Source organism: Carcharodon carcharias, chromosome 2, assembly GCF_017639515.1.
Source record: "Carcharodon carcharias isolate sCarCar2 chromosome 2, sCarCar2.pri, whole genome shotgun sequence".
Classification (NCBI taxonomy): Eukaryota; Metazoa; Chordata; class Chondrichthyes; order Lamniformes; family Lamnidae; genus Carcharodon; species Carcharodon carcharias.
Genome location: NC_054468.1, coordinates 193,352,997 through 193,497,175, shown reverse-complemented (window position 1 = coordinate 193,497,175; position 144,179 = coordinate 193,352,997). Strand labels below are relative to the sequence as shown.

General features: G+C 42.2%; 1 protein-coding gene across 6 annotated transcripts; it reads left to right on the top strand.

Moving 5' to 3' along the window:
• Positions 1-59,600: 59,600 nt before the first annotated feature.
• Positions 59,601-143,616, top strand: rcor3 (REST corepressor 3). Of its 6 annotated transcripts, none has more exons than XM_041216946.1 (12): positions 59,601-59,872; positions 60,036-60,092; positions 70,994-71,071; positions 79,849-79,901; positions 81,178-81,339; positions 103,929-104,053; positions 106,793-106,871; positions 112,597-112,815; positions 119,177-119,254; positions 131,319-131,376; positions 133,434-133,678; positions 141,529-143,616. In XM_041216946.1, the coding sequence occupies exons 1-12, from the start codon at positions 59,743-59,745 to the stop codon at positions 141,844-141,846; spliced, it is 1,602 nt and encodes a 533-aa protein (XP_041072880.1). In that variant the 5' UTR covers positions 59,601-59,742; the 3' UTR covers positions 141,847-143,616. The 6 variants fall into 6 exon arrangements, with proteins under 6 accessions (XP_041072880.1, XP_041072897.1, XP_041072907.1 ...); XM_041216963.1 differs by having other exon boundaries at positions 59,602-59,872; positions 133,434-133,675; XM_041216973.1 differs by having other exon boundaries at positions 59,603-59,869; positions 133,434-133,675.
• Positions 143,617-144,179: the final 563 nt, after the last annotated feature.

The window sequence follows — 144,179 nt, the reverse complement described above, 5'->3', positions numbered from 1 at the left end:
ACAGGTGCACGCCACTTACATGCAGTTGTGAATGTTCTAATTTCTCTTAACGGGAACTTCATTTGGAGGAGCACTTAATTCTGGCAAGGTGGCCTTTTAATGAGCATGCATAACATGTAAAAGGGTTTCCCAACATTGTTCATCAGGAAGCTCAACTCACCTTTAACCCACCGTTTGAGTCCCGAGAACATAATTGCTGAAGCTCATCCCGCTGTCAGGAAACTGACTTTTGGCCTCTGCCAAGTTAAGTTCCCCTGCCTGCCAAGCCTCCCCTTGCTGGCTGGAAGATTCCAGCCACTAGCTCTGAACCTCCTCCATATCTACAGTCCTCTGAGATACCTGTGCTCCTCCAATTCTAGCCTCTTGCGCGTCTCCAATATTCAATGCTCCACCATCGGCAGCCAGGCTTTCACCTGCCAAGGAACTAAATTTTGGAATTCCCTCTCTAAAGATCTCTACCTCCCTACAACTCTTTCCTCCTTTCTCCTTAAAGCCAGCCTCTGCCACCAAGTTTTAGGTCATTTTACCAGTATCTCCTGTGAAATTTTGTTTGATAACACTTCTGTGAAGCACTTTGAGACTTTTTTACTATGTTAAAGGTGCTATATAAATGGCAGCTGTTGTTGTATGCATACCTAGCTGGTTCTTTAGAGGCAGGTAGTACACTTCTCCAACTAAACCACTTTATGCAGCATATTATGGACTCTTTCAACAACTTGTGCATATTTCTGATGGTCTGAAGTGAGTTGTTTACAAGGGTGAGATGCAATGGCAAAGTTGGTGAAGAGCAGCCAGGTGTTCCTTTTGCTGCTTTTGCTCTACTTGTTGCTCTTTGACCATATTTTTCACCTCTCCTAGGAGACTACATATTAAGGATTCTCTTGATCTGGTGTTTAAGGCATGAAAACCGCATGGGACAAGCTAGATGGGCCAGCTGGAATTTTCCTGTCTGACATTTTTATGTGTTCGTATTGTAATGACATATTGAATTTGAGCAGCAGGAACTGAGACAGTAAATTTTTTGACCAGCAATAGCTCTGATTACAAGAAGACAGATACATCATGCCTAGGTAGGCATGAGAAGACCTGAACACCACCACCACCACCCACCCACCCACCCACCACCCCCCCCCCCCCCCCCCCCCCCCAAGACCCCAGCTATGAGATGAATGACCAAATAACTGTTTTAGTAATGTCACTTGGGAGATAAATATTTGCCAGGACATATAACACTCATTAAATTTATCATTAAATTATAATTTATCTTACTTTTTATTTCTGTTCTTATTTGTTATTGTTAGTTCATTCAAACCTTATGCAAAATCATAATTGATGCCCATTCATGGAAGCTACAATTCTAACCTTAGGGCGGAATCATCCCAGATTTGCACTAAGTGTAGCAATGGGCGGGAAAAAGAATGTTTTACCTGCTAGCCGTAATGGCGAGTTTTCGTGCCACATTGTCCCAATCCCGCCATATTAATCATGCATTCCCAGGAAACACACCATTTCGATGGCGGGCCATCGCCATATCATCGCCTCACCGCTTCATCTCACTGGACACTATATTTAATGTGCAGCCATGTGCACACCTCTCTGTGTTTCCAGCCCAGGACTGCTGTACAGAAGACATGGTCCTGAAAGGCAAGAAGACTGGAATCTCCCGGTTTAATGATGTGTCCCTCGAGCGCCTTTTGGATGCTGTGGAGGCCCGCCATAATGTCCTCTACCCCTGGAGGACCAGCAACACCACCCATCTGACTTGGGAGGTGGATGAATCTGTGGTCAGTGCCAACACCCTGGAAAAGAGTTCAGCCACGCAGTGCCACAAGAGGATGAAGATCTCTTCCATTCCACCAGGATAAGTCACTCTTCTCATCACTTCCAGCTCACACAATCACAAACCCATCACACATCCACAGGGATCTCACTTAATGCCAGTTCAAGGGACATCACCATTCACTCTCACACAACTTCATTGTCCTCATCACGCTCATGGGACCACTCACCACCCACACATTCCAGGCATACTTATCATCTGGCCTGGCAGGCATCCTGCTCACACTCACTCCATCTCCATTGATGCAGGGCACAACAAGGAGAGGGTGCTTACTGGTGGAGGAATGCCTGAAATTAAGGTCCTCACGGACTTTGAAAATAGTCATCAAGCTGGCTGGGAAAGATATGGACTGATCCTGTGCTGATGGTGAGGTCACCAGTGCTCTACCACGTGAGGATCCAGCAGTGCAACATCCATCAGACAACCATGCTATGAGTCACTTCCTCTGTTCCGCAGTCCCCTGCCATGCGCTAATTATCTCTCCTTGCTTTCACAGGCACATCTGGGAGACAACCAACAGAGTCCATGACCCACGTCCTCCAATCAAGCCCCAAAGATACGTCTGAAGAGGAATCTGAAGGCACCTTCACAGCACTCACCCACACCCTCCAGAAGCACAGAGACACACACCTCGGTGGGGCCTAGCTTTAGAGTAGCCTCAGGATCACAATCTGGTGAGCACCATCGCACTGTCTGATCCACAGTAGGCGGCGACAGGAACTTCCCAGTCCTCCAGCACTTGGAGGAATGCTAGAGACCAGAGATATCCTGAGTCCAAGTCAGATGACGAGCCTCTGGACTCAGTCATACATCAGTTGCTGGAGCTGTAAAGGCAAGCTCAGAAACATCAGGAAGGGATGTCCACTGCAATCCTCAGATTGCAAGGCATGATGGAGGAGTCCATCTACCTTCAGTCTGAGGTGATAAAGCCTGCATGCCAATGCACCAGAGTCAACACTGGTAGGATGGTGGTCGCCATGGAGACGTTGGTCAAGGACATTGCTCCTGCACTGCTGCCTAGGCTGAACTCTGTTGCTGACACCATAGTTGGCCTCCAACAATGTGTACGCGAGAGGGGTGCGGGGCTCAGTCGATCTCACTCCAGCTTCTCCTCCTTTTGAAGGAGTCAGCCTGGAGCCGTCGGACACCCATAGGGAGGAGGTCCAGCAGCTTGACATCCCGGGGCCTTCCACACAGGTGACTCTGGGAGCATCTGGCCCATCTGAACCCCCTTTTTCTGTGACCACAGCAGCTCCAGATCCATAGGCCGAGAAGGGTGCCACTGCCACACAGCAGGATGCCAAAAGCAGGCCAGGGCCCTCAGGTCTTGGCCTTCCAGAGGACGCCCCCAAGGTAATCAAAAACAGGGCATAGCAGTTAGCAGGCTGCCCCCACCTCCACTGTGGAGGTCGGGGGAATTCCAAGACATAGCAGCAGGGTTAGGAATGTTTAGAAGATGTAGTTGCACAACTTGGGTGTGGGTGTAATCACTTGTATATAATGTTCATTATTGTCAATAAACTCCCAAGAATGTCTCCTTGCCTATGGCTCCATGTTCTGATGAGCAGTGTTCTTGTCACTCAGGTGTCAAATCTTGGTTCCTGCACAAGATAAGGGCAGGTGTCTCAGTCCAGGGCCTCTTCCCTGTGCTTTGTGCAGCTTGCAGATCAAGGTGATGGTCCGGCCTCACACTCCCTGGACACATTACTGATGGCTGCACCTCGAAGGTGTTTGTTATTGCTGCCAGAATGTCATGAGCAGGTGTCACAGAGTTCCATCCTTCTATCTGTGTGCTCTCAGCATCTTTAAGGCAGTGCTGGCCCCATCTTTTCAGCATCTGTGACCAATGATGCTGTGCTCCTGAAGGGTTCAGGTGCTGAAGGCTGACAAAGGATCAGGTACATTAAAAGTTTCACGGCTGCTTCTCCATGATATGACCCTGATCACAAAACACAAGCGAACTGCCCTCGGCCAGACAGGAGTCAGACATTTTCAGAGACAATGTGAAGATCTATGGAGTGTCCGCACTGCATGTTGTCATCATCCTCCTGGAAACAAGCAACTATTAGGGCCTCCACTGCGTCTCCATGACAGGAGCATTACACCAGAGGTTATGTGTGCTGCTATCAGCCAGACTGGAGTCAAACATTCACAGATGTAATGTGAGGATCTATGGTGTCTCCTCGCTGCATGTCGTCATCATCCTTCACAAATCTAGCAACTATGAGGGCCTCCCGAGTGCATCTACCTCGTCTAGCCAGTGCGATGGCCTCATCACCTTCAATGTTGCCTTTGAAGACCTCCTCACCCTAACCCCTGTCGACGTCCTCCTCATCAAAGGAGATGTGCAGCTCCTCCATCTCCTCCTCAGCCAGCTCCTCGCCCCGTTGCGGTGCCAGGTTGTAAAGGGTACAGCAGGTGACAATGATGCATGACACCCTCTGTGGGCTATGTTGTAGGGCTCCACCGGACCAACCAAGGCCCTGGAAACTCACTTTCAGCATCCTGATGGTTTGCTCCACCAAGGTGCAAGTTGCAGCATAAGCCTCATTATACCTTCGCTCGGCTGCAGTCTGAGGCCACCATGGGTATCATCAGCCACAGCATCTGTGGGTAGTCCTTGTCCCCGAGGAGCCAACTCTGCAGCCTCTGTGGACCCTGGAAGACATCAGGGATCCAAGATCTGCTAAGGATGTAGGAGTCGTGACAACAGTGCGCACACCTGCAGAATGCTTTTGTGGTGGTCGCGCACCAGCTGAACATTCAGCAAGTGGAAGCCCTTGCAGTTAATGTAGTTGGCCGTTTGTTGCCATGGAGATCTGAGCGCCACATGAGTGCAGTCAATGGCACCCTGCACACAAATCCCAGTGCTCTTGCATCCTGGTTTTCCTGGTCCTGGTCAAAATGCACAAAGTTGTGTGCCCTTGCGAAGGTGGCATCTGTGACCTCATGCATGCATTTGTGGGTAAAGACTTGCAATAGCCCACAGAAGTCCCCAGGAGCCCTGAAAGGAGCTACTGGCGTAAATTTGAGCGCTGCGTTCACTTTGACAGCCATGGGCAGTGGATGCCCTCTATGCCCCCAGGGCACCGAATCCTGCAGTAGCTGGCAGATATGAGCGACCAGTTCACTAGACATGCGCAGTCTTCGGCAACACTGGTTCTCGGTCGTCTGCAGGAATGAAAGGGGGCACCTATAAACCCAGGGTCTAGCTATGCGCCGACCAGCAACGGCTCACTATGGTTCTTCACTGGCATGTGTCGAAGCCCCAGCCTCCCCTTCCTCCTGAGGGTGCTACTCCTGCCTCTGTCCAGCCAGGCACCTCAGTCGCTTTCTTCTCAGTCATCTTCACTCTCTGTACGTCATAAGGCATACAGCTAGGTCACCAGGCTCCATGATCCTGATGTACCCTTCCTGCAGGATGAAAGAGAGAGACACATGGGTTAGCTTGGGTATACTAAGAACCTCTCTTGGTTAAGTCTGAAAGCCCTTTAATGCATGTCAGAGAGTGCTGGCCACCACTTGGATGGCCAGAGTATAGTGCACTGTGTGGCTACCCAAAATCCCATCCACCTCCACCCCACTCCACCTGACCGATTGGCAGCAGCTTTGCCCATTGGACTGCATGCTGTGCTGTCAGCTCAGGTGTGGGCATTCTCCCAACCCGTGCTCCAAGGCTGCACTGTTAGCGTGAACCATAGGTCAAACTGGTCCAAACCGGATGATGACATTGCAAGGGGCTGTGGCCACCTCCACCAGTGACTGCTCCATGGCCAGATTTAGCAAGGAGATTGTACAAAATCCCAGTCATCCAACTGTTCTGCAGTCCACTAATTGCTCCTTAGCTTACAGTCTGTTCCCGAGGGGTGATAAGTTCAGGAGCATTTGATGGCACTTTCATGCCTCTGCGTTGTTTGAGTGGACAGATATACAAGAGGCCCAACTCCAAGCATATTAATGTGGCTGCTTCTGAACTGTCTCAGCTGCAGAGAAATGGTCACTTTATACAAGGTTTCCCTAATATGTGACCGCTTCCCTCTCCCTGACCCTGCACAAGCTTGTGCTCTACCTTCAATCTCAATGCAGCCCTTGCCCCCTCCCCCAAGTCTCCTCGACTGCAGTGCAGTTCTTGCCCCACCAAGTCGCTTCAGCCGCAGTGAAACCCTCGCCCCACCCAAGTTGCTTCAGCCACAGTGAAACCCTTGCCCCTCCCAAGTCACCTTGAACGCAGTGCAGCCCTTGCCCCCACCCCCGCAAGTTGCCTTGACCATAGTGCAGCCCTTGTCCCCACCAAGTCACCTTCATCTTGAAGTCCAACAAATGACCCTGGCAAGCGCTGCACAACCTTACTGTGCACTCACCTCTGAGTTCCCCTCAAAGTACAGCCCGCCAAGTGCACGCATTATATGTGCTGTTGTGAAACATGTCGGCGTGATTGTGGGTGGACGATCCAGCATGGGGGTTGATTCCAGCGGGCTGGGCTTATAATGATATGCAGATGTATTACAATGAGGTTCCTGATGTCCGACGGCAGGAACCATTGACGGGCGGAGTGGAGCGGATGGCTGCAAACTAGTTTCACAACATTGTGAAACTGATTTTTGGCCTCCTCGCCATATTGTCCACTCACGCAGCCGAACATGCCCGATGCCAGTGGGCACAGAAAATTCCGCCCTTAGTCTGTTGTGCCATGTTTTATCATGATTCTTTGTGCTGATGTGCCATCTGCTGGCTGTTTGAAATGCAAGCAAAAGGTCGAAATGCCTAACACTGATGTCAAAGAATATTAAATATTGCTACCTAGTTCATGTCAGCTAGATTGTACTTAATGCACATACTTACCTCTAAAACACAAAACACAGTCACATGTATGCACTAGCATTTTTCATATAGTTGCCTGTAGAGTGGCGCTCAGAGTTTTTGAGAAAGCCAAAGAGCCCCATATTTCTGGCCTATATAATTTGTCATTATTCACATTTCTGCCTTTGTACTGGTTTGAGCCATTGGTTTGGATGGTTGAACTTGCACCTCTAAGATTCTTTCGAGAAGGAGATAGTTCAATTATAGATTAAGCAGATTCCTGTGAGAAGGAGAGGAAGATTTTTTAAAACTAGAGCTCCTGGATGACTATGGAATTAAAATGAAACAGAAAATGGATAAATGTCACGTTCATAACATAGTGGAGAATCAAGCCGAATACAGAAACTGCAGGGGAGAAAATGGAAATCAGAGAGACAAAAAGCGGTTTTGTTTTATTTGTTCATGGGGTGTGGGCATCGCTGGCTAAGCCAGCTGTTATTCCCCATCCCTAACTGCCTTTGTTCAGACCACATTGCTGTGGGTGTGGAGTCACATGTAGGCCAGACCAGGTAAGGACAGCAGATTTCCTCCCCTAAAGGACATTAGTGAACCAGATGAGTTTTTAAAGAGATAGAAAGGTTCTTGATTGGTAAGGGGATCAAAGGTTACGGGGAGAAGGCGGGAGAATGGGGATGAGAAACTTATCAGCCATGATTGAATGGCGGAGCAGACTCGATGGGCCAAATGGCCTAATTTCTGCTCCTATGTCTTATAACAATTGGCAATGGTTTCATGGTCATCTAATTGGACTTTTAATTCCAGATTTTTAGTGAATTCAAATTCCACCATCTGCTGTGGTGGGATTCAAACCTAGGTCCCCAGAGCATTACCCTAGGTCTCTGGATTACCAGTCCAGTGACAATACCACTATGCCACCATAGGTAGTGGGTAACATAAAAGGGAGCACTAAAGTAGTTTATAAACTTATAAAGAGTAAACAGGGAGTCAAAGGGTGAGGCCAAGTAAAGACCAAAAAAGAAATCTTGTTGCAGCAGAAAGCATGCCCATAACATGTGAATACATTACACTGCTATTTCTTGTCTCACTAACTATACATCTTCACTAGTGATAAGTAAATAAACAAATATTTGTAAATATGCACACTTGGCATGATTACAACTGACTTTTAAAAACTATATCTTGTTATGAATCGCTTGTTCATGGTCATGTTAATACTTTAAAGGTAATGTTTAGTTCTGGGAAAATTATTGTTGTGAAGGTAACTAAAATGCTGGGCTTTAGAGATTGCCAGAACACCTAAAAGAAAATGGCAGTTCAGAAGGTTACCCATGTTTGTTTAACAGAGTCAGAATAGAAGAGATGGAGCCATTAAACAGCAGGTGAGCTTACTTAGCTGGACAACTGGAGACAATGTCTACACTGCTTGCAAAGAAGTGCAGTCCAGAGAGATGTTTTGTTCTGGGAGCTAAATTAGTTTAAAAGTATTCAGTGAACCCTGAAAGGCTACATCATCATGTAGCTAGGTGGAGCATAAGAAGATTCTCCGGTTTCAATTTATCTGAGTGTTCTGCAGCAAGGAAAGAGTACTGTTAGGAAGGGAGTTCCAGGATACCAAAAAGGGGGTTGCAGTGGGATCTGTCCTTTAATGTGCAGTGCGGTGTGTTCAGTCTCAGTTTGCCAGTTAATTCATATTTACCTCTTGTTAATTCTAAATGTTACAGTATAAGATAGATATTGTAGATCATTTTACTATTCTGATTTTGTAGAGTAAAATTTATTTTGTTTGTTTAAAACCGTGGAATCTTGTAGCATTATTCTCCTAGTGGGTAACTGGGATTTCAAACTTTGTCTACTTTAAACAAAAAGTTGTTGGTCCCTAACCAGATTGTAACAATCTACAGAACAAGTTTAGTAACTGGTTTATGAAGCCTTCCTGATCTTCTTATAAGTTTTGCCTATGGTTCAGTACCAACAAAAGATCCTGTTCCTTTCTCAGAAATTGGTACTTAACTGGTTCATACTCTGGCATGAACTCGTAAGCCAGTGGATCATGCTCATGTTAGGTTCATCACTCGCTGGGATCCTATGATCTACGTGGATATTTCTCCCCTTTCTGTCAATTTGATCTCCACAAACTTCTACTATATTTCCCATATCCCACTCGTGTGACTTGTGAGGGAGGTTCAGAACACATACATGTTTATTTTGCCTGAAACATTGCTCTCTTTTGTTTATGTCACACTGACATTTTTGACTGAGCTGTTTATGTGCAACTCTAACAATCAAGTTTGGTTGAACCAGACTCCAATGTATCTTGACCTTCTCCTCATCAAAAGCTGGTATCTACCCTAATGTGGGGTTGTTCCATACTTGAGCAGGAAATTAGCCAACTGCTACTCATTTCGTACTGAAATTTGAACACCCATGCAGCATTTGTTTCTTGGGTGTTTCATTGCCTATCCTAACAGATCTTTAAAGTGCTTCATTTGATGCTGGAAAGTAATGAAGGGTGAGAGTATGTCTGATAACGTTTTTGCTTCATGAAATCTTTGGAACAAAACAGAACTAAATTGAGGGTCGTTATCTGAGGTAAGCTGCTCAGGTAATCCATGGCAGGAAAAATAGACCATAACCCACCTATTGTTCAGTCAGCACTGGTGTTTTGACCTATGTACTTCAATCCATTTCGAGTGACTATCAATGAGTACCAAAGAAATTGTCATTTTCCTTTTCACAAAAGACTGCATGAGTCAACCATGGTTAAAATAGAGTCTTTGGAGCTTATCTCTACAGTTTTGGCAGAGAGTACATTTGCTTACCATTGATTCTAGATCACTTTCTAGACCAGGCCAATAAACAAATTATTTTGTAGTGAATTTTATACAGGCTGTCCCTGTGCGTTCCTATGGATTTCTGTCAGAACCCTACCTTTCAAAGAACTTGGTCCCATCAATCTGTGACTCATGTAGCTCATGATAACTCATTTCGACTTTGTGCAACAGTTTCAGTTCCTTGTCTGTACACTGGTCAAACTTTGTCCAACCATTTAGTGTCTGTTTGTGGACTCTTCTCAATGCCACATCTTTCTGAGTTCCAGCTGAAATTTCAGATGCTGTGATTGAGAAGACATCACCCAGTACCCATATTGGGAAGATTGCACCTTCACAGCCTACATTTGAGACTGCAGCAGTGCTTCAGCGATAGCATTCTCTTTCAAACTCATCTGAACTGCAATATTCAATATATTAGTCATATGTTGAGGGAGGTACAGCCATCATTGCATCCTTGACACCGCCAGCATCAGTATTGCAGACTTCGGTCCCAAAATAGCTACTGAAGGTTTATGATTGTTACTAGCATGAAGTTTCTACCCAACAAAAGCTGGTGAAATTTTACTATTTCAAAAATGATTCGAAGTGATTCCTTTTCTATCTGCACGTAGATTAATTCACTTGTAGTAACAGTGCACAGCGCGAATGCTATGGGTTTCCCTTGACCACCATCCATGACATGACTGATCACTGTCCCAGCTCCATGGCCAGAATTTTACACTACCCCGCACCCTGCCCCCACAACCCTTGGGTGGGTTCTGAGGCAGTGAGGGGGAAACTGCATGGACAAGATTCCTTCCAGGATCCCACCCATCCGAACCTCATAATGATTATACACTGGTGCAGAAAGAACCTCAGACAGGAAGCCCACCCTTGCCCTTAAGTGACCAAGCCCTGCCATCCTAAAAATTCAGGCCCGTAGTTTGAAGTATCACACGTTAGCTCCAAGTCATGATTTGTGTCGTAATAAACGGGTAGTGCATCACTGGACAAGCTTCTCTTACATGTATTATAAGCATCTTGTTGTACTTAGATCATTCCCATTTCACATTTTTCTTCATCAACAACTCATGAAGTAGAGAAACACAGACAGAAATTGTGAGTAATATTGGACCTAAGATCTAAGTTCAGACACATCTTTTGACTTTGGGATATTGATTATAGCCTCTATCTTCTCTTTCACTGGCTGTAGCCCATTTTCCATGATTTTCAGGTCAAGGTACCCTGGATTGCATATTGCTTCTTTTCAACTTCACATTGAGCTTGTCTAGCCTTTTTAACACTTCATCCATCACTTGAAGATTCTCTTCCTCAGTTGCGGTCACGATCAACACATCATCTTGACTGCACAAGCAACCTGGCAGTCTTCACGAAATCTTACCTATTGCTGCATTGAAGATTTTTGGGACGACTTCACATCATAAGGCAGCTTCATGTAGTTGTATAATCCCATGCGTCTGCTTATTGTGAGTTTCAGTGTTGACTCTCTCAATCCACAGTGAACTGTGCATAAGTGTGAGACAAATCCAACTTCATAAATATCATAGGACCTGCTAACTCCACATAAAAATCTTGGGAGGTTGGTAATGGATACAGCACATCATCCACTGCCTGGGTGGTTGTGACTTTGTAGTCTCACAGTCTTACAGTTATGTCTCACCTGGGTGCTACTATGATTGGGCTTGCCCAATCATTGTAGTCAGTTTTCACAAGCACACAAATTCTCACTTGCTTCTTTAATTCCTCTTCGACCTGGATTTCAGAGCACAATGAACTTGTCCAGCCTTGCAATATACTGGTCTTGCATCGGGACTGATTCAGATGTGCGCTTCTACACCAATTATGCCTTTTCATAACTATCCTTGAAAATGTTGCTGTAGCTATTCAATAGCTGATCAAGTTGCTTGGTCATCTCAACCTGAAAAATGTGCTTCCAGTCTAACTTCAGCTTGTGAAGCCCATCCTTATCCATTAATGTTAGTTTGTTGACATATCTCGCTACACCAATGGGCAACTTGAAGGATTTCCCCTTCTAATGGACATTGCTCTCCATTTATCCACATGTTTCTAACACCTCACCAGAGTAGGTTTTCAATTAAATTATGCTCTCAGTTAGAGGTACACTACTGAATTTGCTCTCTTAGGTGTCTCTACTCATAATGGAGCAATCTGCGGCCGTATCGATACATATGTTGATATACTGTTGATTTACCAACACCTTTGTACAAAATTCTCTGTCATTTGTTATTGATAGTGGCATAAGTGCTGTACAACCCTAGTTTGTCTTTGCTTAAGCACTCTGGATTCACTTCAATATTATGAACTTTACCCTTGTGACGTTGTCATTTTCTATTACCACTGGAAAGTGTTCTTTTTCCCACTTTGGATATCACTCAGCAAGCAATTGCAATATGACCTTTATTTTGGCAATTAAAGCATCTGGCATTTCTGGACTGACATGCCCATCACCTGTGGTTGCCACTGCAGCAATAACAAATCAATAAACTGCTATCACCAGCAATCTTCTGACCAGGTCTTCCCACCTTAGTCTTGGCAGAAGTCTTTAGACTGTGGGCAGAAGTTGTACTAGTTACTTGCATAGGACACAGTTCCTGAGTTCTTTTTGTGTCATCTGCAAGGTAAAAGCAATCCTAAACGCTAGCTGAAGTGTAAGATTTTATGTGTTTAGAACTTCAGTTCCTCCAATAATCAACATATAAATCTGTCCATAATGCACAGTCTAAAAATATGCTAAAGTTGCAAAGTAGTGATAAGTTATTCAATGCTACTCTGTACTCACCAACTGTTTTGCTACTTTTCTGGGTTCTGTTTCCAAATTTGTAGCTTTCTGCTATCTCTGCTGGCTTAGGATTGTTCCTCACCCTTGCTGATGATGACACATCTTTTGCCAGTTTGTGTGCAAGACGGTTTGTTATCACACTGCACACTTCTGGACCAATTTCCATTAGCTAATTTGCTTTATTGCACTCAAGAATTGCATTTTTCTGAGTCTGGACCTCTTCACTTTCACCTTTGGTTCTAAAATATTATTAGTGCTGAAGAAAATGTCCATTTATTTCAATGTGGAAACTGAATGGTTCTCGAGCTCTCTCATATTTCCTAGGTTTCCAATGTATCCCATGGTTGCAGCCACATTGTCCTGTTTTAGATGTAACAGTGACACAGTACCTTCACTGTTTTTTTTATTCATTTATGGGATGTGTGTGTTGCTGGCTAGGCCAGCATTTATTGCCCATCCCTAATTGCCCTTTAGAAGGTGGTGGTGAGCTGCCTTCTTGAACCGCTGCAATCCATGTGGTGTAAGTACACTCACAGTACTGTTAGGGAGGGAGTTACAAGATTTTGACCCAGCGACAGTGAAGGAATAACGATATATTTCCAAGTCAGGATGATGAGTGACTTGGAGGGGAACTTCCAGGTGGTGGTGTTCCCATGTATCTACTGCCCTTGTCCTTCTAGATGGTAGTGGTCATGGGTTTGGAAGATGCTGCCTAAGAAGCCTTGGTGCATTTTGTAGATGGTATACACTGCTTCCACTGTTCAACCGTGGTGGAGGGAATGAATGTTTGTGGAAGGGCTGCTTTATCCTGGATGGTGTCAAGCTTCTCTAGGTAATCAGAGGGTATTCCATCACATTACTGACTTGTGCCTTGTAGAGGCGGACAGGCTTTGGGGATTTAGGAGGTGATACAGAGTCTAAGTGAGCTGATGTAGAACAAACTACCCTGAAGCCAGACTAGTTGGTAGTTAAATCAAACAGACACTAGGGCCCTGCAGCAGCCCATTTGACAGAGTGTATCTACGTGGTATCAGGAACAGTGAGGCCCAGCACAATTCAGTTGAGATGTCTGCCATCCAAGCAGGTAAGTCACTGGGACCCAGCTGATCTTGTTCATCGCAGTCCCTACTGCCATTTGCTGCCAATATTTTTGAACTGCGATCCCATCTCCTCACAAAAATCTTATACATATTGGGAGGTACATGCCAAGAAAGACACCGAGGTGGCCAGTTCACGTATTTAAAGACACCATTGCGCACTGTGCATGCACAACATGAATATATTACTTCCGCTAATCTCACAGCAAAGGAGAACAGTAAATAAAACTAAAGAGGAGGTACTAAAAAGGCTGTCAGAACTCAAAGTTAAAAGTTACCCAGTCCAAATAGGATTCATACTATGTTGTTGAGGGAAGTGTGGAAATTTAGCGGTAATCTTTCAATTCTCCTTGGATATGGGAGTGGTGCCAGCAAACTGCAAGGTTGCAAATTTTACATCCCTGTTTAAAAAAGGGAAGAGCGATAAACCCTAGACCAGTAAATCTTACTTCCGTGGTGGGGGAGTTTCTAGAAACCATAATCAAGAACAAAATTAACTGTCACTCAGAAGAGCATGGGTTAAATGACAGCCAACATGGGTTTATTATAGGCAAATCATGATCTGACTAACCTGGGGATTGATGAAGTAATGCAGTTGATATATGGACTTTCAAAAGGTGTTTGATAAAGCACCATGTAATAGATTTGTTAGAAAAATTGAAGCCCGTGTCATTAAAGGGGCAGTGGCAACATGCGTATGAAATTGGCAGAGACACAGAAGGGAGAGGGTAGTAGTGAGCGGTCAGATCTTACGATGTAGGGAAGATCATTGATGAAGTAGCCAAAGATAATTGAGCTTAGGATACTACCCTGAGGAGCTGCTGCAATGTCCTGGGGCTGAGATTTTTGTCCTCCAACAACCACAAGAATGAGGAAAAGCAAAATAAACTAAATCATACAATTTTAAAATAGATGCGGAGACAGGCAGACATAGGGGTTTGCGTATAACTGTTATGATCCCAGTAGGGACCATTAAAGTTTAAAGAGAAATCCAAGCACCCAGAGCAGAATTTTTAGGTCAGTGTGCAGGCACGCACCCGACCCAATTGGACGCAAGATCGCACATGATGATATCGGACAAGCGCCCCAATGTCATCCCACGCTCACGCAATATTTTGGTAGGCGCGCGCATGCGAGTGCCGGAAGTGCGCCCACCGACAATTAAGAAGACAATTAAAGTTATTAAGGTTCCAAGTGTCCCCAGTTTTTTGTGGGGCGTCCCAACCTTACAGTCGGCAGATGGGTGAACCTGCCCAGTGGACTCTGCATTTTTGATGAAAACTCATCCAACGGCGGGATGAGGTTTCCGTTATTAAATGAAAGAAAAATAAAAACGTATGGGCAGAGTTTTCATCACGTATATGCTCAGGTCACTGATTCTGATGCGTGGGCATTTCTTTCCAGGCCCGTATCTTCGGGGTTGGCGTGCGGGGGCGGGCCCTGCTCACCGATGCGTAAAATGACACGCGGTGACGTCAGGCCTGCGTCCTGATGTCATTGCGCGATATTCAAGTCTTCCGCTCGAATGCGTGAAAGAACATAGGCCCTGACTCAGCCTCCTCCCTCCGCCCGCGCAGGGAGTACTCAGTGCTTCCGGATGCACATCACGCTGGACGGGCCTTAATCGGCCCGCCAACGTAAAATGGCGGTGCAGAGCTGAGCATGGGTGGCGATCGACTGCACGCTTGCCCATGCCCGCTTCCACTCAGGCCCCCGGACGGGGGGGGGAAGTTTCTCCTCCCAGGTTTTAAAATCTTTGTTTAATTGTTTTGAAGTCTTCAGCTCCCTGAGGCAGCTCTCTACCTTCAGGAAGGTTTCATTCAGCACTCACATGCGCCCACTTTTACATCAGCGCCCATTCTCTTCCCGCCCCCACCCCAGCACGCTGAGCATTTCAGCGCCCCTTCACGCTGGTTGGCCGTTAATTGGTCAGCCAGCATGAAAACGCACTCGGGGGCCGATCGCAGGTTCCCCGGCCGCTCCTGGGCCTGCTGATCACGCCCGCAGGTCAATCTAAAAATCCTGCTCCCAGTAATTATCCAACAGAACTAGGCCACAAGATTTCACATTTTTAAACAAAAACAAACTTTATTGTGAATATTTTTAAAGAATTAAACAAAGCAAACGTTACTAACTTAACAATATAGTTTATGAAGAGTTATGCTGTAAACTCAGTTTTACTTTTAACTCCCCGCTCCGTCCACCTTATTTTACAAAACCTTGAAGGTTCATTCATTTTTCTGGGACTGACCCAAATATACGTCACAGCTCTCCGGAATTCAGTTTAATTCTGGTCAGGGTAGATAGAGAGAAACGGTTCCTGCTCATGAAATGATTCAGAACAAGAGGGCTCAAATTTAAAGTAATTGCAAAAGAAGCAAAAATCGACATGAGGGAAAACTTTTTCATACAGCGAGTGGTTAAAAATCTGGAATGCACAGCCTGAGAGTGTGGTGAGGACAGGTTCAATCGAGGCATTCAAAGGGGTATTAGACTCTTATCTGAAAAGGAAGCATATGCAGAGGTATGGGGAGAAGGCACGGGAATGGCAGAAGGTGAATTGCTTAATTGGAGAGCCGGTGCAGACATGATGGGCTTTTGCGCCGTAACAATTCTGTAATTCAGTGTTTCAGCAATTCTCCAAGGTCGAAGATTTTATGGGGATTCCTCCTTTTGGCTAAGTGACCCTCCAACTTTTCTTTAAGAACTCAAAACTGTGGAGTCCTCAGTTCAAGCTATTCTTACTAACATCAGGGAGCTTGTGCCAAAATTGGGAGAGCTGTCACACAGACTAGTCAAGCAAGTGCCTGACATAGTCATACACACCGAATCATACCTTATGGACAATGTCCCAGGTACCACCATCACCATCCCTCAGTATGTCCACCGGCAACAGCAGGGCTGCAGTGAGGTAAAGCTTTATTGATTAGGGTACAACAGGTAGTAAGGATCATATGAATCATCTATGTAATAGCGCATCCCCAGCCTTCCTAGCACATATCTCATTGCGCCTTGCCTGTGGTCCCTGGGGCCCTTCATCTTGCATCACCTGGTCAGCAGCCTCTTCGCATCCTCATCATTGGAGGAGATACTGTGATTCATTATTTCCTCCCGCTCTGCAGTGCCAGGGTGTTCAGTGCACAGTAGGCCACAATGATATGCAATACTCTCGCTGGGGCAAACTGAAGGGCTCCATTGGATCGATCAAGGCACCTGAATTGCATCTTCAGGAGACCAATGATCTGCTTGACCTATTCAGGTTGCACCATGGCAGGTGATGTATCTCTCCACATCCGTTTTGGGGTTCCTCACAGATGTGGGTAGCCTTTTCCTCAGTGGATAGCCTTTGTCTCCAAGTATCCATTCCTGAAGATGTGCAGTGCGGGGCTGGAAAAGCTTCAACACCTGGGGTTGCTTCCTGGAAACCATGCATATACCTGGAGGATCTGTCCGCACTGGTTGCCAACCAGTAGAATATTGTTGAAATGGAAGCCCTTTCTGTTGATGAAGGCCACTGGCTGGTCTGTCTTTAACGGCCACATGCATTCAGTTGATCAGACCCTGCACTTGGACCAGAGATGGCCCTGAAACCAATGCTTCTCTCAGCTTGACCATCTGGATTGGAGCGGGAATGGACACATTCACTGGCCCTCTTGACTAAGTTATTGGTCACCGCCCTGGTGCACTGATGAGCCGCAGACTGTGAGATTGCACACATATCTCCAATGGATCCCTGGGAAGATCCAGAGGCATCGAAGCTCAACATCACAGTGACCTTCAGCCACACTGGCATTGGATGGCCATTATATCCAATGGGACTTAGCTCATCCTCCATCATGGCGCACAGCTCTGTGATGGTCTCCCTGGAGAGTTGCAGTCTTCTATGAGACTGCTGTTTAAGCATTTGAAGGTAGCTGAACCTCTGATGATATACTCTCTCTGCTGGGCAGTCTATTCTATGCACAGGAGGCTGCTCGTATGCCCTTCCACACAATTTGCCTGTTTACCCACCCTGAGACAGGCCCTCCATGTTGCTGATCTCCCAATGCCTTTGGCTGTATTTTCCTCCTTCTCTGCTTCTTCTCTTCCTTACTGGCGACAGCCAATGTGGAAAGGGGGCCTTTGAAGGAGTTCCCCACCCCCTTTCCCACCAGTGGCCCAAGCAAGGTGGCGTGCAGGGCTCACCCCATCCATAACTCCTTCCACCAGCCTCAAAATTGAGACCAGGTGTGAAGTAGCCTTTAAGTGGCCAATAAGAGCTTCAATTGGAACAGGGACGCTGGGTGCAGGTGGGAAGGTGGCGGGAAGGCCACCTGCGGAATTTTATGGTGCATCACTGTTTACAAACCTGCCAGCAGGGAACCATAAAATTTTGCCCCATGGTATTTTTTATCTTCGCTTTTTTTAAGTTTCCCCATGCTACATACAGTAACTGACACAGCGAACAGATGACCTTCCTTCTGATATCTGCCTATGATGTCTACAGGAAACCACTAGGTGGTGCTTGAGAGCAATAGATGATAATTGAACCGCTGATTTTCCCTCCCATCTTCTTCAAAGGATTGTACATTCTATTGATGGCAGGGGAGATTTAGAATTCAAAATCAGGAATCGCTAAGTAAAATCAGGAATCACTAAGTGAAATTCTGTTGCTAAACGCATCTAACACCTAAGGTATCCCAGTCATTGCTGTTAAAGATGCAAATGGCTATTACATCTATAATATCTGAAACTATCCCAATACGTCAATTTGTGACTTTCCTGTAGCCTCACCATGTAGAACATTATCTAGCTATATACTGATTTTGCAACACTAAAAATCGATTTCTTAATGAATTCCGAATTGTAATTTGAAGCTATTGATTTTGTGGCTTTGAACACAAACAATTCTGTTTCCCTTACCCATAGTAAAGAATCTTGTCTGCTTCTCCTTTGCATATTTATATCTTAATTTCATTAATACAACATTGTGCCACAATTCCCAAACCCCTTTGTGATCATATGGAACAAAAGATCCAAATCGGAAATCAACAATTATTCTAGTACAAATAATAAGTTAAAAAAGACCCCAAAATATTTGTAAATTCCAACTTCTACCTGACTAGATTGTTGGTGCAGACACTGTGACAACAAAGAATCATGAAGCTAGAATATCCATAAAGAAAAATGTTATGTTGCATCATCATCCAGCAAATGAAAAAAACTGGCAGCTATGCACGCTGCAAATTTTAATATAGTGGTTAAGCTAGATTATGGCACAGAGGTAGGAAATCTTAAAGTGTTGTATAAGACTTGCCAAGTTCCATCAGCGCTGCACTAAGACAATGATCATTCAAAATTGAAAAGCTATCTTTAATATTATAATTTTAAAAATATTGCTATTCAGTTGCTAGACTTTGATTTCTTGTCAAAAACCTAATTTAAAAATATTTGCATTTCATTTCTGTATGTATTTCTAAATACAGTAGTATTTGCCTCTACTGTGCTATTTTGACCCAACTGTCCCCACCCCATACTACATTTTGGAACAGGAACAAAACGCAAAATTTTGAATCTAACAACAGATACTTATGAAGCCAATTCATGTAAATTTTTATTTATCAGAGTATTGTATGTAATCTGCAATACCTTAACTGCTTTTCAATAGCGCATTGACTGCAAAAGATGCCACGATTCACACCTAATTAAAGGATGGTGGGTGCACTAGTACATTCTCATAATGACCACACTAGGTGGTTCGGCTGGCCCCATAACTCATTTTAAAAAGCTATTAAAACAGTAATCAAGATAAAATGTTACCACTACTTTTAAAAGGAAAACACAGCTGGAATAATGGACTCAATCCCTTCCCTTCAGTATGAATAACCTAATCTGCTGGAAAGTGGAAACAAATTTGCCATTTGTTCTTCAATACAAAACCAGCTGGCTTTCAGTTCCCTTTTTTTAAAAAAGCCGGAAGTTTTTTGCCACTCCCCAAACAGTGCCACCCTAGGCAACTGTCTGGTTCACCTAGTGGACGCACCGGTTTGGCAGGTCTCACAGGCATTCCATATCTCTTGGGTACTGTCTCAAGATGGCCATTGGTCTAACTCAGAACAGAACTTTGGGTAGCTATAAGGCCTGTAAATCCTTGCCTCATAGTTGTCTTTATGCCTTTATGTGATGTCTCAACACGAAGCAGCTGGCCAAGACAGCATCTTTAAGATGCATTTGTGGAATCTTGCCTCATGTTAATGCCACAATACTTTAAAGTAGTTCAATATAAAACATTTGTAAAGGGCCTGAATTTATACAATCATTTTTCAATATTTTTAAACTTATAAAAATGGAACTTCACAGCATCATTCCATACAGCAGCCGATGTCCGTTTGTAGTCACAATTTTTTATTCTGCATCAAGCTAATACCCTGCAATGCCAAAAGCTTGGGAATGGTTTGTTACCATTCCCTGTTATCTAGAGATGGCCATACCAGGTTTTCAAACATTGAAGAGAAAAACTGAAAACTAACAGCAGCCTGTGGGAATATTGATGGACATCAATAAATAATTCTGAAACTGGAAACATAACAAGCAGAAGTTACTAAAAATAAGGAGTACTGTAAATGATGATCACCAAAGGGTTAAAATCAAAAACTAATGGTGTTCATTAGTAACAGGTTTTGAAGAAGAGGCTTGTTTGCAAAATTGTTTCTCTGGTTGGCCTTTCTCTCTTCTCCCCATTTTATCCTCATATCTATGTATCGCAGTACAAGCCAACTAAGTATTTCTTCAGCATGGATAAAGTTATATTTGGGAGCAAATCAATAGGCAGCATGAAATTGGTGAAACCCTATTTGTAGCTTTCTCAATCAATTCTCAAATATGCTAAATCCAAACAAGATAGACCCCAGCCTCTTGCACTTGAAAGTATCATGCCCAATTTTCTGGGGTGCAATTTGAGGGGAGAGTATGAAGCTGTGCTACTGCCAAGCATAAATTTAAACAAGTTTTTTTTGCATTTAAATTGGGTATCATTCCAAATTTCCCAACTTCGAATGAGGCTCAATCCACAATACATACTATGTCTCGATGCAATAGGTATAACAGGGATCTGAGGGCTTGGCCTTCTCAAGCAGGCTTTTTAAAGATAGGTTAATGTTGCACAGGTAAATTCTGCTGCAGCTTGCCAGACAGTTCAACATTTTTGTATTTTTCCTGTTAACACTTTGTTTCAACATTACTCAATTCTGATGTCATTGAAATAACACAATACAAAATGCTGATGATGGAAATTCTTTTGGCAGTTATGATAGCGCTGCATGATTTAGATAATGTGTGTGTATGGGACCAACAAATGTAGATACAATAACATCTGAAATGTTTGGTCGACTATCTTTTATTAAAATGCATGATGCCTACCTGGATGTGTCAGAAGAGACCTAATTTAGCCACCTCCACTTCAGAAGAGATGTACCAGCTACTTCAGGGTCACTACAGACAACTCTCAAAGGTTGATGGCTCATCTCATAGGAGGGAAAATAACCATAGCATTAGGGTTTGATGTCACTACATCATTCCAGTTCACTCCAAGGGACTTCTGCTGCATCAGAAAATCTGCCCTGTATGTCTTTATCAAGAAAATGACAAAAACTCTGAAAAGTGCTAGACCATTATCGTGCTTCTTGTGGAAAGGAGGCATCACAAAATATAGCTTTTGCTGGGAGGTGAGAATCACAGGAAGAGTAGTCTAGATGGTACCCATTGGTGCCTCAAGGTGCCAGCACTCTAATTTCTGAGACAGAAGATTGTGGGTTTAAGCCTCAGTCCAGAGACTGAAGAAGATAACCCAATCTGGTACTTTTTTGCAGTACTAAAGGCGTTCTACAGCATTAGAGTTGCTATCTTTCTGATGAAATGTTAAAGCGAAGCTTCATCTATCCTCTCGGGTGGACATAAAGAAAGTCCCATAACACTATTTAAAAAGAGCTGGGAAGTCCTTCCAGTATCCTGACCAACATTTCAACATTTCTCTACAGTGCAAAGAAAACTACCATTTTAGAATACCTCCTCAGCTATGAAGCACTTTGAGAAGTCCTGAAGTCAGAAAAGGAACGAAATAAATGCAACTTATTTCTTTCCTTGTTTAATATGCTTGGAGGTGCTAAAATGGACACCTGCATGTTTAGTACTCTAGCGCTGATTAGGAGCGATTTTCATGGAGCTGTATATGTAGCCTCTATGCACACACTTTCAGGTGTGTCTGCACTGGTTGACAGCCAATGGAATGTATGAGGATGCTCAGGGATGGAGGAAGTGGCCTCACAGGTTCTTGGACGTGGGACTGGAAGTCCTGGTGGAGGAGGTACAAAGGAGGATAGATGTCCTGTTCGTGTAGGGGGAAGGAGGACAGAGGGGCAAATAATACAGCAGATGTGGGAGGTGATCACTAAGGAGATCACAGTAGGCACCCCTGCCATCAGAACAAGGCTCCAGTGCTGCAAAGAAGCTAAACAATTTAGCACAGGTGACCAAGGAAGATCCAATCTCTTAAACACACTACTCAATAACTGCACCAATACCAGCATCACAATCTCAGCACGATTCATCCACCCACTGAACTATACACACCCACACAATTGCATACTTCACAGGGGCTTCTCACATCTCAGCCAGAACTCATAATTCTTCAATCATGTAATAACAGAAACAAACACAGTTGCCAATGCTGTCATTCACAATAACGACTCTCTTTTTTCTGGAACAAGTTGGCACATAACAAGCAAGAGCAGGACCTCACCAGGGGAGGGGAAGCATGACTGCATAAGATCACTCCTCTTGAGGTGGCAGTATTGGCAGTAATCAGGAGGAGAGTGACATATGCTGTAGCCATAGGCAGTACTGGGGACATCTCACCTAGAGATATGTGGTAATTTCCAGTTTCCTTACATATCCACAACTATTCCTGATACCTCATCTCCAAACCTACACTAACTCACAAGCTCCGTAAGGTCTCATCACATGCAATCTCCTATAATGGCCACACGCATTACACCTTACCCTTCTAACTTTATCAGTAGAGGAACATTTAGGGGACAATGATCAATGTATCATAAGATTTATGTTGGCTATGGAAAAGGAGAAGAAACAATCCAGAGTAAGAATAATTAACTGGGTGAAAGCCAACCTCAATGGGGTAAAAATGGATCTGACCTTGATAAATTGGAACCAAAGATTGGGAGGCAAAACTGTAAACTGAAAAATGGGCTGCCTTTAAAGAAGAGATAGTTTGGGCACAGTCAAGGTATATTCCCTTGAAGGAGAAAGGTAGGGCAAACAAATCCTGGATTATGAAAGAGATAAAGATTAAATTAAAGAAGAAAAAGTGTGCTTATAACTGATGGCAGGTGGATAATACAACTGAGAACCAGGCTGTATAGACAAGGTTCAGAGGGGGATTGCAAAAGCAAATAAGAAAAGCTAAGAGAGAGTATGAAAAAAGACTGGCAGCTAACATAAAAGGGAATCCAAAAGTCTTCTATTGGCATATAAATAATATAAGGTGGTAAAAGGTGGAGTGGGTTCAATTAGGGACCAAAAAGTGAGTGTACGCATGAAGGCAGGGGGCATGTTGAAGTATTAAATGAATGTTTGCATCTGTCTTTACCAAGGAGGAAGATGCTATCCAGGCCATGGCGAAATGGAGGTAGCTCAGACAGTAGAAGGGTTTAAAATTGATAAGGAGGAAGTATTGGATAGGCTGTCTGTACTTAAAGTTGATAAGGCATCAGGACCAGCAGAGGTACAGCCTAGGATACTGAGGGAAGTGAGACTGGAAATTGCAGAGGCACTGTCCATAATTTTCCAATCTTCCTTAAACTCAGAGGTATTTCCAGATGACTGGAGAATTGCAAATGTTACAACTTGGTTCAAAAAAGATCGTAAAGGTAAGCTCAGCACCTACAAGGCAGTCAGTTTAATCTTGGTGGTAGGGAAGCTTTAGAAACAATCATGGGACAAACTTAATACAGTAAGTCCCTGTTTTAAGTTGCCCATTTTTAATTGTTCTGCTTTAACATCAGTTACCTAATGGGGCCCGTACTTGCATTTAGAATTGGGAATTTTGTCTTAAAGTGTTTCGCATCAAGTCACATTAATTGCTCGGCGCATTTTGGAGTGGCCACTCCCGCTCCCGAATTTATTCAAGGCCAAGTTAAATAGTTTTTTGATAAACAAGGGAGTCAAAGTTTATGGGGGACAGACAGGAAAGTGGAGGTGAGACCGCAACCAGAGTCCTATGTTCCTATGTCTCCCACCCCGCTGCCTCACTGACCCTTAGGCTCACAGCCTCTCCACTGCCTGACCCTCCCTCCCGATGACCCTCCAGCTCTTGGCCTTGCCAGCTTGCGGCTTACCTCCTACAAGTCAAAGTTGCTCTTTCTGTTTCTCACCGCTCTTCATCCCCAGAGCCCTCACTCATAGCAAGGGTTCAGGGGAGGGAAGCAATGTGTAGGAGAGGCAGGAAATGGGATTTTCAATGAGTGACAGTGTTGGCGAGAGGGAGGGGCAGGGAGCAGGGCCCGTGGTGAGCTGGAAAGTCTGAGAGAGGGGAGGTTGGGGGCAGGATATGTAGTGAGCCAGAAGGTCAGTGAGAGGGAGGCTCAGGGAGCATAATGTGTAGTGAGCTGGAAGATTGACGAGAGGGAGGAACAGGGAGCTGGACATATGGCGAGCTGGAAGGTCAGAAAAAGGGGAGGTAGGGGACAGGATGTGTTGCAAGCCAGAGGGTCAGCGAGAGGGAGGGTGAGGGAACAGGTTGTGTAGCAGGATCAGCAGCAACTGGGGAGGTATGGGAGTGTGAGAGGCAGCAAACTGGAGGGTCAGCTAGAGGCTGTGTACAGCAAAGGCTATGGGCCCTGACAAAATTCTGGCAATAGTACTGTAGGCATGTGCTCCAGAACTAGCCACGCCCCTAACCAAGCAGTTCCAGTACAACTACAACACTGGCATCTACCCAGCAATGTGGAACATTGCCTAGGTATGTCCTGTCCACAAAAAGCAGGACACATCCAACCCGGCCAATTACCGCCCATCAGTCTATTCTCAATCATCAGTGAGGTGATGGAAGGGGTCATCGACAGTGCTTTCAAGCGACACTTACTCAGCAATAACCTGCTCACTGACACTCAGTTTGGGTTCCGCCAGGGCCACTCAGATTCTGACCTCATCACAGCCTTGGTCCAAACTTGGACAGAAGAGCTGAACTCAAGAAGTGAGTGAGAGTGACTGCCTTTGACATCAAGGCTGTATTCAACAGAGTGTGGCATCAAGGAGCCCCAGCAAAACGGAGTCAATGGGAATAGGGGGGAAACTCTCCACTGTTTGGAGTCATACCTAGCTCAAGGAAGATGGTTGTGATCATTGGAGGTGAATCATCTCAGTCCTGGGATATCACTGCAGGAGTTCCTCAGGGTAGTGTCCTCAGTCCAACCATCTTCAGCTCCTTCATAAGGTCAGAAGTGAGGATATTTGCTGATGCTTGCACAAAGTTCAGCATCATTCACAACTCCTCAGATGCTGAAGCAGATCATGCCCATATGAATCAAGACCTGGGCAGTTTTCAGGCTTGGCTGATAAGTGGTAAGTAATGTTCATGCCACACAAGTGCCAGGCAATGACCATCTCCAACAAGAGAGAATGCAACCATCTCCTCTTGGCATTCAATGGCATTACCATCGCTGAATTCCCCACTATCAACATCCTGGAGCTACCATTGACAAGAAACTTAACTAGACCAGTCATATAAATACTTTGGCTATACGAGCAAGTCAGAAGCTGTGAATTCTGCAGCGAGTAACTCACCTCCTGACTCCCCAAAGCATGTCCACCATCTACAAGGCACAAGTCAGGAGTGTGATGGAATACTCTCCACTTGCCTGGATGAGTGCAGCTTCAACAACACTCAAAAAGCTCGACACCATTCAGAACAAAGGAGACCGCTTGATTAGCACCCCATCCATCACCTTAAACATTCACTGCCTCTACCACCGATGCACTGTGGCAGCAGTGTGTACCATCTACAACAACTCACCAAGGCTCCTTCAACAGCACCTTCCAAACCTAGAAAGACAAGGGCAGCAGATACATGGGAACACCACCACCTGCATGTTCCCCTCCAAGTCACACACCATCCTGACTTGGAATTATATTACCATTCCTTCACAGTCACTGGGTCAAGATTCTAGAACTCCCTTCCTAACAGCACTGTGGGTGTGCCTACACCGCATGGAGAGCAGCAGATCAAGAAGGCAACTCACCACCACCTTCTCAAGGGCAATTAGGGATGGGCAATAAATGCTGGCCTAGCCAGTGACGCCGACATCCCATGAAAGAATTTAGAAAATGGATCGGTGGCAAGCAGGTGGTGAGTTGAAAGTGCCAGCATATTTCTTTTATAGTTTTAAAATTATTTTATTTTAGAAGTTATTTCATTTACAAATATAGGAATTTAGCAATGTAAATTATTTCAACTTACAGGGTACAATGTTTTTTTTTCTGATGAGAAAGATCCTGCAGAACCTAACTACAGCTTTTGCATTAGTTGTAATAGGAAAACCTGATTCGCTTAAAGTGTTTCACTTGAAGCTCAGAGATTGTAGCTAAGGGGATGGCACAGAGCCTGGAATCCATCAACTTAAGCATGGAGAGGTTAGCCAATTTCATCCAGTGACCAGTGGAGTCAAATACCATTGAGAGTCTGATGACTATGGTCACATCTTCCACTGCAGTCATAGCAGCTTCCATAACATGACAAACATCTTCAATGGAACAACAAAGTGCTGCAGTGGAAGCCAAGACTGCTTCCATTGCACTACTCGCATCTTCCATGGAATAGCAAAGTGCTGCAATGGAAGCTCATGTAGCTGTCATGGTGGCTTTGGGCCCATCAGTTGAAAGGGGCTTGCAGAGAGAGTCTTCTGGCAGATCACTGGGCTGGCTGAAAATACGCCCCGCGGTAATGATGCAGGGACCTAGGGACGTCTTTCCAGATTGCAGCATTCCTGCTCCCTTCACCTTTGTAATTGCAGCTGCCTGTCAGCCAAGCAACGCAGACTGCTCAAGTCCATGCTGAGATGGTGAATGTGAGGCTAAGTCATCATGGCCAACAGCCTCTCAAGGAGGACATTTTAGGGGCCATCACATGCCACTGCCGATCGGGTTTCATTTTGTAGAATCACCAGACAAGAACACTGATAGAATAACCACTAAGGATAAGCACTAGGGTGAATAATGTAATATTTCTAAATATTGTTGTGCCATGTTTGCATTGCTCTGGATACAGTGATTTTGTTATTTGGGTGTTGTTGGAATTGGTGGGTTGTTTTATTGTGTTCTTCATGGGAAATGGTTTCAAAGGATTGAGTGCATATGGTGAACTTTTTGATGAATATGCCATCATAGCAAATCAGACATGTGGTATTAGTGCTCTGAAGTTTGATGGTGGAGGACATCTCTCAAAAGTGGTCTTCAATTAGGTGGTGGTGAGCGTCCTTCCTGAGTGTGACCTCAACAGAGTGTGAGAGTTTAGTGAGCTGAGGGAAAATTAAATATATTTCTAAAAATCTAATATTGTTTGTATTTAACATTTAACTCCAAATACTGTTTAACTACAAGTACTGTTTAAATTCTAAATCTCATCCAGGGCCTAAGCATGGAGATAGAATCCACTGGCAGTAGCTGAAATAGTTAACCAAGAAAACTAGCTTGAACTGGTCTTGCTATACCAGGGTTCAGCTAGTCCCTTTGTTTAGAACATATAAATTCAATCATTCTTCGTGCGACCTGCACTGGGTGTGTGACCTCAGCAGAATGTGAGAGTTTGGTGAGCTGAGGGAGTTTGTTGAGGAGGGGATGGAGGTGCACCTTTGCTTTTTCTAACTTTCTCACCCTGTAGGAACTGGTCCTTGGTGAGTATCTGGTAAGTGGTCAGGGTCTGTTCTATTCCTAAGGTTTAAAATAGTACAGGAATTTGTGATGAGATTAATGAATATATAAAAGAAAATAAATAATTGAATAAAATAATTAAGTAATTAATTAAAGCACATGAGTATGGCAGGACAGGTAACTTGTCATGGCTGCAGCATCTGGGAGCTCCTGGATACCAGTGTTGTCCAGGGCAACACGTCTGCAGTAAGTTTCTGTGGCTTGAAGAGCTTTGGCGCATAATCATTGAGCTGGAGGCTGAGCTGCAGACACTGCATCACATCAGGGAGGATGAGAGTTATCTGAACGCTTTGTACCAGGAGGGTGTCACACCATTTAAGATAAGGTCTTCTGATTTGGAAAGTGATCAAGGACAGGAGCGTGCAACTGCAGCTGAGGCAGGTAAGGGGACCCAGAGGGCAGGAATCCAGGATTGTGAGCCTCTGCACTGTTCAACATGTTTGAGATCTTTCAGCTTGTTTGAATGAAAGTGGAGACTGCAGGTTGGATGAGCTGACTGACCATTGCACTGTGGTACAGGAAGTCATTCAAGTGAGGGGAGCACAAAGGAATGTAATGCTAGGAGGGGACAGTATACTAAGGTGCATTGTTCTCTGTAGCAAGGAGCGAGAGTCCAGGTGACTATCTTGCCTGGCTAGTGCCAGGATTCAGGACATTTGCTCAGGGCTGGAGAGGAACTTTCAATGGGAGGGGGAGGATCCAGTGGTTGTGGTCCAAGTGGGTGCCAATGACATAGGCAGGACAAGGAAGGAAGCTCTACATAGTCAGTATGAGGAGCTAGGCACCAAATTAAGAAGCAGAACTTCTAAGGTAATAATTTCTGGATTATTACCTGAGCCATGTGCAAATTGGCACAGGGCAAATAAGATTAGAGAAATGAATGCGTGGTTCAAAGATTGATATGGGAGAAGTGGGCTCCGTCTCGCGGGGCACTGGCACATATTTTAGGGAAAATGGGATATGTACCATTGGGACGGTCTACACCTGAAGTATGCTGGGGCTGGTGTCCTTGCGAGCCACACAACTAGGGAAGTAGAGAATGTTTTAAACTGAATAGTGGGGGCAAGGGATCAAATTTGGGAAGGTGTGGTAAATCAAAGAGTAGAGACAAGGCAAGAGAGAAAGGTACTAAAATGGGAAATGATAAACAGACCATGACAGGAAGGGACAGAAAGTAAAATATAAGAGTAAACCAGCTAAGGTTAGGCGCTACATAAATAATAAAAGGACAAATTAACGGATCTGAATCTAAATGCACATAGCATTCAAAATAAAACAGATGAACTGATAGTGCAAATAGAAATAAAAATATACGATCTGATAGCCATTACAGAGACATGACTACTGGATGACATATATTAGGACCTGAATATTGAGGGTATATGACACTTTGGAAGGACAGGAAGTTAGGAAAAGGTGGAGGGGTGGCTCTGTTAATTAATGATGATATTAGCACATTAGAGAGGGATGACCTAAGTTCAGGAAACCAGGATGTAGAAGCAGTTTGGGTTGAGAAGAGAAATAATAAAGGAAAGAAGTCACTTGTGGGACTGGTGTACAGGCCCCCTAATTGTAACTACACAGTAGGACAGACCATAAAAGAAGAGATAATGGGAGCTTGTTAGAAAGCTATGGTGATAACCATCGGAGATTTCAATCGACATATAGAATGAAAAATCAAATGGACAAAGGTAACATAGATGAGGAGTTCATAGAATGTTTTCAGGATAGTTTCTGAGGACAACACGTTCTGGGGCCAAACAGAGAGCAGGCTATTCGAGGCCTGGTATTGTGCAATGAGATAGGATCAATTGATAACCTCATAGTGAAAGCACCCCTAGGTAGCAGCGATAATATGATTGAATTTTACATTAAAATTAAGGGAGAGACAAGTGCGTCCAAGACTAGTAATTTAAACTTAAATAAGGACATTTATGAGGGGATGAAAGCAGAGCTAGCTAAAGTGAACTGGCAAATGAGGTTAAGGGATAGATGTATAAAGGTTCAGTGGCAGACATTTAAAGGGATATTTCAGAATACACACAATAGATACGTGCCAATAAGAAAGAAAAATTCCAAGAGGAGGGCCCACCATCTGTGGTTAACTCAAAAAAGTTAAAGATAGTATCAAACATAAAGAAAAAGCATATAATTGTGCAAAGACGGGTGGCAGGTCAGAAGATTGGAAAGAACATAAAGAACAGCAAAGAATGCCAAAAAAGTTAATAAGGAGGAAAAAATTAGAGTACGAGAGAAAGCTAGCTAGTAATATAAAGACAGATAGTAAGAGTTTTTATGGATATTTAAATAAGAAAAGAGTTAACAAAGTGGGCGTTGGTCCTATAGGAAGTGCGCCTGGGGAATTGATAATGGAAAGTAGGGAGATGGCAGATGAATTAAACAGATATTTTGCACCATTCTTCACTATAGAGAACACAAGTAACATCCCAGAAATGGCTGTAAATCAGGAAAAAGGAGAGAGGAACTCAGGGTAATTACAATCATCAGGGAAGTGGTGTGAGCAAATTGTTGGGGCTGCGGGCTGACAAATCCCTCATTCCAGATGGACTTCACCCTGAGGTCTTGAAAGAAGTGGCTAGTGAGATAGTTGATGCATTGGTTGTAATTTTCCAAAACTCCCTAGATTCGGGGAAGGTTCCATTCGATTGGAAAATAGCAAATGTTGCTCCTTTACTTAAAAAGGGAGGGGGACAGAAAACAGGAAACTACAGGCTGGTTAGCCTAACATCTGTCATAGGGAAAATGTTATATGCTATTATAAAGATGTTATAGCAGGGCACTTAGAAAAATGCAAGGTAATCAGGCAGAGTCAACATACTTTTGTAAAAGGAAAATCATATTTAATCAATTTATTGGAGTTCTTTGAAGGAGTCACATGTGCTGGTGGATGTACTGTTCTTAGATTTCCAGAAGGCATTTGATAAAGTGCCACATCAAAAATTATTGTGGAAAATAAAAGCTCATGGTATAGTGGGTAACATATTGGCATGGATAGAAGATTGGTTAGCTAACAGGAAGCAAAGAGTTGGCATAAATAGGTCTTATTCTGGTTGACAGGTTGTGATAAGTGGTGTGCCATAGGGATCAGCTGGGCTTCAACATTTTACAATTTATATAAATGGCTTGAATGAAGGGAGCAAAGGTATGGTTGCTAAATTTGCTGAAGACACAAAGATAGGTAGGAAAATAAATTGTGAAGAGGAAATAAGGAGGCTACAAAGGGACTTAGATAGGTTAAGTGACTTGGCAAAGATCTGGCAAATGGAGTATAATATGGGCAAATGTGTAATTGTCCATTTTGGCAGGAAGAATAAAAACAAAACTTATTATGTAAATAGCGAGAGATTGCAGAGCTCTGAGATTCAGAGGGATCTGGATGTCCTAGTGCATGAATCACAAAAGGCTAGTATGCAGGTACAGCAAGTAATTAGGAAAGCTAATAGAATGTTTTCACTTATTGTGAGGGGAATTGATTACAATAGTAGGGAGGTTCTGCTTCAGTTGTACAGGGCACTGGTGAGACCACATCTGAAATGCTATGTACAGTACCGGTCTCCTTATTTAAGGAAAGGTGTAAATGTGTTAGAAGCAGTTCAGGGAAGGTTTACTAGACTAATACTAGGAATGAGCAGGTTATCTTATGAGGAAAGGTTGGACAGGTTAGGCTTGTATCCACTGGAATTTAGAAGAGTAAGAGGCGACTTGATCGAAACCTTTAAGATCAATCCTAAGGGGTCATGGCAGGGTGGATGTGGAGAAGATGTTTCCTCTTGTGGGAGAATCTAGAACTAGAGGTCATTGTTTAAAAATAAGGGGTTGCTTATTTAAGACAGAGATGAGGAGAAATGTTTTCTTTCAGAGGATCTTGAGTCTTTGGACCTCCCTTCCTCAAAAGATGGTGGAAGCAGAGTCTTCGAATATTTTTAAGGTAGATAGATTCTTGATTAAGAAAGGGGTGAAAGGTTTTCGGGGGCAGGCAGGAATGAAGGGTTGAAGTTGCAATCAGCTCAGCCATGATCTTATTTTAATGGCAGAGCAGGCTCGAGGGGCTGAGTGGCCTACTCCAGCGGCTAACATATATGTTCGTATGTGTGAGCTGTCCACATGGAGCTTTCTGCTGTTCCCTCATTTCCCCTGGTCTTCCTCTTCCTCCTCAACCTTCCCCTCTTGTGGCTATTGACTCTCTGACACAATTGCTAATGGTAGCAGATGGGCTGTATGATCATCAAATTGTGAAGCTTGCAGCAAATCACCACGAATCTAGAGCCCTCCTGTGTCCCTATACTTCTGCAGGCAGTGGAACTCTCCATGACCTCATAGACTCATAGAGTCATAGAGTTATAGAGTTATACAGCACAGAAACAGGCCCTTTGGCCCATCATGTCCGTGCTGGCCATCAAGCACCTATCTATTCTCTTCCCATTTTCCAGCACTTGGCCCGTAGCTCTGTATGCTCTGGTGTTTCAAGTGCTCATCTAAATACTTCTTAAATGTTGTGACAGTTCCTACCTCTACCATCCCCTCAGGCTATGTGTTCCAGATTCTAACCACCCACTGGGTGAAAAAAGGTTTCCTCAAATCCCTTCTAAACCTCCTGCCCCTTACCTTAAATCGATGCCCCCTGGTTATTGACACCTCCGATGAGGGGAAAAATTTCTTCCTATCTACCCTACCTATGCCCCTCATAATTTTGTATACCTCTAGCAGGTCCCCCCTCAGCCTTCTCTGCTCTAAGGAGAACAACCCTAGCCTATCCAGTTTCTCTTCATTGCTGAAACGCTCCAGCCCAGGCAACATCTTGGCGAATCTCCCCTGCATCCTTTCCAGTGCAAACCCATCCTATAATGTAGCAACCAGAACTGCACGCAGTACTCCAGCTGTGGCCATCTAGCATTTTATACAGCTCCAACCTAACCTCCCTGCTCTTATATTCTATGCCTCGGCTAATTAAGGTAAGTATCCCATATGCCTTCTTAACCACCTTATCTACCTGTGCTGCTGCCTTCAGGGATCAATGGACATGTACACCAAGCTCCCTCTGATCCTCTGTACTTCCTAGGGTCCTAGCATTCATTGTGTATTCCCTTGCTATGGTAGTCCTCCCAAAATGTATCACCTCACACTTCTCAGGATTAAATTCCATTTGTCACTGCTCTGCCCATCTTACCAGCCCATCTACATTGTCCTGTAATCTAAGGCTTTTCTTCTCACTATTTACAACACCACGAATTTTCATGTCATCTGCAATCTTACTGGTCATACCTCCTATATTCACGTCTAAATCATTAATGTACAGTACAAACAGCAAGGGTCCCAGCAATGATCCTTGTGGTACACCACTCATCACAGGTTCCAATCTTAAAAACAACCTTCAACCATCATCCTCTGCCTCCTGCCACTAAGCCAATTTTGGATCTCCTCTTCCAGACCAAGGGGACCTCTAGCAACCTTGACCAACCACTCCCTTCCTCCTGATGGCTCCTATAAAATCTCCAATGAGGTACAGTAGCGTAGCACTAATTCTCTTTAGATAAGGTTCTCAGAGAATTTCTGAAATAAACGTTGATAGAATGTTGGTGAAGCCTGACAAGGTGTCCTAGAAAGTCTTCTAATGAGTAACAAAAGTCTTCTTCAAACACAGGAAGTGTCCAGCGAAAGCTGGGCATGGCTTTAAATGGCATTCACAATCATCATCAACAACTTCACCTGGTCAGTGTTAGGAGAAGTCACTAATTGCAGCGCTAGCCAGAAAAATGGCATGCAGCTTCTTTAATGAGCATAAAGAGCCAAATTAATTGGTCATGAGAGCCTTAATAATCATTGGGGTCCATGTTCCTTCAATTCCTTTACCAGGATGCCACATTGTGCTGAAAGTGTTGCGGTTGTTCAAGAAATTCAACTTGACTAGCTCAAAGACTATTTAATGTCCAAAATATCCAGGAAAAGTAGACCCAAAACATTTACTGCAGCTCCCATATTTTTGCCTTGACTTGTCAGAGTGATAGCTGTGAAGGTTGGCCGGCACAATGAGATGTACCAGCCCCTGTTCTCCATTTACTGTGTGGTGGATGGTGCCTGTACCTTGCCATAATGTGCAGTGTTGGAGCTTCTTTTTGTTGTTTGGTTTTCATTTTTTCTGCTGGCCTGGAGCAATTGATCCAGGGCTCACTGAATGCTTTCAAACTAATTGTAGCTTGAACTCCCAAAACAAAACAACTTTCTGGGCTGCACTTTTTGCAAGCAGTGTAATGGGCAGAATTTTCTGAGCCTGCTGGCGGCCGGATTGATATGTCTCGTGCATGGAAAATATGGTATGACCTGCTTCACAGCGGCGTTTCCCGCCATTGGTAAGCAGAGAGCTAATTGTAATACATCAGCATATAATTAAAAGCCATCCCACCAGGCTCTTGGAAACCCATCGTGTCATCCGTCCACGTCGGCAGGAAAGCAGGCCAACATGTTTCACAACAGCACACAGGCCACGTGCATTTGGCGGCCTTCACTTTGGGGGAACTGAGGTGAGTGAGCAGCAGCATTCTCCACAGCTTGCCTGTTGTTTACAGACCTCAGGGGCGCCAGAGGCAGGAGTAGCTGATGCATAACCCCGGAGATGACTGCTGAGGTGGGGCAATGTCCAGGGGCAAGTGCTGGCCAGCCTAGGAGACAACTGTTGCTTGTGGGGTTGGGGGTGGGGGGGGGGTGCAGTTCAAGTGCTGTCCTGGTGCTGCATCCCACGCACAGGCAATCAAGGTGAGGGGTAGGGTAAGTGAAGGAAGTGGTCACACATTAGGGACAGCAACCAAGATAGATCAGGCACAGCCACAGTGATATGATTGGGGTCGGGCACCTAACCTGCCCGTCCATGCAAGCAATGCGGAGGCACCGAAGGGCCACCAAGTGCTCCATTCCTTACCCCGCCACCCCTCCCCAACCCCAGGCACAGACTTCGAGTCTGCCATCACTTTATTGGACCACAGAGCAGTTAGGCTGCAAAATTTGTACAATCTCCTCACCAACGCTGGCCATTTAGCAGTCACTGCTGGTGGTGCTCACAGCCCCTTGCAATCTCAGCATCCCAGTGCGGACCAGCGTCCCCCATGTTGTAGGTTGACAGAATAGGCATGCAACGCATTCATCTCTGGCCATCCGAGCAGCCACTCTCCGGGAAGTGTAAAGGGGCGGTCACACAGGGCCAGGGAAAGTACTAATTACACCCATGGTAACCATGTCCCTCTCTCTCTTTCATGCTACAGGAGGACCATGTCAGGATCATGGATCCTGGTGACCCAAGATCCTGGGTCCCAGTATGCCTGATGGCCTACAGAGACCGTAGAAGACGGAGGAGAGAGCGACCGAGGCATGGCCATGCAAAGGCAGGAGCGGCAACCTCATGAAGATGGGGCAGCAGGGGCTCCCGCACCCGCTGCCCAGGAGCGACAGCGAGCCGTGGCTGGTCAGCGCCTAGAGACACTCAGTGTCTATAGACATTGTCTGCCATTCCTGTAGATGACTGAGAACCAGCGTTGGTGACGGCTGCACATGTCCAAGGACCTGGTGATCACATCTGCCACTTACTGCAGGACTTGGCGCTAAGCGGACATGGAAGGCACCCACTGATAGTGGCTGTGAAAGTGACTGCGGTGCTCAATTTCTATGCCAGTGGCTCCTTTCAGGGCTCCACAGATGACCTCTGTGGGATTTCACAATCCCCCATCCACAAATGCTTCCATGAGGTCATGGATGGCACACAACTTTGTTCATTTCACCCAGGAGCGAGACAGCAAGGGCCACTGGATTCGCGATTTCCATAGGTGCAGAGTGCAATTGACTGCACTCATGTGGCACTCAGATCTCCATCGCTACACTTGGTGGACTTCATCAACTGCAAGGGTATGCAACCACCAGAAATGCAGGAGTGCGCAGTTTCCAGGGAATGTGCACAACACCTACATCTTGAGTTGTTTGCAGATCCCTAAGTCTTCCAGGGTCCACAGAGGCTGCAGGGTTGGCTACTTGGGGACAAGGGCTACCCGCAGAGTCTGTGCCTGATGACACCCGTGCGGCGGCCTCAGACTGCAGCACAGCGACGCTATAATGAGGATCAAGCAGCAGCTCGCAACTTGGTGGAGCAGGCTATCTGGATGCTGAAGATGCAGTTCCGGTGCCTGGACCGGTGTGGTGGAGCCCTGCAACAGAGTCCGCAGAGGGTCTCAGGCATCATTGTCATTTACTATGCCCTGTACAACCTGGCACTGCAACAGGGAGAGGAGCTGGCTAAGGAGGAGATAGAGGAGCTGCACATCTCCTCTGATGAGGAGGATGCCAACAGGGATGTGGGTGAGGGGGTCGTTGGTGGTAACGATGACGGGGATGAGGATCTCACACTGGCTAGATGAGGCAGGCATGCTCAGGAGGCCCTCATAGCTGCCAGATTAGTGGAGGATTATGATGATATGCAGTGAGGTGACCCCATAGATCCTCACATCGCAGTTGTGAATGTTTGACTCCAGTCTGGCTTATGGCAGCACCAATAACCTCTGAGAGAATGCTCCTGTCATGGAGATGCAGTGGAGGCCCTAATAGTTGCTTGATCGCAGGAGGATGATGACAACATGTAGTGAGGCCACTCCATAGATCTTCACATAGCCTCTGAGAATGTCTGACTACTGTCTGGCTGAAGGCAGCTCGCTTGCGCTCCAGGATCAGGGCCATCTCAAAGACACAGCCATGAAATTTTAGATGCATTTGATGCTGTGTCCTCCTTCAGCACCTCAGCCCTTCAGGAGCTGGTGCACAGCATTACTGGTTGCAGATGCTGCTGCGTTGGTGGCCAGCCCCACCTTAAAGGTGCTGAGAGCACACAGAGAGTATAAGGTAACTCTGTAACGCCTGCCCACTACATTCTGGCAGCAATGACCAGCACCACCGGAGGTGCAGGCATCAGTAATGTGTCCAGGGAGCGTGAGGCTGGACCATCACCATGGTCTGAAGGCTGCACAGAGCACAGGGAAGAGGCCCTGGACTGAGACAACTGCCTTTTATCTTGTGCAGAGAACAAGGAGCCACAGGCAAGGTGACATTCTTAGGAGTTTATTGACAATAGTGAACAGTATGTACAAGTGATCAATACCTGTGACTAGGCTGTGCAAGTAGTTTTACCTAACTTTCCTAACCCTGCCACTACGTCTTGGTGCTGCCTGGACATCCACAGCAGAGGTGGAGGCAACCTGCTGACTGTGACGACTTTGACAGGTATCCCCTGGACAGCCAACATTTGGAGGGCCACGGCAGTGCTTCCGGCAGTGGCACCCTCCTCAGCCTGCGAAGCTGGAGCTGCGGAGGTCACAGGAAGAGGGGAGTCAGGTCACTCCCAGAATCACCTGGGTGGATGGCCCCGGAGCATGCACCTGCTGATCCTCTTCCCTGTGGGTGCCCTAGGGCCCCTGGCTGACTCTGAGTGGAAGGAGTAGCTGGAATGAGATCGAGCTTCCCTGCACACTTCTCACGTACACACTTTGGCGGAACGGAGGAAATCATTCATCCTTTTGCAGCTGGGTGGCTGTCCTTCTCTGTAGGGTGTTTGTGCTGAGCACCGCTGCCACCCCCTCCCAAACCGGGTTGGTGACTTTGCTGCCCATCCTGTGGCCAGAGGCGGGTTAGAGCACATCCCGGCGGTACTCCATCACATCCAGCAGTTGCTTGGGAAACCCGTCATTTAAGCTGGAGGTGGTGGGGGGCTGCAGTCTTTTTTCCTTTGCTGGCCACTTCTCCCAGGCAGCGGTGGTGAGCTGCTGGTGATAAGCGCTTTGCTGGCAGATGACTTTTAAAGATGGTGGCTGGCGTGATGCAACAGGGCAGGCGAATGAGAGCCTGCTTGCCATGGAAACAGCGTGTTTTGCGTGAGTGAATAAATAATGAGGCATGCTCAGAAGGATATGGCATGAAAACCTGCCGTTTTTGTCAGCAGGTAGGGCTCCATTTTACGCATCCGCTACTGCACTTAGTGCAATTCTGGGAAAATTCCGCCCATTATCTCTAATTCTCCAGCTAAGTAAGCCTACCTCCTGTTTTATGGTCTTACCTTTCTAGTTATTTACCCCTTAAGTCAACATGGCCCCAACATTTTATCTGTGATAGTCTTCCAGCTGCTTTAGTTGTATTTATCCCATTTTCACCAGTTAACCTTCAATCTTCTCAGAACTAAAAATTACCTCTAAAACAGTGCTACGAATTATATAGTTATAATACAATACAACGTCAATAAGTGTGAGGCAGCACATTTTGGTTAAAAAAAAGCAACAAACATAGGCTGGGATTTTCCTCGGCCAAAGTTCCGTTGACTTCGAGCAGGAATTTCTGGTCCTATGGTGGGTGGGACCAGAAAATCCCCGCCATACTCTGAATTGAAATAGGCTCAGTGCTGAGAAAGAACAGAAAGATTTGAGGCATAGGTTAACAGGACAATAAGGGCAGCACTTCAGGATATTTGGCCATAACAAAAAAAGCTAATGGGTTCCATCAGAAGACATATAAAATATAAAAGCTAAGAGGAATCAATGTGACTATATAAAATGTTAATATGACCTCAGTTAGAGTTCTGTGTGCAATATTGGGCTCCACACTATTAAAAGAATATTGAGACTATAGTGAGGGATAACACAGGTTCACTGGAATTATACACTAAGATAAAAGCAAAATTCTGCGGATGCTGGAAATCTGAAACAAAAAGAGAAAATGCTGGAAAAATGCAGTAGGTCTAACAGCACCTGTAAAGAGGAAAAAAAGCGCTGAAGAAGAGTCATACAGACTCGAAATGTTAACTCTGGGTTTTTTTTCTCTGATAGACCTGCTGAGTTTCCAGCATTTTCTATTTTTGTTTCACTAGAATTATGCCTCATACGGGGAAATACAAGTATGCAAAAAATTGAAAAAATGGGTCTTTTATCATTAGAACAATGCAGTTTCCAGGATGATATGATGGAAGTACTTAAATTTATGAAATGATGGAACAGGTAGGATGGAAGCAAACGTATTCCAGCGGCTGAAGGGCCTAAACGAGGAGCCATGGTGACAGCTTTCTGTATCATAAGATGATGATTTGTACTGTGGTGGTCAACTCTCTGTTAAGCATTGCTTGGAGTAGATCAGGAGCCCTACTCTGGCATGGCAGTCTCTGCTGCATTTGCTGGAGAGGAAGACAATGGCTGAGAACGTGCATGATTCACTGGCCTCTCTATTCTCTGGGCCCACTTCTTAAACAGCTGGACTTTCATTTCTACTCACTTCTTCCAATGCCCTTCCAAACAGTCAAACTCCAAAGGTCATAGTCATCAGCGATTCTCTCTCTCATTTGTCAGTGTTAATGTGCGCCATCTCCACTTATTGTTTGTGCTTGTGGCCGAGGAATGGATGCCCAGAAGGTTGTGAGCCAGTGGTCAGTTCACCGTACATATGGCTTTTAGGTATACAGCCGTCATCCATCTGATAAGTGAGTTTGAGCTAGACTAGATGTCGTTCACTTAACAATGAGTGTGTGCTGATGGAATTAGCATGCTCCAGGACCTCTGGGTTGGTGACCTTGTCCTGAGATGTTGAGGATTCATCTGAGGCATCGAAGGTGGAAGCTGTTTAGCCTTTTCTCCTGCCTTGCATATGTGTCCAGGTCACACCATTGTAGAAGAGTGCCCTGAGGGCACAGGCTTGGTAGACTCACAGTTTATTGTTCTCACTCAGTTTGCTGTTGTTCCACACTCTTACTCAGCTTGGACATGACAGCTGCAGCTTTTACAATGCGTATGTTGATTTCAGCATCAAGTGACAGATTGCTGGTAATTGTGGAACCTAGATATGTGAAGCTATCAACAACCTCCAGCATCACATTGTCATGATGGCAACATCCTGGACCATGACATTTGTCTTCCTGATGCTGATGGTCAAACCAAACTTGTTACTTGTGTGACAGAGTCTGTCCATTTGTTGTTCAAAGTGTTTCTCAGCATAAAATGCTAGTGCGGCATCGTCTCCTTAGAACAAGTCTCTGATGAGGACTTGGCATAATTTTGTCTTGGGTCTCAGGTGAGCAAGGCTGAACAGCTTTCCATCAGTTCTGGAATTTTTTTTTATTTGTTAATGGGATGTGGGCGTCGCTGGCTAGGCCAGCATTTATTTCCCATCCCTAATTGCCCTTGAGAAGGTGGTGGTGAACCACTTTGTTGAACCGCTGAAGTCCATATGTTGTAGGAACACGCACAGAGCTATTAAGATCCATGGACATGCGCACCAAGGTCCCTTCCATCCTCTGTACTTCCTAGGGACCTGCCATTCATCGTGTACTCCCTTGCCTTGTTAGTCCTCCCAAAATGCATCACCTCACAGTTTTCAGAATTAAATTCCATTTGCCACTGTTCTGCCCATTTGAGGCCGAACCAGTGTCCTAAATAAGTTAAACATAACGTCCTTGCTCTTGTACTCCCCTATTAATAAAACCTAGTACACTGTATGTTTTATTAACTACGCAGTCAACCTGTCCACCTTCAATAACTTATGTACATATACACCCAGATCCCTCTGCTCCTGCATCGCCTTTAGAATTGTACCCTTTATTTTATATTGTTTCTCCAAGTTCTTCAAACCAAAATTAATCATTTCACATTTCTCCACATTGAACTCCATCTGTCCGCCCATTCCACCAAGTTGTCTATGTCCTTTTGAAGTTATACTCTATCCTCCCAACAGTTCAAAATATTTCCAAATTTAGTACCATGCTCAAATTTTGAATTTGTGCTCTGTATTCCAAGGTTGAGGTCATTGATGTATTTCAGTAAAAGCAAGAGTCTCAACACTGACCCCTGGGTAACTCCACCACAAACCTTCCTCCAGCCTGAAAAACAGCTATTATCCAGCACTTGCTATTTCCTGTCATTCAGCCAATTTTGTATCCATGTTGCAACTGTCTCTTTTGTTCCATAACTATAACTTCGCTCACAAGTCTGTTGTACGGCACTGTGTCAAATGCCTTCTGGAAGTTCACATATACTACATCAACAGCATTGTCCTCATCAGCCCTCTCTGTTATCTCTTCCAAACACCTCCAGCCATTCCTCCAACTGTTTATTGCTGTCGGTGGTGGTCTTCTCTTCCTATGTTTTCTACCTCAGATCTCTCTTGTAATGAAGATTAATTATTGTAATTAATGAGACATTGCTGCAAGATTAGACAGAAGGCAGAAGAAATTTCTACAGAGAGAGAATTATGAGACTACGGAATTCACTTCCCAGGTTAGTGGTTGAGGCAGAAACTATGTTGATTTTCAAGATTGAATTGGATTGACTAAAGGAAAATAAATATGGGACAGGGTGGGTAAATGTGATTAGGACTTAGGGCTCAAATGGAGGGTAAATGCTAACAAGGGCTGGTTGGACTGAGTAGCTTGTTCTCATGTTGTAACATACACGCACGTATAAATATATATTACATATACATATTGTTACAATTTTATAAGATTCTTATGTTTTCAGACTGTATCTTTACAGTTAGGGATTCATGTGTCCTGTTCTGCAGTCTGCATGGCAGTAAACCTGGGCGGTTTGATTATTAGAGGTCAAAGGAAGGTTTAGATTGTTTTACAGAGAAGAAAGTGCAAAGTATTTGCAATTGGAGACAATGGCAGCTGTTTCTGAGTTTACAATAAGTAGACTCCCAAAGTTCAGGAAAGGTGTAAACAGTTGTGCTGTAAACTGTCCATTTACTTTTAGGATGAAAAAGAGTTGGAATCAAGAATAACTAATTAACATTTCTACCTGGATGTAAGATTAAAGTGTTTCACTTTGCCATGGGAAAGAGGGCAGAAGTCATTTTTGAGATCAGGTTACAGTCTTCCCTATAAATGAATGAATATCACAGACAGATTGCTGTTTGTTCTGTGTGATCAACAGAGAGAAGAGACTGCTTGGTTTTGTAAGCTACCACAGATAGATGCAGGAGGGAGACAGTCTCTCGTCGAAAAGACATATCCTGCAGCCTTCTATGAATTCTGGGAGATTTGTTCTGGCACGGTCAGGGGGAAGAAAAACCATTGGAACAGGTTTTACCGCTGTTGGTGGATTTAAGAAACTCTCCAAAAACTGAAGAAAGCTCCTGGAGATGGTCACTTCAAGTTACTACTCGACAAAACTGGAGTACAGAAACACATTGGAGCTGGGAGCAGCTGTGGACTGTTTGCTAAATGGACTGTAATTCTGTGAAGAGTGCATTGGGTGATAAGTATAAAAAAGGGGCATCAATTTCTTTAGTTTAAAGTATACGTTGTCAACAAAAGGAAAATAGTACCTCATTAACATTGCTTTTAGTTATTTGTTATAGTAAAAGCTCTATACATGAAGTTTTGAAATATCAGTGTTTAAGCTTTTAGCTGGATGTTCAAATTTATTTTTAAATGTTATTGGTCTCAACAGCGATCATAACAACATATATAAAAGTTATAGAAGTACATGGAAGTCACAACACAAGTGTAATTTTAAGTTATTGCTGATTGTGCTTAATTCTCTAATTCTGTGAGTAAGGCTCCACAACAGGATTGGAACTGTAAACCCTTTAAGGTTAGAATTTGATATATTTGGGCCTAAAATGGGTGCAAAGCATACCAAGTTAAGTAGTGGAACAACCTATAAGAGGATTTTTCAGCAGCCCCTCCAACAGTGCTCCCTATAATGCCACAGTCCAAATGAAGACCCACCCCACCATGCCCATCAAACCCTGGCCTGGTCAAGTTCTCTCCTGGAACTTATCTGAGGGCTGCTGCTGGAAGCCCTAAATTCACCTTTCACATCGGGCAAGGGTGGAGGCATGGCTGACATCAGCAGCTCACCTGGAGGAATTAGATGGGGCCAAAGTCCAATTTAAGGATGGTCTCGGGCCTCTCTGTCCACATGCACGTTGCTCATGCAGCATCACATCTAGGCCCCAAAATAATTAAGCCCAGACTAATTTCTACCTACTGTTTACTATTCAGCTTCACTGATGAAGAATGGCTTGTTAAGCAATTTATTAGAGGAGTGCTGTACCTGTGGGATTGATATTGCAACATGAATCATTATTTTAAAGAGAAGAAGGATGAGTGGAAGGATATTGGAGGAAAACCTAAATGCTAAAAGTATTTTATGTACCAGCTGGCAGTCTAAAGGAGGTGTCAGATCTCTAGAGTCTGATTTATGTCAGTTTGCAGCTTATTGATAAACATTTGTCAGTTTTCTACAGTAATCTTTTGGGAAAAGTATATCTGGTATTTACCTGTCTGGTGTGTCAATTTTTTCCAGTGAGCCCATGGGATTGAATAGGAGAAATAGCCCAGTCTTTGATATTTTAATAGGAAAGTATACAACTCACAACCTGAGTGGGTGCCTTCAGGTAAATAAGACTACACTGTCTACATCAGGTCTCTGGTGATATAAAGTTTAGTCGCTATCTGTTTTCTCTAGATATATAGTGGTGGCAAGTTGTCTATTCCTAAATGATCTACAGAGACTCAATTAGATTAAATGTTTGGATTTTTGAGTTTGGCTTTCCTAATATTCAAATTATCAATCATCAAATACAAATTTTAAGCAGAATAACAAGTTTTCATCAACAACAGAAGCACAAAGCATTATTGGAACAAGCCACATATAACATCAGTTGTCATCATCCAATAAATAGTGTGATTCACTATAAATCAGTGGAAAGTCAGAATGGGCTCTGGATCTCGAAGAGACAAAACAGGAAGGCAAAATAAGAATAATCTGACAGGATGACAAGATAATTATAATGGCAAACTGATATTTAGCATTTAAGTTTTGAATGTCATACTTATATCAGCAAACTATGGTACAACAGAGAACAGGAGCACATAATGGGTGCTAATAAATTGGCAGCTGGTTTTAATTTTATCTAATTTTTTTTTCCATCTGTGAGGGCCCAGTCAGCAGGATTTGAACCTGTACAAAGAAACCCTGATGGATTTCTAGTCCATTCCCTTAACCACTTGGCCAGAACTACTACCAGCTAAGAGGATAGTGAAAAAAGGAAATTGGGTGAAGTTCAAAATGGGCCACCAGTTTTCTGTTACCCTTTCTGTGCTACCCCCAAGACAAATTTATGCCCCATGATATTCTAGAATGAGTGAATAATATTAGATAACAATTATAAACTTTAAAAAAGGTGTTCAGTTAAGGATGCATTACTTCATTAGCCATGTGAAGTGTTAATTCTGTAATCCTATGAACAAAAAAATGAATTCCAAGGTCATGCTATGCAGCAGTTTTTTTGTGATGGTGAAGTGGAGAACTTGCCTAGCTCGATTCAGCAAGGTCAGCTAATGTAAATGATTTATATGTGCTCCCTGCATATTGATCACATGTATAGGGAGTTGCTCCTTGTTAATTTTTTTCACGGTTCTGCTTGAGTGCTGCAAATAAAATGGAGTGTAGTCAAAGCACAGAGTTGCCCCTGTTTATGAGCAGAGGTTGAGTGTGTTAGTGGAGGAGGAGCAGTAGGAAAAGGATTCCATTTTGGGACCGAGGGGACCTCTGCTTTCTAAATCAATAAACAGCAAACATGGCAGGAAGTTTTCCAGTGATTTCAGCCTCCATGCCTATATATTGTTGGAGTAAACTACGAATAAATGTTCGACTAAGAAAGTGTGCCAAGGTAATATTGTTTATGGTTTTCCATCTCGGCTGACATTAATAGCTGCACCAAACCTGCACCAAGCACTGGCTAACAGCATGGTGCATCATCAGCATTACAGCACTGAAAGCATTGGTTCTATCCCCGTCCCTCAAGCTTTACCCAAAGTTGTAAAGCCACAGCAGAAAATAGATCTCAAATAACTAAATACATCTTTTACAGCCAATTCCCGGTAGCACTTTGTCATGAAAAGCCGATTTCAACCACAAATTACTTATGGGCATATTGAACTTTTTAAGGAAGACTTGTCAAGAAATACATGCAAGGATACTGAACAAAAAACGGTTGATAATGTAAAGTGACCTAGAAAAATTCCTGAGTGGATTATACTGACAGACCTGCCCTGAAAGAACATGGAATGTTGCAGCTGAAAAAGTGTCAAGGCCTTCTTCAAGCAGAGACACTTAAAAGGGAGATAGAAAAAATGTAAAAGACTGAACTTTAATCTCCTGTGGTTGCAATGACAAAAGACTGATTACCATGTCTCAGCAGTCATCTAAAATCCAGTTTCTGTTGATTCATATCTCATAATATGTAAAATGATCAGAGATCAATGAAAACCAACTGTGGGTGCAAGACTTTTTTTCCCTTACAGGAATACACAGGGAAAAATGGGTTGAAAAGCTGGCTGCAGAGCGGTGCAGCGTGTACTAGTGTGCCGTGTGTGTGACAGCAAGAAGAACACCAACTAGTCACCCCTACAGTTGCAGGTGAATTTTCTCTCTCTCACTGTTACTGGATGCAAGGCTCAGTGGAAGCTACAATCAAAAAAGAAACAGGAAAGCTTCTTCAGCTATCCTGCAGAACCAAGTGTGCCCAAACCCACTGCAAAACTGCCAAAGTCAGCACTACCAGGATCATCCAATTTAATGGCCGCAATGTTTCGCCATCTACGGCTCACTAGCAAGCCAATGACTGATTCGTATGTCTTTTCAAACTTTTATTTGGACTCTTAACTTCTCATTTCTGATCTGTGTGTATGTATGTTGCGTTTTTATTATTTTTCTCAGGTTTTTAGTAACTAATAAACCTACTCTTTCTTTGACTCAAGAAAGCCTGGTTAAATTGGCTCCATATAAAAAAAAAGTGCATTTGGACTGTGAAAAGATATCCACAGGGGAAGGGATCCCTTTTAAATTAACGTTGTTGCAACCAACCAAGGGATTGAATAAAGAAGGGGAGTCAGCTCATTCCTCCTTACACGGGAGCATAACAAAACTGGGATCCCATATGGGAAGTTAACAAATTGAGGGACCTTACCCAGGGACCAGTCATAACAACTCGTTGGATGTTAATAAATTGGGGGACCTCACCCAGGGACCAGTGGTACCAAATTGGTGGCTTGGTGCTGGGTAGTTCCCACAGACAAAACAAAAGAATTAGAATGGGGAAAATAAATTGGATTTTTTAGATCAATTTTTAAAAAACAAAAAGGTTTTCTTGAGTTTTCCCGACCAAAGCGTAAAACTGTCCGTGTTTGATGCCAGTGTTTTCACAGACAGAAGGGATGTTAGTTATGAAAATTTAACAGTTCTGTTCTTCAAAGAGTTAAAAGAGCTAGCAGGGCACTAAGGGTTTGAATATCACCCGGGTGCCAGAAAACCCAAAATTTTAAAAGGGATGGCCAAAAGTCTACAGGTGGAAATTGAGGATGATGAAATGGATAGGATAGCATTGGAGAGATTAAATTTGGAGCAGCAGAAATTAGAATTTCAGGAAAGTATAATGGAAAGGGAAAGCGAGAAAGAGGAAAGACAGGAAAGGGCATGGAGAGAAGAGAGAGAACTTCAGGCCAGGGAAGGGGAAAGGGAGTTCAAACTAAAACAGCTTGAGTTGAGGGGCAGGAATCCTACTGTGTCCCTTGAAGACACCGCTTTCTCAGACTTAAGGGCTGAGGCAATCCAGTTTGCTCATTTAATCCCTAAGTTTAATGAAGCAGAGGTGGAAACCTTCTTTATCTCTTTTGAGCGGTTAGCACAGCAGTTAAAATGGCCAGTCGAACACCGGTCCCTACTACTGCAGAGTAAGCTTTCAGAAAAAGCTCACGAGGTTTACTCCTCCTTGCCTGAGGAAAGTGCCATTCACTATGAGGCAGCAAAAAGGGTCATTTTAAGTGCGTACTATTTAATGCCGGCGACGTACCATCAGAAGTTCCATACCCTTAGGAAATGGCCTGACCAGACGTACCCGGTATTTGAAAGGCTTAAGCAACTTGCTTTTGACCAGTGGGTTCAGGCACTTAAAACAAAAGCCACTTACAAAAACTTCTGTGAAATAATTCTCCTTGAGGAGTTTAAAAACTCCATACCCTTCCCAATAAGAACACACCTAGAGAAACAGAGGGTAACAGGGGCCAGGCAGGCAGCCACACTGGATGATTATGAGCTGATCCACAAAACCTTGTCCCAGAAGAGATCTTCCCCTAGTCACCCCCCAACCAAGGAGATGGAGAGAGTGATAGAAAACCGAGCACCCATGGGAGAGAGGGAAATGCTAGGGGCCCTCCTCAGGACAGAAAGTGTGGTACAGAGATGAAAAGTGAGGCCAAGAAGCCTGTGTGTTTTAACTGCCATAAGGTAGGGCACCTTCGGGCCAGCTGCTGGGGGTTAGGGGGAAAACCATCGGGAATTTTTGGGGTACATACACCCTATTCAGAGAATGGCACAGCAGACTAGGCTCTATGGCTCTGACTGTGGCTGTCAGTCCTTGTGGATGCACTCCTGAGAATGTGGGTGAGGTTAAACAAATCCTTGAGAGATACAAGGATTTTATATCCGAAGGAAGGGTGGTCACATTTCCCCAGGATGAGGCGAGTAAGCCCGTAGTGATACTGAGGGATGGTCAGCCAAACTCTACTGCTGGGAAAAGGCATGACCTTTCCACCAGACGGTGCAGTAAGTGCCAAGGTGTTGGTAAAGAGGATTGAAGGAGGGTACATACCCATCCCCTTACACCGGGTACATGTGGAGGGTGACCTTATGTCAGGACCAGTGACCATGGGAGTCGTCCCCAGTTTGCTTATGGGTGGGTCGACCTGCTCCTTGGCAATGTCCTGGTGTGATCAAAGGCAATAGCATCCCCAGTGGTCTCAGAGAGGACCAGTGAGATCAGGGAGACAGAAGAGCTGCAGGAAAAGTGCCTGCCATTTTCCCTAACTGTGTGGTAATGCTGTCTAAGGACAGACAAGCTCCATCAGTGGAGGCTGAAGTGGCACTGCAGACAGAAGACCCGACGGTCTGCTTACCTGAAAGCTTTTTTCAGAAGTCTAGAAGACCCTAAGAAGAGGTAATAAATAGATCTTCCTTGGTAGTGGCCCAGGAAGCTAACCCACTGTTAAAAACATTAACTCAGACTGCCCACACTAAAGCTGAAGCAGAAGCACTCCCTGAATGCTACTACGTTAAAAATGAGGTGCGAATGAGGAAATGGAGAGCCCCCTCACAGATCTGCAAACGAGGAGTGGACAGTGATCCACCAGGTAGTGGTGCCACTGAGGTACCGTAGGAAAATATTACGGCTAGCTCACAAAATTCCAGTGGCTGGACATGTCAGTTTATGCAAAACCCAAGCCTGCATCAGCCAGCATTTTTATTGGCCACACCTTGACAGGGATGTAATAAGGTTTTGCAGTATCTGCCAGGAAAACCCCAGCCTGCAATAAAACCTGCACCTATGACTCACGTGCCTCAAACTATCTCCATGCCATGAGGTCATCCCAATTCACAAAGTAGAATGTAGTTGGTGACAGGGATGCATCTCTTGCTACAACCAAATATCAAAAGCATATATTTTGTGAATTTTAAAGGCAAAAGCTGGCCACAACCACTAAGAAAGAACCTGGATTGTTGTGGCACTGCCAATGTATTCATCCTCTCTGAGAATGAAAAGGTAGTGAAACAGACTGTTGGGGTAGAGGTCACTAAGGTATAGGTAAGGGAAAGTTTGGTTCTTTTGTGATATCCCAGTGAGGTAATTGTTCTCTTCAACTTCTTCTTGCTTGTCCTTCAAATTAATTTGAAGGAAAGACTTGCATCTATTTGTGCCCTTCATTGTCACAGGACATTCCAAAGCTTTTTATTTTTTGAAATGTAGTCACTATTGTAAGTTAAGAAATGTGGCAGTCAATTTGTGCACAGCAAGCTCCAGAAAATCTATTTTTGTGATATTGATTGAGGGATGAATATTGGCAATGACACTGGGGATAACCCCACTGCTCCTCATCAAAATACAACCTTGGGAGAGCTCTCGGACTGATGTCTCATCTGATATATGGCACATTTGACAGTACAGCACTCCTTCAGTACTAAAACTAAATTAAAATACAGGGAACAGTGACCAACCCCAATTAAGTTTGTTCTTGGGAGGGCACTTAGGGGTGGTAGAAGAATAAGCAAGAAAAATAACTCCCAGCAAAAAAGATCAACTATTTTATGCACCCCAAATAAGGTCAGCTTTGACTTTTGTGCTCAAGTCCTAGAGTGGGACTTGAACTCATAGCTATCTGATTCAGAGGCAAGAGTGCTACTAACTGAACCATAGTTGGCATGGTATTAGTCTCACTACTATGCATAGAACCATTTGCTGCATACGTCATGCTAACACATATTCTTTTTTCCTTATGTGTCCTAACGGAGTCCCTGCCAACAGAATATGCAGGAGCTGCCACATCACACAAAAACACGTCAAGCTTTCCTGATCTTGCAAACACAAACTCCTATATATTTACCTCAAGAGACGCTGAAGGAGAGGGTCAGAACCTATTGGCTGATGAACAACACAGTGCAAGTGAGGAGGAGGTGGCAGTAGAGAAACAACAACAAAGGAAAGGGAAAACTAGTGACAGATGTGTGTCAATTGCATGACCTATACTCCCTCTTGGCATGCAAAGTAAAACTTCTTAAATATTAATACTTTATTCAATCCTTTAGGAATCTTTAGAGTTTTTCAACATGGTATAACAGACATTCTTCAAGAATACAGCTCTGACACCTGTGCAAGCCTGCAAAAAGTTTTCATAATTGCACTAGTGGAAATTTTACAGCCATTTGTAGGAGTCCTCAAGAAAAGAGCTTCAAAGCTGGTGAGTTGTTTTGCTTGTCAATGTTGTGACTGGGGCTATATAAACCTGGCTCTCCAGTTTACTGGCAGCTCTCACATCTGGCCTTGATAGTGGTTTTCTAATTCTGTGGTGGTGTAGAAAATATGCCCTAAACATATCCAGTGGCTTTCTAAATATGGTTTTGCGATAATCCTGATAAAGTCTCAAAAGTATCTGTGGTAACTGAGGGTATAGCCCCATCTGCTGTCTATCAGGAGTCACGTGATGTTCTTTTACAGCTCCAACCAGTGAGCCCTAAGTGCGAGCAATCCAGGGGGTGGGGCTTCCTGACGATAGTCCTGATCGAGTGTGTAGCACCTGAAAAGCTCTCTGTAATAAAGTTTAGCTGTTTCTTGTTGAAACCTATCTATTCCATTGAGTTGTTACATTTGGTGAAGAGGGTAAAATTAGCTCTGACTATGCGCCTCGCCCTGTTACTGTGAGTACATCACATTTTAAGAGAAAGAAAAGCTACTTATCAGTCATGCCACTGTTTGGCAGAATCGATCCATATGATGCGACTATGGAATACTGGAGCTGGTATGTAGAGCACCTCAGATTTTATTTTGTAGGCCGCAGAGGAAATGCAGAAAGCCATCCTCTTGAGTGTATGTGGCAGTAAAACATACAACCTCATTTGTAACCTGACAGTCTCGAGCGTGCCCAATTCTAAGTCCTGTAATGAATTAGTGGACCTCATGAAAACACACTTCCAGCCGAAGCTATCTGTAATAATAGTGTTTTAAATTCATTTCGGGAGAGTACATTGCAACAAATGTAGCAAACCTCAAGCAGTTAACAGAGCACTGCGACTTCAGGGACAAATTAAATAATATGCTGTGGGATTGATTAGTTTGTGGAGTTATGAACAATGCGATACAACGCCGTTTATTTGCCGAGGTTGACATTGACTTGAAGCGCGCCCTAGAAATCTCCCTCGCCATGGAAAGTGCTGCAATGACTCGCAAGCTTTGCAGCACATAGGACATGGCGTCATACTTCATGTGGGGCAGAAACCTACCGCCAACTGTGGCACAAAAACCAGACCCACAGCATCGAAGCGAGATGCAATGTTTGCTGTGAGAAAAATGAAAAAGCCTAGTAGAAACACTTCAGCAGCAACTTCAAGATTAAGGGCGGGATTTTCTGCACTCGCCCACCGCCAGGATCTTCCACTCCCACTGCAAGTCAAAGGACTTCTGGCTGGGACACCACCTCACCCACGGCAGGTCCTGCCCGTGACGGAGCCAGAAAATCCCGGCTTAAGTTGTAATAGATATGGAAGTGATCATGGAGTGGACATCTGTAAATTTAAGGTGGTGGAATGTCATTACTGCCATAAGAAAGGTCATGTGGTAAAGCAATGCAGGAAAATCTGAAGCAGCCTGCAAAACAGCAAACCAACATGATTGAATTAAAGAATACAGCAGAGAGTGAAGCTGCCACCACAGAGGTTTATTCCCTGTATAGCATAAAAGCTGTGATAACCGAACCTATCACTGGGACAATCCAAGTTAATGAGAAGCCACTAATAATGGAGGTGGATATGGGCACCTCAACTACAGTGGTGGGAGAGCACAGTTTCAGGTACCTTAATGAAGGTAGACAGCCAATAAACCTGGAGCAGACAACCGCTAAATTAGACACGCATGGGTGAATCCATTCAGGTATAGGGCATCGCCAAAGTACTGGTTTCTTACAAGCTACAGACAGCCCAGCTACTTGTAATAATTGTGAATGGAGAAGGACCCAGTCTTTTAGGCCAATACTGGCTATAGAAAATCAAGCTCGATTGTTCTGAGGTATTTCACCCCAAATCTGCTGGAGTTCCAGAACTTCTAAGAAAATACAACATAGTTTCTTGGGATGAGTTAGGAGAATTGAGGGACCTTCATATGCTGCAAGGATCCCTCAGGTCAGAGTTGGTTCCTCTGGAAAATCATGAAAAGAAACAAAATAAATTTTGTGCCACTCTGAACAAACTGAAGAAACAGTTGGCAGAGAAGACTCAACAATGTTCTATATTCCAGGAGGAAGCCAAGAAAGGACTGAAGAATCAGCTGAATGAAACAAAAGAGGCATTAGGGGGAAAAGTCATAGAACTTTCCAAGATGTGTGTGGATAATGAAGCCATGAGTAGCTCAGCTGATCTGAGCCAAGTTAAAGTTTCACCAGAGAGAGACTTGGCCGACTGTGAAATCAAAATGAAGGACATGGCAAAACTCTGCAGCAAACAGGAAAAGAAAAGATAGAAATCAGATTAGACAGGCTAACCCAACACTGGTTCCAAATTAGTGCTATTATTGAATTTCTTAGATTCTTCGCCTGTGTGCACGAAACAAATTAGTAATTAGACAAACAGAGATCCAACATTATTGAAAGTCAGAGACTTTGTCTTAAAAGGATGGCCAAACTTGCCCATATCTGAAGAATTGAGAGCCTTTCATGTCAGATAGATGGAATTGTACTGCCAAGGCAGGATTTTGTTGTGGGGGTCAAGAGTCGTGGCCCCACCGCAAGCCTGAGAGCCGCTCTTGACAGAGCTCCATTGGTGAAGTGGCATTCATGCGAAATTTGGGCTCTGTAGGGCTCCTGGAACATTGTCTCAGAGACTGGTCCATTATCTAAGTACAAATGGGAAATAGAATCATCCGTAAACATGTAGACGATATTGTGCCAGAGAGACATTCCAACAACCAACTATTCAGTCTGTGATTAATATCGAATCGTCAATTCCTGAGGTGACTGATTAACCTAGGATAGACATGCCCAATTTCTCTGTAGAGTTGCCAAAGCCTGAACTACCACGTTCCAATGATGTGTCTCATGCTGCAGTTCCAGATCTTGTTAATGAACCTCAAGTGGTAGAGCTACGCCACTCTAGCCATTTAAGGAGAGCATCTCAGGGATTTGATCTTTAATCACCTGAAATTGTATATATGTATGTGTTGTTGGATGTTCAAATGTTTCTGTTATTAGAAATTGTAAAAAATTAAAGGTGAAGGAAATGTGATAACTGAGGGTACAGACCCTCCTGATGTCTATTAAGGGTCATGTGATGTTCTGTTGAGGCTCCACGGGCAATCTGGTGGTTGGGGCTTTCTGACGAGAGTCCTGAAAAGCTCTCTGTATAAAGTTAGGCTGTTTCTTGTTGAAACCTATCTGCTCTGTCAAATCATTACAATAGCAAGTGTTAATGCTAAGAAACATTGGTCTTCCAATGCAACACTGTGAGGACAAAAGTTCTTTCATAGCTAACAGCTGGTTCCCATCTGTGACCAGAGCTAGGCTGATAGGTAAGTGACCCTTGTCCTGCCTTGAACTATGGTTCAAGGCCAGGGAACATGAAAGAAGTTTTCACACAATAAGCTGGGGGCAACCTAATCCCTTTCTGGATTGTCTGAATGCAAATATTTGTATCTGCACGTTCCATTTATAATTAATAAGTAAATATGGCTTCTCTCAAGAAATTAAAAATTTGCTCATTATAATTGCTCAACAAGTCCCTGTCAAAGTTACTGTCACTAAATAAAGGAATGCTTGCCACAAGACATATTATTCAGATTGGTCAATAGGTTGAAATAGCATATGTGAGAATCAAGGGTAGGAAAGGTAGGCCCTGAATTTCAACATTGTCTTCAGCACTTATGTCATAGTCATGCAGTTATTGGGCTGAAAATATGGAGAATATTTGCATTTTAACACATCTACACAGTTATTGTCTTAAACGCAAGTTTTCTCCATCATTTTAATAGTGCAAATCAAAGACCCTCTGGAATCTTTTGCATAGCTACAAGGATATGAAAAATTATTGGAATTATACTGCTATGGCAATCAGTGTAACTTTACATCCAAAATAATAGTCATACAACTCCCCCTATCACTTCAGACAAGTGTAAGTGAGGAGTTGATGAGCTGAACATGAGAAATAGGAGCAGGCCATTTGGTCCTTTCAACCTACTCTTACCATTCATAGGATAATGGCTGATCTTCTACCTCAACCCCACTTTCTCAGACCATCCCCATATTCCTTAATTCCCACACTTTCCAAAAATCCATTGATCTCTGTTTTAAACATAGTCTACCACTAAGCATTCACAAAATCTCTGGGATGCAGAATTACAGAGATTCCCAAACTTTTGAGTAAGAAAAATTCTCCTCATCTCAATCCTAAATGACCAACTCCTTATTTTGAGATTGTGACCTCTAGTTCAAGACTTCCCAGCCAGGAGAAACATCCTTCCAGCATCTGCCCTATTAACCCCTTTAAGAATTTTAAATGTTTCAATGAGATCACTCTCATTCTTTTAACTGCCAAAGAATACAGGCCCAGTTTACTCAATCTTTCCTCTTGGGACAATCCCCTCATCCCAGGAATCAGTCTAGTGAAAATACCAGCAGAGGCAGGAAGATAATGGGCACAATACCCCCTGTTATCCCACCCTATTTTATGTGCCCCTCCTCCAGACCTCCCAGCCCATTCCCAGGGAAGCAGCAATTTCTAGCCCATGTCTGTTGATGGAATGAAAGCGTTTTCTATTCAGATATGGTTATTGTTAGGGGCATTGATGGCTATACTTGTAACATCAATGAGACTTTGGGTTTTAGGAAAGCCCGTTATTAAACTGCTGCATCCTTTTATGACATTGATTCTTTTCCATGGGAAATGGACAAATGTGTTTCCACTGCTTGACGTATCAATGGAACAAAGTCTGACAATTATGATAAATTTCACCAGTGGGAGCTTAAAAGGACTAGGTCTTGACTGTAGATCAGACTACAATGGACAGCATGTGACATGGCGGAGATTATCCCAGTTAGGGATAGCCAAGTAGACGTGCTTAGATTTGAATTGGGTTCCAGGCTAAACATGGTGATCAACAGATGTCTGAGGTGCCTCCAATATACTTTACCCTTTGCAGGCACTTATTTTCTTCTTCTAGATCCATAACACCCATTTGAAAATTCAATGGAATGCCCAACTAAGCAGTGTGGTTATAGCTAAGTGTTGAATCTGTTGGCAATAACAATGCTGAGGTCACAAGTCTGTAGAAAAAAGAATCGTATCATGCAAAAATGTAGGAGCAAAAGTAGTGGAAAGTTAATGCAACAAAACTAAGACAAGGATTCCAAGTCAAACAGTGAACCAGGTGAATCTGAGATACCCTGGAAGCTGCCATATCCTTTCATTTTCTGACGGTTATTGATTGGCAGAATATCTAAGTTCCAGAGCAAACAATGTGGAAGTCTGAAACAATGCTACAGGAGTGAAAAGGCAGATTGCATCAGGGCCCTACATTAGTGTGATTTCATAAAATTACCGGATGTAATAAGGCCCATACACCTCCAAAATGCAGAAATGTTTTGTGATCACTGAATTCAGAGGTCCAGTGATTCTGATGCTCAGATGAATTTGTCTAGTTCTGTAACGCTGGTGTACACTGTTGTGCTTCCTGCCATTGAAGAAACGTGCTGATATGCCATCAGTAAAACTCTTTAGTTAATGATTTTAAAAAGTATTTTACCCCAGACAAAGGACCTCTTGTTGTTCTGTAACAGCACACTACACATGTAAATAGCATCCAATGAGGCAGGTTATTTTGCTTTGTCACAAGATGGTAAGCTTCCCCTTTCCATCACAGCTCATTTTTCAATTTATTACATGCAACTCTTAACGATTAATGCCATAGTCTCACCTGTTCAGGCATAAACAGCTATAAGAATGTGGTCAATGCCCCCTGTTCTATGGTGTATTGGAGTCAGTCTGACCCCTGCATTGATGCCATAAATTATTGAACTGAAAAGCTTTTAGCAGCATCAGTAATAAATAGCTACATTTCACTATAATGCCAGTGGGTGCATTGATTTTCAAAAAGTCTGTTTTTCTACAAATTTTGACAGTGCAGTGCTCTCTCAGTACTACAGTCAAGTATATCCCTATGTGCTCAAGCTTCACTTCTGAGTCTCAAAGTCTTAAGCTTCAGGGTTAATGGCAAGAGAACTATCACTCAGCCAAGATTGAGTACATAGCTTTACTTGTTGCATAGGCTGATTTCAGAATGGGAAATAGAATTAATTAGAATGAATTTTGATATGAGAACTGTAAAAAGGGGTGCATTTCCCTCCATTTGACAATTTTAGCAAATAGTAAAAAATAATGATAAAGTTCAGCAAACTGCATTATTTTCATTAACATTGTCAAATGCAAGAATACTCCTTTATTTTTATTTTCACAGTAGATAGACCCTGAATATTGGGCAGTCAATTGTGGTCATTATTTTAATGAGGGCTGATGCAGCAGTCAACTTAAACAGAATCAGAACACACAAACAACAATGAGGCATCTCACCAGGTAATCTCATAAATTGAGAATTGAAGGTAATCCTTCTGAATTTGACCATTTCCATGAAACAAAATTCCTCTCAAAGGTGTTTCTTTAGATTATTAATCCAGAAGAAATGGCACACCTCGAGCTAAGCCAGCATTTATTGCCCATCCCTAACTACCTTTGAAAAGAAGCTGGTGAGCCACCTTCTTGAACTGCTGCAATCCATGTGGTGAAAACATACAGATGGTAGAGAACTTCCAGGATTTTGACACAGCGACGATTAAGGAACGGTGATATTTTTCCAAGTCAGGGTGTTGTGTAACTTGGACAGGAAGCTGGACGTGGTGACGTTCCCATGTATCTGCTGCCCTTGTCCATCTAGGTGGTAGAGGTCACAGGTTTGTGAAGTGCTGTTGAAGAAACCTCAATGACTTTCTGCAGTGCACCTAGTATTTTGCAATTAAGTGTCACAGTGAGTGAAGAAACTACTGAGATTAACATACTTCTGAGCCCTAGGTCTGAATCCACTCTTGGTTGACAGTATAGGAGTCTCCTGTTTCTGCTAGGTGTAAGTATTGTACTAAAATGAGTTTGGTTAGTTTCAGCTCATTTCCTTATGCCTAACACTCACTCTGAGACACAAAACTGCAGCGTTCTGTTTTCCAGAATTGACATACTTTATCTCAGAAAGCACAAAAACTTACTAAAATATTATAAAGTCAAGGACAAAAAAAGAGTAAGGCACTTTAATTACAATCACAATATTTCTACAGTTGCAGTGAATTTGATGATAATGTATGGTACATACATACAAACATACATACGAATTAGGAACAGGAGTAGGCCACTCGGCCCCTTGAAACCACTCCGCCATTTATTAATATCATGACTGATCTGACTGTAACCTCAACTCCACATTCCTGCTTACCCCCAAAAACCTTTCGCCCCCTTGTTAATCAAGAATCTATCTCGCTCTGCCTTAAAAATATTCAAAGAGTCTGCTTCCACCACCTTTTGAGGAAGAGTTCCAAAGATTCACGACCCTCTGAAAGAAAAATATTCTCCTAATCTCTGTATTAAATGAGCAACCCCTTATTTTTAAACAATAACCCCTAGTTCTAGATTCTCCCACAAGAGGAAACATTATCTCCACATTCACCCTGTCAAGACTCCTCAGAATCTTAAAGGTTTCGATCAAGTCACCTCCTACTCTTCTAAATTCCAGTGGATGCAAGACTAACCTGTCCAACCTTTCCTCATAAGATAACCTGCCCATTCCTGGTATTAGTCTGGTAAACCTTCTCTGAACTGCTTCTAATGCACTTACATCTTTCCTTAAATATGGAGACTAGCACTGTACATAATACTCCAGATGTACTCTCACCAGTGCCCTGTACAACTGAAGCATAACCTCCCTACTTTTGTAATCAATTCCCCTCACAATAAATGATAACATTCTATTGGCTTTCCTAATTACTTGCTGTACTTGCACACTAGCCTTTTGTGATTCATGCACTAGGACACCCAAATGCCTCTGAATCTCAGAGTTCTGCAATCTCTCGCCATTTAGATGATAAGTTTATTTTTTATTCTTCCTGCCAAAATGAACAATTTCACATTTGGCTGCATTATACTCCATTTGCCACATTTTTTCCCACTCACTTAACCCTTTGTTACCTCCTTATGTCTTCCTCACAATTTACTTTCCTATCAGCAAATTTAGCAACCATTCCTTCAGTCCCTTCATCCAAGTCATTTCTACAAATTCTAAAAAGTTGAGGCCCCAGCACTGATCCCAGTAGCATTCTATTCGTCACATCCTGCCAACCAGAAAAAGACCCATTTTCTGCCCACTCTCTGTCCCCTGTTAGCTAGCCAATCTTCTATCCATACCATTATGGTATCCCTACACCATGACTTTTTATTTTCTGCAATAACCTTTGACGTGGCACTTTATCAAATGCCTTCTGGAAATCTAAGTACAGTATATCCACCGATTCCCCTTTATCCACAGCACATGGGACTCTTTCAAAGAACTCCAATAAATTGGTTAAACATGATTTCCCTTTCACAAAACCATGTTGACTCTGACTGACTACCTTGAATTTTTCTAAATGCCCTGCTATAGCATCTTTAATAATAGCATATAACATTTTCCTTATGACAGATGTTAGGCAAACTAGCCTGTAGTTTCCTAATTTCTATCTCCCTCCCTTTTTGAATAAAGGAGTTATAGTTGCTATTTTCCAATCAAATGGAACCTTCCCCGAATCTAGGGAATTTTGGAAAATTACAACCAATGCTTCAACTACCTCATTAGCCACTTCTTTCAAGACCTTAGGGTGAAGTCCATCCAGACCTGGGGATATGTCAGCACACAGCCCCAACGATTTTCCCAATGCCACTTCCCTGATGATTGTAATTTTCCCAAGTTCCTCCCTGCCTTCCATTTCCTGGTTTGCAGCTATTTCCGGGATGTTACTTGTGTGCTCTATAGTGAAGACTGAAGCAAAATACCTGTTTAATTCATCCATTATCAATTCCCCAGATGCACTTTCTATAGCACCAACACTCACTTTGTTAACTCTTTTCATACTTAAATATCTATAGGAACTCTTACTATCCGTTTTTATATTACTAGCTAGCTTTCTCTCATACTCTAATTTTTCCCTCCTTATTAATCTTTTTCTCATTGTTTGCTGTTCTTTATATCTTTCCAATCTTCTGACTTGTCACCCGGCTTTGCGTAATTATATGCTTTTTCTTTAAGTTTGATATTGTCTTTAACTTTTTGAGTTAACCACAGATGCTGGGCCCTCCCCTTCTCTCTCATTAGAATATATATATATTCTTTAAATGGCTGTCACTGAACCTCTATTGATCTATTCCTTAACCTCATTTGCCAATTCACTTTAGCTAAATCCACTTTCATGCCCTCATAATTGCCTTTAAGTTTAAAATGCTAGTCTTTGACCCTTTATTTCTCCCTCAAAATGAATGTAAAATTCAACCATATTATGATTGCTGCTACCTAGGGATGCCTTCATTATGAGGTTATCAATTAATCCTATCTCGTTGATCAATACCAGGTCTAGCATAGCCTGCTCTCTGGTTGGCTCCAGAACGTGCTGTTCTAAGAAACTATACCAAAAACATTCAACAAACTCCTCATCTATGCTACCTTTGCCCATTTAATTTTCCCAGTCTTTATGTAGATTAAAATCCCCCATAATTATTGCTGTACCATTCTGACAATCATTTAACTGGTGTGGTAATGTGAAACCGTTAGCTATCTAATATTTATTACATTTTAGATCTGCCAAATTGAGAAAACCAATTTAGGGACACATTTACTGCTACCCAAACATTACATGTTAAAGGCATGCTTCTACACAGGGCGTTAGTATTTTCTATTGAGATTGTCCTTTTTGTTACCACTTGGGTTGGTACAATTTAGAAATATTGAACAGATATGCACTAGATGCAAAACTTTTATTAATTGATACATTAATATAGTGATATGTGAGTTTGACAACAAATTTCTGTGAAAGGTTATCTTATTTATTCTGATGTCCCAATTGATTTACAGCAACTGAGTGCACGTAAAATAGTCAAATTCTCTAAATTTCAATGCAGTATTACTTTTCTCTAATTCTGTATTTTCCAATAAACTGAATTAGTAACCATGTACATAATAATATTGGTTATTGAGTAAAGGCAAATCCCTTTGAAGTGGAGGAGAAAGGAAAACTCATCAACTCACTCTTTTGTTTTTTTTTTAAAGGGCCGTTTCACCGCTGACGGACGGGATGACAGCTCGTCCTCCGCAGCAAGGCGGGGGAGGGGGAGAGTGCGAGAGAGAAAAGAGTGCAAGAGACAGGTGTTGGGGGTGGTGGGGGGAAGATATCGTCGCCGCGCGGGGCTGAGTGCAGGCTGTGAGCAGCGGGACGCGGGGGCCAAGGAGGAATCATGAGGGGTGGGGGAGGAATGGGGGGAGGGGCGCGGAGTGACCTCCCTCCCTGTGCTCAGGCTGCCTGTTGTGAACCGCCGCTCCGCTTGTCAATCCTCATCCGCGCCAAAGAAGTTCCGCTGCGTCCATCCCCCTTTCTCTCCCCTCCCCTTCGCCCTGTGGGCCTTCCATTGTTTCGAACTCCCATCCAGTTGTAATTTTCTTTTTTTCTGCATTTATAAAAACATTTTTGCAATGCCCGGGATGATGGAGAAAGGGTCGGAATACCTGGGGAAAGGCCGATCAAACGGCACCAAGAGCCCGGCTGGAGCCTCTTCCAATGGACATTATTCCGAGGAGAGTGGCAGCGACGACGAGCACGGTGGTAGCCTCGAACGCTATGCGAAAAAATTCAAATCAAACTTCATTCGTAGCCGTTGAATTCTTTAAATACCAAGTTATTCGGTGTCGGTAGTTGGACGCCGTTTGTTTTATTTTTATTTTGTATCGTCGTAATGTGTTTTATTTTTATTTTCTTATTGTTACAGATGTCGGAATGCGAGTGGGCTCTGATTATCAGGCATCCATTCCAGAATTTAACCCCGGTAAAGAATCATTCTCAATCGATGATAATATTGTCTGTTTATTAATGTGAGCCTAGATTGTTCTGGAACTGAAGGTGAGGGTTGGTAGCCTCGGCTCCGGGTGTACGTGACCCCCCTCTTCCCCTGACTCTTGGATTGGGGGTGGGGTGGAGGACGGTATTCGCAGTTTAAACTTTCGGCTGGTGTGTTCTGTACGAGGGGAAGTGAATCGAGCGGCTTGCTTGCTATCTGTGCCAAAGGTTTTTTTTGTTTGGGGAGTGGCCGGGAAGGTGGGGGTTGGTGGTTGTCGGTGGGGTGAGGGGCTCCGAGTGAACCGAGCCCGCCCAGACAGGAAACCAGCTCTTTCAATGGGCAGGAGGCCCTGCGCGTGCGCAGTCGTTGCGGCCGGGAGCGCGCGCGTGCGCAGTTGTCGGTCGGCAGGGGCGTCCGCAGTTGTCGGACCGGCCGGGAGCCCCCGCGCGCACAGCTGTCGGACCTGGAGACCCCCGGCGCGTGCGCAGACTTAGAACGAGGCTACTCAAATACATTGCTGTAAATTCTGGAGCGGCTGTTGATGTAGACGTACTGGTCACTCACTGTCTATGTTTCCATTGAGCCCTTCTTTGCTGGTTGATTATCAGCTTTCTTTTCTCCTAATTGCCAGCTGTTTTTGTTGTGCTTTTTGCAATTTTGGCCAAAATGGATTTTTTGCATTATCATGTTTTTCCCCCTTGGGTGATATTGCTAAAAACAAAATCTAAATGGATGTGTCTACATGCATGTATTTCTTAGAAGCATTAAAAACTAAACAATGATTAGTTTAAAATTTGGAAATGTGACAATACATTTCAAAATTAGGGTGTATGCAAAATTAAAATATATGTGCAAAATAGATAAGCTGAGACTCAAATTTGAGGACTGATATCCTGTGAGCCATGAATGACAGAAAAGTGCAGATTCAAAATTGGTTGGGCTGGTTTTCAGATGTCCCCAGAGGCTGCCTAAAACAGTCGGTTTAGGCTCATTAGTTATGTAAAAGTATTGAATGCTTGTTTTAGGCCCCCTTGCTGAAATTGGTCTGCAATGAGCAGGGCCAGCCTTACTAATGATTCAGCAGCAATTTGCTGCAGTATATAAAATGGCTGCTAACAAAAGGTGAGTTTCCTTTTATTTAACCATTCTCTGGAGAGAGGGGGAGCAGAAAAGCCCTTTTCTGTTTTCTTAACCCCTCACCAAGTACTGCTGTGTATGTGGCCTATATTTGAAACAGCAGTAAGGGGAGCTGCCTGTGGAGGTATGATGGGCAGCAGCTCTCACTTTTATGTAGATGAACCCAGTTTCAGGCTTCCTGGTTTGACTACACTCCAACCACCTTGCCACCTTTGCACTTGAAATTGAGCCAGTCAAATTTCCACTGCAACATCTCTAGACTGATGTAGGATCCCAGCATGGAAACTCTGTCAGTAATTTGGGTGAGAACAGGACTAAGATTGACTATGGTAGCTGTCCCCATCTCCCTCACATCCCCCGAGTCATCTAACCTGTTAACATTTTCTGTCCAGGCTCATAGTTTAAAACATGACTGTGTGGTAGGGTGGGAGGAGGGTCACTACAGAATGTGAAATGCTTTGTGTCATCACCTTCAGAAGAAGACAGGGTGACTCACAAGTTTAGGACAAAATATGCCATTCTGAAAAGATTTATTTGGTGTATATTCAGTCATCTTTTATCTTTCCTTACAAAGTGAAAACTTTATGGTAATTTTCTTAAGTATTTAATTTCTTACAATTACATTATATTTTTGTGGGCTGTATGCATATTGATAGACCGTATTGACCATTTATTATTCCTTGTGTAGGTCTGCTCCAATGTTGAGGCTAATTTTTATCATTTTCTCGAAGAGGCGGTTATTTACATAGTCTAATACTGACCACTTGTTAATTGTCATATATGGATATATGGTTGGTAGTTGATTCGCACGGTTACATTGCATCATTTGAGCTCACCAAAGTTTTATTTCTGGCTAGCGGAATATTCTGAAAATTCTAGACCAAAATGGTAACTGTATTCTGCTTATACTATTCTTTTAAAAATCCTTGTAAAACAACATTTTTAGTTGATTTTGATTTGTAGAAAGCAGCTTAGTATCTGGTGATGTAACGTATTCTTATGGTTGTCTTCATTGCAGTGGAGGGTAAATGAAGTGGGGCAGATACTTGAAGAAGGGAAGCCTCTGCTACTGAAGGGGTTGATATGTAGTTGGCAGTCCCAAATTAAAGGAAAAGACCAACTTCATTGAAAGGGAAGAGAAATTACCTCAAGTTTAATGGAGCAGGTCAGAAGGGAAGCCATCACCACTGATGCACAAGGCTCTTGGGAGAATACTGCGAGTGATTTAACAATAGGGAGGATTGAGTGATTATGGCAAAGGCCTAGTTACTGGAGTACCTTCTCGGGACTTGCATTAGATCACCTGCCTTTTTTATCATCTTAACCTTTTTGGGGGTAAGGATGATTTTCTTTTTAATGAAAATGTTCAGTAGGGTTTTATTTAAATTAATGATGATTTGATTTAATTGTAAGTATTTTGAGTGTGAGACCATGCAATAGTCACCTGGTATATGTACATTCTTTAACTTTCATTCACGTGATGTAGGTTTCACTGGCAAGGCCAGCATTCGTTGCCCATCGTACTTGACCTTGAGAAGTTGGTAGTGAGTTGCCTTCTTGAACCGCTGCAGTCCATGTAGTGTTATTCTGACAGTGGTGATAGGGAGTTTGATTCAGCGATTCTGAGGGAGCCGGGATATATTTCCAACTCAGGATAGAGTGGGGCTTGAAGGTGGTAGTGATTTTGTGCCCCTAAGCTTTGGGAGTTTGAATCTAATTTGGGTGTTCAGATGGCTTGCTAACTGCGTGAATTATATAATCCAATCCTTTGCAATGGATTACTGCTTTGAAAATAGAGTATCCATTGTTTGAAGTATTTCAGCACTTCATTTAGTTCTAACAATTGAAGGCTTAAGCCTTACATTTCACATAAAGTTTATGGACACCATTTCACAGTACATTTTGCTTAAAAACTTTCATAAGCACAAGAATAGATCTTTACCTTTTTTGTCAGTGCAATGAAATATTGCATCTTCTAAAATAAGGTAATATTTGCTTGAAATAAAAACAAATTTCTGGAAAAACTCAGCAAGTCTGGCAGTATCTGTGGAGACAGAAACAGAGTTAATGTTTCAAGTCCAATATGACTCCTTTGGAACTGAAGAGATGGGTTTTATGCTATTGAAAAAGACAGGAGGAGCAGGTGGAACAAATAAGCTCATAGGTTAGATTGCAGGGGAGATTAAATGACAAAAGATGTCATGAAACACAAGGCAAAGGGAGTGGTGGTGATGGTATTAAAGACACAAAGCATTGATCCTGCGTAGGTGTTATAAAACCTATTATGTTCCTACCTCTTCAGTTCTAAAGATGTCATATTGCACTTGGGCTGCTGTAGAGTGCTTCAGTTGGAGTTTGGTGATTGAGGGGGTTTGGTGAGAAGGGAGGAGGTGCTCCTTTCTTCTTTACCTTTGCTCAGAAAGAAGAGCGGCAGCCTTGGTAAGTAGGAACTGCTGAGTAAATTAGAAGAGTAATATTTTTAAGTTCCTATGCTTGGATTTAACTGCAAAGTGCCAGGAATAAGGGAAATTTAGGGCTAATATAATAAAGTAATATAAATAATCCAAAGTAGAATAAAGTTAACATAAGGGAAGTAGAGTTAAGACATGGCAGGGCAACTCAGTCAAGTGGAATGCGTGTCCAGTAATATGTGCAAAGTGATGGACACTACCAGTGTCCTAGCTGACCACATGTGCAGGAAATGCTGTCAGCTGCAGAAACTTGAGCTTCAGGTTTCAGAGCTTGAGCGGTAGTTGAAGTCACTGTGGAGCATCAGCGAGGCTGAGAGATACGTGAATAGCTCATTCAGAGAGGTGGTCATACCACAGCTTAAGGGCCTGGAGACAATGAGGGAAGGGGTGACCACCGGGCAGTCCAAGTGAAGTAGACAGGCAGTGCAGGAGTACCCCGGGTCCTGTTCACAAATTGGTTTTCTGTTTTGGAAGCTGTTGAGGGTGACGATTCCACAAAGGAGTGTAGCCAGAGCCAAGTTTGTGACACCACGAGTGGCTCAGCTGTGCAGGAGGGGAGGAAGAAGAAAGGAAAAGCTATAGTGATAGGGGCTTCATTGGTTAGGGGAAACAGGCAGGCATTTCTGTGGTTGTAAAATAACCCCCCAGGATGGTATGTTGCTCCCCTGGTGCCAGGGTCAAAGCTGTCACTGAGCGGCCACAGTACATTTTTCTGGGAGAGGGTGATCAGCCACCGGTTGTGGTCCACATTGGTACCAGTGACTTAGGTAGGAAGGGGGGATGTGGTCCTGCAATCTGAATTTAGGGTGCTAGGTAGAAAATTAGCAAGCAGAAACTCTAATGTAGTAATCTATGGATTGTTCCCAGTGCCACATGCCAGTGAGTACAGAAATAGGAGGATAAGGCAGATGAATGCATGGCTGGAAAGATGGTGCAGGAAGGAGGACTTTAGATTCTTGGGACTACCTCTGGGGAAGATGGCACCTTTAAAGCCGGGTGGGTTGCACCTGAACAGAGTTGGGACTGAGTTCCTTGTAGGGTGTTTTGATAGTGCTGTTGGGAGGGCTTTAAACTAACTCGGCAGGGGTGTGGGAACCAAGAAAAAATATTAGCGAGGAATACCAGGATGCACAAAATACTGGGAGGGACAGATAGCACTAGTACAGAGAAAAGTAAGTTAATAGGCAACATCGGGGTAAGAGAAAAAGTAACAATTTAAATCAGGGTTGCTATGCATGTATGTGAATGCACGGAGTATGGTAAGTAAGATCGGGGAGTTACAGGTGTAGATTGCCATGTGGAAATATGATGAAATGGCGATAACAGAGACTTGGCATTAGGAAGGGCAGAACTGGGTGTTAAATATTCCTGGGTATCAGGTGTTCAGAAGAGATAGGAAAGGAGGAGGGGTGGCGGTATTGGTTAAGGAATGCATTGTAGTGCTGGAGAAAGACGATATCCCAGAGGGTTCAAGGACAGAATCAATGTGGCTAGAACTAAGGAACAAAAGGGGCACAATTACATTGCTTGGTGTAGCCTATAGACCACCAAATAGTGAGAAGGACGTAGAAAAACAAACCTGCAGGGAAATTACAGAGAGGTGCAGGCATTATAGAATAGTTATAATGGGTACTTTAATTACCCGCATGTAGACTGGGACAGTGGTCGTGTAAAGGGAGGAGAGGGGCAAAAGTTCCTAGATTGTGTTCAGGAGAATTTTCTACAGCGGTATGTGTCCAGTCTAATAAGAAAGGATGCATTATTGGACCTAGTTGGAAATGAGGCTCGCAAAGTAGACCAAGTGTCAGTGGGGGGACATTAGGAGACCTTCAAAAAAGAATTGGTTTGGGCACAGGTATATTCCATCAAAAGAGAAAGGTAGGACAAACAAATCCAGAGCTCCCTGGATGAAAAAGAAGATTGAAATTAAGATAAAGAAGAAAAAGGTGCACTTATGACAGGTATCAGGTAGAAAATACAATTGAGGACCTAGAGGGATACAGAAGGTTCAGAGGGGAGGTGAAAAAGCATATTAGAGAAGCGAAGACAGAATATGAGAAAAGACTCACAACCAACATGAAGGGGAATCCCAAAGCCTAGAGGCATATAAATTGTAAAAGGTAGTAAAAGGAGGAGTAGGGCCGATTAGGGACCTAAAAGGGAATTTACACGTGGACAAAGGGGGCCAGTGCTGAGGTACTAAATTAATACTTTGCATCCATCTTTACTGAGGATATAGATGCTACCCAGGCCATGGTGGCAGACTGGTTAACTCTGTCACTAGAAGGGTTCAAAATTGATAAGGAGGAACTGTTGAATAGACTGTTGGTACTTAAAGTTGACAAGGCACCGGGACCGGATAAGATACATGCAAGAATATCGAAGGACGTGAGAGTAGAAATTGCAGGGACACGGGCCATAATCTTTCAGTCTTCCCTAAACTCGGGGGTGGTGCCAGAGGACTGGAGAATTGCAAACGTTACGTCCTTGTTCAAAAAAGGTTGTAAGGATAAGCCCCGCAATTACAGACCAGTCAGTTTAACTTCAGTGATGGGCAAGATTCTAGAAACAATTATTTGGGATAGAATTAGTAGTCACGTGGAAAAATATGGGTTGGTAAGGAGGAGCCAGCATGGATTTCTAAAGTGGAAATGGTGTTTAACTAACTTGCTGGAGTTTTTTGAAGAGGTAACAGAAAAGGTCGATGAGGGTAATGCTGTTGATGTGGTGTAAATGGACTTTAAAAGGCATTTGATACAGTGCCACACAACCAACTTGCAACGTCGATACAAAATTGGCTGAAAAATAGAAGCAGAGAGTAATGGTCAATGGATATTTTTCGGGCTGGAGGAAAGCTTGTAGTGGAGTTCTCCGGGGTCAGTATTAGAACATAAGAAGTAGGAGCAGGAGTAAGGCAATTCAGCCTCTCGAGCCTGCCAACATTCAATACGATCATGACTGATCTCATTTCGGCCTCAACTCCAATTTCCTGCCCCCTCCCATAACCTTTCAACCCATTACTAAATAAAAATCTGTCTATCTCCTCCTAAAATTTATTCAGCATCCCAGCATCCACTGCACTCTGAGGTAGTGAATTCCACAGATTCACAACCCTTTGGGAAAAGTAATTTCTCCTCATCTATGATTTAAACCTACCACCCCTTAGCCTAAAACTATGGCCGCTTGTTCTAGAATGCCCCACAAGGGGGAACATCTGCTCCACGTCCACTTTGTCTATCCCCTTTAGCATCTTACGTACCTCAATTAGATCTCCTCTCATCCTTCTAAACTCTAGCGAGTATAGGCCTAAACTGCTCAATCTCTCCTCATTAGACAAGCCCCACATCTCTGGAATCAATTGAGTGAACCTCCTCTGAACCACCTCCAATGCAACTACATCCTTCCTCAAGGGGACCACAACTGTGCACAGTACTCTAGGTGCGGTCTCACCAATGCCTTGTACAGTTGCAACAACACTTCCCTATTTTTATACTCTATTCCTTTAGCAATAAATGCCAAAATTCAATTTGCCTTCCTTATTACCTGCTATATCTGCATACTAGCTTTCAGCGATTCATGCACGAAGACACCCAGATCCCTCTGCACTGAATTATTCTGAAGTTTCTCTCCATTTAAATAATGCCGCCTTTTTATTCTTCCTACCAAAATGGATAACCTCTCACTTATCCATGTTAAACTCCATCTGCCAAATTTTGGTCCATTCACCTAACCTGTCCATATCCATTTGTAAATGTCTTATTTCTTCATTGCAACTTATTTTCCCACCTATTTTGGTGTTATATGCAAATTTAGCTATAGTACCTTCTATCCCTGAATCCAAGTCATTAATATAGATTGTAACTAGCTGGGGCCCAAGGACCGAATTCTGTGGCACCCCACTAGTTAGAGCTTGCCATCCAGGAAAAGACTTTTTTTTACAGTATTGGGACTATTGCTTTTCCTGACCTATATTAATGATCTAGATCTTGGTATGTAGGGGACAATTTCAAAGTTTGCGGATGACATGAAGCTTAGGAGTGTTGTGAACTACAAGGATGGTGTGGAACTTCAAGAGGACATAGACAAGTTAGTGGAGTGGGCAGATAGGTGACAGATGAAGTTTAATGCGGAGAAGTGTGAGGTGATGCATTTTGGTAGGAAGAACATGGACAGACAATGTAAAATAAGGGGTGAAATTTTGAAGGGGGTGCAGGAGCAGAAAGACTTGGGTATATATGTGCATAAATCATTGAAGGTGGCAGGACGGGTGGAGAGAGCAAGTTAATAAAGCATATACTATTCTGGGCTTTTAATAGGAGCACAGAGTACAAGAACAATAGGATTATGCTGAATTTGAATGAGACATTCATTAGACTTCAGCTGGAATATTGTGTACAGTTCTGAGCACCATATTATAGGAAGGTTATGAACACATTGGGGAGAGTGCAGAAGAAGTTTACAAGAATGGTTCCAGGGATGAGAAACTTCAGCTTTGAGGACAGATTAGAGAGTTGGGACTATTCTCCTTGGAGAGAAGAAGGGTAAGAGGAGATTTGATAGAGATGTTCAAAATCATGAAGGGGCTGGACGGAGTAGTTGGGGAGAAGCTGTTCCCGTTCATAAAAGGACTAGGAACGAGAGGGCACAGATTTGAAGTGATTTGGAAAAGAAGCAAGTGTGACATGAAAAAATCTTTTTCACACGAGTGGTTCGGGTCTGGAATGCACTGCCTGGAAGTGTGGTGGAGGCAGGTTCAATCGAGGCATTCAAGAGGATATTAGATGATCATTTGAATAGAAACAATGTGCAAGGGTATGGGGAAGAGGCAGGGCAATGGCACTAGGTTATAAAGCTCATTTGGAGAGCCGGTGCAAGACATGATGGGCCAAATGGCCTTCTGTGCTGTTAAGATTCTGTGATTCAATATTAACTGTTTCTCTGCCAGATCTGCTGAATTTTTCCAGCACTCTGTTATTTCAGATCTCCAGCATCCACTGTATTTTGCTAATATTTGCTTGATCTTTGTCATTTAAATCAAATTTGAAGACTTAGACATTACTTTAAGGAGCTGTTGGCTCTTGAATGACCAGCATTTGACTGGCACCAGATAATGTATTAGTTAGAATAACTGAGTTGGATTTGCTGCTCCCTTTTTAGCTCTTGGTCCTGGACAGATACCAGGTGGCACTTTCATTCCAGTACAAGCTCGAATAGAGCATAAACACCAAATGTCCAGTTTCTGTCCTGTATACTTATGTAATTCTAGGTAAGGCATGTAATATTGTGATAGCGATGCTCAAGTGAATGAGTTTAAATTTTTAAAATATATCTTTCCTCCCATTTTCTTTTTCCTGCTTTTAAATGTGCTGACTGTTGCTGCAGTATGGTTCCATCAGCACTGTGCACACTTTTTGCTTTGTCCAATTGGTCATTCTTCATACATAAGCCTAGATGATGAGTATCAGCTGGTTATTCCTTATCAAATAGTCCTTGATACCCTCTTTCCAGCAGACCAGAAACATGCACCCTGACTGGATTGCGGTTGTCTTTACTGGCCCAGGGTACTGAATGTCCTTGCTGTCTTAAGATCATATGTAACTTGACATAGATGGGGCGTGCATTGTGTGACCTTTGTGGGTCAATGTTCCTTTGTTAGTAAATGCACTACCTAGAATAAAACTGAGTGTTAAGGATCCTTAAGTTAAAATTTATATCATTTTAAACTAAACTGAGATACTGGTCCAGATTTTTGTGTGGGCTTAGGAAAACCTGACCTGTGCACTTCCTTGCCTTCTAAAATGTGCACCTGACCTACGTATGACTTTACATAGAATTTTTGTCTTTTCAAACAGGAATTGGGTTTGCATTGCATTTATCGACCCACGATGGAGTGCATTAGGTGTGGAGGCAGCCCAGTTGGAAGGCCCCCCCTCAGTACTCCCAACAGAGCAGACCACCTCCCAAAACCATTTAAATGCCCACTAAACCTCACCCTCCTCATCACCCTATGCCACCTCCATGTTCCCTCATATATCCTCCAAAGCCATTCACCCAGTCTGCAAAGCATACAATCCTCAGGAGCCATGCAATACCAATGGGAATTATTTTAAAAACATTTCAAAGAAGTAAATTTCTAACAATCTAATAAAACCCTGAAATCAAACACATGTATCGTTGATACTAGAAAAAAAAGCTACTCCAATGAAAAAAAATGTAATCTTTTAAGTGCCTGTTAGGTTTGTAAACAAACAAGAAAACACATCAAAGGCATAGTCTGTTATTACAGCCACTAAAATGTTCCAATTGTTCTTGGAACAATAGATGATCTGCTGAGCTGAAGCCATTATAAGCCTTTGAAACCCAGCCAAGTATTCATAATTGCTACAGCTGTCATAACAAAAGCTTCCAGCTATATTGCCTGAAACTTAACAGAACGGTGCCCCGTTTCCATTTCAGAGAAGAGTGCCTGTCACTCAGTGGAGGGGAGCAGGTGCAGAGATTTTTTTTCACCTTTCAAAAGCAAGAGTATTTTGAATAGCTGTCAGTTGATTTAAATCACAGCACAAAACAGGACTAACAGAACATTTTAATATATTTTAATGCAATATGACACTTATGACAATTGGAAAAGTACTGTAACGCATGACAACAATTACACAATGCTGATCAATGTAAGGGTCAACTTACCTTTACAGGACAGATCCCAATGATCACTATTAAAAACATATCCACATTACAGTGCAGCATTTAATAGTGACATTTGAAGGTGTTAAAGCCTTTAACACCTGTCAGATTGTCCCCAACTCCTCAGTAGGCTCTCCCTAGTTGTCATGAACTCTCCAGGAAGGTGTTTTTTTTTAAGGCTTCACAAAAATAATGTGCAGGAGGAAATACAATTTTCTGTGGCCATCTCAATGGGGACATCAACCTCTTAAGAGGTGCATGTGTGTTTTGCACCCAAGGCCTTGTCAACTTGCCTAAAAGGAGGCACAGGGAAATTGTTTTCCCCAGCAAAAATACGAAGTTCAGCATTTCACAGCCTGATTTGCACCTCCATTAGGAGATGAAAATCCAGCCCATTGTATTTACAATTAGATTTTGTAACAACTGCAGATATAGAATTGCATTTGTACCTCGGCAAGCAGAATGTCTGACTTGGTAGGGGGAGAAATTACTTCATGATTGTGATAGTTATGCATGGATTTTGGAAGTCATGGTCTTAATGTGTGAAAGCTGTTTCTCAAACTTTTTCTCAAAGTAGCTTACTCAATTTTCTTTCAGGTGCTACAAAGTATAGTGATAAGGAAATTGGTGGCATGCTGGTTTGGTCCCCTTATCATGTTATTCCTGATGTAAAGCGTAAGTAATCTAATAATCATTTATTCTAATTACTGATAAAATATAGTAGCTGTCTTAATTTCTATTCCCACAAATCTTTTTTCGATATGTGAAATTATTCTTCAAATTTGTAATTATTTTCAAGGAGTGAAAATGTTATTAATCTAAAGTTCAGGACCTATGGAAAGTGTAAGCCAGATTCTGAAGTCTGATGCCGGATCACAGAGTTTGGTGAACATCACAATGTTCAGTTTCTACCATAGTCCTAGAACTTTTAAACAGCAGCCTATAGAGTAGTAGGTAGCGAACACTACAGAAACACACGAGTACATTAGACATTATTCAGGCTGTGGAAATGTTCCATGCCGTGGGCATTTTGAATACCAGACTGGTAGATTCAAGTGCGCAAATACTTGCAGAAATTAAATTTATATTTGCAAATACATCAAGTTTCTGATGCAAAACACCTAAAAAAAAAATCTAGTCCCTATAATGAGTTGAATATTTTGAATTTTAATTATGTATAATTTAGTATATTTGCCACTGTATTGTTCAAAGTAAGCTAAATGTTGGAGCAAGATGGGTGTGTTACTTAATCTAATCCACAATGTAAAATGTTGTAGAGGAGAATTATGTATTTTTTAAGGTAACAAAGTTTAATTGTTAAGCATACATAGGCTCATGTCAGTGAGATTAATTGCTTAGTTAGGAATCTTGGCAGATTTAATTTCAGTTTTAGGCTGTAACTCAGAATCCAGCAGTTCAAGTTTTTGCATTAGTAACCAAGCATGAATCTGTGTGTGTTGGATATATAGCTTTTAATACATTACAACACAGTCCCTATTAGCATTGACCATGCTAATCCTGCACAACTGTCTATATCAGACAAATGACAGTAACCATTTGCCATTGCCATTGAATTCGATTACCTAGGTGCCATTATAACACATGAAGTGGATTGGCTGTTTCGGTCCATTCAATAAACGTTTTGTACCTTGTTAAATTGTGATGAACTATTTATTCAAGGAGCTGAGTGCCAAGGGGCACAGTCTATCCATTTATCTTTTTATGCCCCAGGTACAGCTAATTGAAGCTTCCTGACATCTCCACTTGTCAACTGCCATATTTGTTGACAGTTTAAAAAACCAAGGGAGACTTCAGACAGCTTTAATCATATGGTCGCAATTTACAGACTTGACTAAACTCTCATTTGATTTAGTAGCATGTAGTACATCCACCACTTTTAACTAGATTAGGGATCCTAGGTCCTTACCACTTCAAAAATCATAATCAACCAAGTGCATTAGATTTAGTGCCCATCACATAGAGTGGGCAAATCGAGTTTTCATGAACATGTTGCTGGATGTGTTAGGAATTACAATATATTTCATTGGCAGTTTCATGCCCATTTTCTGTTCCTCAGTTCGCAGTTGCACTAAAGTGTCTGTTGCCCATGTTTTTAAAACAAGTAAATGAAAAATGATTGTAGTGAAATGCTAAAGCAGTGTTGTCCAGTGCTTTTGTCACTAGCCACATGTAGCTAATTGGAAACCCAGATAAGACTAATTGCATTTTTGATTATTAAAAAGAAAATGTCATAGATACCGTCACTGAATATTTGACCTCATTACTCATTCTCATGACATATGCATGTGTAGTTTAGTTTTGTTTGTTGGTAGAAAAGCACGTGCAAATGTGTTTGTGATCATTGTTCAGTAACCAAAGCACAAACAATGCTAGATGCTAGAGTGCAATTACCTCTGTGAGTATATGAGATGTATTCTACTAAAGTCAGTGCATGTGTCTAAAACAGTATTGTTTTAGCCATACCTATGGTTCAGCATTTTCTATTGGAAAACACCACTCAAAAATATCAATTTGGAATGCCTATATCCTCTCAATTTCCCTCATCAGTTGTGCTTATTTTTAAGATCTGCAGTTTGAATAGCAGTTGTATTCTGAGCTCCTGTTTTGTTTACTTAATCTGTGGTGAAAGAGACACATCATCACCTTAGCAGCAAAAAAAAAATTGTGTATTGTATGACATAACATTTCTGTCATTATAAACTTGTCTTGTGCAATGCAATATTGGTCAGATAATCACACTCTTACAGATATAAAAAATCTTAAAAAACTGGATACTGCTCAGCACACTCTGATCTTGAGGATTTCTTACCAAACAAAACTTAAAATTAAGGGATTTCGGATTCAATTTATTTCTTTTGCAATTAAACTGTCGGACCTTAAAAGTACAATGTGTTAACTTAAGTGTAGCTTTGTCAAAGCAAAATGCTACATTGTGCATTACATGGTGCATTATTTTGGTAAAAGCATTATATCATCTGATAATTCTGGAGTAGTGTAATACAATGTCCTCTTAAATGTATTACAAGATGGTGCATGTTTGCTGTCATGTGAACTTCATACATGCTGTGTCACGCTCATGTGATGCACTTTATAGATAGTTCAGATGAAAACAGCAGCCAAATTGAACTTGTGCTATAGGAAATATCGAAATCAAACATGCAGGAGGTAGCTAGGAAACCAAGAACTTGTAAAGAACATTGGCTTGGATAGTAATAGGGATGGTTCCTGTAAGCGACATGTGTGGAGGGGTTGAGGGTTGGAGCTTCAGATGGGAAACCCAGAATTGACCCTGAAGGCTCCGCAGTCAACCAGTTGGGCAGGGAACATTCACGGGAACATGTAGATCTGAACCATGACCCCGGGAGGGATCTTCCAAGCCATCTGGGGATGGGATGGGCTTTGATCCAGGACCCAGGGGTCTTTATATGGAAGAGGGATGCTGTTCCAATGTACCTTGGGGAGGGGTTTGGTGGGGAGCACTCTTAGCCTACAAGAGGTTCTGCAAAGGCACACCTCCCTGAAGCTGTCCTACTGAGACCTGAAAAACTTGGCTGCCCACTGTGAAACTTGAAAAGCAGGTTAGATCAGAGGCTCCTGACCTCATTGTTGTACTAAATTTGCCATCCTGCATCTTGGGAATAGCTTGGCTGCCCAACATCTGTCCTGGAAAGCATGGCCTGCAGCAATTAACATTTTCTGTAAAAGTGGGCAGGTTAGAGTCGGGCTTCAGAATTAGAAATAGAAAATTTTCTCCCCACATCTACTGCATTCCACTTGTTTTGCGTATTAATATTCCCCACATCCAGTCTTGAATGGCCAGTCAGGTAAACTTACAAATAATAGTGAACCAATCACTCAGAACATGAGAATTTCCCGAATCCATTTTCTTTATCCTAGCCTGCTGCATATGGGCATGACTAACAATAGTATTTTAACTGTAGGAGGCATTTTGATTCCCCTGTCTGGCAGAAACCAAGTGCTGAAGGAATTAAAAATGAACGGGTCGATTTGCTATTCTTTGACTTTATTGCAGTTGTTTTTTGGGCAGTCAAAATGTCCGCCCAAATGAGGCAAAGCCTCATCTGTTCATGCAAATTAGGATTCTGTGACCTATGTGGGACACCCAGTCTCACCCCACTTGGTGAAACCTGGTCTGCAGCACGAAAGGCTACGTAAGATGTGAAGCGAGGAGAAGCTGGAGTGCTGACTGGGCAGTGTAAGTTTGAGTGATTTGGTTGGTTCGTCATCAAACTGACATCAATGGTGTACAATTGAATGGAGAGAGCAAAGAAATAAAAACTTACAATGGGAAAAGCTGTCTCAGCAGTGAGACAAAATTTGTGACAACAGGAGTTAGAACATTTGTAGACAGAAAATCACAGAGAATTAATACTGTTTTTGTAAGGATGAGAGCATTATACTATGTAATGCACAATGGGCCATAACTTCTGAGCTCCCAAGAGTCGGGGATTGGGGTGTAACCCAAAGATGCGCTGGGGACTCTCTCTTGGTACCTCACAGGTAAGGGCTTGCACAGCAATTGCCCAGAAATGCAAACTTCCTCCTCAGGGCAATTGCCCTCTGCTGGGAAACATCTGAAAATGTGATTCAAATTGCAGAGTGCGGGTGGTTCCAGCTGTGTTACACAATTAGATACCCAGAAAAAGTTAGAATTAGTTAGAACTTCTGAGTAAGTACTTAAAAAACCCAGACCACCCCCCACACTCCCAGGGGACTCACCCCACCCCACAGCTAACCACCTCCCCAACCCCCCTCTGATCTGACCCACCCTGCACCACCCCCACCCCCGGAAGGCCTCAACCTGAGCCCCCCACAGGCCGAACCAACCCCCCGAAATGACCCAACCCAACCCAATCTTCCCAATCTCCGACCCCCAACCCTCACCCCCCAGCCAAGATGCTCACAAGCAGCCTGAGTAAATGAAAGCGAGGTCTGTAAGTTGGATGAGCAGGCTGGCCATGACACCATGATACAGGAAGCTGTTCGAGCATGGGTTGCAAAAGGAAAGTAGTGGTAGTAGGGGGACAGCAAAGTGAGAGGGATTGACACTGTTCTCTGCAGCAAAGAGAGTCCAGAAGGCTGTGTTGCCTGCCCAGCGCCAGAGTTCTGCGCATCTGCTCAGGGAGGGAGAAGAACTTGCAGTGGGAGAGGGAGAATCCAGTTGTTGTGGTCCACGTAGGTACCAGTGACATAAGGAGGAGGTTCTGCATAGTCAGTATGAGAAGCTAGGTATCAAATTAAGAAGCAGAACCTCAGAGGTGATAATCTCTGCATTATTACCTGAGCCACATGTAAAGTGGTATGGGAAAATAAGATTAGAAAGATGAATGCGTGGCTCAAAGACTGCTGTGGGAGAAGTGAGTTCACGTTTGTGGGGCACTGGCACCAGCACTGGGGAAAGTGGGGGATCTACCGTTGGGGTGGTCTACACCTGAACCGGGCTGGGATGAGTGTTCTTGCGAATTGTATAACTAGAGAAGTAGAAAGGCCTTTAAACTAAATGAGGGGGTGAGGGATCAAGTTTGGGTAAATGTGGCAAATCAAGGGCTAGATCCAAGGCAGAGGACCATCATAGTAATATGGGAAATGAGAGTCCTAGAATAGCTGGAAGGGGCAGGGAGATAAAACCTAAGAATATACCAAAAGTTAAGATTAGATGTTACAAAGATAACACAAAGACAAAACTCAAGGCTCTACTTCTGCACATAGCATTCATAATGAAGTAAATGAATTGATAGCACACATTGAAGGAAATAAATATGACCTGACAACCATTAGAGAGCCATGGCTGCAGGATGACAAGGATTCGGTCCTGAATGTTGAGGGCTATATGACATTCAGGAAGAATAGGAAGCTAGGTAAAGATGGAGGGGTAGCACTGTTGATCAAGGATGCATTGGTGCAGTAGTTAGAGACGATCTTGGTTCAGGAGATCAGGACATAGAATAGGTTTGGGGAAGATGAGGAATAGGGGAAAGAAGTCACTAGTGGGAATGGTCTACAGGTACCCTAACTAACCACAATTTAGGACAAAGTATGCAAGAAGAAATATTGGGTGCTTGTGATAAAGGGATGGCAGTAATCATGGGTTTTAATCTACATATAAACATGAAAAATCAGATTGGCAGTAAAAGCCTGGATGAGGAGTTCGTAGAATGCTTTTGAGAGAGTTTTGTAGAGCAGCACATTGTGGAACCAACCAGAGAGCAGGTTATATTAGATTTTGTATTCTGTATTGTGACAAGATTGATTAATGCCCTCAGAGTGAAGGCACCTCTAGATAGTAGCAACCACAATATGATTGAATTTTACACCCAGTTTGAAAGGGAGAAGAATGGGTCCAAGGCTAGTATTTTAAACCTAAATAAGGGCAACTACGTGGGCATGAAAGCTGAACTAGCTGAAGTGAACTGGGATACTAGGCTAGGGGATCAATAGAGAACTAGTGGCAGACATTTAAGGGGATATTTCAGAATGCGCATAGTAAGTATATTCCTACTATGAAAAATTCTAAAGGGAGGACCCGCCATCTGTTATTAACTAAAGAAGTTAAGGAAAGCATCAAACTTAAGGAAAAAGCAAATAACTGCATGAAGATGACTGGCAGGTCAGATGATTGGTCAGAATATAAAGAATGGCAGAGAATGACTAAAAGCTTAATCAGGAATAAGAACAGAGTACGAGACTAAGCTAGCGAGAAATTTAAAAACTGATAGCAAGGGTTTCTACAGGTATTTAACAAGGAAAAGACTAAGTAAAGTGAGTATTGGTTCTCTAGAGAGTGAGAATGGGGAGTTAATAGTGGGTAATAAGGAAATGACAGATGAAATGAACAAATATTTTGCTCTGTATTCACCAAAGAGGATACAAAAATCATTCCAGTAATAGCTGTAAATCAAGAGGTGGGTGGGAGAGGGGTACTTGGTGAAATTGCAGTCATCAGGGAAGCGGTAATGAGCAAACTGTGAGAGCTGCGGGCTGACAAGTCTCTGGGTCCTGATAGACTTCATCCCAGGGTCTTAAAAGAGGTGGTGAATGAGGTGGTAGATGTGTTAGTGTTAATTTTCCAAAATTCCCCAGATTCTGGAAAGGTTCTATCAGACTGGAAAGTAGCAAACATAACTCCTCTATTCAGGAAGGGAGGGAGGCAGAAAACAGGAAACTATAGACCAATTAGTTTGATGTCTGTCATGGGGAAGTGTTGGACTCTATCATTAAGGAGGTTATAGCCAGGCACTTGGAGAAACTCGTAATCAGGAAGAGTCAGCAAGGTTTTGTAAAAGGGAAATCATGTGTAACTAATTTATTGGAGTTCTTTGAAGGAGTAACATGAGCTGTGGATAAGAGGGAGCCTGCAGATGTGATGTACTTGGATTTCCAGAAGGCATTTGATAAGGTGCCTCATCAAAGGTCTTCGCGGGAAATAGAAGTTCGTGGATAGAAGATTGGCTGGCTGGCCGCAAACTGAGAGTATGCATAAATGGGTCTTTTTTTGATTGGCAGGATGTGACGAGCAGAGTTCCGCAAGGGTCTGTGCTGGGGCCTCAAGTTTTCACAATTTATACCAATGATTTAAATGAGGGGAGTGAAGGCATGATAGCTAAATTTGCAGATGACACGAAGGTGGAAAGTATGTCGCACAGAGGACAGAAGGAGGTTGCAGTCGGACATAGTGAGTGGGCAAAAATCTAGCAAATGGAGTATAATGCAGGAAAATGTGAAGTTGTTCACTTTGGCAGGAAGAATATGGATCTTGGGTATAGCTCATGGGTAATCTGGGCTTGGCACAAGGTTGTTGAACTGTAAACTTTTTGTACTTTTAAGACCACAGTTTAGGTGTTCCTTGGGACATTTTAGGATATTTAACAAATGCTATACAAATGCAAATTGTGGCTGCAAATTTGTAATCTGTCCAAAGTCAGCAAATTGCTTGTAGACGTCAGGCTGCAGATCAGAATAATCCAGGTTGAAATTCCTGGCTTTTTTTTTCCTTTTGAAGATTGTTTTGTAGAAGTAACAGTATAATGTTTGAATATTATGGATGTATGGTAGACTTGGAAAAAACGTATTTCACATGGTAGTGCTTATGATGAGTGAATGTTATACTGTTTTCACAATCTGGCAAAATCCAGTTTGACACACTGATATTAGGATTAACAAAATCATAAATACTTTTTAAATAATCTTAAAAAGATAAAGTGACAATCAGGTTGAATCAAATGGGCATCTGAACTGATGTTTGATCTCTTTTTGCATGATTCTGCTAATGAAGGGGAAAGGGGGTGATATTTTCATGGCTGTAAGTATTGAGATCCATCATTTGTAGGACACTTCTTTACACGCAGATTTGATCAATTTTCATTTTCCATTTTCTTTAGTGTGTATTGGATGGATTAAGCATCAGGGCTTTATATGCTGAGGTCCTGAATAAAACCAGAAAATTCTGCCAATTAACTTCAAGTCTGTTAGCATCTGAAGAAACATAGGTCAGGCATAACATCAGACAGATGTTAGAGTAAAACTCCTCTACTCTTTCCAACAATGCACATTAACCTTAGCAGCTGCTCTTTGCTAATCTTTAACGGGAGTATTCTTCTTGCCCATTTCCTCTTGGATATTTGGTGCACTGAACTGAGAAGCATTTTCCTTTTTGAAAGCATTCAATGCCTGGCATTGCTTATACTGCCAGTTAAATGATAAACTTCAATTGAGGCTGTATTTAAAAGCAAACTCTAATCATTCGTCAGACTCTGAAAACATTTTGGATTTGTTGCAACCAGTGGCATTGCATGGATGTCATCAGGGCACCTGCTGCTTTAGCGAAATGTTGGTCTAGTATATTCCATTGAAAACTGTTTAGAAAATAATTGTGCATATCAGTACAAATTTGACAAAAACAAATTTAAAAAGCATTTACAATAAACATATTGATTGAAAGTTACTTCCCCTATGGTATCACTCTCCATTTAGAAAGTAAATTGCACCAGTTTGGAAAGCAAAGATTATTTTACATTTTGAAAAATTACTGTTGTATGTGCAAATTAATAATTGCTAAGGCACATAAATATGTTTTCTATTCAAATTTATAATTGCAAATTCACTGGGTTATCTTCACATGCGATTTTATCAATATATTAATTAGTGCTGTTATCCTCAAACACATTAAGAATATTGGTGGCAGATTCGTGTTCCCTTGGTAGTTTATAACAACAGGCATATTTCCTACTCCATTCTTTATGTCATCAAAACATCTTGATTGTGGCTGGAATTAGTGTCATGCTGCAACTGTGGATGAAGGTTAATTCTCCCTTTAAGAATACCTGATGCTGATGTTGGGCCATGATGATGAATGCCAACAAATGTCTGTATTGTGTAATAATTATTAAAAATTTTGCACTTTTTTTTAATAGTGGATGAATATATTGCAGTAGCAAAGGAAAAGCATGGCTACAATGTGGAACAGGTTTGTAAAAGAAAACTATTCTGGAAGTTGCTTTGGAGGATGGATGCAGTCTTCCTTTGCATTTAGAGCCTATAACTTTGTTTTTTGTTGTCTTAAACTTTTATTATAATGCATGACCATATCAAGCAGAAAGCATTAATTTCATTTTGATGTTTAGATCACTTTAGTAAACTCCCTATTTTAGCTGTCAGATCTAAAAGTTTCCATTCCTGATTGCTACCTAGTGACCTCTCTGTACTTCTAAACATTGGGTGAACTATGCTGCGCTCTGTTGAATTGCGTACTGACACTCTGACCCCAATACTTATGGAAGTTACTTATAGCCACTAGGAAATGTGAAGGTCCTGACAAATTTAACAACTTATTTAAAATTTTTCCTTCTATTTCCTGGTCAGCAGCCAACCAAATCAACAGGCTGACTGGCTTTTGGGCTGCAAGGTCTTTGCTAGAAGGCTGCAGCTGAGAATTGGGGAGCAGGCAGGGAGAAATTGCAGGGAGGCTGAAGTACTAAACATGGGATGGGTCATGAGGTGCCAGTCACAGGGAGGGAGGGTGGTTGCTGCAGGTTAGCCTTGGGGGGTTGGGGGTGGGGGGGTGCTTCTGCTTCTCCTGCCCTACAAGTGGTACTAGAAAAACAATCACTTGCTGGATATGGCAGGTCTTACTTCCCTTTAGCTACTGGATTTCCGGAACCTTGGAAATCTGGCTTGCAGCCGCATTGCATTAAATCCATGCGGCTACTAAAATTTGAGGTGCACTTTCATTAGCATATTTAAATTACTGTACATCCGCTCAAGAACAAGTTATTCACCTGCCTTCCCGCCCCAACCTTCTCAAGTTCCACAGGATATAGGTACGTTCACAGCGGATTGGACTTACATTTCAGACTTTTAAGTTGTTACTGTCTCTTGTCTGGTAGAGGGGTGGTGGGGAGGTGGTTGAAGTCCCACCCTCTGCTGTTATTGTAGCAAAAGGGGCATGGAGGAGAGAATAATTGATTGTGCAAAGACAAATTCTGATATTCAAAACTATAATGGATCAGGGACTGAAATGCCATTTGGAAAAACGTCAACCTTCCCAAGAATCCCCTTGAGTACCTTCATAGTGCTGTGTTAACAGTGCCCCCTTTTTGTTATGGAGAATTGGGAAAATGCTGTGCCTCTTCGAGACAAAAAGTCTGCCCTATATGGAATTTGATACTTGCTTGGATGACAAATATTGCATAAATGTGCAGACAGTTTTCTAACATTTGTTACTTTGTGTATACCTCAAATAGGCTTTGGGAATGTTATTCTGGCACAAACACAACATTGAGAAGTCATTGGCGGACTTGCCTAACTTCACCCCTTTTCCAGACGAATGGACTGTGGAAGATAAGGTCCTGTTTGAACAGGCCTTCAGTTTTCATGGAAAAAGTTTTCACAGGATTCAGCAAATGGTAACTATACCTTTGCAAATTATTTCATAAATTTTAAGGCAACATATTTGATACTGAATTCAGGTTGAATTCTGGCAAAAGGTAATAGACCTTTCAAAATTATGAATTTTGATTATATTAATACTAAAGCAAAATACTGTGGATGCAGCATTTCAGGTCGATGACCTTTCATCATTATGGATCAAGCTATTCCAGTGATGAGAAATTTCAACCATTTGGCAGAATTACAACTTCAGGGAAATGGAATTCAAGCCCTCTGCTTGCCTGGGGGCGCAGTCATTCAGCTCCCCTCTCCTGAATCTGTGGCCATTCTACCTGACTTTGTGATTGGGAGATGTAGAAGCCAGATCCCCCAACCCCACCCTTGCCCATGAGCTGCTACTGCCATGAGCAACTTGCAGAGTACTTGCCTGCACTGGAACATATATCTGGTGCTGCCTCTGCTGCTGGACTTGGGTGAGATCAGGTTTAGGGCTGGGACGTGGGCTAAGAAGTGGACTGTGAAGAACTTTGGGTGTTGTTGGTGAGGGCATGGCTGGTCCAGGGAATGGAGCAGGGCTTGGGGTTTGTACCCTTAGCCCTGACAGCCACTTTCTTTCCCTCCAGCTCTCCCACATCTGGGCTAGGTGGATAAATCCAGGGTAGGGGGAGGGTGGAGAAAGAGGAGGGCATGAGTGAATGTGGCTGGGTGAGTGAGTGGGCCCAGTAGTTGAGGGAGGGCGTGAGTGTGAGGGGAGGCAAGTTGGGAAAACGGGTGTCTGTATGTGTGGCGGAGGTAGAAGAGCTGATTACAGTTTGTATGGTGGGAGGGGCTTCATTGAGTCTTGTCACCATGGAATATGGAGAGTTTGGCTGAAACCTACATGAGTACATAGAATAACAGTTTTGCAAAGTACTTTAAAATCACAGATTTTCATATTTATATATTATTAGATGTTGATCTATAATAGGTGCATTTTACAAAGCATTGCCTTGGTCCTTTTCTTCACTTTGCATGTACATATCCAATAAGATCATGTTCTGGTGTTAACATGGACTTCATCCTGTAATACATGCACTAGCTGCATTGATTGCTGAATTGTTGGGATCAATTGGTGATTTTATACCGATTCTTTGGTCCACAGCCTTGAGGGTAATAAAAGGGAAGACTGATGTTCCCACCCATTTGAAATAGTCTAGAAGGATTTGCATTTCACTATAGATCATACAGTGCTATAATTACATGATTCCTTGTCACAAAATTTTCAGGCCTTTTTGTCTTTGGCCACTGTCACTTATTAACTACTCACTGCATAAAGTTGTTCTCAGGGAAGTTGCTATATTCTTGCTTTTAACAAGATTGACCTCTTTTATTTCAAGAGAAATAGGTCTTAACCTGTCCCCCCCGTCCCACCTGGCAGAAACTATGGGTAAGGGGCTAGGGGACAGTTGCCTAGTGATAATGTTACTGGGCTAGTAATTCAGAGGCCCAGGCTAATGGTCTGGGGACGTGAGTTCAAATCCTACCATGGCAGCTGGTGGAATTTAAATTCAATTAATTAATAAATCTAGAATTAAAAGCTAGCCTCAATAATGGTGAGCATGTAACTTGAATTGGCATAAAAACCATCTGTTTCACTAATATCCATTAGGAAAGTAAATCTTCTGACCTTACCTTATCTGGCCTATATGTGACTCCAGAACACTCAATGTGCCTCAGCTGTACCAAACAGCTGCAGAAAGGGCAAATAGGAGTAAAACTGGACACACTACCTGGCATTGACCTAGGCATTGGAAACAACAATGGCACATGCTGCCAGTCAACCCGGCAAAGCTCTCCTTAATAATATCTGAGGGCTCCTGCCAAAATTGGGAGAGCTGTCCTACAGACTAGTCAAGCAATAGCCTGACATAGCTATACTCAATGAATCATACCTTTTATAGCCAATGCCCCAGACACCACTATCACCATCCCTGCATATGTCCTGTCCCAATGGCAGGACAGACCCACCAGAGGTGGCAGCACAGTGGTCTAAAGTTAGAAGGAAGTTGCTGTGGGAGTCCTCAACATTGACTTTTGGATACCAGAACAATAAGTCAAACATAGGCAAGGAAACATCCTGCTGATTACCACCTACAACCCTGTCATAGCTGATGAATCAGTACTCCTTCATGTTGAACACCATTTGGAAGAAGCACTGAGGGTGGCAAGGGCACAGAATGTACTCTGGATGGGGGACTTGGATGTTCATCACCAAGAGTGGCTTGGTAGCACCGCTACTGACCGAGCTGCCCACGTCTTGATGGACATATCTACTAGACTTGACCTGCGGCAGATGGTGAAAGAACCAACAAGAGGGAAAAACCTATTTGACCTCTCCCTCACCAGTCTGCTGTCACATACGTATCTGTCCATGACAGGATTGGTAGGAGTTAACATCGCACAGTCCTTGTGAAGATGAAGTTCCGTCTTCACACTGAGGATACCATCCATTGTGATGTGTGGCACTACCACCATGTTAAATGGAATAGATTCAGCACACATCTAGCAACTGAAAAGTGGGCATTTATTAGGTGCTGTGGTCAATCAGCAGCAGCAGAATTATAACCAACCACAATGTGAAACCTCATGGCCTGGCATATCCCTCACTCTGCTATACCACCAAGCCAGGCAATCAACTCTGGTTCAATGAGGAGTGCAAGAGAGCATGCCAGGAGCAGCACCAGACAGAGCCAAAAACGAGGCACCAACCTGTTGAAGCTACATGTATGCCAGATAGCCAATACTTGCGATACACAAAGCTAAACGATCCTATAAACGAACTGATCGGTTCAAAGCTCTGCAGTCCTTTCACATCTGGTTATGAATGATGATGGACAGTTAAATAACTGGAGGAGGAGGTTGCACAAATATCTCCATCCTCAATGTTACGGCAGTCTCACTTGTCAGTGCAAGAGACAAGGCTGAAGCATTTGGAACCATCTGCAGCCAAAAGTGCCAAGTAGATGATCCATTTCTGCTTCCTCCTAAGGCTCTCAGCATCACAGATGCCAGTCGTCAACCAATTTGATTCACTCCACATGATATCAAGAAAAGGCTGAAGGCATTAGAGAAGGCACTGAGCCCTGACAACATCCCAGCAGTAGTACTGAAGACTTGTATTCCAAAATTGCCACGCCCTTAGCTGAGCTGTTCCAGTATAGCTACAACGCTGACAGCTACCTGACAATTTGGAAAAGTGCCCAGCTATGTCCTACCTATAAGGACATGAGGACAAATTCAATCCGGCCAGTTACAGGCCCATCAATCTACTCCCTATCATCAGTACAGTGATGGAATATGTTGTTGACTGTGCTGTCGAGCGGCACTTACACAGCAGTAACCTGCTCACTGATGCTTAGTTTGGGTCCCGCCAAACATGAACAAAAGAGCTGAACTCAATGCAGGATTTGACTAAGTGTGGCATCAAGGAACCCCAGCAAAATTTGATGTTACTGTGAATATGGAGTAACCTCTCCACTGGTTGGAATCAGGCCAATCATCTCAGTCCAGGATATTGCTGCAGGAGTTTCTCAGGGTAGTGTCCTAGGACCAACCATCTTCATCAATGACCTTCCATCCATCATAAGGTCAGAAGTGGGGATGTTTGCTGATGATTGCACAACGTTCAGTGCCATTTCCAACTCCTTAGATACTAAGACAGTCTATGGCCATATGCAGTTATCCCTGGACGACATTCAGGCTTGGGATGATATTACAATCCCTTTGAGGATACATAAACCAAATGAAGAAATTACAAACAAGATTTCTCCTTTGGTGCCTTTGTTTTAACACAAATCAAAATGAACTTAACTTAAACATAAATTAACAGGCAAATCATGGTCTGTACAAACTATAAATTACACATGGAATAGCAGATACAACAAAGATGGCTTTTCTAGGCAGTGGACTCCACTGTTCAGCACCAATCTCAGCTATGAAGTTCTTTCCAGCTCAGGCCTTCCTTGGGCAGAATTCTAGTCCTTTTCCTTCAAGGAGGTAGTTGATTTCCCGTAGGCAACATCTTCCGCCTAAACAGGATTCTGCCCGTGTTGTCTTCTGCACAATGGCGCACTTGTTTCTGGACTTCTAAATTCTCAGCTTCCCTTGGTCATGGTAGTGTGGATCTACCAGAACTGCCTTTACATTTGCATGGAATGACTGATTCTGGATGTTCATTCAGCTCGGCAGGAAAGAAACACCAGCTGTCGTCTTAAATGTGCTTTCAAACTACTCAGAAGACCAGATCCCCCCACAATACTTGCTGACCACTTGTAGAGTAAAGGGTTAACTCTTAATGATAGCTCCTCACACTCATGCTCAGTACCTATGTCACAATGATGTCACTTACAGAAGGAAAATAATGAGAAGCCTCTTGTAGAGTAGCTCTAGCTATGTCTCCCTCTTGTAAATAGTTAGTATGTAAATAAAGGTGTTTCCAACAAAAGATCCAGCAAGATCTCTTCAGGTGTAAGAAGCTAATCAATCCCAAGGTAAAACCATGGTAACCAATGGTGTCTGCAGTGACTGCACCCACAGAGAAACAGTGGAAAATTGCGGGAAAAGCCTCAAGTGGAAGTGCAGCAATAGTGCAGCACAACAAGTGAAGGACTTCGAGGCCAACCCAGCAACCACACTGGAGACAAGAAAATAATGAGGGCAGCCCAGTGACTGGCAAGACATGCAGTTTGAGAAAAAACAACTTCGAATCAGGGTGAGAAATGGTTACTACTTTGCTCTTACCAGAATCATTTCAAAATTTAGACGGCCCCCAGACAGGCTGAGGAGTGGCAAAATTGGCAAAGATATTTTACCCGGTACCACAACGCTTCGCCTTGCAAGTAAAGGGAACAAAGATCAAGTTAGCACTTTGTTGTATTCTGTTGTGAGCATAACAGTCGTGCTGGCCAGATGGGATGAACGAAGAGACAGCCTCCTACAAGGACGTCATCGGAGCCTTTCACTCATATCTCAGTGTTTGTGAATTATTGTCATTGAGGGGGTGAAATTTAATCAGCACAGTCAAAAATGGGGTGAAGGGGTACTGCCTAGACAAAAGTTGAGAATATGGAACATTAACTGACAACCTGATCAGAGATAAAGTTGGTGTTTTAGATGAATCTCTGACTTTTTACAATCTTGGGTACATTTAAATTTAAGCAAAGCTGTACAACTGGGCAGACAGGCCTAAGAGCAGAGGTAGAATAAAGCTTTTGTCAGAGATACGAGGAAAATTTCCAAAACAGCCTGATGAAGTTGTTCAGTTTGTCGTTCGTAAAACCAAAAGCATAGCAAGGCAACAACCGGGGACATACCCTGAAAAAGCGCCAACTGCCATTTTCCAATGGCCCGGCTGTGGTGGGAAGAGGGTCCAGAGGCGGGAAGAGTGCCCCGCCTGAATTGCATGTTGCCATGAGTGTGGCAAGTTAAAACATTTTAAAGTGGTCTGCCGTTCCGGGAAATCTGTGTTTACAAGACAGGAGGAGAAATCTGCTAAAGGAGCTTCACTAAAGAAATTCAAGATTTTGACAACCAGGAAATCATCATCTTAGAAGAAATAAAAGAAAATAAAAACAATATTGAGTGCTGACGTTGATGTGAATGGACATCTGATTGAATTCGAGCTAGATACAGGAGCTGGCGCCTTAGTGTTATCTGATAGAGTTTCATGGCTGAATAACATGACACTGTAACTGTCCTCTATTCAACTCCAAGGACCATAGGAGAATATTACAGACCTTTCACCTTTCTTTGGGGACAAGCTAGAAGAAGCAGGAACAAAATGCACCAAGAATGGTGGAGACCACTGCGAGATCGTATTCTATACCTTAATTTGCTCTTTTAGGAAAGAGTGCAAGAGAATGAAGTTGCCACTGAGGCAGATGATCTGTTGGAAGAAGAGGTCCTGGCCCGTACTACACTCTGGCTCCACTGCCAATAATTGTGAAGTCTTTGTCCTCTCTTTTGAGGAGAATTACCCTTTTGTTAAAGAAGGTAACAGGTGAATTTGTCTGCTTATTCCACTGAGCCCATCGATGACATGCAACAACAACAATAACATGCAAGCAGCCAACAAAAAGCTATCCAGGGAGAATGAGACGCTTAACCCCAAATTGGAATAGTGAAAGTTCAGAGGTTATTAGGCAAGCCATGGAAGCACTCAAGCTTTCTTTCGGTAAGGAAGCCGAGGCCCAAACTACAGAGTTTCTACAGCTGAGTATCTGAGAAAAATTTAGTCGAGCATCAAATGGAGCTTGAAAATATTAAAATTAAACATGAGCTGGCAAAGTCTACCTACCTAAAAAGGAAGGCTGAACTACAAACCCAGCATTTAGCAGTCACACAGCACTAGCTAGCCATAGAGAGGCATTACACATTGGAAATGGTGCATCAAAAAAAAGTGAACATATTGCAGCATAGGAGTGTATAAATGCAGTATCTCATCTAAGGAAATGGCCACGCATCAGACAAAAAAGTTGGCTACAGAGCAACTGCACGAGCTGTCTTTCCTATGACTATTGAGATTCATGTAATAAAAATGTCGGACACTTTCAAGCAAGTCTGCAAACCAGAGCACTATGCAGGAACCTCCTTTAGATCCCAGCCCTGAAGTTTATTCAATGTTTGATGGTGCAATCCTACTTTCTGCAGTTGACCCTGAGATATTGACTGCAATGGAGCAACCTCATGCTGAAGCAAGGATGGAAGCGATATGCCTACCTATAGGAGAAATTCCTACCCTATGAGTGGTAGGGAAGTCCTTTCCTTGCCTCCACCAGTAACTTCAGGATGTTCTTTGTTCTTCTTTTCATCCATCAGATTCATTCCTCACTCAGGCATTGAATCCTTCTCTTGTCGCAGCAGAGGTGAATGATACAACTGCAAAGTTCTTCATAGGAGCTAAAAGTGTTTCATTTTGTTAAGCTGTTGCTTTCGCCTTTTGCCAGTGTACACTGCAGGAGACAATGAGAGGGAGAATTTCATTTCGTTCCTTTTCAAGGGGTGGTGATCATTCAAGTCCTGGAAGGTTCTCTCTCAAATCAGTTTTTCCTTTATTGGTCTTCACTGCCTTTACATTCAGGTCATTGTATGTAATCACAGCCAAGGAGTGAGATGTCGAGTGAGGCTGCTTTCCCAGCCTACCAATGTGTTTGCCTTCGATGGTGACAATAAAAGAAAATATATGTCCTCCAGGAGAGCCAAGAACACTGTTGGGGATTGACGCCTTTGGCAAAATTGACTTCGGGGTGGAGGTGTAGGGGGTGGAATTCGGAGTTGGATGGGAACTTTGAATAGTACATAAGGTTTACAGTTTGTGGAAAATGTGAATTTGGGTTGTAAAGGGTTAACTTTAATAGCTCCAGAGCATGTGCGTGAGACACTATGTCACAGTGATGTCACTCAGTGAAGGAAGGTGACTGAGAAGCATCTTAAAGCGTAGTTCCAGCTATGTTTTAGCCTTGTTTAACCCATGTAACTGGATAGTATGTAAAGGTGTTTTCAACAAAAGATTGTTGCCTCCAGCAACATCTCTAGTAAGAAGCTAAAGAATCCTAAGATAAAACAATGCCAACAAAACCACCTCCTCTGCCCAGCTCTTCTTTCTCTCTTTGTCTGCCATATTACTTCTGCATTTTAATTTGCTTCTTTTTTTAAATTCTTCCATGGGATGTGGGTGTCGACGGCTAGGGCAGCATTTATTGCCCATCCCTTATTGCCCTCAAGAAGGTGGTGGGGAGCCACCTTTGTGAACCGCTGCAGTCCATGTTGTGTAGATACACCCACGGTGCTGTTAGGAAGGGAGCTTCAGGATTTTGACCCAGCAGAAGTGAAAGAGCAGAGATATAGTTTCGAGTCAGGATGGTGTGTGGCTTGGAGGGGATTTTGCAGGTGGTGGTGTTCTCATGCATCTGCTGCCCTTGCCCACCTAGGCAGTAGAGGTAGTGGGTTTGGAAGGTGCTGTTGAAGGAGCCTTGGTGAGTTGCTGCAATGCATCTTGTAGATGTACATACTGCCACTGCGTCAGTAATGGAGGAACTGAATGCTGAAGGTGGTGGATGGGGTGCTAGTCAAGTAGGGTGGTTTGTGCTGGATGGTGTCAAGCTGCTTGAGTGTTGTTGGACCTGCACTCATCCAGGTAAGTGGAGAGTATTCCATCACACTCCTGACCTGTGCCTTGTAGATGGTGAATAGGCTCAGTAAGTGAGCTACTCACTGCAAAATTCCTATCCTCTGACCTACTCTTGTAACCTCAGTATTTACATGGTTGCTGGTACTGCTTCCATGACAAGGGTCATCAGCTCATGAAGACCAGTCTTTCTTATTATCCAAAAAATTATAATTGATCTCTTTACTAGTGATACAAATGCTTAAAATTCCTTTTCAAATGTTTTTAAAAACAATTGCACATTCCCAAACGTTTAAGGTAATTACAAATTTTTCTTACTGATACTGCTTCTGGGTGAAAGGCCACCACACTGTTATGTGGCATGCAAGTTACTTGCCACTTAAGTGCCATGCAATGACCATTGCCAACAAGAGAGGAACTAACCATCTCCCCTTGATGTTCACTGGTTATTACCATCGCTGAATTCCCCATCATCATCCTGGAGGATTGCCATTGATAAGAAACTTAACTGGACCAGTCATATGAATACTATGGCTACAAGAGCAGGTCAGAGGCTGGGAATTTTGTGGCAAGTTACTTTCCTCCTGACTCCCCAAAGCCTGCCCACCATCTGCAAGACACAGGTCAGGGATGTGATAAAATATTCTCCACCCTTGACTGGATGAGTGTGAGTGCAGCACCAACAACATTCTAGAAAGCTCAACACCATCCAGGACAAAGCAAACCTGCTTGATCGGTACACCATCCGTCAGATTAAACGATCATTCCCTCCATCACCAATGTATAATGGCAGCAGTTATCCGAATTGCACTGCAGAACTCGCCAAGCCTCCTTCAACAGCATCTCCCCAACATGTAACTTCAACTATCCAGAAGGACAAGGGCAGTAGATGCATGGGAACACCACCACTTGCAAGTTTCCCTCCAAGCAACATACCAACCTGACCTGGAACTATATCGCCTAACTCTATGCCAGGGCTCCTCGGGCCATGTTTTCCTTGCTACCATGCCTGCCAACCCTGATGTCAGTCCCGCTGGATTTTGCTAGGAAATTAAAATAAACCCCAATATCTGTCATTGATTCAATTGGAGAACATTGAGATGATACAAAAGCAAATGATATAGGGCAGGAGCAAACCATTTGATCTTTTGAGCCTGATCCATCATTCATTAAGGTTGTGGTTAATCTGACTGAACTCCACCTTTCCACACCTGCATATCCCTTGATTCCCTTAGTTATTGATAGATTTTTGGATACTGCCTCGAATATACACAATGACTGACCATCCATAATTCAGGATTCCCCTGTCAGGAGAAACATCCTCCTGGTATCTCGCCTGTCAAACCCTTGAGAATTTTATACATTTCAGTAAGATTGCTTCTAAACTCTAGTGAATATAGGCGCTGTCTACTCAACCCTTCTTCAAGGCAATTCTTTCATCCCATGAAGCAGTCTAGTGAACCTGTGCTGCATTCCCTCTGAGCCTAATATCGGTCCTTGAGTAAGAAGGTCAAATTGTATACAGTGCTCTAGGAATGATCTCACAAGGCCCAATATAATTGCTGCAAGACTTATTAACTCTTATAATCCAAGCCCTTTGTTATAAAGACTCATGTACCGTTTGAATTTTTAATTGCTTACTGTAACTGGATATTTTTTGCCGTTTTATGTACAAGGATACCCAAAGACCTCTGAATACTAACATTTCCCAGTCTCTCACCGTTTAAACATTATTCTGTTTTTTTCATTTTTGCTAATAAAGTGGATAACTTCATACTTCTCCATATTATGTACCATCTGCAACATTACTGTCCATACACTTAATCTAACCCTTTGCAGCTTCTTTGCATCCTTCCAGAGCCCACTTTCATTCCTAACTTTGCATCAGCAGCAACTTGGATGCATTATGCTCAGTCCCCACATCTGAGCTGGGGATATGGATTGTAAATAGCTGAGGCCCAAGCACTGATCCTTGTGGTGCCCCACTAATTATAACCTACCAACCTGAAAGTGACCCATTTGTTCACATTCTTTGTTTTCTGTTCATTAACCAATCCTACTACATTATCCTCCATACTGTGAGCCCTAATTTTGTGTAATAATTTCTTGTGTGGCAGCTTATTGAATGTTTTTTGAAAATTCAAATGCACTACATCTACTAGTTTCCCCCTTATCTATCTTGATAGTTAGATCCTCAAAAAACTTATTTGCAAATATGATTTCTCTTTCATAAATCCATATTGACTCTGCACAGTCATATTATAATTTTCTAAGTGCCCTGGCATTGCGTACGTAGTAATAGATTCTAGTATTTTCCCTACTACTATTGTCAGGCCTTCTCGCCTATAGTTCCCTGTTTTCTCCCTTTTTTGAATACTGTGGTTACATTTGCTAAATCTCTGAATTCTTATAAGTAAAGGTTGAAGGAATTCTACGAGAGGCTTAAGTTCACTGGATAAGAGTGCTGAACATGAAACAAAATCATTAGCAACGATATAAAATTATCATTCTACGTAGATCTTTAATTTACTTGCAGACTAGAGAACCATTCTAATAACCCATGTCCAAATGCAGAAAGACCTGGACAATATCCAGGCTTGGGCTGACAAGTGGCAAGTAACATTCGCACCACACAAGTATGAGGCAATGACCATCTCCAGTAAGAGAGAATCCAACCACCGCCCCTTGATGTTCAGTGGCATTGCCAACACTGAATCCCCTGTTATCAACATCCTGAGGATTACCATTGACCAGAAACCGAACTGGACTAGCCATATAAATACTGTGGCTGCAAGAGCAGATCAGAAGCTAGGAATTGTGCAATGAGTAACTCACCACCGGACTCCCCAAAGCCTGTCCACCATCTACAAGGCACAAGTTAGGAGTGTGTTGGAATACTCCTCACTTGTCTGGATGAGTGCAGCTCCCACAACACCCAAGAAGCTTGACACCGTCCAGGACAAAGCAGCCTGCTTGATTGGCACCACATCCACAAACACTCACTCCCTCCACCACCGACGCACAGTAGCAGCAGTGTGTACCGTTTACAAGATGCATTGCAGGAATTCAACAAGGCTCCTTCGAAAGCACCTTCTAGATAGATGGGAACACCATCACCTGGAAGTTCCCCTCCAAGTCACTGACCATCCTGACTTGGAAACATATCGCCGTTCTTCACTGTCGCAGGGTCAAAATCCTGGAACTCACTTTCTAACAGCACTGTGGGTGTACCCACACCACATGGACCACAGTGGTTCAAGAAGGCAGCTCACCACCTCAGCAGCAACTAGGGATGGCCCAGCCAGTGAACCCCACATCCCATGAATGAATAAAAAATAATCATGTTTCTGTATAGGTGAAGCTGCTCTAAGTTTCCTTGACTTCTCTTGCCACAGGATAGTGGTGGCTTATTAGTGGTTCAGCATTAAAATTCCTACCTCTAAGCAATATTTATCTTTCTTTCATTTTTATCCTGTTCCTCCCTTGCTGTTGACTTACCTGGTTTTATAAATTCATAGGCCAGAGTTTTACGTGTTAGTTTTGGGCATGTGACTGACCTGAAAGAACATTAAATCGCTCCTGATGATGTCATACACACGTCCTGATGTCATCGTGCACTCGCGCAATATTGCGGGCAGTGGGCACATGCAGGAGTCGGCCAACAACTAATCAGCCGCGAAAGGCAATTAAAAGGGCAATTGACTAGAATTTTACATTGTGCAATTTTTTGGTTGGTGCATGGGAGACAGGGGTAGATGGCCATCCCATTTTTTCACTTTCCTCATCCAAGGGCAGGATAAAAGGGGGCAGGAGCATTGACTCAGAGTTGTTAGGAGTTCGGGTGAGAGTTTGCTGTTGCCTTATTGTTGAGATTTCAGACCTTTTTCCTCTGGTTTCTTCTGAAGTATTGGTTTCTCCTGAAGTATTTGTTTTGTTATCCTTGTTCTGAGGACTCTTTTGTCAACTCTGTTGGATCATTTCTGCCCACTGCAGCCTTCAGTGCAAAGGACAGTGCCATCTGTATCTCAGTAGATCAGGATTTTGTACTCCACTGAGGGCACCATCTCTGAGGAGGAGAGATGGGCAGAAGGGAAAGGAGGCCATGAGTCCGCAGGCAACATCGCAAGGAGAGACCTTTGGGAGGAGAGGCGCAGGGACGGGGGGTATAGGGGCAGCAAGGCAGACAGGACCCCAGAAGACACTGCTATCCTGCTGCCAGAGTGAACAGGCAGCAATCCAGCTATCTCAACATATCTGAGCTCCAATGCCGTTGGAGGCTTCGCTTCTCTAGGGCCACCATGACATCATTATGCCAGATTATTGGGCCGGAGATTGCCTCCAACAGTGTGGGTGGGCACCCAATGCCAGTGGCTCTGAGGGCCACATTAGCCCTCAATTTTTATGCATCCTGATCTTTACAGGGAACAATGAGACACTCCACACAGATCCCCCAATCGGCTTTCTGTAGCTGCGTCAAGCTTGTACCTGATGCTCCGTTTTGACGGGTCCTCACAGTCATTCATTACCAGATGGATGAAGCCAGCCAGGCTGTGTGAGCCAGAGACTTCACAGTTGTTGCTGGGTTCCCCAACATCCAGGGTGCCCTAGACTGCACTCATGGCCATCAAGGTGCCAAGGGGTCAGCTGGTGCCTTTGTGAATTGGAAGGGTTACCACTCGATGCATATGCAAAAACAGTATGTGACCACAATCCAGATTCTGCAAGTCTGTGCAAGGTACCCTGGAAGCTCCCACGATGCAAACGTACTGCAACACCCAGGTGCCAGGGTTGTTTGTGGCTGCAGCTTGGCTGCATGGATGGTTGCTGGGTGACAAAGGGTATCCACTGAAAAGGTAGCTCATGACCCATTCCGGCACCCTAGGCTGAAGAGAGGTATAACTGGAGTCATCCCTCCACAAGGTTGTGGTTAAGATGACAATAGAACTACTGAAGTTGAGGTTCTGCTGCCTGGACCATTCTGGGGGTTCCCTGCATTATCCTCCAGATTGGATGTTGCTTATTGTCGTGACCTACTGCGCTCTGCACAATCTGGCACTGGCAAGGGGAAAGCTGCTTGAGGATGATACCGAGGCAGCTCCGCGTGCTTCAGCGGAAGACTCTACAGATGGATCAGATGAGGAGCCCGGGCAGACACAGTTTGAGGACGAGGGGACATATTTGATTAACCTTCAGAGAGGTAGGGACAGCAGGGAGGTCTTGATTCAATGAACATAGGAACAAGGAGCAGGAGTAGACTGTTCAGCCCCTCGAGCCTGCTCTACCGTTTAACAAGATCATGGCTGATCTGATAACAACCTCAAATCTGCATCCCACCTACCCCCAGTAACCTATCACCCCCTTGCTTACCAAGAATCTATCCACCTCTACCTTAAAAATATTCAAAGACTCTGCTTCCATTGTCTTTTCAGGAAGAATGTTCCAAAGACAACCCTCAGCGAAAAAAATTCACCTCATCTCTGTTCTAAATGGGCGATCACTTATTTTTAAATAGTGACCCCTAGTTCTAGATTCTCCCACAAGAGGAAACACCCTCTCCACGTCCATCCTGTCAAGACCCCTCAGGATCTTATGTTTCAATCAAATCATCTCTTATTCTAAAATTCAGCGGATATAAGCCTAGCCTGTCCAATCTTTCCTCATAAGACAGCCTGCCCATTCCAAGTATTAGTCTGGTAAACCTTCTCTGAACTGCTTCCAATGCATTTACATCCTTCCTTAAATAAGGTGACCAAAGCTGTACACTACTCCAATGTGGTCTCACTACTGCTCTGTGAAACTAAAGCATAACCTCCCTACTTTTGTATTCAATTCCCCTTACAATAAATGATAACATTCTATTAGCCTTTCTAATTACTTGCTGTACCTACGTACTAGCCTTTTGTGATTCATGCACTAGCACACCCAGATCCCTCGGCATCTCAGAGCTCTGCAAACTCTCACCATATAGATAATATGCTTCTCTTTTTTTCTTCCTGCCAAAATGAACAATTTCACATTTTCCTACATTATAATCCATTTGTCAGATCTTTGCCCATTCACTTAACCTGTCTCTATACCTTTTTGTAGCCTCCTTATGTCCTCTTCACAACTTACTTTCCTCCTTATCTTTGTGTCATCGGCAAATTTGGCAATTATCCCATTCATCCCTTCATCCAAGTCATTCATATAAATTGTAAACAGTTGAGGTTCCAGCACTGATCCCTGTGGCACACCACTCATCACATCCTGCCAACTTGAAAAAGGCCCATTTATCCCTATTGTCTGCTTCCTGTTAGCCAGCCAATCTTTTATCCATGCCAATATGTTACCCCCTATACCATGAGCTTTTATTTTCTGTAATAACCTTTGAAGTGGCACTTTATACAATGCCTTCTGGAAATCTAAGTACACTGCATACACTGGTTCCCCTTTATCCACAGCACACATTACTTCCTCCAAGAGCTCCAATAAGCTAGTTAAACATGATTTCACGTTCACAAAACCATGTTGACTGTGTGTGATTACCTTGAACTTATCCAAGTGCCCTGCTATAGCTTCTTGGGACAGGCGGTAACATAGTGATATTATCACTGGACAATTATTCCAGAGACCCAAGGTAATGCTCAGGGGACCAGGGTTCAAATCCCACCACTGCAGATGGAGAAATTTGAATCCAATAAAAACCTGGAATTAAAAGTCTAATGATGACCATGAAATCAATTGTCACGAAAACCCATCTGGTTCTTTAGGGAAAGAAATCTGCCACCCTTACCTGGTCTGGCCTACATCAGATTCCAGACCCACAGCAATGTGGTTGACTCTTAAAAGGGATGGGCAATAAATGCTGGCCGAGCTAATTTTAAAAAAAAAACATTTCCCTATGAGATATGTTAAGCTAACTCGCTTTCTGTCTCCTTCCCCTTTTGGAGTTTGCTTTCTTCCAATCTAATGGGTTTTGGAAAATTATAACCATCTCATTTCTTTTAAGACCCTAGGTTAAAGTCCATCAGGGCACTTGTCAGCCCGCAGTTCCAACAATTTACTCTCTACCACTTCTTTGGTGATTGTAATTTTCCTGAATTCCTCCCTCCCTTCCATTTCCTGATTTATAGCTGCTTCTAGGAAGTTACTTGTACCTTCTATAGTGAAGACTGATGCAAAATACCTATTCCATTTCCTTGTTTTGCATGATCAATTCTCCAGACTCACTTTCTATCGGACCAACACTCACTTTGTTAACATGTTTCATTTTTTAAATATTTATAGAAACTCTTCTGTTTTTATATTTCTGGCTAACATTCTCTCATACTCTAATTTTCCCCTCCTTATTAATCTTTTAGTCATCCTTTGCTGTTCCTTACGTTCTGTCCAATCTTCTGACCTTCCACTGATCTTTACACAATTATATGCTTTTTCTCTAAGTTTGATGCTATCTTTAACCTTTCTAGTTAACCATGGATGGTGTGTCTGTCCCTTGGACTTTTTCTTACTCGTTGGAATGTATCTATTCTGTTTATTCTGAAATATCTTCTTAAGTGTTTCACACTGCATTTCTATTGACCTACCCCTTAACCTAATTTACCCAATTCACTTTAGCCAGCTCTGCTTTCATGCGCTCATAATTACCCTCAGACCCACTCCTCTCTCCCTCAAACAATGTAAAATTCAATCATATTATGGTCACTGCCAGCTAGGGGCACCTTCACTATGAGATCATTAATTAATCCCACCCCGTTGTACAATACCAGCTCTAGTGTAGCTCTCTGGTTGTCTCCAGAACACGCTGTTCTAAGAAACTATCCCAAAAACGTTCTATGAACTTCTCATCTAGGCTACCTGTTCCCTTTCTGACTTTCCAGTCGATATGTACATTATCTATGTGCCTTTCTGACAAACTTCCATTATTTCTTCCTTGATGTTCCACCCTACCATATGGTTACCATTAGGGGGCCTGTACACAACTCCCACAGTGACTTCTTGCCTTTACCATTTCTCATCTGTACTCAAACTGTTTCCACATTCTGGCTTCCTAAACTTGGGTCATGCCTCTTTATTGTGCTAATACCATCATTAACTAACTGAACCACCCCTCCGCCTTTTCCTCGCTTCCTGTCACAGAATCTCACAATGCAGGAGAGGCCTTTCGGCCCATCGAGTCTGCTCCGACACGTGAGAAACACCTGACCTACCTACCTAATCCCATTTAGCAGCACTTCGCCCATAGCCTTGAATGTTATGACGTGCTCATCCAGGTAATTTTTAAAGGACCACCCTCCCACGCAGCACATTCCAGACTGTCACCACCCTCTGGGTAAAAAGGTTTTTCCTCACATACCCCCCTAAACCTCCTGCCCCTTACCTTGAACTTGTGTCCCATCATGACTGACCCTTCAACTAAGGGGAATAGCTGCTCCGTTTTCAACCTGTCCATGCCCCTCATAATCTTGTACACCTCGATCAGGTCGCCCCTCAGTTTTCTCTGCTCCAACAAAAACAACCCAAGTCTATCCAACCTCTCTTCATAACTTAAATGTTTCATCCCAGACAACATCCTGGTGAATCTCCTCTGCACATCCTTCCTGTAATGTGGCGACCAGAACCACACACACTACTCCAGCTGTGGCCTCACTGAAGTTCTATACAACTCCAACATGACCTCCCTACTTTTGTAATCTATGCCTCAATTGATAAAAGCAAGTATCCTATATGCCTTTTTCACCACCCCACTAACATGCCCTTCTGCCTTCAGAGATCTATGGACACACACGCCAAGGTCCCTTTGTTCCTCAGAACTTCCTAGTGTCATGCTGTTCCTTGAATACTTCCTTGTCAAATTACTCCTTCCAAAGTGTATCACCTCACTTTTCAGAGTTAAATTCCATCTGCCACTTATCTGCCCATTTGACCATCCCTTCTATATCTTCCTGTAGCCCAAGACGGTCAACCTCACTATTAACCACCTGGCCAATCTTTGTGTCATCCGCAAACTTACTAATCCTACCCCCAAATAGTCATCCATGTCGTTTATATAAATGACGAATAATAGGGGACCCAGCACAGACCCCTGTGGACACTGGCTTCCAGTCACTAAAGCATCCTTCTGTCATCACCCTCTGTCCCCTACAATTAAGCCAATTTTGAATCCACTTTATCAAATTACCCTGTATCCCATGTGCATTTGCTGCCTTTATAAGTCTCCCATGTGGTTCCTTGTCAAAGGCTTTTCTGAAATCCATATAAACTACTTCAATTGCACTACCCTCATCTACACACCTAGTCACCACCTCAAAAAATTCAATCAAATTTGTTAGGCATGACCTCTGACAAAACCATGTCGACTATCCCTGATCAAACCTTGCCTCTCCAAGTGGAGATAGATTCTCGCCTTCAGAATTTTCTCCAATAGTTTCCCTACCACTGACGTGAGACTCACTGGTCTGTAGTTCCCTGACTTTTCTCTACAACCCTCCTTAAATAGTGGAACCACATTAGCTGTTCTCCAGTCCTCTGCCATCTCCCCCGTGACCAGAGAGGAATTAAAAATTTGGGTCAGAGCCCCTGCGATCTCCCCCGTTGCCTCCCTCAGCAGTCTGGGACACAAATCATCCGAACCTGGAGATCTGTCCACTTTTAAGCCTGTCCACACCTCCATTACCTTGTCACTCCCTATATCAATTTGCTCAAGAGCCTCGCAGTCTCTCCCCCCGAGTTCGATACCTTCACCCTCATTCTCTTGGGTGAAGACGGAAGTGGTATTCGTTCAACACTCTAGTGATGTTCTCTGGCTCCACCAATAAATTGCCCCCTTGATCCCTAATGGGCCCTACTCTTTCCCTGACTATCCTCTTCCCATTGATACACTTATAGAATATCTTGGGATTTTCCCTACTTTTACCAGCCAGAGCTTTCTCTTATTCCCTCTTTGCTCTCCTAATTGCTTTCTTAAGCTCCACCCTCCTACACTCTTTAATATTCAGGTCCCAATCCACGTCCTTCTGAAACCATGCCTCTGTAATGGTTATCAGATCGTACTTATTTATTTCTGTGTGTGTTCTTCGTTCAGCCATTTTGTTTCGAATGCTTTGTGCATTCAGATGCAGAGCCTTTAGTTTTATTCTTTTTATAACCTCTAGCCTCATCTGTTGATTCACTGTTAGATTTGTACTCTCTATCCCTTCCTGTCAAGGTCTGTTTTTTGTTAATAATACCTTTCTCTTTTGCTTTGTTTCTACTCTATAATTTACCGCATCTTCCCAAATTTGATCCCTTTCTCCCCCCCCACTACTTAGTTTAAAACCCTTTCTACTTCCCTAGTTATGCGGCTCACAAGAACGTCAGTCCCAGCATGGTTCAGGTGTAGACCATCTCAACAGTACAGATCCCACTTTCCCCATTATTGACACCAGTGCCCCATGAACTGGAACCCACTTCTCTCACACCAGTCTTTGAGCCACGTGTTCATCTCCCTAATCTGATTTGTCGTATGCCAGTTTGCAAGTGGCTTGGGTAGAGATTATGATCTTTGAAGTTCTGTTTCTTAATTTGGTGCCAAGCTCCTCATACTGACTATGCAGAACCACCTCCTTTATCCTGCCTATGTCGTTGGTACTAATATGGACCACAACAACTGGGTCCTCCCCACTCCCACTGCAAGTTCCTCACCAGCCCGGAGCAGATGTCCCGAACCCTGGCACTGGGCAGGCAACACAGCTGTCTGAATTCACACTCAGTGCTGCAGAGAACGGTGTCAGTTGCTCTGGCTGTACTGTCCCCTACTACCATTACTTTTCCTATAACTCCCCCCGTTCGAATGGCTTCCTGTACCATGGTGCCATGGCCAATTAGCTCATCCACCTGGAAGACCCCACTCTCATTCAGACAAGCTAAAAAAACTCAAACCTGTTGGACAATTACCAAGGCCAAGGCTCTTGTACTTCTACCCTCTGAGTCCCCTTATCTGCCTCACTTGCAGTCACACCGTCCTGCCCCTGACCACTGACCAAATCAGAAGACCCTATCCTAAGGGGTGTGACCACCTCCTGGAATAGTGTGTCCGGGTAACTTTGCCCCTCCCTGATGAGCTGCAGTGCCTGCAACTCAGACTCCAGCTCAGTAACATAGAGCCAAAGTTCCTGCAGCTGCAAGCACTTATTGCAGATGTGTTTGCCCTTGGATCCAGAAGCTTCCACATCCTACAATTGCAGTACATCACCTGCACAGCCATCTCCAATTATGTATTAATTAATAATTGCTAATTAATTATAATTAATAGAGCCTACACCTCCCCAATAGGTTTTGGCACTGCCAGTAAACTTTACAATATTGATAAAACTAATAATACCAGTTACTGGTTTACCTGCTCCTTCTGCACCAAAGTGGAAATCAAATACTGGAGGCTGAAAAGGAGTAGAAGAAAAAAATACCTCCTCCCTGCCCTTCACTGAACTCCCCACTCAGCACACTTCTTGCAGTAAACCTTACCTAAAGCATCTCTTTCCCCCTATGTACCAAATTCCCACTTTGAACCAAATTCCCAAATGTACTCACTCAGTTGTCTGTCTCATTCAAGCCGAAGTCTCCCCTCACTGACCAAGAGCCTCTTACTCTTTCAGCTAGGCTGCGAAGGCTTGGCTTCTGCCTCAGTGCAAGGGCGCTGCCTCTGTCACACACATTTCTGAGAAGGCAATGCTGTGACCCCAATGTCGCCTCACAACCTCTGCCCCTGCTGTCCATCTTAAGACACTGATGAGGCCTGTGCCTATGGAAAACATGAGGGAAACTCGGCATTGAAACAAGATCTTGCTTTATATCTTTACCAAAGTTGCAAACAAGGAACAAAACATAAAACAATTATCAAAGTCACACAAAAACATTCAGGTAGCACTGATAAAATGAACACGTCACCCGTGAAAACCTCATCCTGTCCTGATGGTGCTTTAAACTTACACTTGTGAGTGCTACGCCATGGTGCTGCCCATCACCACCCCCTCAATGGCAGCGGCTTTGGAGGCAGATTGCTGACACTGCTGTTGTGTTGTCCCTGATGACCTTAGTGGTCGTCCTCTGGCAAGCAGGGCCTCAGCAGGCTCCGCCTGGGACTGTGAGACCAGCGACCTGGCTGGGCACTTCTCAGTTGTCACGGCCTCAGAAGATGCCACAGTCACTGGCAGAGGGGTGGAGGAGCTGCCACCCTCGTCCAGAGTGCTGTGAGAGGAGTCCACAGAGACGACAGGCAGCTTATCCATCAATGTGAAGTATGTCTGGACCTCCCTGCTCACCATTGATGGACAGACACTTAACAGAGAGACTAGGTGCCTCATCCATCTCTCACACTGGCAGTGACCTCCTGAGGTCACAGCGGTGTATGGGCATGCAAGTTTGAATGTGACCCGAAGAACCTCTGATTCTGTCCCTGGAGCTTCCTCTCCATGAGAGTCACCCAGGTTGTGTATTCGGTGCTCAGAGTCAACGCATCATCACTAAATGTCTGTGTAAGCATGACAGTTGCTTGCCAAAACAGTTGCTGAGGCACTGAGTGGCCAAGCGATGGATACTCTGGATTTGAACTTCTCAACGGAGGGGCCAGGACCCTGCCTTCTTGCACACTCCCCCGTTCTCTCAACTGCCCAGTGTACTCTTACCACCCTTCCAGACCCCTGCCTCTCTTAGACCTGTTGACCTTGCTCCTCGCTCGCATTCCATGTCCTGGGCGTCCATCTCAAACCTGATCAGGATGGAACCCCACCATCATTCGTGTGTACTCCAAACCTGAACTGGATGGCACCCCACCATCTGTTCGTGCGCTCTCCAGCACATTATGGCTTCTCTTCTGAACATAAACAAGTGCATTCACTGGTTCACCCTCTACCTGCATCACCATTCCAGCCTGGCAATCCCCCGCCCCGAGAGCCAGTTTGAGCTGCCTATCACATTGGCACTTCTCACCCTTCTTTACACATAAGGTGAGCAGCAACATCTCACACCCTTGACAGGCACAGGGATATGTGCCATTTGGCACTCAGCATCTCACACCCCTGAGCACCACGATTTACAGCCACCCTCCAAGACACAAATGCTCAGTTCCATGCCAAGTTGGTACTCATCCTAGCAGAGCATAGAAGATCATTGAACCATTTCGGGCACTAGAAACTAGATCCATATGCGGCATGCCACATCATGCCAGCTCAGCTGGGCAGCCACCTCTGTACAGGCCTCCTTTGGCTGGTGGTGTGGCCTCCTCTTGTCATTCCACTGCATGAATATTTCATGCTGGGCACTCTGCCTCCACTAGGGCGCACAGGCAATTGCCTACGAATCATGGGGCAGAGTGCCCACCAGCATTGGCATCCCCTGCCTGCCATGCTCACCAGGTGCTGAGGCCATCACTTAGGCCAAATCTTTCAGTCTGTTGTCGACAGCTCCATTAGCTTCTTCCCCAACTCCTAACAGGCTTCTGGGAACTGACTGGGCTCGTTTTATATCCCCCTCCAGGTCACCATTCAATCCGGTGCCTGTCATGCTCCCGCCAGCAGTCCTACACCAGTGTCCAGCCCTTAATTGGCCAGCCAGTATTAAATCATGTTCTGACGTTCACAGGCGGAAGCGGACATCACAGCCACTTCCCAGCCCACTGATCACGCACGAAATTTGGGGAATAGTTTGCAAAGGTTTGAGCCTCAATTGAAAATATTGCTGAGAATATTGAAAATATTATTTGACACTGAAAATCTCGTCAACTGATCATTGATATGCTGTGCTTGTTGTCCAACCCCTGGTTTTTCATTTTTGAGATATTTTAACGTTTCAAAACCATAACCAGAGATGAAAATGATAATGATTTCTCTCAAGCATGTGAATATTCACTGACCATATGCTGGGTGCATCAGTCTTTTGCCCACCTTGAAATGCTGCTGCCATCAAGGACTAAGAGAATGCAGCATATTGTTATGTGAAGTATCCTTTTTAATGGAAATTTTTGAGTAATTATCAATTCAGGATATGGACCATATTTATTTCCCTCATCCTGTTCGCTTCCCCTTCCCAAATCCATTATAGTGATGGTGTATACAATAGGGGAGGTGGTGGCATAGTGGTATTGTCACTGGACTAGTATTCCAGAGACCCAGGGTAATGTTCCAGGTACCCAGGTTCGAATCCCACCATGGCAGATGGTGAAATTTGAATTCAATTGCCGATTGTCATAAAAACCCATCTGGTTCATTATTGTCCTCTAGGGAAGGAAATCTGCCATCCTTACCTGGTCTGGCCCACATGCGACTGCAGACCCACAGCAATATGGTTGACTCTTTAAAATGCCCTCTGAATAAGGGATGGGCAATAAATGCTGGCCTAGCCCAGCAGTGCCTGCATCCCATGAACAAATAATAAAAAAAATTACAATATCATTTTTTTTAATTGATTTCCTCTTGTATCATATCTCAGCTACCAGATAAGTCAATTGCAAGTCTAGTGAAGTACTACTACTCCTGGAAAAAAACTCGATCACGAACAAGTTTAATGGATCGGCAAGCACGAAAATTAGCAAGTAGAAACAATCAAGATGAAAGGTGGGTCAAGTTAGATAGTTATTATGCTTACTACTTTATAAAGCTTAATATGTGTACACTAAATTGTAGTGTTTTAGATCAAAATCAGGAAATAACATTGAAGTTCATCTGGTCTAGGATATATCAAATTCTGCAATACATTTCATACTCTTCGCAAATTTTTCATCAGGTACTTATCTCGCTCTCCCCTGAAGTTACTTGTTCAATCAGCCACAACTGCCTGCTTTGGATGTATTCACTACTCAGTATAAAGTGGTTATATCCAAATGTACTTTTCATCCTCCCTCTTCTATATAAATTTGAGGCTACTCCCTCATGTAGGATTTATGTTAAACATATTGATTATCTTGACTATATATTTTAGGATCCTGAATGTACTTCAATAAAATCATTCCTAAACTGTATCTTCTCTCACAAACATTTTCAGCTTCTGCAGTTTCTACTAATTACAGATCTTAACATATACTAACGCAAATTTGCACTTATATAATGTATTTAACACAGTAAAACAGCTCACTGTGCTGTACAGGAGTATTTATCAAACAAAATTTGACCGTGAACCATATAAGAAGATATTAGGACAGGTGGCCCAATAGCTTGGTCAACTAAGTCATTTTGAGAGCTTTAAAGGAGGAGAGAAAAGGGAAGACACAGAGATTTGATGAGAGAATTCCAGAGTGTAAGAGTTCTGATAAAAGGCCATTAACTGCCTCACCACAGATTTTGCCAGACCTGCTGAGTATTTCTGGCATTTTCTATTTTTATTCTAGAGCTTAATGCCCAGGCAGCTGAAAGCATGACTGCTTTTGATGGAGCAAAGAAAATCGGGGATGAGCAAGAGGCCAGAATTAGGAATGCAGAGATCTTGGAAGTTTGTAGAGCTGGCTACAGAGATAGGGGTGAGACCATGGAGAGATTTGAGAACCAGGTGAAAATTTTAAGATGGAGCTGGAGGCCTTGCCAGAATCAGAACCAGTGTAATTCAGCAAGCAGAGGGATGAAGGGTAAATGGGATTTGGTGCAAGTTAGGACATGGGATGATGGGCAAATGGGACTTGGAGTGAGTTAGGACATGGGCTTTTAAATGTGTTCAAGTTTGCAGAGGTGCATTACACCCTTTTAAATACTGGGTTGTTTATTTTGTAACATATGATCAAAATTGTGTACAGTACTCCACATGCAACCGGATCAATTGCAATATGTATAAACAGCTCAAATCCTCTCTAGTCAACACTGATCACACCAAATTTTGATATTAATGCTAAAGGCCTGATGCTATAAAATATATTTGTCTTAAAAAAGAATTGCACTAACCATTTGAAATTACCTAGATGTCTTATTCTCATCTAGTTGAATTAGTTGAGCTCTAATTTGTAATATTAAGAGGTGGTAAGAACTTCAAAATCAGACCAGACCCATTCAGATTGCGCAAAACGATATTGCCGAAACCACTATACAATAATTTCATTTTTCCACAAATGCAAATATCTTCAGTTCAAAGTAAAAATTACAATTTGTGCGATTAATCGTATTTAGAAAATTGAACTTTAAATACCTTCCTTATCATGTTTAGTTTGACTTCTCATCCTCTGTTGAACCCCTTCACAAGCAGTTGATAACTTCAGGGAAAGTATCTCAGGTAAAGGAAAGGAGTTACTAATTGCATCCATGACTACAATTCCCAAGATCACAGTCTCAGCTAGTGCACTGTAAAGAATTATTTAACATTCATTAGAATAATTATTTGTTCAAATTTAAATGTTTTCTCATGCTGTTTCAGGATTTATGAAATTATTTTAATTGCAAACAGACTAGGAAATTAATTTAGTAGCATTTTTAACTAAAATGTTATATTTAGACTTCAGTGAACCTAGCTCAGAGAAAGAGACAAAAGGGGTAATCATTCTTAAAATTTGAAAACAATGAATTTTTATTAAAAATCAGTAATTATTTTGGTGTAATTTTCAGTGTGTGCCTCTACTTAGATTATAACACTGATTGAGTTAGTTATTCAAAATAGTTTGTAAAGAATCTGGAAGGTACAGTTTTAGAACATTTTTTAAAAATAAGTCAAACTCCGAGAGGGATAATAGCATGTTTCTTTTATTTATACTGAGAATTCAAAAACAAATGTTATTCATGGATTAATTAAACAGCTGTGTTAGCTGTTTATTCAGTGGTAGTGTATTTGGAAAGCATGTACAAGGAACCAAATAATAAAGAAATGCTTCATTGTCTTTGAGCAGAAGTTTTGGAAGATACACAATTTATTTTGCAATGAAAATGTACATTCCTCCTCCTCCTCTTCCACTCCAACCCAACTTTCAACAGCATGAGGATAATCACAGGAGGTAGTGTCAATTATGCTTCACATGTCTGCGTTTCATATAAAATATGAACCAGTCACAACTGAGCAGTATATTTTTTAAACAGAGAGAAGTTAGTCATTTGTTTTTGACCTTCACATAACACCAGCCTCTCCAAATAGAGCTTCCAAGAGCAGTTGCCCTGTATTTGGCCTCTGAATGTACCTCTTTAGACAACTTTTCTACATGGAATATCTGAACAGTGGCTTTTAAAAGAGCAGACCAGGTAAAAAAACTAAACATCAAAACCTCTCCACACCTCTGTTACCAATGTGCAATGCCATCAGTGATCAGTAACTTTTATGCTATTTGGTACAGAAGCCTAAGTGTATCAATATCAGTTAAGATATTTAAACTATATTCTTGATTTTAGTGATGATGGAATGGAGGAAGGAGCTGCAAATGACGTTACTGACAGTGATTATGATCCCACTAAGGAAACTAAGAAAGAGGTGAGAAATTTTGAACGTAACAAAGCCAGATTTTCAGCTGAAGATTCATTGAATGAGACTCTGAAAGTTCCTTGTCCTGGATGTGGTGATGTTAAAAGTTAAAGTTACAGAAGCTTGCTGCAGTCCACCTTCACAGTCAGATTTTCAACACTGAGACCTCAATGCTTTTAAGCCTTTGTTGCAGTTGCCTTTTAGATTACTTATTTCTTTACAAGTTAAATATATATGTTTAACCTTCAAAGAGTTAAAAACCTTCAGAGTTAGTTCAGTTCAAAGAGCAGTAAAGCTGTTATTAATTTTAATTAGTGACATAGTTTTCCATGAATGCCTAAAGGGATCAAACTGATAAATATGGTAGAAACTGGGACAAGAGTCCATCTTGCATAGTGATCATCACTGCTTAATACTGCTACTTCGAAGGAAATTCAGAGTGGAATTTAATGTAATGGGAGTCTTGCCCATTGGCTGGCGAACCAGCGAGAGTCCCACGTCGCCTCTTTTTGGCAATTTGGTACTTAGCTGGGCAGCAGCAGACCTTCCCTGGGGTCAAGTACCCAGGGCAGAGACACACCTGCCAAGACCTGCCGGCCAGTCAGAGACTGGCAACTGTTCATTGCTCAGCAGATTCAGAATACATGGATTATGTGGAGGTGGTGGCTGCTGCCAGTATTGCACCCACTCGAGGCCCAGGATCTCTAAGGGACCCAGGCCAGAGGTGAGTGATGGCAAGAGGAAGATCGTGGGTTGGGGTTGCAGGGAGAGGGGATTGGCAACAAGGGCAGGGATGGCCCTTTGCGCCCACCCCTCCCACCCACCCACAACCAAGCTGAGTCTGTCGATTAGGCATTGAGTGCCTTTGCATGAGGGTCCTTCATGGAAGCCTGCAAGCAACTCCTTAGGGTTAGCTTTTTCAGGCTTCCAACATGGTGAATCTCCTGCCAGCCACCGATGGTTGAATGCCAGTGGTGGCGGGATGAGAAAGGGCCTCAATTGGTGGTGGGGCAGGAAGGCCGTCCATGAGTATTTCTGCCACAAACTTAAACGGAGCAGATGTAGGTAGGTGGTGGGGCCCCACCCATCATCCGCTCGATTAAATGCCCCCACCGCCTCCAAACTTGCCCATGGGGGAAGGGTATTAAATTCTATCCTCAATGTCTCCAGTCATACTTGCAAAAAACTAACATTTGCAGGAATGCAGTGTATAGAAAGCACAGAACAAGAAAAGGCATTTAACCCAGTATGCTCTTTCTTTCATTAGCTGTGCAGGGTAAACAAATGGAAACTCTGCTTATGTGAATTCCTTGCTGATTTGGTTTGGAGACTTTTAAATATGGTGATGAATTTTTACTTATGCTAGGTATCCAGCTGACCAAGGAAAAGGAAGGGAATACTTTTTTGTTAAGCACCTGAAAAAAGACCAGTAATTATACAAAAATAGAAACCTGGAATAGGAGAGAAATATGCATATTTCCTGATTCCCTTATTCCTGATTGCTGTCTACTGATCTCGGCTGGAAATATACATGCAGAAATTGCCTGAGAATAGGTCACTTGGCTGTGATGTCCTCCACCTTTCATTAGCTTGCAGACATTCATTACTCAAGTTCATGTCAAGAGTAACTATTTGTACAAGGTACTGCAGGGTAGTCAACCTAGCAAAAGTTACCTTAAGAGACAGGTAATTGGAGAAAATCGGTAAGGAAAAATAATCTGATGGCCTTTAAATGTTCCTGCTTCATTAAATTAGCATTATTTTTTTCTCCAGGTTTTATGATTTGTGCATTAAGAGTTGTGTATTTGAGGGAAAAAAATTACGTTGCTGCAGTGGTTTTCTGTAGATGGTGAGAGAGTATAGTAATTACACAATTTCACTTTGGCACACGCTCCCCTGTTTCTTCTAACCTCCTTTGCTGGCACGCAATGCTTTTGTGTTTATGGAGCGGAGCTATGAAGCAAAGTAGAACTGTTCCATAGCTACTGGACAGTCTGTGTAATCCATGTATTCTGAATCTTGGTCATAAAAGAAAACTGACTAATTGAGAGCAAAGCCAACTTGCTCCATTGTCTAAAGTAAAAGCAAAATACTGCAGATGCTGGAAATCTGAAATAAAAACAAAGTACTGTAAGGTCTCAGCAGGTCTGGCAAACAGTTCCGAAGAAGAGGCATATCGGACTCAAAATGCAACTCTGGCCTGGATTTTCCAGCCCCATCATGATGGGACCTGCTGCATGAGATCTGGCAGCCCAGCCTAAAGTCCATTTACTTTGGGCGGGACTGGATGATCCTGGTAGCAGGCAGGGCTGATATCTGGCCCTCTGATTCCCTCACCTCAGATGTTGCCAGACCTGCTGGATTTTGCCAACATTTTGTTTTTATTTGCTTTGTGGGCTGCCTTCCAAATTAAGTAAATCACTTATTATAAAAATCATTATAGCATTCATCCACCTTAATGGATGCCTGTTCTCTTTCTCCCACTTCAGAATAGAAACAAGCTGGTTCCTATTTTTTAGGATGCAGTAAAACAACTATGGAGAAATGCTTAAGCATAAGATGTTGCAAAACAAAAGAGGGTAATGGGTGGGTACCACCACACACACCCAATTATGTGCTGGAGATAAATTGAAGAGAAGAGAATGCCTTGAAATGGGAAATGAGAGCAAAATATTAGCTGGAATGTTATAGAAACAATGCAAAATAGTTAAAGATAAACCTTGAGAAGCATAAAAATGAATGAGTTGCACTGCCGAGGGATTGGAAGGCACAGCAGTTTGCGTCTCAATGTCTTGTGGCTCATTTGTTATAGCACTGTTTTGTATGATAAAGAATGCAAGTCTGCCACATGTGACAACCTATCACCTTTAAGAGTCTGTAAATGATTCCACTAAGAAAGCCATTCACCTAAAGTTTTTGTTTGCCTAATATGAATTGCACACTGTCGCACTAGAGTATACGCCAATTACCTAATCATGAGAACTCAGCTTTGTTTAGCAAGACTCAAGACTTCAGGATCTTTATCCCAACTATGCACAGAGGTACCGCTGGAGTTAAACCAACTGAACCCATGCAAGTTGCCAACAAGCGGCATGATTTTTTTTTGCCTCTTGCCCTCCCCAGGACCGCCTTAGCATTGACTTTCAGAAGTATCTAGCGCTAATGGGAAGAATCACAATCCCAGTGACAGTACCTGAGGTCAAATCTTTTAAGGAACCAGGCTGGCTAATCCATCAACACACTGACCTTGCCTGTCTTCAGAATTGGATGTTTGAATTTACTACAGAGTACACATTTGTTTTCTGTCTCCCATTGCCAGATGTCATCTTTTAAGCCAAAATGACCCCAAAAAGAAACTGCCTGGGTGGGATTTTCATCTTTGAAACAGAGTTGGGCCATTTCTTGATGTCACGATCCTGCCTCCTGCCCAGCAGTGCCTGTCCGCACAACTTTCATCATGGGGTGTTGGGGACAGGCTGGAGTAGGGATCACTGAATCCCGAAGCAGGGCAGAGGCAGGCAGATGCTGAGGTGCGCGAGCTGGAAGACTCGACACTGGACATCAACCCATATCCGTAGCTGAGTGTAATACCCCCTAAAACCTCATCGCCTAACCCTCCATGACGCCCTCTCATCCCCCATGCCTGCGCACGCCACCCCCATACCCATTCATCCATTCCTGTGCCCACTTACCGCTGTACTCCTTCAACTCTTCCCCCTTCTCTCTTTCCCCCCCCGACCTCCCAATGCTGACTCACCCAGTATCCACTACGTAGAAAACTGCTCAGCCCTATAATAACATTGGGAAGTCTTTGATATGCTTACAAAACTACCAAAATAAAGTCTTTTCTAAAGACCTGTTCAAAAAAGATTCCTTTTAACTGGTCATGAAACTCAAAACAAATAAACTCGTAGTCCCCTTGATAGGTGTGTCAAAATAATAAAACAGCATGTTTTATTACACTCCTAAGTTTGCAGCTGAAAGGGGAACTATGCAGTCTAATTTACATTAGAAGGGTATGCAGTGTGATATGGTGGCTTGTATCTTAGCAGTTAGAGTTGGGTATTGAGTTACTTATAAAGTCATGTTATCTTTATATTTCACAGGATTAGTGCATAGAATTTAGGTTTTTTTGCAATACAGTAGGTGGCAGTAATTCACCAAAGATGTGTGAATTTACCAGAAACTGTCATCCCTGCTGAGCTAAATCCATTTGTCTAATGCAATTCTATTGAATGACTGTCAAAAACCCCTGCTGAGTTAAATCTATTGGTGAAGTTTGGAAATCGGGCAAGCATTCACAATGGGATTCCATTACACAGCTATATAATCAAAGACTCCAGAACTAATTACATTAAAATCTTTGAAAGCCCTCAGCCATCTGTTCAAACTTGAAAGCAGGGAACATATGTCTGAGCAGCACATCAATGAAAAGATGAACTCAGGGGAAAATTGAGACCCCACAATGGAGCCGGCAATGGCGGGAATGCTGTGTGCGGGCTGGCTACCTCAAAAAAAAACACAGTGGAAATCCTGGAACCAGGTCCTATCCATTGTTTTAAATCCTGCCCATCTCCGTTCCAACACACGGGGAGGCATGAAAATCTGGCTGTTGTCTCCTCCCCCATCGACAAAGTGGATGGTCACTAGATTTTCAGAAAAATAAAATAACTGGTGTTCTGCAAGATACAGTTCAAAATATGAAAATATATTAAGTGTTAGTTGCAAACACTCATTGTTTTATAATAGTGATCATAAATTTATCAATGATGAAACAAAAACAATACCTAAAAATGTGAATTTAATTCTTAGCTTGCTGCAAGAAAGCATAAGTAACCTTGTCTTAACACCATAATTATTGTAAAAAAAATTAAACCGTACTATTTTGAATGGAAGCTGGGATAATTCTTCTTTGTGATTCACTGACCAGAGTTGTGTGTTTTCAGGATTTTGTACTAATCAAGTGCTGAGTACTATCGCAACACCTGACTTATGGTGAGTGTAGGGGAAATCATTAAAATTAAGTTCAATCATGTGATTTCTGGATTTCTGGAAGTCTCATTGTGCTACTACAGGAATGAATGTGCTGTCCTAGAAATCCAGAAGTTCTGTTAATTGGCCTTACCCAACCCTTCAGCTACTCCAGGTTATAAATGCCTCCTATCTGAAACTTGGAGAAAGCTTGGATTCACAGATGATTACATTTTTTGGCTCTTCTGAATTCAGTGTTAAAAAGAAAGAATCTCACTATTGAGACCTTGTTTAAAATTTGAAGTGACACAGTCAGTGATTATCATTTACCCCTTATTTTTAGCACACATTTGTTGTTTTTAGAAATGACAGTTACATGGTTAAAACGATGAAGTGGAATTGTTTTTAGTTAAAATACTGTATCATTTTTGATAACATCTTTATAATTTCTGTAACTCATTTTACTTACATTTATATAATCTGTTAGCATGTCAGTATCTCAAAGCACTTCACACAATTAATTTTGAAGTGCTATGACTGTTATCTAGGCAAATTCTCTGGGTGAGGTTGTCAAAATTCAGTGACATCACCTGGGGATGTATTGAACAACTAGATAATTTAAGAAGAATAAAGACTAACTGAACATAATCCTATTTTCATTATATTAGCATGATAGTTTGCTTTTCTTTTTAAGTGGAGTATGTTTTGTCTCTTAAAATACATGTAACATCTACCTGCATTCTGATGTTTATTTTTCTGTTAGGGTAATCCTGATCCACCTGTGCAGGTCAGCAGAGTTGGTTCAGTCAGACGTGAGCTTCCAAGTTTGCAGCATCGTCACCACCCTCTTCGATCCAAGTGCCGCCCACCAAAAGGAATGTATCTTAGCCAAGAAGATGTTGGAGCCATGTCCTGCAGCCCAAATGCAGCAAGTACCATTCTTAGACAGCTTGATATGGAACTAATCTCATTGAAGCGCCAGGTATTTGGATACCTGTAGTGTAGTTTTAAAACTCCCAAGAAGTAAATTTTGTTTCTTGTCTACCATGTATAAAGTAACCTGAACTACAGAATAATTTTCATAACAAAAGCTATAATCTTATCACTGCTAAATAAAGATGGACTTTATACAATTAATCCAGCAAGTGTTAATTCATACTTGAACAAATGTTTAAATTAAAACTTAACTTTTATTTGCATTTTAAGTATCTTCGCTTTCTAATCCAATAATGTCAAGTGTCAGCTTGGCCAATTTGTAGCACTCTTGAAGATCATGTGTTCAAGCCCCACTCCAGGGACTTGAACACGTAATCTAGGCTGACTCTTCAGTGCAGTACTGAAGGGATATTGTATTGGCATAGGCACCAATGGTGAGACATTAAAGCAAGGCCACATAACTTGTTCAGGTGGATGTAAAAGATCCCATGGCTCTACTCCAAAGAGCGGAGTTCTCCTAATGTCTTGACCAAAATTTATCCTCAAACAGCATCACCAGCCAGATGAATCGGGCATTTACTTATGTCCATGCTTTTTGTGAGACCTTGCTGTATAGGAATTGGTTATCATGTTTGCTTGCCTATGTAGCAACAATAACTGCCTTCAAAAGTAGTTCATTGGCTATGAAGCACTTTTGGATTTTATGAAGTGAAGAAAATCTTGGAAGCTTTTTTCTTCCAACCAGAATACCTCTTAATGAGTGTAAATGAGAAAGAAATTGCATTTACATAGTGCCTTTCATATTCTCGGGACTCCTTTCTCAAGCAGTATGTTAGTAGACTTACAAAGGTGGATTATTTGCTAGATCTGGTTATGAGTAATGAAATAGAAGAGGTGGTATGAGCACATTACGACTAGTGATCACAATATGATATGGTTTAAGATCCAACTGGAAAGGGAAAATGATCAGTAAAAAAGCTAATATTCCAGATCGGATTGGAGAAAATTTTAGAAAAATTAGCATGCTAGCTCTGGTAAGGCGGTGGGAGAAATTGGCACGTAAGCTGTATAACAACAGTGGGATGTTTTTAAAAAGAGATCAAAGTTACAGAATAAATATATTCCATTAAAAAAAAAGCTGCTGGTAGTTTTAGGATGCTGTGCATAAATACTGAGGTGAGAAACCAATTAAAATTGAAGAAGATGGCCTGTGAGGACCATAAAAATAACAAGGAATGAACTAAAAAAGTAAGAGATTAAGAGTGGGATAAGGAAAGCCAAGAAGGAGTGTAGGGGAACAATTTCAGGGTGTGCAATGTTACAGTGAAATATTTTACAAATATATCCATTAAGAGAGTGAAGACTGACTCCTGAGGGATTGAGGATGCAGTGAAAATCACAAAAGAACTTGATTTAACTTTAATGGATTAAATTTTACAAAAGGAGATAGACTAGAGGAATTGGCAACTCTTTAGAGTACTCAGACCATTCAAATAGTGCATATATTGGCAACTTCTAGTATTGTATTATAGGAGTGATATCAAAACAACTTAAAAGCCATTTTTGGATCTAAGTTTTGGAGTGAAGTTTATGAAACTGATGTACACCCATTTTTGATGAGCTTTGTTTTTTTAAAATTAAACTTGAACAAAAGTTGGAGGTTCAATGTATCTTCAATCAAACAATTTCCTGTGATGTGATGTATGAGGAACAGGCTATTCAATCTCAGTTGTTGCAGTCCTTTACTGTAAGGAACCCTGCTTTTATTGACTGCTTGTAGTTTCTTATACATAATGAAAGGATGTAATAATTGCAAAAGGTGCATTCTTTAGCCTAAATTAGCAACTTCGATTTTTCTTGGGTTGATGTGATTAAACTAAAATGACCATCTGTACGTCATAGTTTGTTCCATTCTCTGCAAGATCTTGATGTATGCCTTACGTAATGGAGGAGATGAAGCTTAAAGCAGCGGTACAGCCTGTCAAATTGGCTCTGATGTTGAACTTGCGAAATTTAAGAAAATATTAAATCTTTACTTAAGAAATTCTGGTTAAAATGTTTATCCTTTTATTTCTTCAGTCCTGCTCTATCTGGCCCCACAAAAAAAGATGTCTTTCTGACTTGGCTCCTCTTTCTGTTAGTTGGCCTTTGGGCGCACCTCAGTAATTTCCCTGCGCAGGCAGTTGAAGCCCCAACAATGTCATCATAACCTGTTTACATTAAGAAGGATCTGGCAGCCATCTGTCAGGGTCCCTCTTGTGCGCTCAGAAGAACAGGTTAAGATCGCAATCAATGGGAAGGCAGCTTGATTAGTGTATATAAGTTGCATTGTTCATTTTACCTATCCGCCTGCCTGGTTTTTGCCAGGTGGGCAGGGTTAAAATTGGTCCTTTAGTTATTTATCATAGAAGTTTTACTGCAGAATGAGGTATATTGAGAGGTTGAGAGAATGAGGTTCATTATACTTGTGACATTACTAGCTCCACTTGGAGCTGCATATTGCTGTTCCATTTCCCTGCTCTTTTGTCATATCTATTAATATTTTCCTCTTCATCTTAAAGTTATCAAAAAGGGGGGAGAAAATTAAGCAGGGTTTCCTTCAAGTTGAAGTGGCTTCAAGATGGTATGCTTGATGATAGAAATTCAAAATAATGACAATCCTTTGTGGCACACTTAGTCATCTGATACCCTTAACCATGCAGATCCGATGTTCCCCCATTGTTGATGATTGATAGGCCAATCTGGCTCATAAGTGGAACCTGGAAGGTAGACATATCACTGTGAGCTGGGATTCTTCCCACTTGTCTCCAGGTAATCCTGCAAGCCACTGCCCTATGGACAAACAGCAGGTAACTTACCAGTGGTCTGTGCTGGTAAGTGAAATGGTTTTACACCAATTTGCACTTATATAGCATCTTTAAAACAAAAACATCCCAAGGTAATTAAGAAAGACATGAGGAAAATGGATGCTGAGATAAAAAGGAGAAATTAGAAACAGTGACCAAAAACTTCATCAAAGAAGTAGATCTTAAGAAGAAGGGATGAAGAAGAAGGGATGATGGAGAGGCAAGAGTTCCAGATTGAGAGTAAATCAGCTGAAAATACAGCCACCAGATTAAATGGAAATGGACATGTACAAGTACTTGGTGTTGAAGAAAAAGAGCTTGGGGGATGTGGGGATGGGCAATGACAGTGATGTTTTAGAACTGGAAGAGGTTGCAAATAGAACCTAGGCCATGTGGTACTTTAAAGACCACTACAAGAATTTTAACATCGCAGTATTAGGGGAATGGGAGCCAGGGTAGGCTGGTAAGGGAGGCCCCTTGTGGATGTGCAGGACTTGGTGCGGAATAGGATACAACAAGTAGCATTTTGGATGTGCAGAGGTTGGCGGGTCAGCACGGAGAAGATTGGAGTCATCTAATCTGAAAGCAGCAAATACACGTAGGAACATTTTAGTGACAGACTACGGTGGGACAGGGGCAAACAATGTTTGGAGGTTTTGTGATGAAGAGATTATAGATTCAGAAACTTATCTTTAGGTTGAACAGTATGCTAAAGTTCAGAATGAGTTGGTGACCAGCAGAAGACATGGAGTTGGTAGTAAGAGAATAGAGGTGGTGATGAGGGTGAAGGCGATGGCTTTAGTTCTGAACTGCAGCAGTATCTTTCAGCATCCCTGGGGTCCCTAAGGCTTGGCTTTGTCAACCCTCGTTCATGGTCTCAAAACTTGGGTGTGTATGTACTTTGCATTGGACAAACAGATTCTACCTGTGTGGGTTTTTCAGTAGATTAGTTCTGAGACTTAAAAGATTTCCATTACTCTCAAATATCTGGGTGTCTTCCCTCTTAAATGTATTAAGCTCCTTGCATTCAGCTATTTGGATGACATTCTCCATACTCTTATTATCAAAATAAAAATTCCTTCCAAACACCCCTTACCTGCTTTTGGTATTAATCCTAAATTTATGCTCCAATACTGATTCAGTGACTAGTACAAATAATAATTATTTACCCTCCCCAAACTTTGGGAAAACTTTGAACACTTCTGTTAGATTCCTTCCTACCTCCTCTGTTCTGGCGGTTATTGTCATGAGTCCTAAAATGACATTGGATAATACCAGATGAATACTTAATGCTTTTGTCCAAAATTCCTATTTGTAGTATTGATTTTGCTGATGCATTAATTCCATTATTTTAAATGCGTTACTCTTCCACTGAAATAACAAGACAAGTTAGAAGCACGTTAGGCATTCATGCATTTAAATGGTGCACTTTTCAGGACTGGAGTTTTTCAAGTGTCTCATCATAATTATAATCCTCTGATACCTGGTATCATCCTCATAAATCAACATTACACCTTTTCTATGGCTTCAATACCATTGCAAAATGAAATTCTCAAAACTGAACAGAATAATCCAGATTTTTGTTTCTTTTTGTACTCAATGATCTAGATATACAATACAGAACTTTTTATGACTCTTCCCCCCACCCTCCCCAGCAACTTTGCATATCTGTACCACTTTAGTTTCTGTTCGTCAGCTCCATTCTTTGCAACAGTTTTAGTTTTTATAGGAAGTGCTAATGACCAAAATTCCTTTTCAAAGTTAACCCAACAGTTTGTGAGGATGAGATTATGTCATGAGGATCCATACTGTACTGCCATTTGAACTCCTCTCCAGCGGATACTTGTATCTTTCATAGCTCTTGACCATGCTGTGCCCTATTGTGAGGTGAGAAGAGCGGAAAGGTAAATTGACAGGGAGCCTCTGGTCTTCCAATCCTCAGATATGGACCTGACTGGTTTTCTACCTTGCCAAAGGATTTCTAATGTCCGCACACCACTAAACTAAGATTCCCACGTTTGTGGCAATTTGAGTTCACTGCACACCTAAGGTTAGTATTGTATGTATAGTCAAAGTTTTCAATTAGCGCGTTTGCTGCCTCAATTTTACTCTCCCTGAAAATGAATGGGGCGAAATTGCAGCTGGTGAGCACACAAGTGGAAAGTATCAGCCATCTAATAAGTTATTAGTCATGTGTTTATTCTTCTTGCAGACAGTAGAGGGATGCGGGTGGCACCAAAGCAATGTCAATTTAATAAGAGGATCAAGGATTGAGAATTTTTGGAATTCTGTTGATATATAAAAAAAAAAATTCTCTTTCAACAGAACTTTGCAAATTGAAAGAGCCGTTGTAAAGACATTTTTTGGATTTTAAATATGTTAATGTAATAAGTCACTGGGCTCATTAAAGCTTAATTTGACTAGATATCCAGGTTTATGAGATTCCTAATTTTGTTGACTCCAAGAGCTGAATTTTGCGTTTTGGGTCAATATTATAATGTCGGATCAAATGTGGGTCCTGACACCGTGTTGGGAACCGGCACCAACATGGTTTTGCCTTGATGGGTCCATTAGTGACCAGAGGGCTTGCTCGCCATCCAATTAAGGATGGTGGGCGGGCTCTTGAAACTGAAGGGCCAATAGGAACTCCTCCAGCACTGAAGGAACTGCAGCCTGCTGTTACAGGTGACGGGGAGAGAGAGGACACCTTTATCTTGAGGTACCCACTTATCCTCTTAAAATGTGAATTAAAAATGGTCACAGCTGCCTAGCCACCATGGTGGAGGGGAAACCCCTCCAAAGGGTGGCCTGCCGCCGCAGCTATAACTGAATAGGCAGGTTGGGGATGAGGGCGGAATGGGGAAGGTGATGGGGCTTAGAGTCTGCCTACAGTGCTGGTTCCGCAGTCTGCTGCCAGGTGACTGACTCCAGCAAGCTTCCGATGCTGCAGCCAACTGGAAAGTTTCAGTTGACCTCTAATTCATAGTTTGATTGACCTTTTAATGACTTCAATTGGCAACCCATAGCTTGTGGGCAGCTAGCCATTACATCCCTGACCCATCCCTCCCCAAAATGGCTTAGGGGCGGAGTGATGCAGGTGAACTGATATGCAAGTCAGTAGCATGAAATTCTGGGGTGAAAACCCTGCTCCACATGGTGATTTGATGGGCAATTTTGTGCTGAAGTTGGTGTCTTAGTTTTAATTCATGTTGCCCCCCCTCCCCCACCCAACCAATAGAAATAAATTTGCTTGCGATTGCAAACAGACATATCGTTCTGAGCGTAAGTGAAACCTCAGCTTGTCACTCCACTCCCATGCCACTTATTAGTATGGATTTTCTGAGAAGTAAAAGCTTCTGCTTTGCCCCTTCCCACAATTGTTTTTGATCCTATGTATCAACTTTGCAAAATTAAAATCTGGTTGTAACTACATTTTATAAATTGCTTAAATTAATTTTACTAACCTATAGAGAAAAAATATGCTGCCTAAAGGAGCAATGTTAATTTCAAAATTGATTATAAAAAGATAGGTAAAAGTCTAATTTTGAAATGGTTTCCCAGGTACAAAATGCCAAGCAAGTTAACAGTGCACTGAAGCTGAAATTAGAAGGAGGCATAGAAGAATTCAGACCATCTGAGGTAAATAATATGGTGCTTATAATTTCACAACCAATGTAATTCTCTGTCTTGTTATGTGTGCAGTTTTAGGTCTGTAGTTTTATACGTTATATGATAATATTCCTCTGTTCATTGACTACCTGTAAATCTAGACGGATCTGGAGATCTGTGGCAAAAGTGGAGTTCTATATCAAGAAATTACTCTTTCACTTGGCATAAATAAGTACATGAATGAATCCACATTGGGAATGCCACCGTATTCAATGTGCACTGATCTTTTTTGGCAAGATTGAAAAAAACACTGTGTGCTGATGCAATGCACATCTGTGCTCAGATATGATGTATGTCTGCATTTGCAGCTATACAAATTTATAAAACAATTCTCCCTTTATCGTTTTTGGGAATTAAGTGTGTGCAGTTTAGACCTGGGGAAACCAGAACAAATGTTTCAAAAATTAGACACGAAATAAACACACTCTCTGTCCTTTGTAAATGGGATTAATAAACAGCCCAATAGACATTTGAAACTCATAATAGATGAATCTATAAACTATCAATTGAGTATGAGTTCTTTCATCTTCTATTTACACACAGCTGCTAATAATTGGACAAGCTAAAATTTTTATCTTGGAGTATAATAGGCATGAATTAGAAAATTTTATTTTGGTATATATGTAGGTCCCAATGTGCCTGACACTATAGAGGGGGAATATTTTTTTTAACTTTGGAAAAAGTACTTGGCAATTTTACAAAGGTTTAGAATAACTTTTTTATAGGGAGCGTGTAGCATAAACGGTTTGACAGAAAGCAATATAACAAGTTGAAAGAGCAAAAGTATTTGAGCTTCAGTCTTTGTTGTGAGGTGTTGATAGTAGTGCACCTGTTTCTTGATTTAAGATGGGAGTGCACTGAAAACGCTTGACTGAACAAGTCAGTGAAAAGATTAGCAATGATGTGATTTCATCTTCTCATCAATAACTAAGGCCAGAAATACTCAAATACTGTTAAGTAGCATTATGCAACGTAAGTTTTTTTTTTATAGGGTACGTTCAGACTTTAGCTTAAGTTGAAGCTGTTTATTTGTTTCAGTAAAATACTCATCCACAGAACCTATAAATTGACAGATGACCAGAGGAGCTTTAAAAGGGTATAAGAAACTTTAAGGATTTACACTTTTAGGGCTGAGTTTTATGTGCTGGTGTTGGTCAAATCTAAATGATTGAGAAATGATGCAAATCTTGCTAGGATGCTAATAGCACTCAATTTTCTAGGGTCAGGCCATTTGAAAAAATATTCATAAGATCATGATAATTAAAGGTGAAGCAGCCATTAATTCCCTTTCAGAGCAACTACCCATAATGACTCTAAAGTCCCCTCATTGGAGCATCCAGTTAGTTTTCCTCATCCCAAAGTGTTTGCTTTGATTACCGTATCTAGAAGTCCACTCTGGGATATTGATCTCTCTTTGTGTGAAGAAGTACTTCCTTGTATTCTAAATCTGTATTACACGAGTAACTTGCGCAATTATTTATTTTATTCTCATTTGTTTACATTTGTCTCTGTTAAACTTCATCTATTTTGCCCACTTGCATATTATCGAGTTCATTCTATAATTTCTGAGCTGCTTCATAAAATTCACTGAGCTTTCTAACTTGGCATCGTGGACAAATTTAACCAATTTGCATTGGGTTTCTGAGTCCAAATAATTGATGTAAATTAGAAATGTATTAGTCCCAGCATTGAGTATTGTGTGCAGTTCTGGTCACCACATTATAGGAAGGACGTAATAGCTCTGGAGAGAGTGCAGATGAGGTTTACAAGAATGTTGCCATGGTTAGAAAAGTGTAGCAACGAGGAGTGATTGGATAGGTTGGACCTATTTTCCTTAGAACAAAGAAGGCTGAGAAGTGACTTGAATGAGGTGTACAAAATTATGAGGGGAATAGAGTGGACAGAATAAAATTGTTTCACTTGGTGGAGAATTCTAGAACCAAGGGACATAGATTCAAGATAAGTAGCAGAAGGTGTAGGGGGGGACATGAGGAAGAACTTTTTTACGCAGAGGGTCTGGAATTCGCTGCCCAAGTTTGTGGCAGAAACTCTAAACTCTTTTAAAAAGTACCTGGATCTGCACCTTAAGTGCTGTAAGCTGCAGGGCTATGGGCCGGGTGCAGGAAGGTGAGATTAGAAAGGGCATCTGGGTGTCCTCGGGCTGGCATGGACAAGATGGGTTGAATGGCCGCCTTCTGTGCTGTAGCTTTTCTATGATTCCTGGGGTACCACAGTCACCCCACACCACTCTCATATAACTCCTGTAACAAGTACTTAATAGTTTCTACTCTGAAGCTAATTTCTTAGCTATGCAAAATATTTACCCTGAGTTAGCTTGATTTTGATGGTCATCTTAATCTTGTCAAATGCTGTCTAGGTACATTCATTTTAGGGTTTCCAACAGCCTGCCAGGAATGCTACTTCCTCAAAGATGTCAAGGACATTGGTCAGGCAGCATCATCCCCTTTCTGACTCCATATTGACTGCTGTTAATGAAATTATTATACAGATAATACTTAAGTTTCCGGGCATATTCTATTGCATTATTTCACAGGATTGAAGTAAGACTAATCTGTTGCCCTTATTGAATATGGGAACCATGTTGACCTGTTCCTAATCTAGTATCTCCCCATTGTCCAGTTACTCCTTTCATAATGATTGCCCATACCTTAGTAATCTCTTCCCTACAACATCAACTTGAATTTAGAAATTTCATTTAACATAACTCTTCATGGGAATGGTTAGCAAACACAGAATTTGACACCACACCAGAGAGGGGATATCAGGAGATGGGACCAAAAGCTTGGTCAAAGAGACAGGTTTTAAGGAGCAGCGTAAGGGAGGAGGGGAGGGGTCGAGAAGCGGAGGGTTAAGAGGGAATTCCAGAGCTTGTATGCTGGACAACTGAAGACACGGCCAGTGGTGGAGCAAAAAATATTTTGGGTTGTGCTGGAGACCAGAAATGGAGGAGTGCTGAGACATAGGGCAGAATTTAATGGTCCCTTGGGGATTGGGGTGGGGGGTGGGGGCATAAAATTCCCAGTGTGGCCTTCCCATCAACCATCTACCCACCTATCTGCAATTTTATGTGGGGTAGGTGAGGCCTAGGGTGGTCCATTACCCTTGTCCCAATGGAGGCTTTTGGTCACTTCCTGCCCCAGCCTCAATTTTGAGGCTGGTGGGAGGAGTTCCCGGGAAGGGGGCCACTGGCAAGTCACCCAGCTCGGGCTTGAAGTGAGAGGGGCAATGCCTCCCTAATGGGCTCCCTCTCTACAACAGTTTAACAGTTTCTCGCTCTTCTTCCCCCTCCCAAACCACCACCACCACCACCACACAGTTGCTCACTTACCCCAGCCTTTTTATCAAGATTTCCCAGCCACCACCTCGGGTCTCACCTCTCCTCCCCACCATGAGACCCCTGCACTTACCTGGACTCTGGGACTTAGAATCTGGGGACTGCCACAGTCCCATTCCTGATCAATGTTGGCGGAAATCCATTTTCCAGCCATCTAACTCTGAAGAGTTTAGAAATAGGGAAGGATAAGGCCAAGGAAAGATTTGAAAACCAGGGTGAGAATTTTAAAATTGCGGAATTGGTCAGCATACACAAGGGATGATGAGTAAACATGACTTGGCATGAGTTGGGATACAAGCAGCAAAGTTTTGGATGAGCTTAAATTTACAGAGGGTGCAGGGGTGGACAGCCTGCAGAGTTTTGGAATAATCGGGTAGTGTCCTTCAGTCCTCTAGGGAAAATACTGTCTATCCCTCAGGGTTTATTGCTTTGCCCTTTTAGCCTGTAAAAGACTTAATAGCTCCAAATACAGATTGATGACTTGAGGGAGGTGCTATAGCAGTAGGACCAGAAAATTGTATGCAGACAAAATTTAAAGAGATGTGGACAATTAAAAAGTGTCAGAATTAGTGGACAGAATCATTGCATCCTTAGGCTCAAAAAGCATTCCACGCTGTTAGAAGCTTTTGCTAAAATTAAGGGGGAAGAGTGCTAAGAACTGATCATCAAAAATGAAGGGACAAGAAACCCTCTGTGCAGGTGTCAGTTGACAGGCAAATAATGGAGCAGACCAACATCTGAACTCTTGTTTTATGGCTGCAAGACTAGAGATGGTGCTGCAAGAGGCGATTGTGAAGTGGATGGCCCTATTTTTCCATTTATCCCTATAGATCAGCAATGCAGCAAACCTGGAAAAAGGTAGGGGCAAAAATCTTGCATGTCCATTTCATGGTCTTTGCAGCAAGTGACACTGCTGTACATCTCTGTCCCTGAGCCTATGAAGACATTCTCAATGGATGTGCCAATGCTTATTGATATGGAAGGTGGCATTTTGGGTTTGAACAAGCAGGTTATTTTGGCATAAGTTGCTTTTGGATGCTTGCTCACAAGCAGTGCCACTGAGGTGTTAATGATGTTTGCCACATATCATTTGAATATTTTAATGAAGCACCACGTGTTTCAGGCAGGAGTTTCCTGTACCACATAATGCCTATTGAAAAAGTAACTCAACTACAAATAAGTGGAGCTCAAGTACCCATTTCTGATCCTTTACACCCTGTGCATAAATGCAGCTTTTTTTGAATTGTGCATGTAGCAAAAAACTAACACAAAAATCAGCTCCATTATATTTGAACAGTTAATTATATTATTTTATTTGACACTCAAACCAAATGCTTGTCACTGGTGTGTGAACATGCATTCCAATTTTATGATTGCTATTTTTCTAAAACTAAAGTTATACTTATGGGGAGTAACACTAATTTATATAGAGGATTTAAAATTGGCTGTGAAGGTATAGTTGGGTACGCTAGAGTATGTGTGTTAATTTGTTTTATCTTAATTGCTATCACTTAAGCAGTGCTAGAATTTATTGTGGCATGATTATATCAGTTAATATAAATTGTATGAGGATATTAAGAGACTTCTACTTTTCACACCAAGTCAGCTTTTGATCAAATGTCTTGTCTCTTCCTTTAACACTTGATGAATATACTCCCTCTTGTGGTACTCAGGAAGCCTTCATCTTGAAACTCTGTTTTATACTGAGATAACTGATTTTCGTAAATGCTCACCAATTGGCCTTAGTTGTCCTGGGCTTGGCAAGAGAAAAAGATCAGGCAAAGTTCCTGGTTCTGTTTTCAAAATTGTGATCTTGGCTTGAAAGACTGTGGCCTGGATATTCTTCTCGGGCTCTTGAAATGCAAATCAGGCCATTTTGCTGTTCCCGAAACATACCTGATTCATGACTGACTTTGCCCAGGATTTTTGTTTCATTAAGCAAGGGGCGGGTTCCATGTGCAGTTTTTGCAACGCAGTACAGGAGGAGTGTGGATGCCGAGTCAGACTGGTTAGAAGGTCAGCCTCAGTTCTCGGGGACAGCAGCCCAGCTCCAAGCATTGTTCTTATGACACCTAAACCTCACACCCATCCACAACCCCATGCCCCCTCCATTCTCTCTTGTACTCCTCATGCCTCCTCATGCACATTCGATGCCCCTTCATACACCGCATGCCACCCATAGCCACTCACCCAGTACCCACCATGGGTGCTCAGGTGCCATGCAGTAGCAATGGGTGCAGGTAAAATAAAATTTAAACCTATAAGAATCTAATAAAACTTTCATTCAAACATCTGGCATTGATACAGCAAAAAAAAAACTTAATCCTTCAAATGGCTGTTAAGTTGTGCAAACAAACAACCAGGTATTCAGGAACCACAACAAAGGAAGATTGTTATTAAAACCTCATAAAACGACCAATCACTCCCCCGAGCAGCTGTGCAAATGGAGCTGAGCACTCGGAATTCAGCCAAGCATTCATAATGGTCTCACACTCTCCATGGAAGCGTGATTTTTTTTTTGGGACAGGAGCTTCTGAAATCCACACCACACGAAAATAGCATTGGGAAGATAAATGAAATTTCCTAGGATCCTCACAATGGTAACCATTTTTGGTAACCAGTTGTGTGTGTATCTTGCACCCAAGGCTTTCCCAACCCATAAAAAGGCCAGGTGAAAAGAGCACGGGGTCAGGAAGGCAGAGCAAATTTGTTTTTGCAACCAAAAAATAAACAATTTCAGCTTTCTCCACCCAATTCCTGCCTCCATTGGGAGACTAAAATCTGCGGGGATGTGGTGTCTGTTTTTGTGTGTTTTGACATAATCTACAAACAGGATTGGACTCACCTCTCCCTCCAGCAATAAAATAGTTTGTTGCTCACAGAATGGAGGCATGGGTAAAATACCAGAAGTTGCTGATAATCTTGGGAAGGAAAGGGGACTGGAGAACATGCTTTTCACCAAAATTGCTGTTCTTAGGCCTCCATTTCTACATTATTAATTGAACTAAATTAAATGGTCTCAAAATAAATTGCAGATTAACCATATGCTTTTAACTGTAACAACTTGTTCAGTGTGACTAAGCAGCATTTATTAAGTAACTGACAAGTGTATACAACATTAGGGCAATCTATTGACCATATGTGATCTTGAAATAGGATATTTTTATTCAACTTTTTGTAAACTGATTAATATAATTCCAGTGTATGGTTTTTAACTGTTCTTAATGGCTACAAATGCAAGATTAGGGACCAAAAGGGCATCTACACATGGAGGCAGATGGCATGGCTAAGGAACTAAATAAGTACTTTGCACCTGTCTTTACCAAGGAAGAAGATGCTGCCCAAGTTATATTAAAAGAGGAGGTAATTGAGGTACTGTGTGAAAAATTGATAAAGAGGTGATAATAGAAAGGCTGGTTGTACTTAAAAGTTCATAAGTCACGAGGAAGTAAAGGAGGAAATTGCAGAGGCGCACTGGTCATAATTTTCCAAATATTGCTACAGAGATGGTGCTTGCGGGCTAAAGAATTGCCAATGCCACACCTTTATTCAAAAAAGGATGTAAGGATAAACTACCCAGTACAGGCCAGTTGTGTTAACCTTGATGCTGGAAAACTTTCAGAGATCATTATCCAGGACAAAATTAACAATCACTTGGACAAGTGTGGATTAATTAGGGAAAGCCTGCAGGGATTTGTTAAAGGCAAATTGTATTTAACTAACTTAATTAAGTTTTCTGATGAAATGACAGAGTTGGTTGATCTGATGCATATGGATCTCTGAAAGGCATTTAGTAAAGTGTCACATAATAGACTTGTCAGCAAAGTTGAAGCCTATGGAATGAAAGGGAAAGTGGCACTATGGATGCAAAATTGGCTGAATATCAGAAAACTGAAAGTAGTGGTGAATGGTTGCTTTTCAGATGAAAGAATAAACACATTGGAGTTCCCCAAGAATTGATTCTAGGACCACTGCTTTTCATGAAATATATTAATGACTTAGACTTGGGTGTACACAGCACAATTTCAAAATTTGCAGATGACACAATAGTTGTGTATTGTGAGCTGTACGAATAATAGTGATAGAGTTCAAGAAGATATAGGCTAGTGGAATGAATAGATGTGGCAGATTATATTTAATGCATAGAAATGTAAAGTGGTACATCTTTGGTAGGAAGAATGAAGAGAGGCAATACAAAAATAAAGAGCACAATCCTAAACGGGGTGCAGAAGCAGAGACCTGGGGGTATATGTGCATAAATTATTCGGTGGCAGGGCTGGTTGAGAATGTAGTTAAAATGCGTGCTGGATCCTGGGCTTTATAAATAGAGGCATAGAGTACAAAAGCAAGGAGGTTATGATGAACATTTATAGAACTCTGGATCAGCCTCAGCTGAACAAATACATCTAATTTTGAGAACCACACGGTAGGAATGATGTGAAAACTTTAGAGAGGGTGCTGGAAAGATTTACAAGAATAAATCCAGGAATGAGGAACTTCATTTATGTGGACACTTGGAAAAACTATAGTTGTTCTGCTTGGAGAGGAGAAGGTTGGGAGGAGATTTGATAGAAGTATTCAAAATCATGAAATCTAGGCAGAGTATATAGAGAGAAACAGTTTTCATTGGCAGAAGGGTCAAGAACCAGAGGACACTGATTTAAGGTAAAAGACAGAAGAACCAACGGTGACATGAGGAAAAATATTTTTACACAATGCATAGTTAGCATCTAGAATGCACTCCATAATAGAGTAGTGGGGCAAGATACAAGTAAGACTTTCAAAATGGAATTGGATAAACATCTAAAGAGGAAAGTTTGCAGGACTTAAGGGGAAAGGTCAGAGGAGTGGGACTAACTGAGTTCTTGCAGAGAGCCAGCACACAGACAATGAGCTAAATGGCCTCTTTCTGTGCTGCAAGCATTCTATGATTCTATGTTGTTGGATACATTGCAGATAACAAGCGCATCAGCTTGCAATACATTTTCCACTTGCTAGCACAAGCATTTAATGTGTTTGAGCTAAACTCTTTTGTATGCTCTTAAAATGCAGCCATGAAGCTGCTTGCAGAGATTGTATTAAAGTGTGTGTTTGTGTGAGGACTGTATCAGTCAAAAAAATGACTTGCTTGTAAAAAAAACATTTGATGCCAAGAATAACTACAATTCCCATATTAATCAAACTTTAAGTGAGCAGCTTATAGCCTCAATTATGATATATTTAAGATACAAAATACCAGAATGTGAGACTTTCTGAATTATTGCCAGCAGGTTTCCGCAGCATATTTTGTTGGGTATCATGCGTTAGTTATTTTCTGTATAGAATGCGTAGCAGTATTTTAAGGTGGGGTACGATTGGGGTCAGTAAGCCAGAGAGGGGATAGGAAGTATCTTGAACATGCTATCTTTCCAGAAGCACATACATAATGCATATTAATATTTGTCCTGAGTGTTAGGTTCTATAGAAGCTTTATTTTCATTAAAAACCTTTAAACAGCCTTTTGGATCTCCATTTTGAATTTTGTCTTTTGGCTGCTTGCTGTTGAACAGAAGGGAGGGGAATAAAAGAGGAGGACATCGACTTGGATGATATTTTTATCTACGAGGATGTTTGTGCCAGCTTTGGGATATGTCACCTAACAAGTTATTTTCTATTCAGGAGGCAAAAATTGCAGTCTCCAGTCGGAGCTTTTAACTTTTTAAATTAATTATTCTTTAAAGATAATCTTCTTGAGAAAATACTCAGAAGTATTCCCACACTACCCATATGCACCTTTAAGGATATCAGTGTCTCCAAATTATCTTAGAGCCTATAACGGAGGCTCTTGGATACAGCTACTGAATATATACCTGAAAAGTAATGATTTAGTTATAGGTTTTGATCATTTTTGGTTGCTAATATTATTAGTTTTTGCCTAATAGTCCTGTTAAACTGGAAAGAGATAGCTGTCAAAGAGACAGCTTTTGAAAGTTAATATTTACACTGAGACCCTTTGTTCTGTTAGAAGGATTAACATTTCAGATAAAACTTTTTTTTTTAGATACTGGCTTAACTATTTGCATATTTCCAGCATTTTCTATTACAGATTTCCAACACTTAACCTGTTTTTATTTCAGATTTCAGCATTCATCATTGCACAAGGGTGGGGAATGTGTTTTGACTTTATGCAATAAACCTCAACAAGTCTTATCATTTACTACTTTTGCTACGTGTAATGCAATGTGCCACCCAGGTATTGCAGTTTTACAAAGCACAGTCCTGGGCTGAGGGAAATCATGGCATTGAACAATGGCAAATCACACTCACTGCATATTTGCAGTGTGCAAATATACTCTCTGTTAATTTATGACAAAATGGATTTTACTTCGATTAATAATCAAATTTTTATATCTATTATGACCAGAAAAAAGATACCTGTATTTTTATCAGTGTATGTGTATATATACAGTAGAATAAAACTTAACAGAAGAATTGAAGCCATTGCCTACAACGTTGGCCTAATGGATTTTTGATTAACCTACAATATATTTGTCAAGTCTCATGAAGTGTAAACCTTACATACTTAAAACTAAATGTGCAAACAAAGGTATAGTTGACATCTGTCTACACATGCTGACAAGTTTAAAAAAGAATACAAGAGACCAAGTAAAATCTTGGATAGAACTATAACATGCAAAAATAAGAACTTTTGATATTGAAATTACTTAAAATTTGGAGCACCTAAACAGGTCATTTGGCCTAACTAGCTTATGCTAGTCTTTAACGAGCCTCCTCCCATCCTACTTCATCATCTATACATATCAGTATATCCTTATATTCCTTTCATCCTTGTACCCACTAAGCTTCTCCCTAAATGCATCTATGCTAATTATTATTATTGTAACCACTCTGGGTAACTAAGTATCTTCTGGATTTATTAGTGACTGTCTTATATTATGGCCTCTGAATTTTTTTAATGTCAATTTATACTTAAAACAATATGGAAAGTCTGGTTCTGCACATGATGAATAAATGTCATTGCAGGATAATAAAGATTTTGATGTAGAGGTTTTTACATTTTGTTTTTTGCACTGAACAAATGCATGTCCTATATGTTTTGTTTTGAATGCTGCTGGGAACCTGCCGTCACAGCTTCAATTCTTTTTCTGTTCCTTTTTCTTCTCTGATATATGACTTATGTTTGGAGTACAGTGCCTTTAGACCATTCCATATTGCACCCAACTTCCCATCCTTCTACATAAGCCGAAACACTGAAGGCCACGTTTAACCCTGCCCACCCGGTGTAAGCTGGGCAGTTAAAATCACCTGGGAAAATTGTTTGATAATGTCCTTCACCTTTCAAGCTTTAGCCTATTCTTCTAAGCAGGTAGAAAGACTCCTGCTTGGCAACCAGTGAGGTGCTTATTTAAATATGCAGATCAGGTTGCGATGATATCATCGTATCCAACAGATATTTCAATTAGTGGCCTGAGCAGGGAAGCAATTGTGACTTTCCTGCCAGGTGAACATGGAAGGGGAAAGAGGTAGGGCCAGAAGAAGCCAAAGCAGGTAAGTTTTTTTTTAAACTTTATTTTGGTTTGTTTGTGGGACCAGGGGAACAAGAGTACCCCATGAGAAACATTTAGGCATCCATTATCTCAGGTCCTCCTACCCATCGATCACAAAGCCCTGCCCAAGTTACATCCCCGCAACATAGCTGAATGCCAGTGACTGTTCTGCCTGACAGTCTGCTCTTTATCAACCTTAGGTTCCTGCCGATTTCAGATGGGCAACTGAAAAAACACCCAGGCCTCTCTCTGTTGAGGTTCGGAGGATTTGCTATCTACCTCAACCCGATCCTATCTGATACTGTCCTCGTCAAAATCAAGCCTTCAGTGTCAGCAGAAATTCAAGTGTGGATGCCAGCTCAGTTCAGCCCAATCTTTCCCATGTGATAGCTAAATGTGCATGCAACCAACAAGAGTTATTGTGTAGCAATCAGGAGCTATAACTCTGCCTAACTTTTTTACTCACCTTTTTTTATTCGCTCCCTTTTCCTAGTGCCCAATTTCTTGATGGGAAAGTTTAGCACTGCCATTGTCAGCTTACTGCGATCAATTATCTTGTTAAATAATGAAGGTCAAGCTTGTGACTTTTCTGTAGAGTACTGCAGCACACTGGGCATTAATGCAGTGAACTATCAGAGGAGCTTGTTTTTTTTTCTTGGAGGCAATAATTGATTTGAGAGTTATGCAATGGTACTAAAATTTTCAATCCAGCTATATTAGTTTTTTTTAAAAAAAAGCAAACCATTGCCAGAGGGATCTGTCTTGCCTTTAAATATAGATTTTTGTCTTCAAATAGAAAATAGAAGTAAAGATTGACAGTGGACCAATATGAAGTTGAACCTATTCCAGAAGCCTTTGGGGAGTAAACACCATTCCACCGATGCTTTTGATCTCTTTTCTGCACCTCCAAAAAAGATGTAGTGCTGTCTAGTTCCTTCCTCATTGTGTTTAATTTCCCTGTTAATTACAGATATTGTTTCTATTGAAAGAGAAAATGCATTGTAGGTTTTTTGAAGTTCTCATGTGATCAACGAGCTTTAAATAAAAATAATTCCAGTCATAAATTGGAGTTTGTAGATCATGGCGATCTATGATGTGCAACTGACTTTTATTTCCCCATTTCCATTTACAGTCCACTCAAAAAATCAATGCACGTTGGACAACAGAGGAGCAGCTACTTGCAGTACAAGGTGGGCTTCATCCAAAGGCCTGAATCTGAAGCTGTGATTAATTCAGAGCTCTTATTCAATTGCCACTTTAATGGTATTATTGAAGCAATCAAAAAAAAACCTAAGGCCCCTCAGGAGTGTTGGATTTTTCATAATACTCAGACAGCAGCAATTTTAAGACAGATTTTTTCTAGAATTCAGAATTTTTTTTGGATAGAACATTATTAGTTCTAATAACATTCTATTGTTAGTAATACTTTTATTTGCCTTTTATGTCAACCTTGGCCATTAGAAAGATTGACCGATGCAAATATATAAGCTCCCTGCTTCAAAGATACGAGAAATATTCATTGCATTGGTGAATGTTATTTCAAGTGAGCTTTTATGAGATTTTAAATCGTGTCGAGCAACAGTTCATAAGCATGTTTTATGTCTGCCTTTCTAATGAGCAAAATGTATACAAGTTGATCAGAATCTTGGGACATTCATAATTATTATGACAGGAATTCAAAGCACCTTTCCTGAGAAGAGTAGGTTATGAACCTTTTTTGTTTGCACAATATTTTAGGAGCATTAGTGTGTAAAAGCAGTATAGTGCTCAACTTTATTGTCCCAGGATTTTATTAATCTTGCCCAGAGCATTAGTTTAGGCAATGAAGTTAGCTTCAAATTTGAGCTAGACAGGGAAGCTACCATTTAGGTTCCTGCTTCCTTTTGCGATCCACTGATGTACTGGAAAATCTCTGCAGATATCTAGTGAGAACAGAATCAGGCTCAGTTGTGATGCATTTCAAGGTCAGTATGTGGGCTAACACAAAGGGTGACCATTTGTGCCTAAGCCTTTACATCAGATGGTCATCTTTTAGTTTACTGCTATGATATTTTTCTGTTTCCCACACCAGCTAACCCTTGGTCTCTAAAGTAAGATTTTCAGCTGCCGAATTATGAGCATTTTCAGCTTGGGAGCACCTCTTCCCACTTCAAACTGCGATGAGATTGCACAAATTATTTTTTTTGCTGCAGTTCTAACCCAGCAGAGACCTCTTCCAGTTACTGTGAGCAGTTTCTACCAACTAGTGTGAACTGGATTTGAACCTAGAGGTAAAGGCCAGTGCCCAACCAATTCATTTCCACCACTCCTTCATTTTTTAATAGTAATACCCATTTGTAATTTTACATTAGAGTGTGCCATATCTCTTAAAAATAAATCTTCCAAAAATTAACTTTTTTAAAAAGTTTTATTATCTTTCTCAATTACTGTTTTTGCTTTCAGTCTTAGATTGGGGAGATTTAGTAATCTTGAGTTTAAGAAGTTTAGCATTGATAGACATGGTCACTTCACTAGAGATGCTTTAGCTTTAAGTGGGTGTGCTAATTCAGCTCCCTCACACTTTATGACTTACTAACTCCTCCAATACAATTTGCCTGATGATTTTGGGACTTCAGTATGTCCTGAACTTAAAGTTAGAAACAAATATTAGAATTGTTTTTTTGTACCTGTTCTATATACCATATTATACACACACTGTAGAATTATTTAAGAAGGAAAAGAATGACACTAAACATCTGAATTTTATTAGCATGGAAAAATACAGCTCTTTTAAAACCAAGGATTCTTGTTTCATTGAGCAATATGATTTAAAAATAGATAGAAACTGTGGTCCACTGAAATAGTGTTGCAACTAGAACATCAAGACTGGCAAGTTAACAAGTCAAATAACCCAACTTTCAGGACTGCATCTGTGTGGCTGTTGTGTAAGTGAGAAGCAGGCACTCTGTCTTTTGCAGTCAGCTTTTAAAAAAGAGCCCTTTCCATTAGCAGCACTGAAGTTGTGCTGTACAAAAGTGTTTTGTTCTTGTATTCCTCCACATCAGTAATGAAATAACAACACATTCAGGTAATTATTCACACTACTCACTTATGTGAAAATGTGCTTGCTTTCTGCTCACCCCTCCATATATCATGTGCATTGACTATTTTCCTAGTTTTCTATTTGGATGTTTACAGCCATTCCCCTCTTACTGCTTCATTATTGTGAGAAGAAATCGCAAGCTAAAAATGTCTTATGTGACTGCAGGTGTCCGTAAATATGGGAAGGACTTTCAAGCCATTGCAGACGTAATTGGAAACAAAACTGTTGGCCAAGTGAAGAACTTTTTTGTTAACTACAGACGTCGTTTTAATCTTGAAGAGGTCCTACAGGAATGGGAGGCAGAGCAAGGAACACAAGAATCAAATGGAGTTTCTCCCACACCAGGGGAGGAAGGAAAGCCTACTTTGATTTCCGTTCCAGCAAAAAGTCCAGATATAGAAGAGGAGGTAGTAAGTTTTTCCACCCTTACACTTAAACACTGCAAATACCTTTGTTTCTGTTGTAAGGGCAAATACTAAGGGCCGGATCTTCACAACCGAGGCAGGAGGATCAATATTTCCCAACCCAGCAGACCCATCTTAGCAGAAAGAGCCCAATGGACCCAATTATCGCACCGGATGTTGGAGGGATGGTGGGCAGTGGTGGGTGTGCAGGATGGACTTGGGGCTGCCACCCTCAGAAGCATATTGGAGGTGGCCGTGGGCAGCCGAGTGCCAAGACAGGCTGTTTAACTGCCCGTCTTGGTTCTTTGGGACTTAGCCCCACTTTTTTTATATTTTTGGCCCTCTAGCCCTTGATCCTCCCACCTCTTCACACATCCACCCACTCCCCTTGCCCTCGCCAATCCACCCCACTGGCCCCTAGTATCTTCCATGCCAACCCATGACACTACCATGCCCATTCACCCATTATATGCTTGGTACAGAATCAGTGAACTTTATAGTAACAATGGCATCTGTGGAACTACTTAAAAACCTATTCATAATTTTCTTCAAAAAAGCTGCTATTGTTACAACCTTATAAAAGTGTCAATCAGCCACACCCTTAAAGTAAAAGTAACAGAAGCTGTTAACGTTTGACACTACTTTATCTTGTACAAATAAACGTTGAGCCATTGACAAACAAGATCTTTGAAAAAAATAGATTATTATAACATCATTCAGCTGTCAATCAGGCAGAGTTTTCCCCTCTTCCCAGCTGTGTCAACAGAGGTAATTGTTTTATGGAAGTCTGGGCTCAGACTAAAGCCTCATTATGCATGCTTGGCTAAGAGCCAGACTCCCATAAAAGGATTACCTCTGTTGACACAGCTGGTGAGGAGGGAAAACTTTGCTTGACTGATAGCTTAATATTATAATAACTTATTTTTATTTGATCTCTTTTGTCACTGGCTCGGTGTTTATTTGTACAACATAGAGGTGTGAAGTGCTTATAGCTTCTGTTATCAATAGGGCTAGGAACATAGGACTTAGGAGCAGGAGGTGACCATTCGGCCCTTTGAGCTTGCTCTGCCATTGCAATAAGATCATGGCTGATCTGGTTGTGGTCACAATTCCACTTTCCTGTCTGCTCTCCATAACCCTTGACTCCTTTGTTTATCAAAAATCTGTTTAACTCTGCCTTGAATAAGTCCAATAATCCAGCCTGCACTGCTTTCTGAGGAAGAGAAATCCACAGACTAACGACCCTTTGAGAGAAAAAAATTCTCCTCATTACAGTCTTAAAAGGGAGGAGGCCACTTTTTCTTAGACTGTGTCCCTTAGTTTTAGTCTCCCCCATAAGTGAAAGCATCCTCCTGGTTTCTACCCTATCAAGTGCCCTCAGGATTTTATGTTTAAAAAAGATCACCTCTCATTCTTCTAAACTCCGATGAGTATAGGCCCAACTTGTTCTTAGGATAAGCCCTTCACCCCAGGAATGAATCAAGTGAACCTTCTCTGTACTGCTCTAACCCAATTATATATTTTCAAATAAGGAGACCAGAATTGTGTACAGTATTCTAGATGTGGTCTCACCAATGCCCTGTACAGCTACAGTAAATCTTCACCTTGCAATAAATGTCAACATTCCATTTGCCTTCCTAATAACTTGCTTTAGCTACATACTAACCTTTTGTGATTCATGTACCAGGACACCTAGATGCCTCTGTACCAGTCAATCTCTCCCCATTTAAATAGTATACTGCATTTCTATTCTTCCTGCCAGAGTGGACAAGTTCACATTTTCCCACATTGTCCCCAATCTGCCAAATTTTTGCCCACTCATTTAACCGTCTATATCCCCTTGCAGGCTCTCTACCTGTTCTTGATGACTTAATTTCCTATACATCTTGGTGTCATTGGCGAATTTAGGTACCATGCATTCGGTCCAAATCATTGATGTAGATTATAAATAGTTGAAGCCCCAGCATTGATTCCTGTGGCATTCCACTAGTTACTACTTGCCAACCAAAAAATGGTTCCATTTATTCCTACTGTCTGCTTCCTGTTAGTTAACCAATCCTTTATCCATGCCAATATGTTACTCCCTATACTATGTTCTCTTGTGTAGTAACCTTTGATGTAGCACCTTATCAAATGTCTTTTGGAAATCCAAGTACGCCTCATCTACAAGTTCTCCTTTATCTACCTTGCTTGTTACTTCCTCAAAAGTCTCTAATAAATTAGTTAAACACAATTTCCCTTCCACAGCCATGTTGACTCTGTCTGATCAAATTATGGTTTTCTAAATATCCTACTGCAACTTCTTTTAATAATGAATTCTAGCATTCTCCCTATGTTAGGTTCGCTGGCCTATGGTTTCCTGCTTTCTGTCTTCTCCCTTTCTGAAATAAAGGTATAACATTAGCTGTTTTCCAATTCGCTGGAACCTTCTAGAATCTGAGGAAGCTAGCTTTCTCTTATACTTAACTTTCTTTCTCTTTATTATTCTGTTTAGTCATTCCTTGCTGGTTCTTAAAATCTGACTTAGCACTAATCTTTGCAGATTTGTAGTGTTTCTTTCAATTTAATATTATCCTTAACTTGCTTATTCAGCCATGAATTATGCATCCTTCTCAGAGTCTTTCTTTCTCACTGAAATAAACCTTTGCTGAAAGTTATTAAATATCTCCTTAAAAGTTTGCCACTGTACCTCTACTGTCCTACATTTTAACCTAGTTTCCCAGTTCAATTTAACTAGCTCTGCCTTCATACCCTTGCAATGACCTTTTTTCAGGCTTAAAACACTAGTCTTAGACCCATACTTCACCCCTTCAAACTGAACATGAAATCCTATCATGTTATGATCGCTGTCACCCACAGGCCCCTTTACCATAATGTTATTGAGTAATTCTGTCTCTTTGCTCTTTCCCACATTGAGGATAGCATGCTCCCTGTTGGCTCTAGAACATATTGCTCAAAGAAATTGGCCCACATACACTCTACGAAGTCATTTTCCAGGCTAGCTTTGCCAATCTGATTTGTCCAATCTACATGTGGATTAAAGTCACCCATGATTATTGTGATACCTTTCTTACATGCCCCATTTATTTTTTCCTGTATACTCTGTCCTACAGTGTAACCACTGTTAGGGGGCCTGTAAACTACTCCCACAAGTGCACTCCTCCCTTTCCTATTTTTACCTCTATCCAAATTGATTATACATCTTGCTCTTTTGAGCTAAGGTCATCTCTCACGGCAGTACTGTTGACATCTTAAATTAACAGAGCTACCCCATCACCTTTCTTAGCTTGTTATCTTTTTGAAATGTCAAATGGTTTTCAATATTCAGGTCCCAGCCTTGGTCACCTTGCAACCATGTCTCCATGATAGCTTTCAGGTCATACATATTTATTTCTACCTGTGCTAATAATTCATTAATTTTGTTACAAGTGCTGCATGCATTCAGATACAGAACCTTTAACCCAGTTTTTTTTTTTTACTATTTTTAAAATCTCTGGTCCTATCTACTGCTGCACTTAAGTGACCTCTCTGTCCTTTCCTGCCACACCCAAATCACTACCCTGCTGTAGTATCTTATTGTTACCCTTTGATTTACTACATCTCTTTTCACACAATCCCTTCACCCCCCTCATCCCCACCGACTATTTAGCTTAAAGCCCCCTCCACCACCCTAGTTTCCGACTCACCAGGACACTGATATTTAGTTTTTAAAGAAAATTATGTATGGGCGGCTTTTTAAGCAATTCCACACATGCTGTTGTTACTATAGTGTTCATTGGTGTATACTTCGGAATGGGCATGAAAGTGCCATGAGTTGGCTTGGAAAGTATGAGGGGCCAAGGGGGGTGTGGGTGGGGGACAGGAGTTGGCATAAGGTTGCATGGGTAAGGCCTTTTGATCTTGCCTTTCAAAAGGTTCCCAAATTCAGGCTATGATTCTTGACTCCACTGAGGGACTGTGAACCACAAGTCATGGAGAAGCTGGTCCAACTCCTCAAAAAATGCAGGGGTCTAGGAGACATCTACCCCTACATTGGAGCTTGTCAGTTTAGGAATGCAAGCTAACCGTTCGCACCTTTATTCCACACCACTGAAAATTGTAGGTGCTGAGAATAGGGGCGGGAATCACGAAATCTGGCCCCACCTGCCATTTTTAAATAGCTCCAGAGCCCTTGGAACTCTGCAACAACCCAGCCCAAAGTATTTTACTTTACCAAGGTTCTTTCTGACACAATCACAATATGTTTATTGAAAACTAAATAAGCATATTTTATTGCTGATCTGATAATTTGGTGGATAACATATTTTAGTGAAGTTTAAAAAGTTGAGCAGCCTGAAGGTAACAACAATAATTAAAAACTGAATAACAAAAATAAGTTGATGCACATAATTTTGCAGAATAAACAAAAACCATTAATTAAAATGTCTCGTTGTAGATGTTAGACATGACGGAGGGGTTGGGTTTCTGTTCCTGCAATTACCAACCCCCATTTTTTTGATGTATGTTCTTTCATGGGATGTAGGCGTCACTGGCAAGACCAGTATTTGTTGCCTATCCCTAATTGCCCTTGAACTGAGTGGCTTGCTAGGCCATTTCAGAGGGCAGTTAAGAGTCAGCCCCATTGCTGTGGGTCAGCAGTTGCATGTAGATCAGACTGGCTAAGGATGGCAGATTTTTTTCCCTAAAGGACTTTATTTGGAGAAGTGCCTTTGTGTATTATGACCATAGGCTTGCCATAGTCATGTGACATCTCATGTCACCCTTGGTGTACGAAGGGTTGAGAGCAGAAGCCATTTCGTCCACCGCTTGCAACATGTTGTCAGGAGTGTGCAGCTGAAATTGAGGGGATTTTGATAGCTATAAACGAGCCAGCAATTGTAAGAAACAGCAGAGAATCCTTAAAACTTCAGTCTGCAACTTCGTACAAGACATTGGTCACTGGGTAATTCAGCATAGCTTTGAATATTCCAGTACCTTCACCTATTGGGATGAAGGCAGATTTAAAAATAAATTGGAAATTCTTCCAGTCTCAATGGCAAAATTATGAAATTGCCGTAAAGTTAAACAAGAAATCTGAACAAATAAGAGTATCAACTCTGTCAACAGTGCTGGGGAAAGAGTGCTACAATCTTTATTGCACTCTAGATCTCACTGAGGAGCAGAAAAGCCAGCCTTGTGAAATTTTGGAGGTCTTAAGGACCCACTTTGAGCCCTTGTGAATACTTTGTTTTCAACACCAGAGCTCAGGAGGAGGGGGAGAACATTGAACAGTATGTGACTACATTGAGATGCCTAGTTAAATCTTGAGTTTGAGCAGCTGAAGGATGATCTGATCAGAGACAGATTTTCTTAGGAACAAGAGATCCCTCCACGAGAGCACGTCTGAGGGAAGGGAAGGCTACTCTGACGAAAGCTGTTGATGTGCGCAGAAGCTCTGAAATGGTCAATCATCTGTATGATGGGAGAACTGATGAGGCTTTGCACTTTGCTGAGAGGGAGTTCAGGCCTTCCATGTCCAAAACAATGGAGAGAAGCAAGAACTGTTTGCAGAAGGGCCAGCCGAAAGATCAAGGCTGGAGTACGGGATGTAAATGTTATGGAGGACACAACGCAAAAGAAAAAGAAGTATGTCTGGCATGGGGAAAGCAGTGCTTTAACTGCAAGAAGCTAGATAAATTTGCATGCCAAGTATTTTGCTGGGAAGAAGAAAAGCAAGCCTATAACGATGGTTCCTGAAGAGATGTCGATGAACTAGACAAATTACGCCACACCCTAGAACAGGTTGGCACCTTCAAGCCTAAAGGAGAAAAATGCTTTGGACTATTGGAATGATGACTGCAGAAGGAGAGTATGAAGTGTCAGATAGACACTGGTGCTAAGTGCAACGTCATGAGCTTCGCGGACCTGCATGAGGTTGCGCAAGATTGTGACCTAAAAATTAAGCTGTCAAAGGTAATGTTGAGACTATATGGTGGAACATTGCTCACCTTAAGAGGGCAAACTAAGCTGAGCCACAGTAATGAAGATCATCTACAATTCCAAATAGTAGACACTAAACAAAATCCACTCATCTCAGCTGAAACAAGTCAAGATTTTGGGCTGATAACCCTCCATGTACCAGAAGAGATTTGGAAGTGTTTCGCATGGCACAAAACCATTTACTGCTTACTAAATCCTAAAAATTTACAAAGATGTTTCACAGGTCTTGGATGTCTTCCTGGTGAATATCATCTTGAAGTAGATGAGATTATGCAACCAACTCAGCATCTTCCGAGGAGAGTTCCAGCTGCTCTCAAACACAGCCTGAAAGACAAGACAGGAGAGCTAGAAAAGATGAGAATAATGAAGAAAATGACAACTCCTACAAACAGGATTAGCAGCATGGTAGCAGTGAAACAATTTGGAAAGCTGGCAGTGTGTAGAGATCCAAAGGACCTCAATAAAGCTTTGAAGAGATCTCTCTACCCCATGAAAAATGTTCAAGAAAATTTGCCACAACTTGCCAAGGCAAAGGTCTTTACTGCCGTAGATGCGAAGGATGGATACTGGCAAGTGAAGTTGGATGAAAGCAGCAGTTTCCTGACTATGTTCTGGATGCCATTTAGGAGGTACAGATGGTTGCTGTTGGGAATTTGGCCATGCTTCGGAAGAGTATCAACACAGACTGCATGAGATAGTCAATGCCCCTCCAGGAGTGGAAGCAATCATGGATGATCTGCTAATCAGTAGATGTGGAGATACGATGGAAGACGGCATCGCAGACCATGATCAGAATCTAGAGAGAGATTGCCTGATGAACCTGAAGCTGAATAAGAAAAAGTGACTGAAGTCAAGCACATAGGTCATGTAGGACAGCGAAAGGGGTTTGCCCTGATCCTGATAAGGTGAGAGCAGCAGCAGCAGAGAATCAACAACCAAAATATGCAAAGGTGGTGCAACGATTTGTTGGATTTGTAAACTATCTAGCAAAGCTCATGCCCCAGTTTGTCATTGGAGTGAACCTCTACGCAAACTCACTGCAAAGGATAATCAGGGGTATTGCTGTACAGAACAAGCAGCAGCTTTCACTTGCGTGAAACAACTAGTGAAGACAATGCCAGTGCTGAGGCACTACGATGTTGACGATGAGATCATCCTGCCAGCGAGACAGGACTTGGAGCAACCGTCATGCAGCAATGAGAACCAGTTGCATTTGCATCCAGAATGTTGACGCAAACTGAACGAGGCCATGCAGAAATTGAGAAAGAGTTAAATAAAAATGCTGGAAAAACTCAGCAGGCCTGGTAGCATCTGTGGAGAGAAACAGAGTTAACATTTCCATTACAATGTGACTCTTCTTCGGAACCCGCCCCAGCTTTGGATTTCACCCCACCTTTCTTCTGCACCGTCCATCCTCCAAAGCCCTGAAGTAGGACTTGAACCAACAATCTTTTTACTCAGAGGCGAGAGTGTTACCAACTGAGTTATGGCTGACATCCTTCTGATATCAGCAGATAAACAGAAGCCTTGTTCTACATGTCAGTGCAGTAAATATAAAAATGCTGCGCAAAGTCCCATCAGGTTTCTAATTTAAAGTAGAATAGGTACTTATGTCTTCAGAAACTGATAGGAAACAAAATTGTGGATCTTGAGCACTGTAAACTTAAAGTTTGGTATAATTTGTACGAGTAAGTATGTAGCATTAATATTTTAATAAAGTTACATCTGATGAAGATCTAGAAGCACTTGTGCTAATACACTAATGAACTACTGTATTTCAAAATTGTAGTTATCAAGCTGTGCTAATTTAACTGTCTGTAAAGGGTGCTTGTTTTTCAGTAAGCTATGGCTACCGTTTCCCCTTATTTCTCTTACAGGTTCAACCTCCTCCAGCTTCTGGCCCAGCACCTCCAACTCCAGTTACTGTAGCTGTTACATGTGTCGCTACCTTAAACCAGCCTCCACCACTGCTTCGACCAGTGCTTCCTGCAGCTCCTGCTCTTCATCGTCAACCACCTCCTCTCCAGCAACAGACTCGATTTTTACAGCCAAGACCTTCCCTTAACCAACCACCACCCCCACTAATTCGTCCAAGTAACCCTATTCCACCCCGTTTGAATCCTAGGCCAGTACTACAGCAGCCTCCATCACTGATTGGAATTCAGTCTGAATCACAGTCTTCATCTTTACATTGACTTAGTTTTTTCTTTGCTTTATGACCTAAAACAAAAAAGTTAGCTTGTGTGGCTTTGTTTAACTGAAGATGCTTCACATAACCCAAAATTCACCAACTAAGAAGAATGTTTCACACTATCTAATTGCATCTTGATGTACTCCATCTCTGCGAGTTCTACGTTTTGGGTGAATTGAACTCCTGACAACACAACAATTTAAATTAGATGATTTATTGTATATCAACATATCTTTTTTGTACAGAAAAATAAAAGCCAGTAAGATTGACACCTGAGAAACTTAAAAATATTTTTAACACAATTATTTATGAAATTTGATGCACCACAGCCCTTGTTTTATTGCCCTGTATTAATTTATTATATTTGAAAATACAGTATTCAGCAAATAAAGGCGAAAACATCAGGAAACATTTAAGATTGTATTGTGTGAAATACAGTCTTTTGAAATTGTATTTTTTATGGTTAAAACTTTTTGGACTTGACAGCATTAACTCCTGGTTGTACGAGTCAAAAACTTAGTCCCAAGGAAGTGCACTTAATTCAACTTATTTCCAAAATAGGTATTTTGGTTTGAAACACCAGTTGGTAAGATTGAAAATTAATCTTAATTTGTTAAATGTTATCAATTTGCTGCATATAATTTCAGCTTTGAATTTTGTAAAATGGTTAACATTGCCGAAAGTGAAATAGTTACTGCATTTAATTGGTTTTGATACCAAAGAGGTGCACTTGGTTTAGGAAAACTCCAGATAATCTTCTTGTTAATTAACATTTCAGTAATGTTAAATGCCTGTTCCCAGCTTATCAAAATCTGTCATTACTCCTACCTTTTTAAATATCTATTTATAAAATGATTAATAATTACTGAAATGTGGCAATTGCTGCATTTTTGTAGCAAACATATTTTAAATTTCTGATAAATATTAAATGCATTTCTTATAAATTAAAGTGATTTCCTCATAGGATACAAGTAGTGAGTCCTGTTCGAACTGAGATGATCATCACTAAGGGTACATTCATCATGCTATCAAATCAGTACGGTTAAAGTTGTTGACAATGATGGCCGAGAATAGGTCCTAGAACAGTTATTTCCAAGCCAGTAGTTTGTGGGTCTGAGTTGTAAGGGTGTCCTTCATAGTGCTGTACACCTTGAGTGTGAACTTTTTCAGTTTTCATTCTAGCCAGTACACTGAACAGTAGAGTACAATAGGATACTTACTGTGAGGGGAAAGTGACTAGGCTAGCACAGGCACCATTGCCTTACCCTAAAAATGTGCCTCCAGTTGGCTGCTGATAATAGACCATTAACTATGATCTTGTATTAGAGGACAGTCCACAGAATCATGCTTCCCCAGCAGGAGACTCAAATGTGCCTTGCGGGGAAATAGAGGAGGCACGGGTGTGGAGGTTTTTCAGATAGTTACTTTTTATTAAAAATGGCTTGAGACTGTAATTGGTATGCATTAATTCTTTTTTTCCGTGTAAGATGTTTGAAAATACTAAAATGAAATACTGTAATTTGATGTAGAAAATAGCACAAAGAAGAACCTATAAAACCTCAAAGTACTTTAGTTTACTGTACATATTGACATGAATTTTGTCTTATTTTAGTTTTCGTTTTCAGTTTATAGGATGTGTAACAACTGTGCATGTACAGTCAGAGCTCCCTTATTTATCTGTTAAGTCAGACATTCGGCATGTATTTTAAGCAGTATTTTTAGTGTAAGAAATTGTGTGCTTGCTCCTTTGCTGTATTAAACTTCTATCTGGAAATGCTTTTCTTTTCGTATTTTCTAAAGTTTTGTTTCAAAGACTTGGAGTTAATGCATTGTTATAATTGGACTTTACTTCGTTAGGGTCTATTGTACTCCACAAAGCATTAATCCTATTGATGGAAATTTGTTAATGAATATTGCAGGGAGAAATAGTTTCCAAGTTCTTGTAGTTTTGCTTGAGGTTGGCCAATTTTGTACTTTGATTCACAAACATTTATTCAAGACAAACACATAAGCAAGGCAGGGATTAGGGCCTGGAGTTTCTATTATATAATGCATGTGGCACAGAAACTTGCCATTTGGCCCAATAGGCCTGTGCCAGTGGTTATACTGTCAGGAGCTGTCTCCAGCTTACTTTACTCAAACTATCAATATATCCTTCTAGTCCTTTCTCCCTCATGAAATTACATAGCTTCCCCTAAACATCATCTATACTTTTTATCTCAACTATTCCATGTGGTAGCAAGGTTCCACATTCTAACCATTCTCTTGAGTAAGGAAATTTCTCCTGAACTCCTTATTCGATTTAGTAATGACTATTTTATATCTGTGGCCATAGCT

Excerpts from the sequence above, each read along its gene's own strand:
- rcor3 (XM_041216946.1), top strand. The coding sequence starts at position 59,743 with ATGCCCGGGATGATGGAGAAAGGGTCGGAATACCTGGGGAAAGGCCGA. Across the intron at positions 60,093-70,993 it reads CATTCCAGAATTTAACCCCG|GTGCTACAAAGTATAGTGAT; the intron begins GTAAAGAATCAT and ends ATTTTCTTTCAG. Across the intron at positions 104,054-106,792 it reads AGAAACAATCAAGATGAAAG|TGATGATGGAATGGAGGAAG; the intron begins GTGGGTCAAGTT and ends TCTTGATTTTAG.